This window comes from Thunnus thynnus, chromosome 1 (assembly GCF_963924715.1).
Source record: "Thunnus thynnus chromosome 1, fThuThy2.1, whole genome shotgun sequence".
Classification (NCBI taxonomy): Eukaryota; Metazoa; Chordata; class Actinopteri; order Scombriformes; family Scombridae; genus Thunnus; species Thunnus thynnus.
The window spans coordinates 2,462,000-2,606,178 of record NC_089517.1 but is presented as its reverse complement, the minus strand read 5'-3'; the positions used below and the strand labels follow the sequence as shown (position 1 = coordinate 2,606,178).

General features: G+C 40.0%; 1 protein-coding gene and 1 long non-coding RNA gene across 3 annotated transcripts in view; both read left to right on the top strand.

Moving 5' to 3' along the window:
• The first annotated feature begins 35,763 nt into the window (after positions 1–35,763).
• large2 (LARGE xylosyl- and glucuronyltransferase 2) lies at positions 35,764–128,557 on the top strand. 2 transcript variants are annotated; one of them, XM_067591602.1, is made up of 16 exons: positions 35,764–36,276; positions 68,303–68,400; positions 103,645–103,900; positions 107,125–107,414; positions 110,706–110,788; positions 112,859–112,982; positions 115,829–116,000; positions 117,635–117,739; positions 117,864–117,976; positions 119,698–119,823; positions 121,427–121,582; positions 122,843–123,006; positions 123,094–123,372; positions 124,003–124,149; positions 124,279–124,474; positions 126,137–128,557. In XM_067591602.1, exons 3-16 carry the CDS (start codon positions 103,801–103,803, stop codon positions 126,332–126,334), a joined length of 2,253 nt encoding a protein of 750 aa, XP_067447703.1. In that variant the 5' UTR covers positions 35,764–36,276; positions 68,303–68,400; positions 103,645–103,800; the 3' UTR covers positions 126,335–128,557. The 2 variants fall into 2 exon arrangements, with proteins under 2 accessions (XP_067447703.1, XP_067447787.1); XM_067591686.1 differs by lacking the exons at positions 35,764–36,276; positions 68,303–68,400 and adding an exon at positions 87,408–87,626.
• Positions 128,558–142,498: 13,941 nt separating this feature from the next.
• The window catches only part of LOC137184108 (uncharacterized), a 6,230-nt gene continuing 4,549 nt past the window's right edge, over positions 142,499–144,179 (top strand). The window contains exon 1 of the long non-coding RNA XR_010928619.1: positions 142,499–144,179. This exon is cut by the window's right edge and continues 131 nt beyond it. This is a non-coding gene — a long non-coding RNA (uncharacterized lncRNA).

Genomic DNA, 144,179 nt, shown 5'->3' with positions numbered 1-144,179 from the left:
TGGCAGACAATGGCAGAACAACAGTTCGACACTAGAGCGAGACGATAGCAGTAGCTAGCTTACACGGTGACAGAGTTAGCCAGAAACTCTTATAAACAACATAAAAGTTAAAAATTCACCTCTTTCCCTCGCAATGAACAACAATGACAAAACAACAAGTATCAACAATGTGTTTTGCTAACTTTATAGTGCTTTGTGTACAGAAAACAGTGAGGGAAGAGGGATGAAGAAACCCGCACACTTCTCTGGTTTTCACTAGTTTGTATTGAGTGAGGGAGAGGAGCACGATGCCCCCTACTGGAGCCCCGAGGCATTACTGATAGATCGACGCACAATCAACCCAGAGAAAGAATACACATTACCTATTTGTACTGTTTACACTCTGGCTGGATATTGTCCACAGTAATAACCTGAGCGACACAACCTGAAATAACAATAAAATTATGTATTAAGAAAATAGAGCATGAGAAATATAATGGCATAACTCTCTTTCTGAAAAATCAAATTATTTTTAAATTATTTTTATCTTCTTCTGTTGTGAGCATGGAGTGTTTTAATATGAGCTGGTAGAAGCATTAAGATCAATATGTTAAGCTATATGCTAGATTTCACAATATGATCTGTTATGTTGGTTGAGGAAAAAGACTATTTTCGTCTTAGTCATGCTAGCACGGCTAAAGGAGTCACATGATGTGTCCAGACTGAAATATCTCATTAAGTATTGATATACACACATTCACTGAGAGCAGCTCTGCCATAAATTCTACTTTAACAGATCATTTCATTACATTTTCAGTTTTTGATGACATTGTCAGAAAGGTGATAATTCTGCTTTATGTTTATTACTGAGGTCATAGTGGGTGGTGATGGTGTACTGGAGTGTATTATATTGAAAAGTATCCCTTGGCGCTAGACGGAAAGTCACCAAAGTTATTAAAATTCATCCTCAGGGGAGATGAATGTGTGAACTTGAGAAGGTGTTTCACTGACATTTTCTCTCAGGAGCCACGATGATAACTCACTGAAATGAGTCTTTTTAAACATTTAAATACCTGAATGTACTTTGGTTTAAGAGTTATCACCTCAAACCTCTGATGTAAAACTACAGCAATCAAGCTAAATGTAAAAAAAAAAGTGTTTAAACTAAATTAAAGAGCAAAGAAAAGTTCCTTTTAGGGATTTTCACCCACAAAAAATCCATGAAACCAGGATTCTTCAAACACAAAAGCCATCAGAAACAGCTGTTAAATAATGGATTACAGAGTTCACTATTTGAATAATAAAGTATAACAATTAGATTGATCACACAGTAAAGCTTGTGTTAAATTAACTTACAGGTACGACAATCTTCCTGAAAAGTACGTGCAGCACAGAATGATTTTCACTTTTACCGATCAAACTCAAACAATCAGTGGAGGTGGATGAATTATAAGTAATTTCACACTTCACTTCCACTTAGTCTTGGCGGTTACATCCTGTCATGTGACATGTGGAGGAGACTGAACACGCTCTCATTACATTTCCTCTCAACTGTGCATCCTGGGAGTTGTTTCGATATACAATTTTACAGTTTACCAGCTTCTCTGAACTCACCTTCACCTCAACCTGCTCTGTCTACATGTCAACTACATTTCCCAGAGTTCCTTTTGACAACTCCCAGGCACAAGGCTTGAACCTGCTGTTATCAGATGTGAAATTCAGTGCCAAAAAAAAGTGACGTCAGATTTCTCTTCATGAGCGCTGGAACTGATAAAAAATTAAATGATGAAGATAAAGTTGATATCACTCAATAAATCAATAAATTTGCAACCAAACTTAAAAGCAGCTATAATTTATATTTTCATAATACCAATGTCTGAGCTGTCAGTGTGTAATGTGTTGGTCGTAGTGATGAACTTACAGAGAATTATCAGTGACTCTGCAGCTCCTCTCGACTTTACGGAGCTTTATAGTGAGTTTCAGCTCATTGTTTATCTGTCCGGCTGCAACTTTACTGTTCTGGTTCACTCTCAGCGTCTCATAGCGTCGTTTTCAGAGAAAAGGCTGTAAAAAGCCGCTGTACACTAGCTGCTCAGTTAGCTGTAGACTAGCTGGTGAACATAGTGGAGCATTTAGCAGCTAAAGAGCCAGATATTTCCCTCAGGAGGCGGTGGAGACCAAAAACAGAGTTAACACGACTCCACATGAATGATAATGTTGCTCCGTAACTGCTGGATGTGGAAATAAGCAACTGTTTTGCTCAACAGATCAACTTAAACTGTAATTACACACTAAATAATTTTTTTTTACTCTGTACACATAATCACATAGCTTTATATGATGTTAATATACATATTGTGTATAAAAACTGCTTTTTTCTGCTCAAAATTAGTTTCTGTTTGCTTGGATTTGAAATTCAGTTCAGTTGAATCCTCCCTATTTATGACATAATAGGCGAGTATAAAGAGCAGAACACTGGCTAACTGTAGCTTCAATTTGTCTCTCACACAGAGCTGCTGGTTAGCAAATCTGATAAGAGACGGTGGAGAGACAACGTCATACATGACTAACTTTCCTTCTTCCTCTGAGTTTTTTGTGCTTTCTCATCTCACAGGAAACCCTGGGTTGCAGGCCGAGCCTTCGCGGTCCTTCGCAGTCCTGTTGGCGTCCGTCCCCGGCTATTGCTGCTGTTATTGTTATGATTGTTGTTATTCTGCCCCCCCCCCTCCCCTCTCCATCCCCCCTCTTTCTTTCTGGGTTCTGCTTGTGGTTTCTACCCGTTAAAGGGGAGATTTTTCCTCACCGTTGTCGCCAAGTGCTGCTCTTGGGGGGAATTGTTGGGTCTCTGTAAATCAAAGAGTACGGTCTAGACCTGCTCTGTGTGAAAAGTGCCCTGAGATGACTTTTTGATGTGATTTGGCGCTATATAAATAAAATTGAATTGAATGGAATTGAACCATAAAAAATATCCATTATAGCCTGTATAGAGGACAGGGTCACAATTTTTCTTGAAAAATTGATTTGAAAAATTGTGAATCTGTCCTTTAAGACTGATCTTTGGCTTGCCCAGCTAACACATGGTGAACATGCCAAAGACTGTAGCTCCAGTATGCTAGCTCTGCTCCTTAAACTACATTTACATTGTTCATCATCTTGTTTGTTTACTTATGAAACCAAGTCAAGCTGTTTCACTGTGTAAAAGAGAAACTAACTGTCAGAACAGAGCAGAGTTTTTAAAGTTGAGAATAAGTCACTCCTGTCTCCTTCCTGCTCTGCATTTGCACTCTTCTTCTATGAATTCTCTCCGTGTGACTCTGTGTGCAAATTGTTCGGCCACCGGCAGCAGCTTTGTCTCAGTATTAGATGGATTTCCCCTGTAATAGTCTGCTGAATGCATAACGTCCTGGGACAAAGTGTATATTTGTGTTGTGTTGGCTCCTCCAGCCGTCACATCATCCTCTTCCTCTCCTATTATATCCGACAGTGTTTCTGTGACTGGCATGAGCAGAGGAGCGAGCAGACAACTGATGTTCAATGAAGCGCTCCACTTCAAAGTTTCTGTGCTGCAGGATTAGCAGAGGAAGGAGATTACTGTAATTGGGGACTGTAGAGGTGGAACAAAAGGTTCTTCTGTCTGTCAGAGAGGTGGATGTTGTACAGTGAACACACACACACACACACACACACAGTTACAGTGGAGGATGTTAAAGGGAAAATTCACTCTAATCCACTTCAACCCAAAAAAAAACATGAGAGTGAGAGTTTAAAACGTGAGAAAAACTTTTCATGCTTTCTCTCATCTGTAAAAAGTCACTGGAATCACATTAGAGACAGTGTGAAGCAGCACTCTGTTGCACTGACTAATACTTTTAGCCATGCTAGCGGCTGGTCTGTCTGTGGTTCGGTCCAGCAATTTGTTCCAGACTGAAATATCTCAAAAACTGATTGGTGTGACATTTTCAACAGACACTCATAGTTCATTCACAGTGTGAATCCTTGTAACCTTGGTGCTCTCCTGATTCTTCCTCTAGCACAAGTTTTCAACTGTCCCAGCATCACCAGCAGCCTGACACTGTGAAATATCTCAACATTTACTCAATGAACTGGCACAATATTTGGTAAAGTCACTCATCTTCCTCGCAGAATTAACTGAAATAACTGTAATCCTCTGACTTTTTATCTTGCTCCATCATCTGGTCAAAATTTTAATTTTAATTTGTTCAATACTTCAGTTACCAAATACCTGTAAAACTAATGACATTCTCATCAACCTCAGGTGTAGTTTACTGTGTGCTAGTTAGCAACTGTTAGCATGCTAACATGCTAAACTAAGATGGTGAACATAGTAAACATTATACCTATTAAACATCAACATGTCACTGTTATTGTGAGCATGTTAGCATGCAGATGTTAACATTTAGCTCAAAGCATCGCTAGCATCAGACTCATAATGTTAAATGTGAAAGGGGTCACACGTAGTGATGAATCCATATAAACTGTCAATGGTACAAACAAATCTTTTGAATAAACTTATTGTCCAAGATTTCCATCTCAACTGACTGACTAGTGTCAACATGTTCCTTCCTGGCTTGCTAGTATGTTAGCTATTAGCTTGCCAGCTACAGTAGGTGATATTTTTTTTCCCAGGATGGCAAATTCATGACCTGCCCTACTCTGCCTCTGATTGGCTAGTACTCGTTGTCTTCGTTGATTCGGTCGGTTAGGTTTAGGCATGAGGAGTAAGATTAGTCAGGGTAAGAATATCAGGGTAAGCCAATCAGAGGCAGAGTAGGGCGGGTCATGACTTTGCCATCCTGGGAAAAAAAATACAACCTACACTATTCCAACTAACCCTGTGAGATGTCACAATGTCACCAGGCCTCTATAGCACCGCCTATATTTCATGAGAAATACAAGGATGAATTTTGCTGCGTCATTTTCTGATGATCTGAAATGTACTCATGGAAAACCTACCCAAACGTGAGCTGTATAAATTAATTATATAGAAAAAAAACACCTGTTAGAGCCATGTGGTTTGACCCAAACAGAGAGAGAACACCAACATCGGCAGCAGCATGACGCTCCAACAATTAACGGACAGCTTTGGTGGAAAAGAGCAGCAATACATGTCATTTTTTCTGCAGTTCAGAGTTCACACTCTCCATCTGCTACAAAGAAAATATGTTTTCTCTTGTGATGATGATGAAGCACCACATAACCAAAGCCAACAAAGTGTCGACTTGGATCCACTCGAGTATAAAAATAGACCTGCAGCAATACAGTGAAACCCTCGGTGGACCTTTACTGATCACACAGTCAAACGGTCACAGAAAGAACTCATGTCAGCACCTCAAATCCCTGACAGCCCTCAGTGTGTGCGCGCTGTCGGTTTTCTTCTACCTGATTAACAAGACAAGACCTTGTAACCCTGTAAACAGTCCTTTTTCTGAACTCACTGTGGCATTCATTAACCTGACTTAATCACTGCTGCTGGGAAAGAGCATGGGGGGGGGGTGTAAAACCTCGCCGTGACATCACAACAACAATGCATCGGAGTGTAGTTTGGACTAACACAATTATCTCCTCATTACTGCCCTATTTTTGAGACGCCTCTCGCCGGCGCTGCCTGTCTGTGCAGCGAGCTGCTGAGGTGGCAAATGAGTAATGATTCCTAATTGTCAGACTCGCTGTAGAGATTACGGACCGAGTTACTGGATAAATTCCTAAATGATTTTGTGCTGCTTGGCTTCTCCCCAATGGACTGTTCATCTGTAAATATTCACATAATGGGAGAGAGAGAGCGGGAGAGAGAGAGCCAGGTACACTGAAGAGGTTCAGATTTATCCCTCATCGGCATCATCAGTAACAGCTCACTGATGCAGAGAAGAGGAGCTGATTCAATAAACCCCGTGTTGGAGATGACACACATTACTGGAACACTCCACGATATTGATCCCGTACTGAAAGCAAAGTAAAGGATGCTGTTCTGGCTCATTCAGAGTAATGAGGTGAGAACAGTCAGAGCTGAAGGGGGGGGGAAATATCTGCAGCGCTATTTCTGTCGAAGTACTTCCTGTGTGTACTGCGACGAATATGATTTTCATACAGTAATGTTGCATCTGGTTTCAGTTTCTCTCTACATGGTTTGAAGACTGTAATACAGTCCTCATGCAGAGCAGCAGAGGAGGTTTGGGGTTGGTCCAGGTTGGAAGAGAGCAGGACTCTTTGAAATCACCTTCATCCTGCAGAAGGTACAAACTTTTTGTTTACTGGTGGTGGAACAAAAGATGAGGCCTGTTAAACATCTCCAGGTCCACAGTAAAGGTGTATTCACATTACACAAACGTCTGATACTGTGTGTTCATCGTTTGGTGGCGCTGTACTAACGGGTGTTGGGTTTCCTATTTTCATACTATTGCAGGGCTCAAAGTGCAGTGTTGCACCAGCGAACTGGTTTTTCCTGCAGCACACTGAGGTTATTTCCTCCATTACATGTGTCACAGTATGAAGATTAAACAGGCAACTAGTTATTTTTGCATGTAAAACATTTAGTTATCACATTTAGACCACATTTTAATTTCTACTTTCATTTTATATACGGCACTACATGTTATGGGATTTTCCATCTTTAGGTCACATTGGGTCAAGCCTGGGCTTTGAGGTCACACTGTAATTCTTAAGCAGGAAGGAGACATTCTCTCCTCTTCTTCAGACTCCTGAACCCTCTGTGATGTTTTGGGGAAGCAGAAGCCTCTCTGATAAAGCATCGCCATGGTCACCAAGGTCAGAGGAGGCTTTCCTAGACAACACAGACAGGTGGATGCATAGATTCTATTGACACAATGTGCTGACGGTGACCTGAAGTTCAGTGCAACATGACCTGAACTGACACAGGTAAAATGCAGTTCCTTGTTTAGAAACTAGTGAACCGATTAGACTAATTTTTCATATTGTCGGCTGATATGTTGAGGTTAAAGACTAAGAGTCAGACCTTCAGGGGGCAGAATGGAAAGAGACAGCATCTTAACACCTTGATGTTCGCTGTTCAGTTCTCTGCTTGATCAAGTGCTTCAATAAACATTTTCAGACATCAAAGTCTCGTGTCCGCTTTTCTCCACTGAGGCGCTGACCATCGCTCAAAATATCCACAACACTACAGAGGTGTTTGACTGCAGAAGGTTGCCGTATGGATCATTATGATACCTGAGCTATTACAAACGGGAAAAAATGGTGATCAGAGGATCATCGACTTGTTCACATAAGTGAATTTACCTTTAAAGTCACTCTTGGCAGCATATTTGAGCTGCTGTATTCATATTTGAAACTTTTGATGTTCACAGATAGTAAGAAGTTTCCTTTGAGGAAAGCCCATCAGTGTTTAAAGTGGATGAGAGCAGCGAATGTGATTGGCCATGATTGTCACTAACACCTATAATGTATGATGATGTATTCTCCACAAGCCTGGCCATGAAAATACCAAAAGTGCTCTGAGCGTGAACCCAACACACTACATAACAGCACACTTGACTGCAATCTGCGCCGCATGTTTGGTTCATGAAGAGAGCACAATGTGTCGTTCTGAAGTTCAAGGACCAACAACATGTTTTGTTGTTTAATCTGGAGGACTTATTGAAATCATCAGCATTTTGTTCATTCCATATTTTCAGATGTAATAAACTTTATGGCCTCCAGCAGCTGCTGTTGTGGTTTTTGTCAAATATTACAAGTCCTTCAGTGTGTCTGTGTCTCCAACTGAACTCTGGCTGCTTTTTTTAAAACCACTGATAGGCAAACGTTTCTTTTAAATACATATAAAACACTTCGAAATAGCCTTAAACATCCTCTCCAGACGTGTTAAGGCATAAAAATACTCTACTTTTAACAATTTTATGTGTCTGATATGGTTTTTCCACCAAAAAAAAGTATAATTACCACTTCCCAAATCCACTTCCTAAACCACTTCTTTAAATCCTTAAAATGACATTTACTCCTTCTCCCTCATTAAAAATTCAAGAATCTATGAATATGCAAGTATATTTAATTCCAGACGTTGAACAGCTGGATGTCTCCTCCTTCACTGTAAAAGTCCGTTCTCAGAGTTTGTGCACTCGAGGCTTCGGGTAAGTTGAGTACTGGACCAGGATTGGCTCCGAACTGGCAACTAGAGAAACTTTTTCACTTTTAGCAGATGAATGTAAAAACAAACTCTGAACATACATCATTCTGCACAGTGAAGCTCAAACATCCAACTGTAGGAACAGGTGTATTGTAATGCAGGGCGGCTATTTTGAAATATGAACTCTGTAGTTTGAATTTAAAAAGTTTGGTTTGGCCATCGGCGTAAAGGATTAGAATAACTTAAAGCAACTGAAGTCTTTATTCTGTGGATCTTTATCTCAGGTGATTCATGAAACACTAAAAACGCCGGTCCAAATGGAAGATAGCCGGGGAAATTGCTTCTGGAACATTAAGTTTTAAAATTCGCCTTCTCCACAGTGTCTGCTGCAAACTTATTCCGGTGTAATGACAGCGTGAGGAGAGATGCAACCTGGAGGGCGGCTGGTTACTGAGGTGAGACTGTAACACAGTCTGAACACCCAACAGGCTTCAGTGGAAACACTTAGAGAAGCTGTTTTCACCCTGGTCTGTGATCTTGATGTGTGTGTGTGTGTGTGTGTGTGTGTGTGTGCTTAAGGCGTCTGAGTAGAGTGAGATTTCCCTCCAAGCCTGTTTGAGATTCATAGCTTTAGAATTGGACTCTAAAGTGCAGGGAGGCCACTTTTTTTAAAAGCAGGAACAAATTCTGGCGCCTGTCTGGCCTTATCCTCCGGAGACCCACTTAAAAGTTTGTTTGGGCTTTTCAGAGTTTTGGCATCTAAAATCAGCCACAACGACAACAACGTCAAGCTGAGAAACTGAGGAAGAGACGGCGTCTTCGTTAGAGACATCCGGGTGTTACTTGAGAACCCTCCAAAGCTGAGAGGAAGCTACATATTTCTCAGCAAGAGAAGACGACAGCTGATTCTGGCCTTGGTGAACATTAACAACATATCTGCAGTTGATTAAAACACAATATCGTCTAACTCTCTGACTTTGTAAAACCTTTATATGCAATCAATACACAAGTGAATGTGTGAAACAATGTTGACTTAAAAATAAAGCAACTCCAGATATTTGCAGCAGAAACTCACAACATTCTGTAAATCAAAGCATTCGAGCATCACTGAAGCTCACCTTAACTTCTATAGACGAGTGTCTGAGCGACATTATCAGTGAGATACAGGCGGACTGAGAGCTTATGAGAAGATCAACATGTGAAGATGTTTTTGTGTCTTAAACTGTACAAATCACAGAAGTTATGGATGGAAAAAAGTTTTTTATCCCAAAAAGGAAACATCTCAGAATTAGCGGTTAGCTTCAGAGATCTGGATCTGGAGTCCTGGGTTTTATGAAGGAGGCTCACTCTGTTACTGTGCGTTGCAAACGTTTGTCAGACTCTGTGATCAATACTTTGGTGATCAGTTTGACATGTTTTTAAAGTTTCAGTGTGCGACTCAGCAGCATGCATCGTGTTGCTACACTTATAATTTTTTAGAAAAAGAAATTCCAACAGGTGATCAAAGTCTTTTATCATGATCCTGTGTTGCTGATCAATAATACTGATTGAATCCTGTATGGCCTGTATACACGGTGTTCCAGTGTCTAATACATTTTGAGGAATAGCAGGTATGTCATACATGCTAACATCTGACTGAAAGCAGGAAGCCCATCTATAACATCACTGTTTGTTTTCAGGTCAGGCCGTGATTGGCTGGCTGCATCGGACATGTTTCTGTGATGCAACACAAGTCAAGCTTGAGCTTCGCGAGGTAAACGTGTTGTGCTTGTCTTGTTTGTTTGTTTTTCGAGGCTATTTTGCTAATATTGCCAAACATTCTGGGAACTCGTGTCTATAATTACTGTTAAAGGGAAGAACATATAATAAAGCCCAGGAAGGCGGAAACGGATGAACGTGATTAAAGGGACGTGACGACCTGTAAGGGACGATCTAAGAGGTAAAGGACCCGCAAGGTGGCAATGGTCATTTCATTGGTCAACACTATACCAGGCATTCTATTGGTTGGAAAATATTAACGGTTATTACTCCAAATATAAACATCTCAAATCCATCCGTGTTGGAGCCTGAATCCGATCCGAAATATGAAAGTGGACAATGTGAACAACACATGGAAACACCTTAGCAACAACCGTAGCAACCAAGGCACTGGAACAGATGGCTGTTTGTGGACATGTATGAACAATCTGACATCATCATGAGGAGGAAGTAGAGGTAATTTTGCAAATGAAGCAGACTGAAGCCCTGGCTTTTGACTTGCAGGGAACATTTATACACACATTCACCTCAAGTTTTGGACCTTTAACTATGTTTAACATTCAACATGATAACAGAATATTAAAAAACAGAAAATCCCAAAAAGCGTGATATTTCCCCTTCAAGCTGCACCACAGGAGATCTGATCTTTATCTGAGAGTGCATGAGCAGCATCAATTTGAGAGCGAGGGCAGCAAGTTTTGAGGGAAAACATTACAAAATCTGAATATAAAAACATTTTTGTCTAATTTGACCTTGAGTAGTGCAGTCTCTCAGTCAGTGTCTTGCATTGGAAAAAGAATTAACATATCCAAATATCCCCCAGTATCTCTATGCCTGACTCTCTTTTTTCTTTAATACCTCCTGTTGTACATCATACAAATAGGAAAACACATGCTCTGACCCTCTGCACAGTTTTAAAGAAGTATCCAGTTTGTCACAAGTATAAAATGACTCACAAAGCAATAATTCAAACCTTTTTCCTTTAACAGAGAGATCATAATTCACCCAAACACTTCTCAAGACAAGAAGCAGTGAGCTCAAATCAATCTGAGAACTGAAAGCTTTTTCTCTTTTTGGTCCTCAGTGGAATATTATTGGTAATTGACCTAGTACACAGCTACTGAGCCACTTTATTTTGGGCTTCAGTCAGAGTAATTTTATTCCCGTCCTGCTCCTGGGAAGCCGCTGATGGATTTTATGCTTCCTCGATGACACTGTTTCTGCTGCTCAGCCTGCAGCCCACAGACTCTGTGCAAGTGATGCTCTTATTATGTGCATCTTTATATAAGATTGCTTCTCTCCTCAGCTTTGATTCTTTCCTTTTCCTGATCAGTCTGAGGTTTGTTGTGTCTCAGACGCTTTAACCATAGTTCTTAACAGTTAATGGTTTGTAATGTTGGCAGTCGGAGTCTAATTTAACTGAGTGAAAATCTTAAATGCAAAAGTAGTTAAGCTGAAAGCAGCATCACCACAGACTGTTATTATTCACAACAGACAGAAAATGAGTTATTGATTTTGAAAATGATTGTTGAATGTTCTCTGAGGGAAGTTCAATAGATGACTGTGGAGGTCAGGAGAAGGTCAGCGAGCTGAGATGAGAGGAAACAGCAGCTGACATGTCTCAAATATAAACACTCAGTTGCATGTTTGTTATAAACATAGCACAAAACGTAAGGACATTTGTGTTTGGTAGATTATTTCTATGTTGTAACGATGCTTCTTGGCAATAAATCTTATACTGCTGGAAAGCCTGTTTATTTCCCTTTTAAATGGTGCCACATTTGTGAGGAACATGCATTTGTGTGATGAGCTGAGTGTGAGGGTTGCACCTATGAAAAATTTCCCAAACAGCCATTGACTCTTGTTTGGTGTTTGGTGGATTGGATGATTGAAGTTTGAAGAAACAAGACATATTGAGCAATTTAGCAATTTATTCATTTAACAAACCATACACAGCCACAACAGCCTGGCACCTCCTCCTCATGCTGGTTACCAGCCTGGTCACACACTGCTGTGGGATGGCATCTCATTCTTCAAAGCTTCCAGTTGTCATGCTAAGCTAGGCTAATTGCCTCCTGGCTGTAGCTCCATACTAACACACAGACATGAGATTGACCAAAGTATAAAACTCACAAATCAAAGCATGTTGTGGGAGTGAGCGTGGTTGGTGTTCTGCAGGAGAGAAGAGAGGTGTGGAGATGGCTCATGAGAGCAGTGCCAGGTGAGATGATTGGCACAGCTGGTGCTTGTTGGCTAATTATACTCTACCTTTAGATGCAGTAGAGTGCTGGACCTCAGATGACTGCTGCACACCTCAGACAGACGGCACGCCAGCTGCTGAATACTGTTTGGCTGAAGCCTGTAAATATTATTTGTGGGATTCGGTGACTTTAAGCAACTGGGCCACATGTGCCAGAAGAGGCCGGGCAGCGAGGGGTGCACGGTGGAAGCATCACGTATTTGTGTGTGAACGGTTGTGAATAAAAGGATGTTGTCTGTGATTAGACTGTCATGTGCTGAGGAAACTTACAGTGGCAGTGAGATTTACTAAACATATAAACATAGCACAAAAAGTAAGGAAATTTGTGTTTGGTAGATTAATTCTTTGTTGTAACAATGCTTCTTGGCAATAAATCTTATACCGTTGGAAAGCCTGTTTATTTCCCTTTTAAATGGTACCACATTTGTAAGGAACATGCATTTGTGGGATGAGCAGCAGAGCTGAGTATGTGGGTTGTGCCCATGAAAAATTTGCCAAATCTTCTCTGCCAATGCCAAACAGCTTATTCTGCCATTGACTCTTTCCAGCTCAGGAGTTCAGCAGTCAAGACAAAAAGTGAGCGTCAGAGCAGAAACGGACGGTAAACAGCTCAAAGAAATGCTGAAACATCTCAGCTCTCAACAGAGAGACGATTGAATCTGAGCTGAACAACAAAACTCCCATCAGACTGAACTCGACTGGACAGATTTTAGTTGCTTGTGGAAGACGGATATCCATCACTTCATAATATCACAGCACATTCACTGTGATATTACACAATCCCAACATCATATATGTGTTATATATGATGTTGGGACATTTACATTTAGTGTATTTAAATTGTATTCATTGTTTATTTCAAGTTAAATATTTATCTACAAATCTGCACCTGTTGACTTTTATTCTGAGTGAGAATGATTTTTTAACTTAATGTTGATATAATAGACTATAATATAATATACTATAACATGTAAAAAGCTACAATCTGTTTACATACTGTATATGCTGTTGTATTGGGGGTTTGAAGGGGTGCCGTGGTCTAAAAAAAGTTTGCGAACCATGTTTAATTAAAACTGGAATAAAATATGTATTAAAGAAAAATGACAAATAATAATAAATAAGTAAATTCTAGTTCTTGTTTTCATATTATAAAATAATATTGCCAGGTTCCATCTTAATTGTATGTTTTTATGTTTTATTGTGAAAGTAATCCTTTTGTTATAGATTTGTCGTCTCCAAGCCCATGGCCATGATGACATCACCATGACATCATCAGGGTTATTTTCTCAGACTTTAAAAAGCTTCTCCAGAACCACAGAAGACATCGTACAACTTTATTAAAGATTTCCCCCCTGAATACAGCTGCTTTATTATTAAAAAATGTCTCAACTTTGAAATATTATGATTATTTTTAAAAAAAAAAAAGCAAAATAAGAAGTTTGGGTTGATAAAGAGTCAGCTGTGCCTTTGTTCTTCATGCTGCTGACAGCACTCAAACTGAGCATCATTTCATCTTCAAAATCTCTACCAAATATCTATCATGTCTACATTTTTTTCTCCTCTCATCCTACTGAAATACATGTTTTTTTTTCATGTGCGTATATCATAGAAGTCTCCTGTTAGGCTTTGTGTTGCTGGTGTGCTCGTGGTGTTGGAGAGCTGGCTGTCCGTTAAAAGCCCTGCCTGATTACAGCTTCTCTCTGATGGCAGCGGGATCTTCAGGCTCCATTAGACTCACAGATGCGCTCAAACGCGAAGCTCAACAGCCTTCAGCCTTCAGAGCCCTTTTAAACAACGCTTCCTGCCAAACAGTTGGACTTGATGGCTTCAGAAGTGAACAGTGGTGGGCTGACACATTCACCACAGGAACCTGCGGAGTGAACTTGTGGAAAAGGATCACATCAGGACTTTGCTCTCTTGGATACATTAAGCTGCTGTTATCAGCACTTGTTATTATTGTGGATCGGTGAGCAGCCGAGACTTTGGTGCTTAGTGTGTATCAGCTAACACTCCACCCAAAATATAACTTCACAATATAGCTAAATATACTTCCTTTGTGTCCCACTATCACCACGTCAAAGCCCCAGCAGAGGCAGTCCACACATGACACAAATAAATATGTATTATATTACTTTAATAGCACTAATTTAATAATAAATGCAAAATGAATTTAAAGGATTTGGCTAGCAATTTTCAATATTTTTCTTATAGTCAATAAATCTCATGTTTGGATCCAAACCAACAATGAACTGATCTACTAACAAGTATTGTGTGTGTATCCAAAGCCTGATATATCTTATTCCTCTGTGCCGTAGACCTCCATTGTCCAAAAACTGGACTGGGTGACATGTTCCTTCATCATGAGGAGTTTGGTCACATTAACTTGTTTAGAAAACGGCTCTAAAGACTAATAACAGCGATCATGTTTTCAGTCTCTGGAGAGTAGTTTCTTATATAGCAGACGGCACTGAGCATGAATGAGAACGCAGTTCACTTTGCAGCGCTTCACTAGTTTGTTGTGTCAAGAGGTTGTGAAATGTAGCACAACAATATATTTTATTTATAGAGTGCTTTTAAGGGTACTCAAAGACACTTTACATAAATTAAAATGATCACAGAAGACAACACACTAAAAACATAACATACAACATTAATCACATATTAAAAGCAGTTCTGAAAAGGTGAGTTTTGATTGGACAGGGACAGATCGGTGAAGTCTCAGATGTGTTTGGGCAGAGAGTTAAAGAGGGAGGGGGCAGCCATGGAGAAGGCTCTGTGGTCCGGGTCTGGTGCTTGGTCCTGAGTGGTGGAGACAGGAGGTTGGCATTAGAGGAACTGAGGGTTAACAGTTCTTTGGACAACAACGGAGGTCTACGGCACAGAGGAATGAGATAAACCAGGCTTTGGATACAAACACAATACTTGTTAGTTGATCAGTTCATTGTTGGTTTGGATCCAAATATCCAGCCTTATCAGTGACTGGCCCCACTGGCTTGATGGGCGGCGTCTTAGGTCAAAAGGTATTAGAAATCATGGCAATCCATCCAATTGTTGTTGAGTCACCAAGTCAATACGATTTATCACATGAGAACCAAAGAAAGAACCAGAAAACTTTGACCTGCTGGTGGCGCTAGAGGAGAAGTCAGAGGATTACCAAAGTCAGTTTGTACAAAATGTTAAAGGTAATCCATCTAGTAGCTGTTGAGATATTTAACCAACCAACATTTCCATTCCTAGAGCTGCTAGCATGGCTATAAAGCAACAGAAAAAATACATCGAGCTCTCTATATTGTGGTGCAGCATGTAATCCTATAGACACTGATATAAACCAGTCTGATTCAGAACAGATCATCATCATGCATTTGATAATCTGGTGCACTATTTTAACTCTCTCTGTACTCGTACCTTAGATCAGGTTGAAGTGTAGTAAAAACTCATCTCCTTGGATCACTGATGACATTTATATGCAGGAGAGTAGAGCGTAGGTGGAGAAAGACAAAGCTCCATGTCCATTATCAGCAAATGGAAGGACCTGATGACTTCCTACAGTGACCAAGTAAAAAATGCAAGAGCCATGTATTATTCTGTTTTAATATGGTCTAATAAGCACAATCCCAGAGTTCTTTTTAATACTACTGATCATCTTATGAACCCTGTCAGTTTTAATCAGTGGTGATGCTCCCCTGATGAATGTTTGAATTTTTTTTAACCTTTTTTATTAATAAGGTCAATGGGATAAGATCAAAGATTGAGGTTCTGACTTCTTTTATTGATGCCCCCTTGTCCCAATCGTGCCTCTCCATCTTATTTTACACCAATCTCCCAAAATGAACTAACAGACTCTCATCTAGTGAATATTAAGCCTCCTTAAATTCCTCCACAGTGTATTAGATGCCATATAATTATTCTGTCACTATCCTCTGGTTGTATCCCTGGCTATTTGAAAACCGCTTGCATAAAACCGCTCTTAAAAAAAAAAACCTGGCCTTGACCCAATAAATTACAGCAACTACTGATCAATTTCTAAGCTGCACTTCATAACAAACCTCCTTGAAAAGACAGACGGTGGTTTTACAACTTGTGAAAGATCTGAAAGATATAAATATAGCAGTGGGATTGTTGTTAGAGTAGCAAATGATCCATGAAGGACTGTTGATTCATGTGGTTGTTCGGTTCTTATATTGCAAGACTTTTCTGCAGCATTTGACAAAATTGATCCCAATATTCTCATTACTAGGCTACAACACTGGGTTGGTTTATCTGGGACAGTCTTGAAGTGGTTCACCTTCTACTTGTCAAACCACAGTTGTTTTTTCCTATTGGTGATCATGTTTCACGCCTCTCTTTAGTACATTTTGGGACGTTCTCACTCCCAACTCATCACATATCGAAGCTTGGTCAGGACCCCCTGGCGTCACTTTTTAATGCACGGGGCACCCCTTTAGCGTTGTTTTTCAACGCACAGTATCACAGTAGTCACTGTTAAAATTATATAATTATATTTTATGGTGTGACAATGCGGTGGTTAAGGTCTGGTTAGGTTTAGGCACAAAAACCTCTTGGTTAGGGTTAGGGAAAGATCATGGTTTGGGTTAAAATAAAAAATAAAATAAAAACATTGAGGTGGTCTTGAACCGTGCTCTGGGCTGATTTCCAACTTTCTGCCAACAACATTACAAGCCATCCACTGACCCCTACACCTCCCAATAAGAAAGTCACCTTATATAGATGTATAGATGTGAAATAATTTACATCACTTCAGAAATGTCGATATGATACGTATTGTTGAAATGTTAATATGCTCTGTATTACAGGTGTTGAAATGTACATATTCAACATATCTGTGGTTTGCAGAAACATACAATGCTAACGTTTTATTCTGGCGACCAGGCTGAAATTTGTCACCTTATTTAAACGTCATCGGTCTCATGGCGTCTATTTCAGACGTTGTGGGAGTTCAACAGAAGTCTATCGGACTACCCTGCACGTTAAAAAATGGCGCTAAAGGGGTCCTGACCAAGCTTCGATATGTGACGAGCTGGGAGTGAGAACGGGCTGGTATATCTGCTCCCACTAGGTGATATAATTTGTAGGTATGACATTGCCCGCCATTTTTATGCTGATGATATGCAGTTATATGTCCCAGTAAAGCCTGAAAACCCCACTAGCTTTTCCATCATAATAAATGTCTAATTGACGTTAAAAACTGGATGTGTGCTAACTTTCCTCAGTTAAATCCAGATAAAGCTGAGATCCTTATCAGTGGTTCTGACAATCTGCATATAAATTTAAAATCCTTTTCCAACAACAATAAGTCTTCTGTCAGAAACCTCTGTGTCTTATTTGATTCCAACCTTAATTTTTTACATTCATGTTAGTAAGATTGTCCAATCCTGTTCATATCATCTAAGGAACTTTGCTAAAATCCATTCATATATGAGCTTCAGAGACACAGAGTCCATCATACATGGTTTCATTTCCTCATGTTTAGTTTACTGTAATGGTCTCCTACCTTGTATAAATCAGAAAACAGTTCATAGACTCCAAATTGTACAGAATGCAGCAGCCAGACTAGTAACAAAAACCAAGAATAGAGATCATATTACTTCCCTTTTAATGTCTCTACACTGGTCACCAGTTTATTACATAATCTATTTTATGATTCTACCCATGACTTTTAAAGCACTTCATGGCCCAGCTCCAGATTTTATTTCTAATTATTTTCCCCAACCTGCACATCTCACACTATGTGCAGGTTGGGGCATGTCTTACACATCATGTTGTAAGACTAAAGCGGACTGAGCCTTCGCTGTTAGGGCACCTCAACAAACTGCCTGATGAACTCAGACTTTTAAATCACTTCTGAAAACACTTTTCTTTCAAAAATAATCTCTTTTAATATTTTATCTAAAATTGGGTAAATCAGTCGTTATTGTAAGAAAACAAACCTCAACAGGATGAATCAAGACTCACTCACACTTATCATCTGACACCACAAACTGATTTAAAATGATTTTATTCTAAAGTCATGTACAAACCAAAAAAAAAAAAAAAACAGTTTCAATGGGACTGTAACCATGGCAACTGTTGTAGCTACCATCCATCAGCTGTAACCACGGAGTCTCTATTGTTCATCTCCTAACCAGAAATCAAAAATGTTTCTAACAATGTCTTAACAAAATGAATATATATTTGTAAGTATTTAAAAAGAAAAACAGCGGTGAAGTAAACACAGCGAGGCAGCCACGGTTAATTATTTCATTTTAAAGTTCCTCTTCCTCGCCGTCTAAATGGAGTCTTTTTGTTTGCTGCTCTCCTCCATCCTGCTGTGTGACAATGCCATTGATTTATTTCTCTTTGCTAACTCTGCTCTAATGGTCTGTTGCTACAATGAACATCTCAAGGCTAAAAATGCGAGCGCTGCTCTACCTATTGATCAGCTGTGTTTACCAGCGGTGGCAGATTGTTAGTCATCTTCCACAAGCTGAAAAAGCAGAACTCAGAGTCCACTGTGGTGAACAGAGACGGGAGTTTCACAAATACAGTCTGCATACATACACTGCATCAGTTCACCAGCTTTTGTCACAGGTTTTCTGTTGTGGTTTCAGTCTTGTTTGGGTGTTCAATAAATGGTTTTCTTTTTTATGAAAGTATATTAATGGCAAAATCACTGAACTGTAAATCATGCAAATATATTCCAGTAGAGCCCCAGAATATAAATATAGACCTGGAAATGTATTTTATTTTCTATTTTATGTCTTTTAAATTCTATTTAAATGTATGTTTATAATATTTTATGTTTGTTTTACATCTTGTCTTAATGCCCTTTATGTTTTATGTAAAGCACTTTCCTTGTTGAAAGGCGCTAAACAAATAAACTCGCCTTAAGTGTGCGTTCAGTATGGAGATGGAGTCGTGACAGGGTTGGATGTTGACTTGTTAGCTGTCTTACTGGTAGTTTTTAGGGTTGATATTAAACTGGTTTCTGTGCGTTCAGTGGACAGACTGGTCCACTACTTGCTAGCTTGGTGCAGCGGCTGGAGGTGTGGGGTATGGATGTATAATAAGAGCTGGATAGGGCGCCACCACTCGGCCTTGCAGCCAATTTTTCCCAGTGGCCACTCGCGGTATTGCAGCAAAAAATCCCCCTGCAGCCCAAAAAGGATTTTCCCCCATAGACCACCATTGTAAAAGAGACGCCTGTAAAACTGTTGACAATTATGACTCTTTCTGTTATGAACTTTTGATCCATGGAGGTTTTCCATTTGTCAAACTTTCCTCGAGCCGAGAAAAGCTATTTAAAAATCCATGACGTCATCTCTGTGGGTTGAGCGGGAGCTCGTGGGCGGGGCCAACGGGGGAAACAATACTGCACATATTCAGTGGGCCGCACAACGCGGAAGCAAACCGCAAAGCTAGAAATATATATAGGACTAAATGGGTGCCATTTTTAGTCCGGTATCCAGCTCTTATTATACATCCATGGTGTGATGACATGGTTAGCCAACACCAAAAGAGGAAATGCAACTCCAGGTAAGTCTGAAGTTGTCTTATTTAGATGTTATGCCTTCTTAACTGGCTCTTTAATGTCCGCCGCTGGTAAGGCTACATTCAGGTGGAGACTGTGAGAACGATGCAGCTTCACCGAGAAGACTTCATACAGTCACTGCGGCTAATGCTAAGCTAGCTGTTAATGGTCAGTAAACACCTCCAAACTGACGGCTTGCTGCTTGTTAAACCCACAATGTCTCCTTTTCTTCTTCTACACGTGTTAGACACACAGGATGGAGCGGGTGGCTGTGGAGGCTTTCGTGTTGTTTAAAGATACCTTTAACAGAGCTGAGTAACAAAAGTAAAGTAATGTTGAAATTTTGTCACTTTCACTCTCTGGACTGGGACAACTGGGTTCCTGTATAATGACTTCTTCTGTCTGGGTGTTGTGCTCGGTGTGTTGCTGCAGGCGTCAATTAAAGTTCAGATAATTGGCTGGTATGTGGTGCACTTTCACACAAGAAGCACACCTCCACATTTTCTGGTCTTTTTTCCCATCTTGTTTTTTTCTTTTTGGTAATGTAAAGTCAGCACTTCCTAGAATGAAATGTGATGGTGTGGCATCAGCTCGAGCCTTTTCTGTACCAAAGTCATAAATCACAACAGGAAATCTTAAGACTTTCTCCATCCATGGCTCCTCTCTGACTTTATTTTCTGTGCAAATGAGGACAAACCACAAATACTGAAAGCTGTGCGAGTGTGTTTTGGTGTCTCAGAGAAATGAATTCAGAGTGCAGGTGTACAACAAAAACACTGTTCCTCAGCGACAGGTGTTCTTATATGTGAGTCGGGTGAAAATATGCAACTTGTTAGTGTTCGCTGCTGGAAAAAAATCTGTGTCCAAGGCTTGAAGAAGGACTGGGATTCGGTTCAAGATGCAGCAGAGTATGTGATGCTGTTTTGTTTTCAGCTGTCGGAGCCAGACAGATCTGTCTCTTCCGGTTGGTTTTATTTCTGGATACAAACTACATTGTCGGTTTTCTATCCTACCAGGCGGTTAATTGCAGTCACCTGGCAGCCCAGCTGTAAATCAGCCCCTGATTAGATGACTGAAGTGAAAACCAGCAGACGTGTGGAGAGCTCAGGAATCATAATGACTCACACAGAGATCTGAACACACAGACATGAAACACATCTTGATAAATAAATATCTGATCATAGATAAACATCCTTAAATCAACTTTGCAGCTAATTAAAAAAAAAGGCTCTCATCATTACCGCAGACGTTTACTTACTTCTAATCATCAGCTTTAGAGTTTTCTTCAATATCACAGTAATCCAGTGATACTCATCTGGTCACAGTGAAAACAGGAAGTGCTAATAGTTCAAACAGCAGGACTTTTTTCATGCCAGATGTAAACAAATGTAGGCTACAGAGACGGGGGGCTCAGGCGTGCAGCTAACTGACCCCCCCCAGACTTCTGTCATATGAACCAGATGTTCACTGTCATCAAGTCTGAGGATGCTGGGAAATAACAGCATAAAGGCACTTTTAGATGAGACTGAAGACTTCATTCATCTCTATTGTGATGAATCAAAATTCCTGAGCCTGTAAATACCTATAATAGAGCTCTGACAAGCTCTGTAGCAAATGTTCCTGTGTGATTACATCTGTAAAAATTTTATTATATTGTATTTAATATTATTGTTTATATTTACATATTATTGTGTGATTATTAATCATCTGTCAATGTTTATAATTTTCTGTACTGCTTTGGCAATGTAAGTGTCTGATCCATCATGCCAATAAAGCTTATTTCAATTTGAATTTGATTTTTTTCTGAATGTTTTTAATGTTACTGGTATTGACAATTAACACAATATAAACCTCACTTTATCAGTTAGCTTGCAGGCCTACGTTTTGGATTGATGACCGAAGATTTCACTGTTTCTCTCACCTTTGTCAACTTTAGTCTCAGACAGCTGCACACTGTGAAGGAACCTTAATGCATGTAATGAAGAAGTTTGTGCTTTTGAATCCAGGCTTTTCAAAAGATAGAGTCGGATGCGTCTGGCCAAAACTGACTGTCCAATTTCATAGAACGATTACCCTCATACTGAGAAACAAGTAGAAGTGGCTCTTAAGATGCTTAAGTGTTTAAAGTCACTTTTTGCACATGAAATCAAAGGATTCTTTTGCATCTTAAGAGCCTCTTCTACTTTTTTGTCAGCCTGTAAATAACAGGAGAACAAAAGCTGAGGGTTCGGAGGGTTAAACTCTTCCTCAGCATGTTTAAGCATCCTAGAATTGACACTCGCAGGTTGCAAAACAATTCAGATGAAAAAAAAAAATGTTAAAAATTGAACGCCAATACTGCATTCAACCTTTCACATTGGAAATAGCAAAGCTCCAGCTGCTGAGGACGTCTCATCGATTGGACCCAACAGACCTGTTTAGCTGGAGCTAACCTCGCTCTTATTATAATAATAGGAAAGGAGGGAAAAGCAGCAGAGTTTGTCCTGGCAGAGCTGCTTTTTATTATCGTTCCCCAGCCGAGCGGTCAGGGGTGACTGACAGCAGTTATGGTGGAAGGGCAGAGTTTCAATTAGCTTCTCCCTCAGGAGGACAGAAGCTGCTCATCCACAGCACCGAGCACAGAAACCTGCCAAGACCACTTTCATCTGCACAGGTCCGAAAACAAAAACGCTTCTGTTTCACTGTCCATCGACTCATTTAAGAGATACACTTCCTCATTTAGTTTTAGTGAGCACCGTTCAAGTCTAACAGTTAAAAACAATGTCAAAATAATGTTTTTAAGTGTATTGTTAATCATTTTGTATTATTAGAATGAAGAAAAAAGAGAAATGCTCCGTTTTGTGTCATCCGGAGGGGCGTGTTGGTGTCTGTGTTTGATTGACATTAGCTGGAAGGCAACCGGTGTTACAACATACTGAACAGAGACGAGCTGCAGGACGAGATGTGTGTTCATGTTTGTAAGTTAGATAAGAAGGAGACTTTAGCAGGAAAGCTAATGCTAATGTTGTTGTCGTTCAGAGTCTGTGGCTCTTGTGGAGCAGGATGCAATCAGGCTCAGTGCGACGCAAGATTTGATTTGCTGTATCGGAATAAGAATAAGGACTCCAGCTACACTGACGAATGATATAAAGTTCTCCTTTTTGATTTCTGATTATTTTCTCAAAGGAGAACACAAGACAAGTGTTTTACAGCAGATATGTATGCTATAGTAGACATAATATGCAATTTCATATCAGCTGCACCTTAAAATGTACAAACAAACAAATAAAAAACAAGACTGAGAGATAGTTGGTTAATTTTCTCAACCAAACCAGGCAAAAAACACTGATTAAACATCCAGATACGTGGTTTGATCATGTGACTCCACAATGACACATAGGAGGGTTTTTTCTAATCTGGTGCATCTATCAGCTGTAATCATCAGGACGACATCATCTGTCTGTGTTTTATAAAACCGTCACTGTTAAACTATAATGATGTTTTATGATGTGACAGCGCTGTGGTTCAGGTCTGGTTAGGTTTAAAGATGATGGTTACTACTTCCTGAAAGATAGGCCACCTTCATCGTCATGGCAACAATAATAACCACGGGGTTGAGGTTAGGGGAAAATCATAGTTATGCTTTTTAAAAAAACTGTCCTGACTTGTGGGTTAAAGCCTCCATACAGCCTCCTCCTCTGAATGAGGAAATCTGAACACATATATACGTCATCTGAACTGCGTCACTACAGCCGCTAGATGACATCTGTCACTCAAACGTTACTGTATGTTGTTTATAAGCGACTGACATTACCACCTGTTGTATGGTTTTTCTTGGGAAGACGGTCTCATATTCCTATAATCCTGCTTTTAGAGGCTGATGACGGTGAATCTTTTTTTTTTTTTTTTTACAGTGTATGTCTCAGGAGAACCGGCATGACTAACATGAAGAGGCTTTTTACTGATATTACTTCACACCTCAAAGTAGTGAAATGATCAGAAGGCTCAGGAGCTGCTACGTCTGAGATTAAAAAAAAAACACACCTTTAAAGTCAGAACTGAGCAGTGAAACGGAGCACAGTTTAAATGAAACTGATGAGACGGGGAGAGGATGGAGAGGAGTATCCGGAGGCATGTAATGAACATTTTGGTGTGGTGTGTCCCCACCCTTCCTCCTCCTCCTCCTCCTCCTCCCCTTCCTCCCACCTCCGTCACTCTCAGTCCGCTGTCATCACGGCGTGCGGTTGGTGGAACCTCCTGCAGACCGGATTAGAAAGGACTCTCTCTACCTGCTGGACACGGCGCTGTGTGTTTTGATTTACTGCCTGCTGTGTGTGATGTATAGCACAGGCGTGTGTGTGTGTGTGTGTGTGTGTGTGTGTGTGTGTGTGTGTGTGTGTGTGTGTGTAGGTGTTAGGGAATGAGAGAGCAGATGGAGGCAGATGGCGACTCCTACGCTGCAGTAAAATGGCATCTCATTACCTCTCTGCCAGTTTAATCTACTACCAATAAAAAAATAAATATTCCAAAAGACAAGAAAAGAAATTAAAAAAAAAAAAAAAAACTGAGCAGAAGCAGGAAGGCGGGAGAGCGGCAGGAACAGGTGGCGGGGTGGACAATGACGAGATAACAAGAAGCAGACTGCAGGCAGGGAGAGAAGTCTGAGATACAGACGCCCGACGAGAGTAAAGGAGTTTTATTTTTACTCATGTAAATTCATATTTCAAATAATAATTAATTCATTAGTTTCCACAGTAACATTACTGTTACTCAATGCAGAATAAACTAGTCTGAGCTTCATCTTACACACTGTAAACATCAGCAGAGAAGACGGATGTTTCTCTGCCATCTGTTAAACATTCACAAGTGTTCACATTTGTTTTAAAGCAACATATTTTTCTTGCTTTAATCATTCCTCTTGTCCACGACGGCCATTAAAATATTCTACATCCCTAATGTGCTTCAGATGTAAGTGATGGAGGATAAAATCTACAGTCCTCATTCCCTGAAAAATGTCTTCATAATAAAATCTGAAACTACTGAGAGACTTCAACCATCCTAGTTAGACGAATCAAGACGATATCTTCCAGAGTTACTGTCTTTTTGTTATTGTCTTTGTAACCTTGGAATATTTTTTTTTTTTTTTTCTTGATTTGATTAACTCAGGCTGATTAAACCTCATGTTGGCTTCAGATAAACAAGAACTGTGGATCACACATCACTTACACTGAAAGCACATTAGGAAGAGATGTTAGTGGTCAGTATGAGCAGGAAGAATGATCACAGCAAGAAAACTGTAAATACCTCACAGACATCTGAAACACATGAGGAGCCACAAGCAAAAAAAGTTTTATTTGAAAAGTAAGCTGTCAAATAAATGTAGTGGAGTGGAAGTATAAAGTAGCATCACATGGTACCATTACAAGTAAAAGTCCTGCATGAAAAATCCTCCTACAGTAAAAGTACATAAGTATTATGAGCTTGATGTAGTTAAAGTATTGCAGTAAAAGTAGTGGTTTGGTCCCTCTGACTGATATATTATTATATATGACATCATTAGATTATTAATAGTGAAGCATCAGTGTTAGAGCAGCATGTTACTGTTGTAGCTGCTGGAGGCGGAGCTAGTTTACACTACTTTATATACAGTTAGCTAGTTTAGTCCAGTGGTTCCCAACCTAGGGGTCGGGCCCCTCCAAAGGGTCAGCAGATAAATCTGAGGGGTGGTGAGATGATTAATGGGAGAGGAAAGAAGAAAAAACAAAGTTCTGATACACAAATCTGTTTTCAGTTTTTGGACTTTTTCTCTAATCTTTGATTTTTGCTGAAATATTGGATCATTTGAACATTTATTGAAATGAAAGCATGTGAGAAGTTTAGAGGGAAAAATCACTATTTGGTGGAGCTGTTAACAACTCATAGACATGTGAAATGTGACCCCGACTACACACTGCTTTTTGTAAGACGTCAAAAGTCAAAAAGGTTGGAAACCACCGGTTTCATCTTTAACAATGTGTTGTATTTTAAAAGCTTGTTATATTATCCATTGTGTCAAATCTTCATCTGAAAAGTAACTAAAGCTGTTAAATAAATGTAGTGGAGTAGAAAGTACAATATTTCCCTCTGAAATGTAGAAAGTAGCATCACATGGTGCCTTTTAAACTGCACGAAAGTTTGTTACATCTTTGTTAGACTTTCCTTCCTGGTTGACCTTCTGGTTTTACGTCAGGGGGGATAATGCTACTGGAGCGGCTCCCAGGGCTCCAACAATCACACAGTAATGGAGGTCGGAGCAGATTCCAGCCGTCCTGCAGATCTTTATTACAGCTACACTTTGGTGAGTCACAGCCGAGTAACCGTTCACCTCTACTGCTCCGCCAGCTCAGAAAATGTCACCGTGCCACCACTGAAAGGCACGACGCATACACTTAAACATCATCGCACACGCACGCACACACACACACACACACACACACACACACACACACACACACACACACGCACACACACGCAGCGCTCTGACTTTTCTATGAAACGGATCAGAGGCCACACAGCCAATATAGAGGCAGCAGGAAAAAGTGGCCGTATAAATTGAATAATAAGAGAATATTGGCGAACTGTCATCAGCAGCAGTGGTTTCTGTAGCTGTGAGATGAAGTGTTCTTCTTCAGCTCTTCCTCCTCCTCCTCCTCCTCCTCCTCAAGCCTCACTGCATCACACACTGACAGAGAAGAAGAACACAGACTCACAACTTGGGCTGCAATTATTTTCATTATCCATTAATCCGCTGATTGTTTTCTCAATGAATCAATTAATGATTTTGTCCATAAAATGTTACATTTATGTCAAAGGTGACGTCGTCTGATGTCTCGTTTTGTCTGACCAACATCACAAAATCAATGAACTAAAACGATTATTTGATTATCAAAATAGTTGACGATAAAATTAAAACTCTTTAACTGACTAATCAATGGAATAACTTTTACAGCTCTACTCGGGACATTAATCTAAATCATCTCAAACTGTGCAACCCGCCACCTTAAAATATATAATATTCACTGCAACATTGTTTCCTCAGTGATATTAGCGTTGGCAAACATAATATGTAAAAATATGGACGTAGCCTCCATGATGTCACCCACTGGTTCACTGCCAGTCAGGGACCTTTGTTGCATGTCCTACCCACCTCTCTCTCTCTCTCTCTCTCTCTCTCTCTCTCTCCTTGTTTCCTGTCTGTCTCTTCACTGTCCAAAAATGCCAAAAAACAAGAATTATATCAGTGTAATTTCCAAGAGACAGAGTTGAACCGTGTCATACAGTAGATAATATGCTAACGCTACTGAAGGATCATCAGCTGTGACCTGATCACATGACCAGCGGAGACAGTCGAAGCTAGTTTTCAGCCTCGCATGGAAACCGTGAAGAAGAACAAAATACAGGTGTCACTTTAAAATGAGTAAAAGCTGTGTTTCTTTCAACTCTTGGAACAATGAGAAACATTTACAAATATTTAAATGATGATATTGATGATATTTTATTATTTCCCTCTTCTATTTTCTATTCTGACGTTACTTTTCTGATGCACATGTAACTTCCTGTATTCTGAATATAAAGATCAATGAAGGTGATCTTGTCTGATCTCGTCCTGATGACTTTAGTGATTCTCTGACCTCAGAAAATGAGAGGCTGACATCCTGAAACGCAGCGTACAGAGGATAAACCCTTTAGTTTTAGGTAACAACACCTTTCCTCTGGTGCAACCTTCAGGGCAAACCTCACATATTTTGCTGTTTAGTGGTAAATATCCATGAACAGAACAGTTTCTCTCCATTTTCGTGTCGGTTTCTGCAGTTTCTGAGCTTCAACAGTCTGTAGTTTAAATTAAAGGAAGCCTCTCCACTGACCTCACGCTTTGATGTTAAACTTCTTGATGTTGGGAAACAGATTCCTCTCACTCTTCATCATAGAACACAACATTTGCATTTTGTGCTCTTTTTTTCACAAACTTTCTGGCTTCCATGAAGCACTGGGAACACTGGGGGAACTGGTTTTTGTATCTGAACTGGTTGAAACTCTTCCTCGTCTGTCTGATGCTGCCTCTGTATCTGTGCTGGTTAGAGACTCTGGGATTAGTTGATATGCAATCATGAAGGAGAGGATTACGTGATGTTTCGTGATGCTGCAGGCTGCTGGAGCTCCGATCTCATCGCTCCTCTCCCGAAAAACACCGAACACACACACACACACACACACACACACACACACACACACACACTAAGGTTAATCATTTTGTAAGTACACAAACTGTCTTCTGGTGTTGGACTGACTAGTCTTGGAGACATATACAGAAACAGATTCGAATCCTAAATTCACATTTTTTACACTATTAGTCACATAAATGTGTGGCAGTTGGTGTTTTTGATACAAACCAACTTGTTTCAAGTGTGATTCTCTTGAAACTCGTGCGGTGATCTGTTTATTCTGTCATGTTTACATCATTATTTGTGAAAATAGGTCTTTAATGATGCGTTTACATGGATGGTTTTTGGCAGTGAGAAACAGCACACATCCGTCAGAGGCAGATAACTTAATTTCCTCTTATCCCATTTTATGTTTCCCATGTTTGGATTTTAATTTTATGATTTAATTTAAAATGCTTCTAATTCAATCCTAACAACCCCACATCTATCTTTAATGGCTTATTCAGTTTTAGCATTCTGGTGCTAATAGAGCATAAATTCATTGTTTGATGGATCCTGTCTGAGCCTAAATAAACCTTTATTTATATATATATATAGTTAACGTCAGATGAACTCACACAGAGAAGCAAAAGAACGAATTGGAGATGTGGGTGATGATTCAGAGGTCTGTAACTAGGCTACAACAGGCATAAAATATACAGTCTTGCTCAAGTTTCATTGTTCTTAGTTATTTATATTTATTTATATATCAGTTTACCTCAATCAAGCAGCAGATTCTTATTCTTATAGTCCAACTGAAACACATTTAATGATTCCTCTTTGTAGTCAGAAATAATGTCAACGTGTGTGTTTGACTGGCAGCAGCTAACAGGTCTGAAGTGAAGTTTGCAGGTTTGTTTACATGCTGTTTAATGTGCTGCAGCTGATTAGCTATCTAGCCTGCTAACGTTAGCGGTGCACTTTTCCCTTTTGAATGTTTGTTCGGTGGTTCGTTCAACAAGCTAATCTGCAGGACGAGATGTGTGTTCATGTTTGTAAGTTAGATAAGAAGGAGACTTTAGCAGGAAAGCTAATGTGGGTTGTTGCTGTGTTGCAGGATGCAATCAGGCTCAGTGTGACCTTCTGCTCTGCCGATGATATAATGACACGTTAACGCTTTATGCAAAGATTTGACTTGCTGTATGGAAATAATACAGCATAAGTAATAATGTAAGTGGATGATGGAGCAGTATTTAATCAAAATAATGTAAAACTAGAGGGCGGAGAAACTATAAATTTCTCATTTTTGGTTTCTGATTTTTTTCTTCTCAAAGGAAAAAACATGACAAATGATTTACAGAGCAGATATGTTGCTGTAGGAGACATAAATGTCATTTAGTATCAGCTGGACTTTAATATGTGTAAAACTTAAATAAAGAATTAAAAATGATGAGGATTATACTCATTACATCAAAGTTTAATGTAAAGTTTAAAAGAAGTGTGAAAAGACTAAACTGGCTGTCAAATCTAACATCCCCCCCTCAGTCTTTGTCTCAGAATAACCACCAAATTTTAATGTGTGTGTGTGAGAGAGAGAGAGAATACTGAATAATTGATGTGTGCGTCTGGCTCTTGACGCGTGTCTGCCATCGGAGTTTGTTCTTTGATCGCAGGAACCCTACCATCAGAACACACACACACACACACACACACACACACACACACACACACACACAGAGGCATGCTTGACTACCTATATTAAAGACGGTTATTAAAGGCTCTACTGTGCCATCTGGCAGCTCATCAAATATTAAAGCTCTGTCTGCAGCGGCAGCAGCAGCAGCCACACTGACTCCACCGTACATACAAATATACTGTGAACATGCGATGTGACGACTCGTCCTCGTAGTCGTGGAACTTTACGGTAACCATGGAGACGTTTTCGCCGCCGCAGAACGAGAAGACAAAGAGACATAAACTGACGAGACACAAAGAGACGTTCTTGCACATGCTCAGGGATCATTAGTTTTGGTTTAAAAAATAAGATCTTTAAAAAATAACAGGCAAAAATCTGTTTAAAAAGCCATTAATATAAACATCTGAGCTGAAATCAGCAGTTTGTAGTTTCAGTATTTACAGATTTAAGTTTTTTGCTTACTTGGTGGAAACACATTGACTTTAAACAATTCTGACGGGTTTTATGATTTCCATATCTTGTCATATTGACTCCACTTCTAATAATCATAATTCATATTGCTGTAAGTCACTACTAGCAGATATTGGATTGAATGTTTAGATGTTTTGGAGGAGAAAATAGAGAAATGTGCTCATTGTACTAATATGTTTAGTATCAACAGTTTTTAAACTGGCCAAATATGTTAATTAAAGGGGACATATTCTGCTTTTTCTAATTTTCTGTTTTGTTATTTATATCCTGTTCTGATGTCGGATGTTAAACGTGGTCAAAGTTCCAAAACTTGAGGTGAACATATGTAGTAATGTTGCCTGCAAGTCAAAAGTCAGGGCTTCAACCTGCTCTGAACGCCTCGTTTGTGACAGTTTTTTCTACCTTGCTGTAGCCTTGGTTGCTAAGGTGGTTGCTAAGGTGCTACGGTCATATTTCAGATGTGATTCAGCTCCAACATGTACAGATGGATTTGAGAAGTTGACATTTGTAGTAAAGAAGGAGAAAAAGAAGTGAAATCCTGCTACTATAGTTTGTTTACGTAGCCTCCGGAGCCGGAGGAAGCTTCCTGAAGCTGACCAATCAGAACAGAGTGGGCTCATCAGGAGGCGGGGCCTTAAAGAGACAGGAGCTAAAACGGCCTGTTTCAGACGGAGGCTGAACTGAGGGGCTGCATAAAGGACCAGTAGAAGATAAATAAGGAGTTTTAAACTGGAAATCATGCAAAGATATTCCAGTAGAGCCCCAGAATATAAATATAGAGCTGGAAATATGTACCTGCAGGAGTTGTGACATCACAACTAGTCTGGAGCCAATCGTGGTCCAGTATTCAGTTTAAACAAGTGTGATGTGGGGACTTGAAGCCTCCAGAGCAGAAACACTGAGATGAACTTCACAGCGAAGGAGACGACGTCTTGTGTCCAGCAGGAAAACTTTAAATCAACATTATTTACATATTCAGAGATTCTGGGTTTTTTTAATTAAGGAGAGGGACTAGATGTTATTTTTAGAATTTTTTAACAAGGTAGTTGAACTTTTTAGTTGAAAAACGCTGAGTCTTTTAATGTCGTAACATGTCTGCAGGGGGTCTTTAATATTTTAAATAAATACTGAGAGAATGTAGGAACCCGAAAAAAAAATACGCCATCAAGTTTAAAACTGAAAGAGGAAAGAGCACTGCTGCAGAAAGCAGAAGGTGGGTCAACGAAGGTTAATTATATTGTAAACCTGCGTGTGTGTGTGTGTGTGTGTGTGTGTGTGTGTGTGTGTGTGTGTATAGTGTACATTAACCGGCTTCTCAGGACGCTTGTCCAGCTGTCCTTTAGGCGTCCCGTCTGACCTCTGACCCCACCCCACTAACACACTATCTCAACCATCAGCTGTCACACCAACACACACACACACACACACTCCTCACCTTGTGTGTGTGTGTGTGTGTGTGTGTGTGTCCACTGTACCTGTGAGGCTGCTGCTGTGACAGGCAGCACATATGGGCTATTTGCATATGAAGCCTCTCCTGGATCTTCAGCCTCACCTTGAATATTTGTGTGTATATATGTGTGTGTGTGTGTGTGTGTGTGTGTGTGTGTGTGTGTGTGTTCGTGTGTGTGTGCGTGTGTGTGTGCGTGTGTGTGAAGTGCAGCTCAGTGAAACTTGTCCTCGCCTGATTTTTTCTCTTCTTCATGCTCTTATAAAAACAACTTGTCTCTGAATTATTTATGATCTGCGGGTTTTTGCTTCACCTTCTTTTTTTTCTCGTCTAGTTTGTAAACTCTCTCGCCGTCTTCCATCGTCTCTCCCTCGTTTATCTGCTCTCACAGCTGTTTTTTTTTTTTTTTTTAACTTTTGTCTTTCAGTAGAAGCTTTTCTCTCTCAGCGGGACCTCAGAGGTTTTTTTTCCCTCCGTCCTCCGCTGCTGACCATGATGGACTAACAACCTTGGCCGTCGCCGAGCATCTGTGGCCGACCGTCACCTGTAGTTTTCACACTGTGCACGCCGCTGTCGGCTGTTATCGGCCTTATCTGCACCCGTTCAGCTGATTCAGCATGTTTAATGCAGAGTTGTGTTTGACCCAAAGAATCAGTGACGCCGGCGACAAACTTTTCTTCAATATATTGACATATAACGATGCTCTTTAAACAGATTCTCAGTGGGATTTAAACAGTGTCGGGCCAATTACTTGAAAACTGCACCGACGAATCACACAAAAAAGAGAGATTGTTTAATTGTGAAAGAATAAATGAAAACAAACAGTGATTTTGCTTTACTCTGTGTGTAACTACCAACTGAAGAACACAGCGCAAACCCACCGTTTATATATACATATACTATATAATATATATATATATAATATATATATATATATATATATATATTATATACCCACATTTGCTCTTGTGCTTTTACTCAGATCAGTAATGCATTAAATTGAATGGGGGGGGGGTATCTGTAATGATACAAAATTGATTTCATATAAATCAAATAATGTGATAATTGAGCAGGCAGATACACATAAATAACCTTTATGTCACACTAGCGTTAGCGTAGCCGCAGATAGCAGATCCTGTAGCTAACGTTAGCAAGCCAGCTAACAACATACAATATGGGAATAAGACGACATTTCTCCTCCTCAGGAGCGTCTGTCAGCTGATCGCAGAGACCGCACTATTTTATAATATTTATTACATAAAACATATGATCAGTTAAATATAAGCTGTATATAAGCATATATATATATATAAGCTGTTAACATTAGATTTACCTTGACAACACTAAAATGCTGCTAATGTCAATGAATCATATTAATATTCCAATAATATATTTATATAACTGGTATTTGAGTGTTTTACATCAATAAAATCCAAATGATAAAACACAAGAGACAAAAGAGGAAAAAAATAATAAGAGTAAGATTAAATTTTTTTTTTTTTTTAAATCAAGTAAAAACAGAAAATGCAAAAAAATAGTTATGAGAGCAGTTTAAAAACAAACCTAAAGAAATAAGTTTTATGGTTTTGTTTGACGCTGAACACTGAACATTTTGTATAACAAGTACTTTTACTTTGAAGTACATTTTGCTGCCAGTACTTGTGTACTTTTACTCAAGAAAGATTTTGTACTGGAGTATTTTTCATTGTGGTTTTGCTACTTTTACTTCAATAAAAGATCTCAGTTCTTCTTCCACCGCTGCTGTGAGTATCGGTATCTGATCTGATCTACAGTTTCAGGAAGTTTTCTTCCCTAAAAACACAAACCGCAGCTTCTTCATACAGACAGGATGATTCAAAGCTGGAAGAGAGAGTTTATGAGAATATAATAAAGCATCTTGTGCTTCATAAAGAGAAGATTTAAACATCTAAAGTGTGTTAAATGTGACTGTGTGGTTTCTCTGGACTTTGGACTGTTTGTCTACAGTCTCGTGTTTCTGCAGGTTTTCTGTTTATCTTAGAAAACTCTCGACGTCACTAATCTCAGTGACCTGAGTTAAATAACTCTGAATTAGAGGATCAACTTTCTCACTATATTATACACATAAAGTGTTTCTGTTTCTACACCTGAAGAGTCTATAAAGATAATAAACATGAACATTTCTCTGTGTGGTTGTTCTAAACTCAAACATTATCTTAGAATGTAAATAATTGACTCTCCTGTGTCAACATGTCTGTTAGAGATCATTTAAAGGTGAATTCAGTCACAAAGTTAAAACTATTCATGTTCCAACTATAAATGATATATAAACTATATATAGATATATACTCAAACTGGGAAAAGCTTCAAAATTCAAACATTCACATCAAAAATAAAAAGATTTGTGAACTTTTAACATTTGAAACTGTTCATTTTTTGTCTAAATTGTTTTCTGCCAACACTGTTTAATAGTTTTAGTACTTTTGAAACTGCAGGAATTTTCCATAAAAACACAGATCTGAAGACTTGAAGTGTGAAAACATCCTTCAGGTTGTATTTATGTGCACATAGTGAGACGCTGTAGAGACGAACAACTGAAAAATACAACTGAAACACTTCCTGTGTAGACAAACACCTGCTGTGGACGCATGTCGTCGTTTTTACCTTTTAGAATTTAACTTAACATAGACATACACTACTGAAAAAAACAAATAGAAAATAAAAACAGCATTAAGATGATCTCTCCTTTTCTAACAGCTGTTTCTGTAAATTAAAAACCTTTTTAAGATACAAAACTTTCACAAGTTTCCCTGAGATACTATTAATATCGAAAGAGAAGAAGAAGAAGAAGAAGAGTCCTGGAAGCCTTTTACTCCTGTAAAAGTGAAACGTAACCATAAAAACAAAACACTTTTAGTGCTGATTGACTCTAACAGTAAACGGACAACTAGCTTAGCAACATAAAGGCTACAAACAACCAATAACACAACACTGTAGGAGCTGCTGTTAAGGTGCATTCAGACAGAATGAGAAGCCTCATTCGTGCATATTTGACTGCTTGTTTATTTTATTCTACTGTTGGAGAGTTTCTGTGTGTTTGTGTTCAGTTCAGCCTCTGACTGAACATCAGAGACTCCACTTCTTTCTGTTCAGTTTCTCTCCTTTATCTATATCTTTATGAAGCAGATTCATTCCAGTTGAAACATTTTAAACTCACATCACATCGTGTCTTTCTATTGACTTTATATGGAATCATTCTGCCTGTAGAACATCCAGTCACAGCGATGCTCTCTCCGACCGAAAATAACATCTGATCTCATGAACGTATTATTCTTGAGGTCTGACTCATCTGTCAAACAGCAGAGAATTAATACTGTCAGAGACGATCAGCAGCTCAAAAAGATGAAAGTCTAAAAAAAAAAAAATGCCGATTTATGTTCAAGTATTTCACTTTTACGAGAGAAAAAGCTTCAAGGACGAGGTTGTTATTTTACCAAAAAACAGCTGTTGGAAAAGGAGGAATGTCTTTTATTTGGCCAAAAATGGTTATTAAAATGGTTATTAACACAGAGACACAGGATTTGATGTCTTTCTTTTCACTGTATCTTTAAAAATGCTGCAAGTTCTTCATGTTAATGTTAATGTTAATGTTAATATATGTAGTTCAGTTAAACGTGTTTGCAGCTGACTGAGTGAACGTCGGCTCCTATTAGAGGTTGAATATGTGTGATCGGCTCCTGGTGTGAAGCTGAGTCTTTGTCTGTGTCGCCATGCTGTCTCTCACAGAGAGGTGTGTGTGTGTGTGTGTGTGTGTGTGTGTGTGTGTGTGTGTGTGTGTGTCACAGGCTACTTCCTGGGACAAATTTCAGATTAAAGAGCGGTTAATTGGGGACTTCTTGTCCAATTGGGGGGGAAAAGTTGGGAGAAAATTGATTTTTGGGTCAGTGGTTCAGGTTAGGGTGAAGGAAAGAAATAACTCTCCAGAGGGAATTATAACATATCAGGACTGTATTTTTATTCCCTTCTACTCGGCACCAGCACTAAATTAAAAGGTATTATATATAAACCCAGTATTGATATAGATTTTAGGTTATGATTAGGCAAGTAGTGGTTAGGGTTAAGGTCTATGTAAGTCTATGCAATGTCCCCAGAAGTACAAGTAAGCGTGTGTGTGTTTGTGTGTGTGTGTGTGTGTGTGTGTGTTTGAGCCATAGAAAGAGAGAGAGAGAGAGAGAGAGAAAGAGAGAGAGAGAGGGGGCAGGGAGTAAAAACCAGCCGCCCTCTACTATTGGCTGAGCCGCTGTGGGAGGGGCGGGGCTTGTCCCGGTGGGGGGGGTGGTGCTGCTGCAGACTGCCTCATTCTTCAGGAGGATCTCAGCAGAGAGAGCAGAGTGTGTGTGTGTGTCCACCTCACAGTAAACACCGACCGGCTCATGCAGGAACCACAGACGGCAGCAGCAGCAGCGTCCTCACTGCTCCGACCCAGCCAGGGTGCACCGTCCTGGGGGTGATCTCTGTCCGGACTCTTGCCTCTCTTCCTCTGGAGCTCTGCAGCCTCACGCCGTGTCTCTGCTCCTCCAGCCAGCAACCCGGCTTCCCCTCTCTGCCTTGTCCCTCTCTACATGTGTGGTTGTGTGTGTGTGTGTGTGTGCAGGACAGTTTTGCAGAGCTGTTAATGTGAGTGTGTGTCCTCTCTCTCTCTCTCTCTCTCTCTCATCACACACACCTTCTGGATTGGAAACAATGCCACCACCACCTCCTCCTGCAGAGGGTTTGCCCTGATTCTGGATGGATTTTTGAATGGTTTACAAATCCCCTGGATTAGTATATGGAGTGATTCCCTGCTCAGAACAACAGTGGGAGTAACACCTTCAGTGACACAGGTGAGAGAGATTTTCACTTTCATACAGAAGCAGCTTGTTTGTGTTCGACTCTCAGATTTGACTCAGCGGATCAGAGAGCACTTTAAATCTCTCGGCTCTTAAGCAGAGAAAGTCTGTAATTCTGCTTTTGATGGATTATGTGCATGTCTCTGATGATAAATGTGTGTGTGTGTGCATGTGTGTGTGTGTGTGTCAGGTCCATGTGACCTGTGTCTTGGATAAGGTCTAATTGAGCTGCATTCTTATCCACTGAGCCATGCTCAGAAACCCCCCTCAGTGCACACACACACACACACACACACACACACACACACACACACACACTCACACAGAGCGGCTATTAGAAATATAAAAATCTCTTTTCAGAATATATATATATATATCTTTTCATGATATGAGTTATAAGCATGTAAATCAGGAATGAATCAAAGTTTAAAACAAATATTTTAAAATGCTTTAAGTTGGATAAACTTTAAGGTCATAACTGGTGACCTCAGGTGCAAAATAAATCCTAATAAATCAGACGTTCAGCTGAAACTATCTGATAAATGTGGACTGCAGCGTCACAACTCTGCTCCGTACTTTACTGTTTTCCCACCACACACACACACACACACACACACACACACACACACACACACACACATTACACTGCACATACTGTCAGTCAGTCCCGGCGCCAGAGGGAAGTAACTGACCGGGCATTTGGTTTTTATGGGTGGGCACGCCCCCCACCCAACCCACCCCCACCTCCTCCACCACCATCACCACCACTCAACTATCTCCTCGTCCAACCTGCACAAACATCAGCTGCGTTTACTTTACATCTAATAACGCATCAACAACCACTCACGACTGCGGGTTCATTTTATGACTGTTTGCAGCTCCAAATACAAATCATTTAATCATTTAATCATTATTATTATAAGCTCATAGTGAAGCAAACACATAGCCAACCAATCAGAAACTGCATCACCCAAATGCATACATATGCACACTTACACCCACACACACACACACACACAGATGAAAGAGCCCTTTGCCTAATAAGTTCAAGTGCCATAAAGTCTAAATAGCCACAATAAAATAGAGCAACAACGTCCAGAAACAACACTCATACGAGCCTGCGTTCATCCGTCTGTCAGCTCACCAGCAACCATGAGAATCTTGCATCAATCAATCAATCAATCAATAACTGCAGGTGTTAAAGTCCGTTCCTGCCTCCTGCTTTCACACGTTGTGGCAAAGTCTTTGATCAGAGCGGTAAAGTTCAGAGCTTTAACAACGTCGCTGTACATGTGAACGTGTGAAGTCAAGCATGATTCTGTATTAATTTAACTTGTTTTGACCATTAGCTCCAGCATGCTAATCTCAGCTAGCCACTTTCAAATTATCGCCCCAGTGTCACCTGCCAACAAACACCTGCTGGAAACTCTGAATAACAGTTAGTTAATGCTGAGAACTGAAGCTTAAAGGGTTAAACAAGCTTCTTAGAAACAGAAAGATTAAAAAACAGTGAAACTAAAAGTTTAAAGGTGACAAATGGAAGCACAGCAACAACAACAACAACAACAACAACAAGCATCACGATTCTGGTTTCTGTTTCAGAGAAACTAAACATGTGGTGACGTCTCACTTTGCTCTAAATCCAGACACCACAAACAGACAAAGAAACGTACAAATGAGGTCTAATTTATTTTTTCTTCGAGCCTAAAAACTGGTTCATAAAACAAAAGCGCAGCCGTTACTGTAATGACTCCTACGATGGTAAATCCATCTGGACATCAAGACTTCTTCACTCTTATTGATTGCACTTAATCAGGCTTTTTTTTTTTAAGCTGCTGTCATTTGAACTCAACATTCCCCGCAGATGTTTTATAATAAAAGCCTGAAAAGACGAGGTGGGGGGGGATGTGGGTGGGGGGCGGGGTGGCGGGGGGGGGCGAAGATGCAAACTCATGAAGCTGAGACAGTTTTTAAATTCTCAGAGATCAATGTACATCTCACCCTGGAGGGAAGGGATTATTCCTCTCTGATCTTTTTGGAAAGCATTTTAATATGAAACCGAGAGGAAGCTTCAAGTTTTATTAAATTTTCAATTGTTAAAGAGGTCGTTTGATGCCCCTTTCTCACTTTTCGTGGTCGATTCACAAACATTTGCATGTTTTTATGGTCAAAAACACCTTGTTACAGCTGCGCATGGCTGCACATAAATTAGATAAATAACATAAATAAACATATTTAGTTTCTTTCAGGAGGGGGGGGGGGTCTTGTTGGAGGGTAACGGTGGTTTGATTCTTTCACAGTATTTATAGCACATAGACCTGCTTTATAATTAAAAAAGAAATCTCACTTTCTACAATCTGTTCCCTTTAAAACTTTCATTATTTCAAACCACTTTCCTCTCAGGATGATGGTTCCTGACGTGTCTGCTGTGTTTCATAATAAAATGCACCTGCAGTTACCAACAGTAACCACAGCTGTCATCAAATCAACAGGACTGAATATGTTGTTTGTTATTTACTGGGGACACGAATGCACGAGTCAACATTTAAATGTATGAACATCAGTGTAAATGTGGCCGAATGACCTCAACAGCTGATTTGCACGTTTCTCCTTTTCAGTTGATCTTTATAAAGACTCTGCACACTATTACGGGCTGGAAATGTGCAACAAATAGAACAAAACAAACAGCGTTGACTCGGTTTAGGAAACAGGAAGTGAACTGTGTGATCTCTCATGTTACAGTCTGACGTTCTGTAGATTCACCTCGAAGAACGTCACCTGATGACCGTCATAGTTACTATAGCTGCTAGAGGGCGCTGTCTCTCCAACGTTAATTAATGTTGTTTTCTGGGGACTCGCTGAAACAACAGGACAGTCTGAAGTCTAATGTTTCAGATAATGAGTCCTCTTTACTTATTCTGTGATTAGATCCTGATTTAAACAGATGTTGTCAGTTTTATTTACTGTATTTCATAGTTCAGGTTCAACATTTAACATTAACTGTGCTCAGATATCAGTGTCACTAGTTGGCTTTCTGTCTTTTTTGCACATCATTTGTCACTTTTTCTGTAATCAGGAAGACATCGTGTTTGCAAAAAGTCTCCAAATGTCCTTTCTGGAAATCAATCTGAACCTTTTCATGTAGAAACACAGGTGTTGAATTGTCACACTGTGTTCGTCGGTGTTTAGTTTACAGTCTCGTACTGTTCTTCACCTTCACAGACAAACACACAGGAAGATATTTAGACTGAAACAATGTTTTTATTTGAAAGCGAGAGGACCTTGAGACTTTCTGACACTTTCGGTTCCCTTTCTGTTGAAACCTTATTTATACAGACGTCCACTGTGGTTCAGGAGCTGCAGACGTTTTAATTTGGTTGTTTCATTGTCGGCGTTTTTGCTGTAAAGAGGCACAGAGGTGGAGTAGAAGAGGTTAGAATCAATACGGCAAACTCTCCTTTAGCTCTGGTTTGATCTCCTCCTGCTCCTCAAGGAACATATTTGTCCCTTTAGCTGCTAAAAGTTCCTCTTTGTTCAGCAGCTGCTCTCTAACTCGGTGTGTGTGGTTTCCTGCAGGCAGGTAGTGAACAGCAGCAAATATCAGAGTCTGTTGGATGGAAACAAAACAATGAGCTGAAAATTAATTAAAATCTCTCAAACTGTGGTGACAAATCTCTCATCACATTAATTTCACATTTCATTTCCTTCACTGTTTATTATACAATGAAAGACAAATGATCAATTAATTATCTTTTAATCTGCAGATGACTGTTTCACTTCAGCGTTCGGTGTTTGAAATGACAGAAAACAGTGAAAAACGTGTCGCCGTCACTGTTTCCTTAAAGCTCAGGTGATGTTTTCATATTCACCAACAATCCAAATATATTACATTTATTCTCATATAAAGACAAGGACTGTCTGGAGCTGTGGATTGTTTGGCATTTTTACTTTGAAACTGACTAAAATATTAATCAATTATCAATATAGTAGTAAATTATTAATCAACCAGTTGTTGCAGCTGTAGTTATATATTATATCTCAGGTATCATGTTCACACTGATACCTAACGCCTCTATTCTAGACTTCACTGCTGCAACTAATAAATGAAAGATCAGCTATTTTGATAATTGATTAATGTTTATTCAGTCTCTGTGACAGTGAACTGAATCTTGTGCTTGTGGGAACATTTTCTGACATGTTACAGAACAGAACGGACCAAAAAGATCAACAGATTAATGGATAATGAAAATAATTGTTAGTTACAGCCGTGGATTTAACAACTGCATCTAATCTGCTCACACAGAGAGCCATAAATAACGTCCAGATACTCTCACACTGTTAATCTCTGGGCTTCTGTTTGTAACAGCTGTTACTTCTTTAACACTCTGTTGTTGCTGCTGCTGCTGCTTCTGCTGCTGCTTCCTTCCCCTCCTCTTCCTCATCCCTCATCAAGAGACTCTGCACGGTTCACCATTTGGCAGATGAAATGCATCGTGGGTTTATTTGACTCTCACAGAGGAGAGCTCACAAAGAAACTTGTAGGAAATCTTTTAAAATGTAGATGTTTCTTTCCCTCTCTTCTTCATCCTCTTTCTAATAACAGAGGTGAACGCTTCCCCTCAATGCGTTCACAGTGCAATATTTAAATATTCATCACTTGTTAGAAGGTGTGCCAAAGCGCCGCGCTGGAAGGAGCCAGCACCAAAGCTCTGAGTCAGTAGCAGCAGCAGCAGCAGCAGCAGCAGCAGCAGCGGAGCTCGGCTTGGCTGTCGCTGCCTCGACTGACTCCGCACCTAAAACTCCCGTCCAGGAAGTGTAAAATCTGATTTAGGAAATGAGAATTTCCATTTGCATTCGTTCAGAAATCCCTCAAGTGTGTGTGTGTGGTTGGAATTCCTGATGACTCGCCTGAATTTGGCTGCCGGCCGCCGCAGATCCATTTCACACTTCACCTCGAGCACTTTATGTTAATGCTGCGGTTAGTGGGGTTAGTGGAGGGAACCAGTGACGCATGTCAGAGTGGTATCGGAGCGTAGAGAGACTGAGCTGGAGCTGGGAGGAGAACAACCAGACTGATACTGATGTTTGAGAGACTAAAGGGAAACAGATTTTACTTATTAACCTTGACATACTGTTTGAGAGCAGCTAAAACACCCGAAAAACACCAAAAAACACAGAAAAACACAGAAAAACACAGAAAAACACCGAAAAACACCAAAAAACACTGAAAAACACTTCTGTTAGCCTCAGATTTTATGATCTGTCCTAAAGTGACCCAGAATATACACAACATTTCATCTGTTCCAGGTTAAATTTGATCAGTATTTATTCAGAAATTCAAAAATCACCGTTTGTAAATGTTATTTCATTCTACACATTCAAAAAAAATTGATGTAAATCATGTTGGCTGTTATTTTCTCCTGTTCTAAGTAACGAAGGACTGTGATTAAGGATTAATCACACATTTATTAACTGCAAATTTTTTATCAGAAAGTCTTTGTCACAAACTTGAGGTTGAAGTGTTGAGTTTTTAGCAGGCGTGGTGGCAGATGCTGGGGTGCCACGCTGGGTTGCATTATGGGAAATGTAGGATCCGGTGTTTTTGGAGTTTTTACGTGTGCTAGAGAATAAAACTGTGAATATTTCGGCCTTTGTTGCTTTTATTTGGAACATTTTATAATCTCACTTTCATCTTTATGGAAAAACAAAACTAAATTACTGAAATAATCCTTTTTTTAAAAACTTAGACAGCAAAATGTTGCCAGATATTCAAAAAAAAATAAACAGTTTTGATGAGAATTCCTTAAATTGTGTTAAATTAGTTCCAGTTTAGAGAAACGTCTGCAAACTGAGAGATTTTAGAAACAATGTGCTTCCAACTTTGTTCCAACAGTTTGTGTCCCTTTAATGTTTCTGCACGTCGATGCTCCTGTGCCCAGATCCATGAAGAAAAGCTTTTCCCAGTTTGGGGTGAAAGAACCACAGTCAGTTTGATTAACCCTCCTGTTGTCCTCGGGTCAACTTTGACCCGTTTTCAAATGTTTTTATATCAGAAATATGGATTTCTTTCATCTAATTGCCTGAAAATCACATGGATGGCTCCATACCACACACTTTACAAGTAAAAGTAATGATCACTACTTTCATTGAATTTTGGGTGTTTCATTAAAATTTATAGCATCTGTGGACTTTTATCCTCCCAAGTCAAAATTGACCCGTGAGGACAAAAGTTGCATGGTCGACAGGAAGACAACAGGAGGGTTGAAGTCCAGAATTGCAGCTCATGGTCGGCGCTATCTTTCCCCGTTTGGAGCCAGGACCTTTCAGATAAGGAGTGCTGGGTGTTTCCTCTCATGCTACCTCAGACCCAAGCTAACGTTAGCTTACTGGGACACTTGGGCTAACGTTAGCTACTTTAGCTATATTGTGCATACAGGGAAGGTATGGTAATCAAAGTAAGCAAATAAGTCTTCAAATCTTATTAATGGAGCAATAATTTCCAAAATGACCACCAGCACACTCATTAGAGGGTCTACATTTAGAGATTGAGACCAGAATGACTTAATATTTGTAGACAGAAGTTGAGACTTTTTGGATGGAAGTCAGTCGGAGCATCTAGTGATACTTTAAAGGACCTCAGCCTCAAGCAGGTAGTTGACTCACAGCCCCCTCTTGTGGCTGATATGAGTATATGTGGGCGTCCACATCATTTTAACTAAGTAATGTGTCCACCAGTCCTTTATCATCCCACCTGATGTACTGGTTGAGATCCAGTCATGTGTAGAAAAGGCCCAGTTGTTATAAACAAAGGTAATCACTCTTCCTTCAACATGCGGTGACTCATTCTGCAGTGAAACCGAGCGAATAATTACAGAATTGTTGGTATACACGTGATTACACTTCACCGTCGACGGCTATTGTGATCGGTCCGTAATGCTGTGTGACCTGTTACCGTGGCGACAGATGGCTGAGTTGGTCATTAATCATGAAGAAAGAGAAGATGAGGAGGACGAGGTGTTGCAGGTAGAGGTAGAGGAGGTTGTAGAGAAAGAAATTTAAAAAAATAAAAGACTGAAGAGCGAGACAAAGAGAAAAACAACAGATGTTCCATAATTATTCTGCAGAAATATCTCGGGAGGTTCAGGTGTGTGCATAATTGAAGAGTTCATTTTTTTAGCATATTTTCATTTGTGAAAATGAAAATCCACAACCTTGAGTTTTATCTGTCCTTCTAAAATAAACAGAATTTCAGCTCTTTCACTCAGATAATTGTACTTTTCTCATTAAAGGTTCTGTATGGAAGAATCAGAACTTCCTTCTCGTTAGTGACACTAAGTGAGCGGCAGTCAACATCCTGCTGCTCGCAGAGACACAGGACTGCTGCAGGTGATGTCTTCTCCTCACTTACACTTCTCATAATAACATAAAAGATCTCATGTTTTGCACCGTGCTTCAGCAAGGCATCAGTCCTGAGGCTCTACTGGAATATCTTTACATGATTCCCAGTTAAAAACTCCTTATTTATCTTCTACTGGTCCTTTATGCAGCTCCTCAGTTCAGCCTCTGTCTGAAACAGGCTGTTTTATCTCCTGTCTCTTTAAGGCCCCGCCTCCTGATGAGCCCGCTCTGCTCTGATTGGTCAGCTTCAGGAAGCTTCCTCCTCCGGGTCCAGAGGCTACGTAAACAAACTATAGTAGCAGGATTTCACTTCTTTTTACTTGAAATATAAACTTCTCAAATACATCTCTACATGTTTGACCCCGAATCGGTTACGACATGTGTGAACAACATGACATCACACTGAGGAGGAAGCAGGTTGAAGCCCTGACTTTTGACTTGCAGGCAGCATTTTTACATACGTTCACCTCAAGTTTTGGAACTTCTTTAACATAGTTAGTCAACATTGTAACAAATATAAATGACAAAAAAATCCCTAACCCTCTATCCCTAACCGTGACCCCAGATCCCTAACCAACCAAACAACGGTGTCAGTTTCTGTATTAAACCAAGACGACAATCTTCCCCTCAAAGCTGTGTGTCGTCTAAACAAAACCATAAAAATCTTTTCTTTCGTTGCAGCGAGCAGATGGAGGAAAAACAAATCAAATACTCAAAGTTAAAGTTTTCCAGATATCTTCTGGATGAACATGTTTGAAGGTTTTTATTCTCCTCATGTTGATAAAAAAAAGTGGAATTGAGGAGGCGTTACATTTCTCTGAGAATATGTTTGGTTTTGTTCAAGGAAACATTCAAGACATTCGAGTGTAAAAAGGATTTTCTTCACAATTCTCACATTGCTGCCTCCTCCACTGTCCATGATGAATATGTGTGTGTGTGTGTGTGTGAGATGCACTTGTACATCAGCGTGCTGTAATGTTTCCAGGCTGAGTAGGTGAGTCTGCTATTATTACCAGAAAGAGATTATATAACTGCCATTTGGCTTCCAGTTGATTGTAGCTTCAGTTCAATATTTTATTGATCACTTAGAGGGAAGTGAATAGTTTGGATCAGGTTTATAATCCAAAGCTTTTAAGCCTCCATAAACACAAAGTCAGAGATCTGCTGACCTCAAAGCTCCTCCGACTTTTACAAAAAGCTTCTCTAGCGGAGACAACAAAACAGATCTTACATTTTTAAAGAGGATGTTGTTTTTCTTTTAGCACTTCATCCAATTCTGGGATGATAAAAACTAAAATAACGACCTTTTCTATTTCATTCTTTCTGTTCCTCTTTTCCTTTTGACTCCTGATACTCGATTCTTCTTCATTTCTTTCTTTCTTCTGTCACACTGACGACCTGCAGCAGCGTTTTTAACTTACACTTGACTCTGGTCTTTAATGAGCTTCTTCTATTGTCTGCTGAAATGGAAAGTGGACTTTAAAATATGTTTGATCAATATTTCAAATGCATGCGCTGTATAATATTAATGTTACAGGCTCTGCTGAGTAGCCTGAATGTCTTCTGCAGCTCTCACATAGATGATAATGTAATAACCCTCTTTATTCTGCCTCTCTTAACCATGAATTTATGTAATTTACAGCACTATTATCTTTGAGGATTCTTATTTTATTAATATACAGTAAAGGTTTGACTTTTAAGAAGAATAAAAATCCACATTTCTCCACTTCCTTTAAATGATGAGACTGATATTCTATAATTTTCTACTGATCTATTAACAAGTATTATGTGTGTGTCAAAGCCTGATATATCTTATTCCTCCGTTGTTGTTCTAAATGTTTTATGGTTATGTTTAGACACTGTTCTGCATCTATATTTATATTCTGGGGCTCTACTGGAATATCTTTACATGATTTCCAGTTAAAAACTCCTTATTTATCTTCTACTGGTACAGCCCCTCAGTTCAGCCTCTGTCTGAAACAGGCTGTTTTATCTCCTGCCTTAAACCAAGATTCACAAGTTTGAGCCACTTGCAACGAGCCGCTCTGAAAAACCTGCCTTTTCACACCGATGTCACTACACGAGACGCTGTATCGTCTCCATAGCGACGACTCTCCGTACCTCCGCTCTAACTGACGGCTTTTCAGGCTTTTCTCTGTAGCTGGATATAATTTGTAGCATCTTAAGTATGAATGAGAACAGTGATAGTGAGTTACTTCCTACAGTTGTATTTCTAGTATTGATGAAACGCGAAAACTTCTTTTCATCAGCTGACAGTTTGCTGTTTCTCTGTTTAACGTCCTCACATTAGGCTAACCTATCGTTGCTAACTTTGGAGCTAACACCCTTCACTTCTCCAGCAGTCTGGGAAACAACAGACTTTTCTTGGTCTTGACAAGCTGCAGCATTTATTAACTGACCTGCTCTAGTCTGTACTGAACATTTACCGCCAGACTGACAACTTCCTGCTAACCTTTTCCTCTGCTCTGCCCGCATTCACCGCCACTTTTCTGCCGCTCGCTCTTTCCCACCCGCTATGCACACACATTACGCACTGCCCTATTCCTTAACGGAGCTACGTTACCAACAGTTTCCCAGGCAACGACCCAGAGGTTAACTCACGTTTTGATACAGCGCTGCACAGAGGCTCCCAAACGCTGTCGGTTTCCAGATGGATGGATATTTGGTGTTATTTTTGGCAATACAAACTTTTTTTTTTTGCCTGCCAGACCAGCACACTGCTGTGGATACATTACAGTTTGGACATTAACATTTATAAACATAATTTCCAGGAAGTGTTGAGAGAACATGTTTTTGGTCATTTCATTAAAATGTGTCACTAATGGATAAGATACAGAAAAACACCGACTTCTTTACCCTTTTTCCATCATATTCTCCTTTTAATTTAATTAGATCCGGTTTTAATTGCTGACCCGTCTCTGAGCAGCGAGCAGGACGGCAGACCGATTCATAACAGGCTGAATTAATGACTAATATCCACAGCTGCCTTCTTCTCCTCTTCTTCTTCCTCTTTTACCTCTCGTGTCGTCGTGTCCCTGCGTCTTCTCCCCGCCACCGCTGCTCTGCTCTCTCTTCCTGCTAATGGCGTCTCCATTAACCCCACCTGACGGCTGTGTGGGTAATTACAGATATATTTTACGGCCTGTGGCCACACACACACAATGAGAAATAAATAATGTGTTTGACCAAGCAGAAAGAAACATTAGCCAGCCATGCCTCTCTGCTTTCACACACACACACACACACACACACACACACACTGACTTTACTCTTTAATGGAAACCGTTGCCAGAAGGTTTAACCGTGACATCCTGTACAGCGTCGTGCTGCTGTATCTCCTCTCTGCTGCTCTGCTGTTCAATAAGATGTTTAAAAATAAAATCGATACAGACTCTGATGCAGGTGGACTTTACACCTTCACCTCTCACTTTTCCCTCCGTCCCATCTGACTGCACGAAGCTCAACCAGGTTTGAAAGTGTCGACCTTCAACCTGCATGGACTGGAATCTGATTTTAAGCTGCGTCCACTGCTGAAAACACTTTATAAATCAAAACTAACTGTGGCTGCTAGAAGTTCCATTTATATTTATTTGATTTATTTATTTATTGACTGGGACAGTGTGCAGTTTGAAACATTAAAGATGCACTGCATCAGAGTTAGCTTGAAGCTAATTTGCATCTGTAGTCCCAGACAAAAAACATACAACAGCACAACAACAACAAACAGTAAAAAGCAAAACAAAAAAAAGCTACATACACCCACAAACAGCTACAGTTTATTTATAACTGTTAATATGTTTGTTTTTTTTATCAACATAATGACAGAATGTATCTGTTTAATGTTCACTGACAACATATTGAATTTATTCTCCTGTGATATCAGCTAATAGCAGCTACAGTCTGGTATATGGATCAGGGAAAGACGGCCATCTTGGATAAATACATAAAAGCAGTGACTTGAAGCACAAAACACGTTTAATTTATTAACTTATAACTGAAACCAAAGTGTTATTGTTGACTAAACTTAAACACATGTAGACGTCGGATCTGAATCCAATGCTGCGTCTCAAATCTCATACTTCTGTACTTACACTTAACATTTTGAGTGCATAAGTGCGTTCACACTGAGAAGTATGGGGAAACGCACTCAAAACTGTCAAAAAGTTGAGTGTGGAACTATGGACGCTTCTCGCCCTCAATGGTCGCCATCTTGGCTACGTAGCGGAAGGGGAGGGACCACTTTTCAAACTGGAAATGGCGGCCGGGTACGTTGTAACTACGTGTGAACGTCGCCACATTATACCAATGTAAGTCATACATGTGTTTTTAGCACTAAGCACCACTAAACTGTTGTCTGATATAAGACATCAGTATGTTTTTGGGTTAATTTAGCAGTCTGTAATGATTTGGTAGCACGAACGATAACGCGAATGCTAACGCTAGCTAATGCTAATTTGCGATCGTCATTTCCAGTCAGTGCACAACGACTGTGTTTGATTTGAGACGACACTACCCTGTAGAAATTCACACACTACACCAGTAAGTATATAATGTACACAGTGAACTACATGAAAGTGTACTAACAGAAGTGTGTGATTTGAGACACAGCTCTGGTTTTTAGTGTCAGAATAAGAAGGAAAACAAATTTACATCATAAAAACATCTTTTTAGGGTTGATGAAAACCATTTTCATAACACTATCGTTGTTCATAAAGAGCTTTGTCCACATGAAGTCGATGTTTTCTTCACCCATAAACTTGAGACTCCAGTTTGTGTGAACGAGGAAAATAGTTGTTAAGATACGTCACCAAGAAACAAATCTGTCAACCTCACGATGGTGCCAGAGTCGGCAGGATTCATCCTCTGGAGATTATGAATATATGTAGAAAAATTCATAACAATCCATCCAATAGTAGTTGAGATATTTCCAGCTGGTCCAGAGTGAGACTGACATGTTATCAGGTTTCTTTTTACCTTTTAAGTCGCATTTGAATCCACTTTATCCAGCTGATTGTTGATAATATACTCATGTTCAACTTATACTTTGATGGTTTTATCAGTGATTTTCTTTGTAATTTGTTGATTTTATTCCTTGTATTTTATTGCTTTTGTGATAAATCACCTGCAGCCTTAGTTTGCATAGTGTTACTCATATTTTATGGAGTCTGGCACTGATCTTTGTGCTTGTAGCTGCACCCGTGGGAGGAACTGCGACTATTTATTCAACGACACACAACTGAATCAGTTTGATACCAATTAGGGATTGAAATGTTCTAAATGTAGAAACAAGCTACAGGTTTTTTTTGGACATGAAAAGATGTGCGCATGTGTTCTGCACTTATTTTAGTAAATGTTCAATAAAACGTTACTCTACAGAGGATTTGTGCCAGATTGAAGGTAAACAGTTAATCTTTTCTATGAGAGGAAACAGATTTCTGTGTTTACTTTTCCAAACATCGTCCTCTTTTCACAACATCTGAACTAAATCCAGACGGCAGCCGGGCTGCATGCTAATAATCCCTCCGGAGCTCTGATTGATTTTCGGGTCATTATCTGTTTGCTGTGTTTGTGTTTTAGCTGCTTGTTTGTCGGGCCGTCGGAGCTGTTTGTCAGATTTATGTCGGCCGGTTCTGACGTCTGAACGTTAACAAGTGTGAGTCGAACTCTGCTGCTTTATCGCTGCTTCTGCTGCACAATCCTCCGCTTTGATTTAGACCCTGTCGTGAAAACGTCTGCTGACGTGAGTTTTATTGTCGTTTATTCAATCGTGAAATTGTGTTAAGTGCGTTTTTGTGATTTTTTTTTTTTTTTTTTTTTAAAGCCGAGCCACATTACAGAGACTTATGGGAGCTCGGGAGAAAGGCCAAACAAAGATGGAAATGAAATATTGAAAGGCTTCTTTGTCTCTCAGAGTGGTTTTATGTGTTTTAATTTAGTCTGAGTGCTCGTTTTAAAGCAAATGTTTGGTTTTTGATTCGAGTCCACATTATGACTGTAATGTTTTATGATTGCAACATGTGCTGGGTTATAAAACAGGGAATAATAAAGCAGGCTGGCTGTTTTTAAAGGGACATTTCACCAAGTTTACACATAAAGATCAGTTTACTTGTCATCGTTAGGACTGTTCAGCCTGTGGAACAGTTTTATCATGACTTCTGTATCTCTGGAGGAGCTTTGTTCAGTCAGAAAACCCTCAAATTAAGTCAAATCTTTATTGTCATGCACACAGAGAACAGTCGGCTGCACTGAACAATGTTTAATTATCTATATGGTGTCCAGAAAGGAGAATTTCAGAGTTAAGAATTCAATATTAATGATAAAAATTTAAACTATAAGCACAAACTTTACAAGATAAAAATACAAAATTAGATACAAAGAGAAAAAGGGGCTTCATCTAAGACATAGATATATTAACTACTGATATACCTGAACAAACCTTCCTCACCTACATACCTTGAATCAGAAATGTCTGAGACAACAGATCAACAAGAGAGTTTAATATCAGAACAAACACAGATCGAGTTCACAGTTAAAACTTTAGGAGTTTAAAGCTCCTGAAACCTGCTCGAGCTCCTGAAGCTTGAACTCAGAAAGTCCTGAGTGACAAACCTGAGATGTGGAGTTTGAAAGATGAGGATGTTCATCATGAAGGGAGGGAGTCTAATGACAAAATGATATGGAGATGCATTATGGGAACTGTAGGATCCAAGTGTTTTGTGATTTGTGTGTTACGGTCGGCGCTCACATGTCCGTCAGTCGCTGATTGAATTGCAGCATCAGGATGAAACCTGACCTGCGTTCTTCTTCTCTTCAGTCTGCTGTGACGTGAAGCAGAGCGGAGAGAAGAGATGCTGCTGATCGCCCTCAACTCCCAGCTGCATGTGGGAGTCCAACTCTGATTTGATGCCTTTTTATAGACGACCCTGCTGCTTTTCTCTCTGCGTTCCTATTTCTGGTGTAAGTGTGTATATGTGTGTGTGTGTGTGTGTGTGTGTATGTGTATGTGTGTGTGTGTGTGTATGTGTGTGTGTATATGTGTGTGTGTGTGTGTGTGTGTGTGTGTGTGTATGTGTGAGCTGCAGATGGATCCTCCAACACAAAAACAATAACAGAGAATCAAAACTTTCCACAGGAATATTTGCTCATGTTTCCACTTTTTCTATCTTGATGTGGCACAGAAATAGTGTACCGTTTCTTCTTCGGTGGTTTTGGTGGTTCATCTGTCCTCCACACAAGCCCAGCAGGAGGAGAATTACTGGTTTAGGTGTTCTGATGTGGAGGTGTGTCGTCTTTGTCGACTTCATGTGGACGTAAACTTAAACTCTAATGTGAGTTCAGCTCCAAAAACACTGGATCCTACATTTCCCATAATGCACCTCGGTTCAGTGATCAGTTGTTCTAAAAGGAACTATCACACTTGACAATAAAATGCTTTTTTAGTAATAACATCTCTACATATATTTATAATTCATCATAAATCTTGAGTTGAATTATTTCACATCAAATATGTATTTGTGTTTTTTTTTAAAATAGTTTTGGTTTTTCTGAAAAAGAAAAAGTGCAACACGCTCGTATTTGAAGCTATTAAGAGACTTCAGAGAGGAACAGAGGAGAAGTAGGACAAAAATACATGAAATATTCAAAATGGCCAAATGTAGAATGTAGAGTTGCATGGATTCAGACAGAAACGACTCCTGTTGCAACTGTTTTCAGTCAGTAAAATACTTTTCTACTTAAAAGAAGTTGTGCATCATAAATCTGTCATATTATTATAACATCTTTATAAGAATAAAGCGTTCTGTGCTCCTGCTGGTGTTTCTGGTGGATTTCAGTGATCTCCACCATGTTGCTGAGTATTCGGGGGTGTTTGGGTCTTAATGGTCTGTGTCGGGCTGACGGGGGTGTTGGCCCTGCAGGGCGGGAGGGGGGGTGAGGGGGGACTCCTGCAGGGCGATGTGAATGGAGGATCAGGGAGGGGAGGTGTCAGTTTGAGGGGGGGGGTTGAGGTGTTTTAGCCTCAGGAGGTGTCGGCTCTCTCCTGGCTGCTTCTTTTGTCCTCTGGTCGTCGTCGGCCTCTTCATATTCAGATCAGCTGTTGTCGGGCTGTGAGCAGGAACTGGATCCCTGTTGGTCAGTGTGACGAGTTGTTTGACTGAGGAAGAGATTTTACTGCTGAGGCTTCATCCAGGTAAGACCTGAACCCGGAGCTCAGACCTGTTCTCATCTTTGATTTTACTGCTGGAACTGCAGCAGAAAAGCATCTTCAGGATGTTTTCATAGATTTGTTCTTCACATTAGAGCTGCAACGATTAGATTAGTTGATTAGCTGCAGAGTATTTTGGTGATCGATTAATCATTTCAAGTCATTTTCTCTGATTCCAGATCCTCTAATGTGAATATTTCCTGCTTTCTTTAGTCTCTCTGACAGTTAACTGAATGTTTTTTTCACAATTTTCTGACATTTTTTAGACCAAACAACTAATCGACTCATTGATAAATTGACAGATTTATCAATAATGGAAATAATTGTTGCAGCTCTACTTCATATATTATTTATCATCAGTTTATTTGTTTAGCAGCTTTCAGCAACAAGATGATTCAAAGTGTTTTACATAAAACATGAAAGTATTAAGAAAAGAAACACAATGAAATACAAACATACATAGAAACGGGATTTAAAAGGAGTCGAATAATTAATAGAAGACAAAATAAGGTCAAACAGAATAAAACGGATTTAAATGACAGTTAATGAAAGACAAACTGAAACGTCTTGATTTAAATTAACTGTCCTGAAACTGACGAGCTTTGATTATTTACAGTCGGGAGTCAAACCGATGAAGACAAAAACAGATCTGTAGTGAAGAAAGTATCAAAAAAAGATCCCGAGAACAAACACTGACTGATCCTGGATCTCTGATACTGAAGGATCCAGTTAAACTCTGCTGGTTTTCCACCTCGGCGTGTTTCTCTGTGTAAATAGTTTAAAGCCTTTAGTGTCTCCGGAGGAAGCCGCCGCCGCTGCCTCGAGTGATGTCACATGACTGACACGTTTAAAAGTTAAAATAAATCTGGAGGTTAGCAGATCTCTGCAGCTGCTCACCTCTGTTATTAATTGATTAATCAATAAAATAAACTAGTCGCAGCTTTAATCTCGACGTCTTTTTCTGATGTTTTTGCTGTTTGATTCTTCGTCCGTTTTATTTGATCTTTTCTTTGAAGAACCGCAGATCTAGTCGCCTTTGACTGACTTTAAAAGCAGGAGGCTGTGTGTGTGTGTGTGTGTGTGTGTGTGTGTGTGTGTGTGTGTGTGTGTGTGTGTGTTTGTCTGTGTGTGTGTGTGTGTGTGTGTGTGTGTATGTGTGTGTGTGTGTGTGTGTGTGTGTGTGTGTGTGTGTGTGTGTTTGTCTGTGTGTGTGTGTGTGTGTGTGTGTGTGTGTGTGTGTCCAGTCATGACTAACAACAACTAAATCAAGTCAAAGTCTTGGATGTGTGTTCCTGAGAAGGAGAAGAACGATCTCGTATTGTATCTCTGCAGCGTGTCGAACAGCAGAAGCTTCATAGTTTGAGTCTGACATGAAAGAGACAAAACATAAATGAAGTCAAGCTGCTCTGTAGCTGTTTGTGATGCCTTCAGGAGAAGCTCCGGACATCTCAACCCTCAGTCTTTTCTTGTCGAAGAGAAAGAGAGAGAGAGAGAGAGAGAGAGAGATCTTGTCAGATTGTTAATTTGAGAGCGTCTTCTGTTACAAAAGATCTTTTTCTGTCTTCAAAGTTTCTGCAGAGCTGAACATGCAGAAACATCAGTATATGTATTGTGTTGCAGAAACATCTGGTTCATGTGAGAGCTCTGTGATCATCTTTATGTCTGCTATGCATCACTCCGTCTCTCTACTCTGTAATCTACCGCACTCGGCTTCCTGTTAGTTGACTGTAACAGAAACGTCTGATTATTTCAGTCAGAAAAAAACGCAGCGTTTAGTTTTGATTTATCTGAGAAGAGAAACAGCAGCAGATGTTTGCTGATGAAGTGATTCACTGATGTGTTTGTGTAGAGTTTCCTCTGAAAGATGAATCATTTGACTCAGTAAATCCTGCACTGATCAGGTGATAACGAGAGAAACGACGTATTTACTCTGCAGGAAGACAAACCTTAAAGGAGCATAAAGATACTGTAGATGTTACTAGTGAACAGTGATGAGTCAGGAAGCAGAACAGCAACGTCTAACTTTACCCTTAACATCATCAAACGAGGAGAAACGTCCTCCCCGTCGTCCTAGTAACGTCTTCATCATCCCTCACGGCAGGGTTGTACAGCTCTGATCAGTGATTGGTCACCACAGCGTGACATCAGGTCGCTTTTCTCACCGCCGGTGCTGCACAGCTGCGGTCAAAACCTTCTGCAGCCTAAACATACTGTCCCCATTCTAATGAATGGGAGGACTGGTGTTTACACAGCATGGCCTGATTTGCTCTGAATACGGTTTTATTTTGAAAGTGCGGCTTCCTGACGTTTTAACTGTGTTAGTGATAGAAGGTAAAAAAAAAACAGTGGATCATTTGTTTGAGCATCACATAACCTCCACAAAATGACTTGTTTCACCATTAAAATTTGATCCAATCAGTCTGAAAACATCTGGAAAGTCTAGAAGAGCTGCACAATTAAACTGATTTATCTCCATTCAAGTTAGCAGAAAGCTAACAGAAGTTAGCCGACTCGGCCGGTGGACGTCTCTAGTGTGCAAACTCTGTCCATAGATGTTCAGTATGAATTCATCCAGCCAGTGCATGAATGTCAAACCTGACACCAGATTTTAAATCTCTGTATACTCCGGTGGACTCGTTTGGCGACGGCGTGAATGTAACAGACGTTCATTTTTATGTGAAAGTCCTGCGCTGCACGTTGAAGTAGCGGACTGAACCCCGGGAGAACACTTGTCATCCTCTCTTCCTGTATCTGTCTCGTCTCTCTGAGAGCTGAACTTTGCTCCCAGCGTGCCTTTATTTTCCTCCGTGATTGACGTCTCTGCTCCTGACCGCCGCGTCCGGCGTGACAGCCGATGATGATGATGGACCGGCTGCAGACGACGGCGTGTCAGCAGATGTGTGTGTGTGTGAGAGATGAAGAGCCTTTTGTGGCGGGCTCTTCTTCTCTTGACATGCGAAGGTGAAGTTTTGAACTGGCTGATAGGATCGTCTGTGTGGACGGTTATCTCTCTCATGGCTTCGTGTTTTATAACAGAAGAAGAAGAAAAACATGAGATGTGAGATAATTTGAGTCTGACAGTGAGAAGGTTCTGGAGATGCTGCAGATACAAACCCTGAAAACTTTCAACCTGCACCAGATGACGATAATTACAATAATCTATCTAATAAGTCTGAATAATGTACAAATACATATTAAGAGCCGTTATACATCAGTTCTCAGTTAGTATTCTGGGTTAAATCTTATAAAAACTAGTTTGTCCTCCCAAGAAGAACAGCAGCATCACTCATGTCAGTCCGTCAGGAGTAAAGGAGGACGTAGGTTTGATGACACAGATGCTGCTTTAGTGCTGTCAGATCAGAAAGCTGCTTCCTTTGTGAGTGATTTGAACTGTTTTTGAAGGCAGAGATAAATTATACATTCACATTATTTCCTCAAACGTCCCCCAAGATGTCTTCACACGTCTGACCAACAGTCCAAAATCCAAAAATATTCATTTTATTATCATGTAGGAGACACAAAAACCTCAAATCAGCACATTTTAAAAAGCTGAAACCAGAGAACGTTTTAGCATTTTTGCATTAAATTGACTGAAATGATTATTTGATTATCAAAATAGTAGCTGATTAATTGTCTGTCGATCGACTGTGTTGTATTTACGGTGATTTGATTGTTTAAAAGGGAAACAAGCAGCTTCCGACGTCATAACTTTTACATAATAAAGACTCTCAGACACGAGACCGACGTGTAAAACTGTGATGTTGAAGGATTTGTGAGATCCATCTCTGACGGCTCGGATGTGCCGTTATAATCCTGTCTGTTCCTCTTCGTCTTCTTCTTCTTCTTCTTCTTCTGTGCCGGGCGGTTTGTGGACAGGAAGCAGGCCCGAGGGGAGCTGAAGGCTTCACAGTCAAACTTTGAGGATTTCTCCAAAAAAAAAGCTTCTCTGCTCGCTGCTTTACAAACCTGCCAAGAAGAAACAGCTTCACATCACTCGTGTGTCTGTACATGTGACGCCGTTTGGTGCAGTTTTTACCATCTGAAGGTCGTTTTTAGAGACATTTAATCAATCACACTGAGCAGAAGTGTGTTTTTTTAAATGCCAGATTAATGTTAGCTCTTTGTCTTCGAAATAAAAGATTTTCAGCATCTAATCATCAAATCTGAGACGTGCGAACGTCCTCGAACGCACCTCCGAGCATCACTGCAGCATCGCTTTATAATAAACTAATTTAATTAAATTCAACTGAAGGACGACTGTGATGGATCATCGAGTGTCTGCAAACCTGCAGCTGTTAGAGATTTAATTATTTATTATTATATTTAGAAAACAGTCGGCGGTGATTTAAAGTTTGATTTGTTGTTAAAAAAAAAGATTTTTAAAAATCTTAAACTGATAAAACAAAGTCAGCAGGATGAAAACTTCTAAATACAAAAATTCACTTGAGTGGAAGCTGCTGAGACGACTAAACAACAACTCAATCATCAATCGAACTTATTCATGTTTAATTTACAATAGTTTGTTTACATGAGTCATATTTGTATATTTATAAACATATAAACATATTTATAAAACATATATTTATATGTTCAGTTATGAGCAGATTAACGTAGAAATAAACAACTGTTTACTAACAAGTTCAACATAATTTATTTATTGTCATCGTGACATTTCATATATTTTACTTATGTTATACAGCCCAGTGATACATCATACAATCAATCATACAATAAATTATGTAATAGATAAATAAATAATGACAGTTTGACAGCTCTGATTATTACAACGTTGTATTGATTCTGAATTAATAGAAAAACGTCTTTGATCTCGTTTCATATTTGAGAATCTACTTGAAGTTTTCCATAAATCAGAATTTCCCGCCTTCTTCTTCTTCTTATTCAGAAGGAAAAGAATGAAAACTAATGAATGAAACATCAGTTAACGCAGCTTTAAGACACTGCAGTTCAACATGTGAATATACTTGTAATTGGTGCTTAATTGATCACTGATTGGTCCTTTAAGAGACACAAAGAGCACTGAGCAGCAGATATTAAGAGCTGAGTGCCGCCATCTTTCATGTAACGCCGTCTCTCAGCTGAGCTGAGAGGATGCTGAGTCAGGGAGGAGCAGCGGCGTGAAAAGAGACTGTTAAATATTTGAGGGCGGTGGGAGAGAAGAGCGTCACCTCTCTGTGGGTGTTCTCCGCTCCTTCAGCTACATGTGGGACTGAAGCTTTAGGAGGCGGAGAACCCACTGAGAACATTTACATGAGAGTCTCTAAAAGCATCTCACCTCAGCTTAAAGCCTGCAGACCTCCTGCTGCTTCCTTCATCTATAGACCCACAGCAGGCTGCTGGAACCAGCTACACCCTCATAGTACTAATACTATAGTACTAATACTATAGTACTATACATGATAATAATAATAATAAACTTTATTTATATAGCACCTTTCATAACATAAAACGCAGCTCAAAGAGTTTTACAGACAAACAAGCAGGCAAAAAAAAAGATATTTTACAATATAAAAAGATAAAAACAATAAACAATAAAAAACTTCAGTGATAAAAAGAAGTAAAATCATGACAGGAAGTAAATAAGCTAAAAGGCAAATAAAGGTTGAGTTAATTAAAAGCAAAACCATAAATATAAGTTTTGAGCTGCTTCTTGTCTAACATGTAGCAGCTGCAAAAAGCTTCCTCATCATCACTTTTATGCATTTTATTTGTTTGCACATTTAACAAGCCGGCGTTCAGCGAACAGTTTGGAACATATTCTGACAAACAATCTGAGAGATATGAAGGAGCTCGAGAGCTTTTTGGGCTTTAAAAACAAGTAAAAGCTCCTCAGTGTTACAGGTATCCAGTGACGCTGATACTGGTGTAAAATGTTCCCTTTTCATAGTTTTGGTTCAAATTCTTGCTGCTGAGTTTTGATCGAGTTGCAGCTGATTGATGGTTTTCTTTGATTAACCAGTATAAAGTGCAGTATAAAAACAAAGGCATGAGTGAGTTTCTTGTGCAGGAAGGGTCTGACTGACTCTTGTTATGTTTCTTAAATGATAAAAAGCTGTTTTTGTAACGTTGTGGAATCAAAGATAACACGTCATACATGTCATATTACTACGTGGTTTTCCATCGTCTGAGCTGCTCTTTGAAAGGAGACATGTTAGGTTTTTTTTGTGATTTTCTGTTATTTGCATCCTGTTACGATGTGAGATGTTAAACACGGTCAAAGTTCTCCCTGCAAGTCAAAAACCAGGGCTTCAACCTGCGCTCAACACTTTGTTCGTGATGGTTTTTTCTACCTTGCTGATAAGCTGACGTCGGCTCATCGTGCAGACCAGTAAGTAGCCTTGGTTGCTAAGGCTGTTGCTAAGGTTTCTCCATGTCTTGGCATCGTCTCAAGTCTCAAACATGTGAGGACGTCCAGTATTTTAGAGGTTGACATTAGCAGTAAAGAAGCAGCAAAAGTAGTGAAATCCTGCTGCTGACGTCTGCTGAGGAACACATTTAGATTTAGAAACTTGTCATGATGATTACGAGGTGACTGGCAGTTGATTGGATTTGATTTGATTTGTTTAGGGATCCCTGCATCTGATGTTCTGAACATACGTCATACAAGCTGTGTGTGTGTGTGTGTGTGTGTGTGTGTGTGTGTATAATAATAATAATGTGGCCAATAAATCATCTTTTCATGTGCAGCAGAGTCACGTACATCAGGATTCACTCTGCTCATCTACTCACAATCAAAAACTCTCTCTCTCTCTCTCTCTCTCTCTCTCTCTCTCTCTCTCTGTATCTACAAGTGTACTCCTCTTTATATTTTTATAGCTTGCTGTGTGGGAAGTGACATCAGCTCACCTCTCTACCTACATGCTGTGTGTGTGTGTGTGTGTGTGTGTGTGTGTGTGTGTGATGATGAGAGGTGTGTGTCTTGTGATTCGTGACTATAATCTGTACAGCGGTTGAAGCTTCCTCGTTATCCTCGTCACGCCGATAGAAAAGCGGCGGCGCTCTCGATCCGGGAAGCGACGAGCGGCTAATGAACCCACGAAGACGACGGCGAGGTGCGTCGGGACGGTTGACGCTAACGTAATAAAAGTCTGGCGGCGGCGTGACGGAGAGATAAAAAGCAAAGATAACAGTTAAGACTTTTATATCTAAAACATTGAAAAGCTGTTAATCATGTTGATAAATAAGACAGAATCCATATGATGCAGCTGTAATAAACATCCAAACTGTTCTGTAACTTAATACAAACTGATCTGTTGATTTTAATACATTTATATTTATATAAAGCTTCACTTTACATCCAGACAAACTGATGTTGCAGCTTCAGTTGTTAGATTTCATCAACATTTATCATCATATATATAAAACACTGCAGAGACGTCAGAGTCAGCGGTGAATCAGCAAAGAGCTGCTCGACTCAGATCATCAGATCATTTTCTCTCCGGGACGAAGACGCTGCAGCGAGACGACCGGCGGCTCCGAAACGTCGCAGCAGATTTACAAACAGTCGACCAGATTAATATGAATCTCCATGGTTACTGTTCACCTGAAGAAATATTAAATCTTAATAAAGTCACATATTAAAAGTCCTAAATTACAACAGTCTGACTCAAAATCTACATAATACATCATCCTCGGATACCTTTGTGGGACCGTAAGGCATGCTGGGTAATGTAGGCCAAAACACTGACAGAAAGTTGAAACTGGAAACCAGTGATACTGAAACAAGACATGAAGAAAAAATCTGAAGATTAACAATAAAAAACATCATAAATGTGTTAAAACTCGACGGGATGATTTGACCTGCTGGTGGCTTCGTATTAAAAGTCAGAGAATAAAAGTTCTGACGCGTCATCCTGATGAGTGTTTGTTCCGATCAATATCTGTCGACAGAGTCACGCTGACGTCATTTATGTAAAAAACGGTAAATCTGTTATTTGTTTTTTGGTGTCAGAATCAAATAACGATAAACCAATCAAACGCGGCCCGTTTGTGGTTTTTGCTGATTTGTTTTATTGTTTTTCCTTCGTGGATTGAACATCCAGCAGGTCTGAGGACGTTCAGCTGATTCGTTTTTGCGTTTGAAACCAAAAACAGAATCATGTGATCTGTTCCTTTTGTTTCCCAACGAAAATCCATAAAACCAAATTCAGAAGAGTGATCAATTTTAGTTCAGAAATCAAATATTTTTGTACGGTTTTGTACGAAAATAACAGATTTACCGTTTTTTTGGTTTTTGAATTACAAATGAATTACGAGTTATGAACCATTTATCAATCAAACGTTTACAGTCAAGACACATCTGGAACGTTTCCAGTAAATGTTGAGTCTTGTTTGAATATTTCACTGAGTGTAAAGAGGAAACAAAAAGAGGAAACTGTATATCAAAGGATTAATGCAGCCGTTAAATGTTTAAATGATAAGATTGTAAACGTCTGACAGGAAACGAGGAGTGATGTGAAATAAAAACATTCAGAGTTTCTCTGCTGAAGAAGGAAACTGAGATCTGAAAATGATTTTTATGTCATTAAAGTTTTTTTCCAGCAGTTTGTGCTTAAAGAAAGAGAAAATGTTTTTCTATGATTGTTTCTAACAGCAGTTTGTGGTTAAATCCAGTTTCCCAGATGCAACTCTGCAACGTTCATATACGACTAAATCATTTCCCAATTATGTTGTGTCATTTTTTCAAATAATTGAAGCTACATTTATTTATCTCTATGAAGTCAGAGGGAGGAGGTCGAGTCCTGTTTGTGTTCTTTGCTTCAGTTCAGTGAAAGATGCTGCTGCTTAAATATCAATAAACACTTTGAGCTTCGAGTCACTGCAACGTTCATCACGCTGGAGAATCTACAGTCAGAGGATGTTTGACTTCTTTTCTTTGATTAATAATTATCAGCTTTTATCATGATTGTTATTGATTTTTTTGTGGATCGATTGGACTCTTTCAGTTTCAGCACTGATTTAACTGGTTAGTTTGTTTGAATGTTATTATCAGTTTCTCTTATTTCAACTTTGTTTCTGAGAAATCACATTTCGTCTGTGATTTTGACGAACAGCTAAGAAGACAACAATTACAACAAAGACAACTACAATACCCATGATCCTCAGCTGCTGTTGCTACGGAGATGAAGCCACTCAAACATGATGCAGAAGTTAAAACCGTCTCACACTGTAGATGTAAAATCTTTATCTTCTGACCTTATTTTAAGGTTGATGATTGACTGTTTCTTGCTGAAATGCATCTTGGGAGTCGTAGTTAACCTCTAACCTGAAGTCTTTATGTTCACAGTCTTGTATCTTCAACTTTTTACTGATGAACCAGATATTTTCTAACACAGTTGTTCATCTTTTGTTCTGATGGTTTATAACCAGCAGAGTTTAGAACATTATTAATAGAAACATTAATATGATTTTAACTTCTGGAAGCAGGAACATGTTGTTTACATAAAGCTTCCTGTTTGCACACGTTCACTCTGAGTCATGAGTCCAGCCTCACTGGATCATCTTGTTGTTGTTGTTGTTGTTGTTGTTGTTGTTGTTGTTGTGACAAAGCGAAGGTGAACCTGCTGATCTACAGAACAGGAAGTCAGAGCGATGATTGACAAGGTTAATCTGTGTGTAAATGCCAGAGCGGCTGTGTGTGTGTGTGTGTGTGTGTGTGTGTGTGTGTGTGTGTGTGTGTGTGTGTGTGTGTTCAGCCTGTGTACACAGTCAGAGTGTGTGTGTCAGATTTCACGGCGCTGTGTGACGAGCTGCTTCGGTTTGTCTGTAATCACCTCCTGACATTTATTTAGCTCCTTCAGCAGAGTAAACAAGAGAAGAACTGTGAAGTTGTCAGTCGTGAGTCCAGGGTGGAGCTGCGGGTGGAGCTGCGGGTGAAGCTGCGGGTGAAGCTGCGGTGTAGCGTTAGTGTGTCTGGGAGCTGGAGGGGGGGGGTTGGTTGAGGGTGTAATGAAGCATGAAGCGACGCTGTGATAACCTCATTATTCTCCACTGCTCAATCCAAAATACTCAGCCAGCAACACCAGTTACTGAGGCAGCAGAGTCGATGGGTTAATCGTGCATGCAGAGTGGATATCTGAGTGTGTGTGTGTGTGTGTGTGTGTGTGTGTGTGTGTTGCTGCCGTTTAGTTGAGATGCTTGTTTGCACAAAATTAGGGCTTCAACTAACAATTACTTTCATTATCGATTAATCTGTCAGTTATTTTCTCGATTAGTTGTTTGGTTTATAAAATGTCAGAAAATGATGAAAAATGTCCATCACTGTTTCACAAAGATTAAAGTCTGAACTGATCTACTAACAAGTATCGTGTGTGTATCTAAAGTCTGATATATCTGATTAAAAACATGTCAGTGAGTCACACCGCTGCACTGGGTCACATGTTCCTTCATCATGAAGAGTTTGATCAAGTTAGTTTGTTTAGAAACGGATCCAAAGACTAATAACAGCATCATGTTTTCAGTCTCTGGAGAGTAGTTCTGTGTAAGGCAGACGCTACTGAGCATGTGCAGGACCGCAGTTCTGTTTAAAGCTTCATTAGCTTGTTGTGCTACAGATCACAACCTCTTGACTTTGTTCTGAAGTTCTTTATAAATTTAGAGCTGCAACTAATGATTATTTTCATTACTGATTAATTTGTTGATTATTTGCTATTGATCCATCAGTTGTTTGGTCCATTAAATGTCAGAAAACACTGAGAAATGTCACAATCACTGTTTCCCAAAGTCTAAGGTCACATGTCTTAGATATTCAGTTTACTGTCATAAAGAAACCAGAAAATATTCACATTTAAGAAGCTGGAATCAGAAAAATTTCGACTCCAAATGATATTTTAACCAAATATTTTAATTCAGTAGTTGGCAACTAATTGATTGATCAGCTGTGAGGTGCCGACACTGATTGATGACAGCAGGTGATATGTGCAGAGAAGTCCAGTCTGATCAGTCTGACAGCGACCGAACAGCCAGAGATCAGATATGGATCAGATCTAGGACCACGTATACAAGCGGTCCATCTGATATGAAAAATATCAGATTTGTTTTGTTCACACTTCTGTGAAAAAAATCTGATCTGAGTCACTTTGAGGCAAAAGAAAAGCAGATTCATGCCTCTTCAGCCCCGATACAGAACATCTCACAGCATCTTCACTTTGTACAACACTGTAAATTTATCAAGAACTTCAGAACAAAGTCAAGAGGTTGTGATCTGTAGCACAACAAGCTAATGAAGCTGTAAACAGAACCGTGTTCTGCACATGCTCAGTAGCGTCTGCCTTACACAGAACTACTCTCCAGAGACTGAAAACATGATGCTGTTATTAGTCTTTGGATCCGTTTCTAAACAAACTAACGTGATCAAACTCTTCATGATGAAGGAACATGTGACCCAGTGCAGCGGTGTGACTCACTGACCTGTTTTTAATAAGATATATCAGACTTTAGATACACACACGATACTTGTTAGTAGATCAAACTTGTTGACAAGAAGATAAACAGAAAATCAGCAGCTTTATCCTTTAAGATTCAATCCAAAACCCAAACATATTCAGTTTACTGTCATAAACGACTAAAAGAACCAGAAAATATTCTCATTTAAGAAGCTGGAATCAGAGAATCAGAATAATTGCCAGTTAATTTCTTGTCTAATTCACTAATCATTGTAAAAGTGTGAAAATGAGATGAATAAATGACCATAAATCACAAACACTCAGCAGCTCTGATCCGCCCTCGTCACCAGAGGAGCCTTTTTTACTGTCACTGTCTCCTCTGACAGCTGCGACTTTTTACCACATCAAATATTTGTGAAACATCAGTTTCATATCAGATAAAGTCTCACCTCCTCGTTAATTCCTCCTCCTCCACCGCCTCATTCACCGCTGTGTGCCAAGAAGAAAACAGAAGCTTTTAACCTCCAACTAGAGCCAGAATCTCTCCCAAAGTCCCCGAACTCATCTGAAAATCTTTTTTCATCTCGACTCCTCCCTCTCGGTTTTCCACCCGGTAGCAGCGGCGGCGTCCTCGGCTGTTCCAGCTGCACCGAGGAGGATTCAAACCGCAAATCCATCCCATCATCTATAACCTGAGAGCCTTTTGGGTGCAACAGGGAAAAGTTAAAAGGATGTTAAACGTGATCGAATCTCTTGCGAGTCAAAAGTCACGGCTTCAATCAATCTTTTTGCCCATAAACTGCCCTCCGTTCCGTCGCCTTGGTTGCTAAGGTTGTTGCTAAGGTTGTTGCTAAGGCAACCGATGAGTGTCACGTCTTGTTTTTGTCACTATGAACTTTTCCCATCCGTTCAACCCACAACCGACCTCTGACCTCCATCCTGGAGTTTCTGTCCTCATATAAACGACAGGAAGTTCACTGTGATGCGACTAAACAACTAACGGCTGCGTTTCTCAGCTTTTAACTGTCAAACCTTAAATGAGGCACTAGAAGGAGACACTAATCCTAATTATCACTGTCTATAACGGAGGCATTTTGTACTAATAAGCAGGTTTTGTAGTCTGGAAACTGTGTTTGACAGCCGTGCAGAACAAAATAAAGTCTGGACTGAAGCTGATGTGCAGATAGGAGACGTTCTACTCTCTAGAAGAGGATGCTATTAGCTTAAATAGTCATTAGCAGTTTTATAAACAGTTTGTGTCTGTCGTCTTTTTGTTCTGGTTTGGACTCGTGACTCAGATCCTTCCTTCCTCTTGACGTTCTCAATTATTTTGCACCTTTTTTTCAAATGTGCTGCACCTGCACTTTGATCAGGTGACTCGTCCCGTCAGTCGTGTCGCTTTGAGAAATCGCACATCAAAGCGTTTGACAGCCAGACGTCCTCCGCAGCATAAAGACAGCTGCTAATTGGCTTCCAGCCCAAAGTGACTCATGTTTGTGTGTTTGTGACGGTGATTAAGTCGCCGCAATTTAACATTTAACTTTATGTTAAATCAAGTCATCCAACCTGCCGCCTCTTAACGAGCCAAAATCTCCTCATAAAATAAACTAAGTAACATGACGTCGTCTGAAACGCATCACTTCCTGTCAATCAATCATAACAAAATGACAAGACCAGGCTGAAGAAAACAGTTTCTTGTTCACTGATGGATTTAAAAAACTTATTTTACTGTTGAATTCTTAATGAATGAAACATTTTCACATCAGTTTCATCATTTATTGTCACAGTTTCATTCCTGTCAGATCACATGAAGCAGATTTTATCTTGTTCGTGCATCAGAGACGATCGAGTACAGTATATGGGGATATTTACAGATAAACCGTTGTTTCAGTGTTGCATTATTTAGTCAATTACTTTCTCTCCCAGGTCAAATTAAGATCTAGTAATGCAAAAACAAAAATATCTCATTAAAAATCACAGCAGTATGCAAGACATTATAAAAAGTTGAATAAGACAATAAAAATGATACAGTGCAGTGTGAGATATGAATAAATACTCCTACATTTGGTTTAATAAAAGGCAGCAAACATAAAAGTCTTCAGCTTGGTGTTTGTTCAGATATGTGGAGCACTGAGGACGCTTCATAACGTAACTGCAGATCAGAAATATATATGTTTGTATTTTTATTATCTTCCTTTGGAGACAATAAATACATCTGTCTGTCTGCTGAGTTCAAAGTGTCACAGAAATGTTCATCAGACGGGAATCATGAGTTTTACATGAAAGTGACTCATGAGAACATATTAAACTGCCATCAGATGAACATAAAGGGATTCATACATGCTGCCGTCAGTGCTGAGGTCTGTTTCTTTGTTTCGCAGTATATCAGGGACTTTAGATGCAGTCGCAGTTTAAAACAGACTTGAGATTTATTTGTTTGGAGGACGGCACGCAGCCAAGAACAACGCTCATCATCCCACTTCTTCTCTGCTGGCACGGGGGACGTTTTTTTTCTTTCATGCACGTGTTCGCTTTAAAAAAAAAAAAAAAAAGAAGCTTTAAGAATCCATTTCAGTGGCGGTACATGACCACATAATCAACTTATCCTGCAGAAATCTGTCTGTGTTAAACTGAGCTTCTCCTAATCTTATAACATGATAATAAAAAAAAAAACAGATTTCTCCTTTCAGAAATCATTTCACCGCTGTGAGAATGAAATAATCAGATTACTGAAGTGCATGTAAAAGAATCTGAAGCTTTCCTGATTCTGTTTACTGTCAACTTTGAGGAAGAAAAGAGAAAGAAATTCCCCCTCACTCACACTGGGCAGGGCTCCCTCCTCCTCCTCCTCCTCCTCCTCCTCCTCCTCCCTCCCTCCCCCGGGGTCGTATGGAGCAGATTTAATGGCTGCTGTTGTTTCACACTACAATCCAATCTGGCTGTGCTCCTGGAGCCATCAGAGGGCTGTTAGCACACAAACAACAGCAGCACTCCCGCTATCAGCGGCAGTAAAAACAGCCAGAGACCTCCTGCGGTTCAGGATGACTCCGGCCCCCCTCCCTCCTCCTCCTCCCCCCCTCATCCTCCTTGATGGGGATGCAGATTAGACTGTCGGCATGCAGGGTGGCGGTTTGTCACAGGCTCCGGCTCTGGATCGGGGCTCCGGGGGCAGAATTTCGTGGTGGTTTCTGACAGGCGTCGTGTCGCCCTCCCTCTGTTCTGTACGGCGGCGGAGACGAGCCGCCATCTGGACGGAGGGCAGCGAGCGCCAGGGAGGATGAAATAAAGACAAGACTTCTCTTTTTGTTGAGGTTATTTTTCCTCCTCCCATCTGCCTCTCTGCCCCCCCCATCCCCCCGTCCCCCCGTCCCCCCGTCCCTCCGTCCCTCCAGAGCCTCACCGCAGCGTTTTGCTTCCCAAAAGTCAACTCTAATAAACTCTGACTCGTTACTGTAATAATCAGTGATGCTTTTATATTTGTAAGTCTGACTGTGACTCCAGTTCAGCAAAGCTTTCCCCACTCACTGTTCCCAGCAGAAAACCAGTTTAATCTAATTAACTTATATTTTACATTTCTCTGTTTCATGCAGAGTAAATGAAACATTAAACATGTCGACTGTAATGCTGTGATTATCTGTGACCTGCTGACAGGAAGTGATGCGTTACAACGAGCTGGATTTAGACTACAGCTGCAACTAACAGTTATTTTCATTATTGATTATTTTCCGATTAATCGGTAAGAAGTTTCTTTGTCTCTAAAACATCAGTTTCCTGCAACCTGACATGATTATCTGATGTCTTGTGTTATCAAACAAAAAGTCTAAAACACAAATATATTTAATTAACTGCCATGTTATAAAAAGTCTCACATTTAAGAAACTGAAACCATCAAATGTTTTGGCATTTTTCTTGAGAAATCACTAAAATGAATGAATTTATTATCAAAATAGTCGCTGATTGACTTTCTGTCGATCAGCTAATCGTCTAATCGTTGCAAATTTATGTTGTTGGTAAAAACAGACAAGCTGCTGTAATGTCTGTCCTGTAGAGCCACGTATTAGGTTTAAAATATTGTTATCAAATGCTTGGTGCTTGCGTAACGTTAGCTTGGTGCTTGCGTAACGTTAGCTTGGTGCTAGCATCACGTAAGCTTGGTGCTTGTGTAACGTTAGCTTGGTGCTAGCGTCATGTTAGCTTGGTGCTAGCATCACATTAGCTTGGTGCTAGCATCACGTAAGCTTGGTGCTTGCGTAACGTTAGCTTGGTGCTAGCGTAACGTTAGCTTGGTGCTAGCGTCACGTTTTCCGGGCTGAAATTCCACTTTTACAGTATCATGAATGAGATTTTTATGAAATGATTCATTTCTTTTTCTTCAGCGTGATAATTGAAAGTGTTTCCTGCTGCTTTAATAAGCGACTTCACACAAACACGTTCACATCCAGACTCCGGAGGTCACACAGAAGCTTCATTCATGTCGGTTTTTTTCACAATTTCACATTCATGTTTAAAGACTGAAGACGTTCACACGGACGACCTTCATCTGTCCACTGTGATTAACACACACGCTCCTCTGCTGGCTGTAGAAATGTCTTCACTTCCTCTCTGACATCACAGGAACAGCCGCCAGATTCACACATATAGACGACGAATATTCAAAACATTTCCATCATCAGTGTTTGACAGTTGAAGCGCGATGCAGAAACTCTACAGTGATGAAGGCTAATGAACAAAAACAAAACAAACATTTTTTAAGAAAAGAGTCTGTAGATTATAACTTTATTGACGACAGCGTTGAGTATCTCTGTCTGCCGTTTGATTGATCGCTCCATTGATCTTCTGTTGTTTGATATTCTCTCTCTCACACATAAATCTCCATCTTTCTTTCTCTCTGTTTGTCATTTTGAATAGATTTTTATTTTATTTTCTGCTGATGTATAATCTCTGCAGTCCTGTCATCTGTCATCTCTCACCTGTTTATATATATGTTTCTTTACAGATTGGATTTTCTCTCTGAGGTTTCTGTTCTGACTGAGGAGCTTCTCCGTCACTTCCCATCAGTTTTTTCCCACGCTGGGATTTACATCTGCCAATCTGGTGAGGAACAAACGCTTTTTCTTTTTTTTTTTCTCCTCGCTTCACACTTTTCTCCTCTCTCTTCGCTTCTTTCTCTTCTGCTCAGGAAATCTGCCGCTGTGAATGTGTGTGCGTGGGAGTGTGTGGATGGTTTTATTGTTTGCAGAGGAATATGACAGCATGTGAAGTGTAAAGAATCAGCCGTATCAAGACAATAACAGGTATCAGTGTGTGTCTGAGGCTCAGAGGAATCAACACAGGAGGGAATTATTTATGTGACATGAAAATGAGATTTCAGTGCTGCATCGTCAGAGTTTAACATGTTAAATGCATCTGATAATGATGCTTCTGTGTTAATCTGAATGTAAGGAATTTAAGCTCATTTTTCCCCCAAAAGGTTTTCTCAGTCTTCCTCTTCTGCTTGAGGAGTTTTGGAAGCCGCAGTGGAAATTATTAATGTCTCCTTGAAGCATTTTGGGTACAAATTTAGCACAGTAGCTAGCAGGAGAGGAGTAAGCTCTCTAAAGCAATATACTACGGACAAATGAATACTGCAACACATGCAGCTGTTTTTAACGCTCAAAGACATGGACTGATACTTGCTAAATATAAGCAGTACATGGATTCTTTCTGGCCTCCTCCTCTTCCTCAATGATTTAAACAGGTCATGTGTCGCGCTTGGTGACAGTTGTTGAAAATATCTGAGCCAATCAGAGCTTTGTTGGCAGGATTACGAACGGAGACGTGATCTTCCTGTAACAGAACCAGACGAATAATAATAACAGAAAAATGGTGATAAAACTCAACTCAGCTGCACAGGTTGTTGTAAGTCAACTTCTGGAAATAACAACTCCTAAATCGACATATTTAAGTCAAACTGGAATCACATTTAATCATCCCTTTTAAACATTTTGTTAATAGTTTTGTTTTATTAGGATGAAGAACGTTTGCAGGAATGTTTACATGCTGTTTAATGTGCTGAGCAGCTAATTAGCTGTCTAGCTGCTAACTGACATTAGCGGCTGGTGGTACATCGTATGAACGGAGACAAATTAAATGAACTGCTGTAGCTACGAGTCATGGACAGACAGCATGTTGCTAACAGGGATTTTGAAGAGCAACAACCAAACCAGCATCTAACAGGTCCGAAGTGACATTTGTAGGAATGTTTACATTCTGTTTAATGTGCTGAGCAGCTAGTTAGCTACCTAGCCTGCTAACTGACGTTAGCTGTGGTGGAAAATTGTCTTTCCATGATCTAACGATATGCCAGTGAGAGTGCAAAGATAGCCTTATTCCAATAAGAGACGGTTCCCATGGGAATTAGCAATATGGCTAATCTGTGATATAGCATTTTGGTTTTCTGTGTGAAATGATTAAAGGCCGTCAGGTCCATTTTTAGTGTGAGAAAAAGGTGGAAGTTGCTATGACAGTAATTTTTAAGATAAGTCGCACTTGTATTATCACCAAAGCGTCAAGGTCACTTATGGATCTCATAATATAATAATGACCAGATGGCTGAATATTATTAAAAAATGAGGTGGAGACTAGAAACTAAGCCCCACAATAGGAGAGGTTATGAAAAGTATATAATATGAGGTTTTTTCTTCGTCCTGGGACAAAAAGGCCTCGGTTTGCTCTGTATCTTTTTATGCACAGTGAACCTATTCACATTGGACTCTACCAGCTTCCAGTGTATTTTTAGCTTGCAGTATTTTTTTGAGTCTCTCTTTCTCATGAGTTTTTGAGTTTTGTGTTGAGTCGTGAGTAACCTGAAGAGTTATTGGCCTTATCTGAAGATTTTACCACAGCATAGCGGTGCACTTTTTCCCGTTGAATATTTGTTTGGTGGCTCTTTCAACAAGCTAAGCTGTAGGACGAGACGTGTGTTCATGTTTGTAAGTTTAGATAAGAAGGAGACTTTAGCAGGTAAGCTAATGTGGGTTGTTGTTGTGTAGCAGGATGCAATCAGGCTCAGTGTGACCATCTGCTCTGCCAATGACAGAACGACTCGTTATCGCTTCATGAAAAGATTTGTTTTGCTGTATCAGAAAAAGGACGAAGATGGACAACAGTGAATTAATGTTAAACTGGGGGGGAACCTTCATCATTTCTCCCTTTTGGTTTCAGATTTTTTCTCAAAGGAGAAAACAGGACAAGTGATTTACTGAGCAGATACTCAGATACAGATGCAGGTTAATATGAACACAGAGTCAGACGGTGCTTGTTAATGAAAATGTCACCAACTGTGATATTTGCAGGAAGGTTTAACAGATTTGTTCAAACGTATCAGAGTTAATCAGCAGACAGAACAAACAGCTGAAACAGACCTCAGAGACATGTTGGTACTATTTTCTTTAAATAACTCAAAATGATGAAGCGATTATAAAAAGTAGGCGATTAAGTTTCTATTGATAAACTAACGGTTGCAGCTCTACATTAGACGACTGAGAGAAAATTAATTGATTGATCATTTAAATCATTTTTAAACAAAAATGCCAAAATTTCTCTGCTAGCAGCTTCTCATATGTGAACATTTACTAGTTTTCCCAGTTATTGTTGTTCGCTCGGGCTTCAGGGAATAATGATCGGCATTGTTAACACTGAACAATCAATAGATTATTAAAGAAAACAACAGCTGGTTGCAGCCTCACAGTACTTCTTCCCTCAGTCTGATAAAACTTTACAACAATGAGCTCAATATTTACTAAAACTAGAGTTGAGACTGCTGCTAATTTATAACTAATTACCAATTAATTGAATCATGTATAAGCCAAACAACATGGAGTAAACCTGGACTTTTGTCACAACTACATGGACATCTCAGCAGCGACGTCTGGTATCAAAGAGGAGCTGAGATTCAGTTTCCATTCGGTATCAACTCCGTCTCATGCATCCCCCCCTCTACGCTTTGTTACACGCTCCCTCGACACAAAACGCTTTATATTACCCCTCATTCAATTTTAAAAACACAATCTACGTTCTGCGTCTGTTCAGAGCCCGCGGAAACATGTGTTTGTGTGACGAATGCATGAAAAGAAGTAATTTCTGAGGCTTGTGTTTGGAGATGTGGAAGCACAAGTATGAGGCGGTGTGTTTTTTTGGTCCTGATGAGATAAAAGAAGCAGCGTCGTGTGATCCGTCCTCCTTCAGGAAGGAGATTATTTCGAGTTTGGGAATAAAAAAAATAAAAAAAAGAAAGAAACGGCCTCTGAAGTCTCTGAAGTCTCTGCAGCAACGAGAGGATCCACCGGCGTGCTGTCAGCTCCATCATAAGATATAAAACTGTTGGTTGAATTAGCTGCGTCTACCTGTGTGTGTGTGTGTGTGTGTGTGTGTGTGTGTGTGTGTGTGTGTAAAATCCTCATTTAAAGCCTGATGTTTAGATCCCTGGTGTAGGCGGCTTCTGGAGGTGTTTTTTTTTTGAAGAGATGTTTTACAGAAACACGTCTTAGAAGAATTTTCCACTTGATAAATTAAACGACATGTGGTGCCTGCATGAACCAGTAACCTCCATCTCCCCTCCCTCCTGTATTATATACATCTGCTGTATATACACGGCTGATTTAAAGACATCTAGATGTTTAGGTGAAGGAATAAACACAGCATTGATTTCTGCCTGGAATCTACCTTCTGTAATATTTAGAAAATGCACAAGCCTGGTAGATACATACAGGGTGTTTATGTGAACTGATAAACTGATAATAGGACAGAACAAATGCAAACAGTAACACAATTAAACACAACTTTACAAGAAGACGTAAAACAGAAGACAATGCTTTTGTGTCTGTGGAGCGGAGGCGGGACGGAAGACGGACAATAGTGTGAACCAGATCTATACTCAATGCGTGAGATTAACTTGAATCTCATTAATATCACCGCGGCAACACGAGTATTGTACATGATGTGACACTTCTGTGCTTTGATTATATTCCCCTCAGTATCTCTTCCACTTCACTTTAATATTAATCATTGGATTTGTTAATATGATATAAAAATATATTGATTCTTTGAGCTTTAGAGAGTTAATTCAAACCGTCAGACCCTTGGTGTGTGTGTGTGTGTGTGTGTGTGTGTGTGTGTGTGTGTGGTGTGTGTATGTGTGTGTGTGTGTGTGTGTGTGTGTGTGTGTGTGTAACCCTGCACCTGCTGTGTGTGCAGCAATGCGACGTCTCTGACTGATTGATGTTCTCTGCTCGCGGCTGCAGACGACCTGTAAGACTTGTAATGAGCTTTTATAAGGTGACAGCCGACACACACACACACACACACACACACACACACACACACACAAAAGTATCCCCCCCCCCACCACAGGATCTAGACAAAGGTGAGCTGACATGGCCGCGGGTTACTCTCCTAATCCCCTGACCTCCGACCCCTCCGCTGCAACCTGCCTCTGATTGGGCAGATAACAAACATCAGAGGTCATGTGATGTGCTGATAGGGTCGTCTGGACCGCTGGAAGGCTGGGATGTTTAATTAGCTCGTGTTCCCAGGAGAGGGGCGGGTTTTTGGCCCCCGGGGGGCCTCTGTCAGGGTTTAGAGGTGAAATAAAGCCCTAAATTAGGGACTGACCACATGTGTCCAAACAGTATGAAGAGCGTCAGTGTTAATTATTTTGAATTTAAGTGATGTCATGACCTCGGCTCTCTATGCGACATCGCCGCGTCTCTAAATCTTAACAGCGGATTCGGTTCAGGTCGACGGGAACAGACGGGAACGACAAGAACACAAAGTCCTGGTTGTGAAAAATTCCTTTAAGGTTGCCAGCGGCGGCGCCCCATCCCCACCCTCCCTCCCATGGTGCATTGCTGTCCTCTTCTTCACAGAGAGTAAATGATGAGACCCTCCCGCGGAGCCGTCGACTACATCTGTTGTGACTGCTGGAGAAATGAGGGGAGAAGATTGAAGGAGGGAGGGGGGGGGGGGGGGGGGGGGGGGGAAGTGACGAATGAAGATGGAGAGAGACAACATGTGATTCGTACAGTGAAAAGCTCTTATTAATGGATGTCTGCCACTCCTCTTCCTCACTGCTTCTACTATCACTGCCCCCCCCCACACACACACACATACACCTTCCTCCTCCTCCTCCTCCTCCTCCTCCTCCTGCTGTCAGAGAGATGAATCTCTGACTGTGAAGAAATGGAGCCGAGGCTCCACGGGGGAAATGAACTCACAACTATACTTTATCATTTACCTCCACCTCCTCCTCCTCCTCCTCCTCTCCCCACAGTCCCCTCTCTCCCTCTCTCTCTCTCTCTCTCTCTCTCTCTTTGTGTGCCTCTCTCGCCCTCCTGGTATCTGACATTTGAACCGAGGAATCGCCACAATCTCAACATCATATCCTGAAGCCTTTTTTTTTCCCAGCACAGAGCGGCCTCCTCTCTCCTCTCCTCTCTCCTCTCTCCTCTCCTCTCTCCTCTCACCTCTCAGCACTTTGTGATTCACTGAAGCAGGACAGGATTTCTGTAAATCAGCAGCCTCGAGGTGACTGAGGTGAAATAACAGCTTCACAGCTTCTTCTGAATATGTGTGTTGCTGCTGCTGCTGCTGCTGCTGCTGCTGCATAATTGGTGCTAAAATTGTTTAAAATAGATCGAACACAATGTCACAGTCGTCTCCGACGTGGATACAGACCCGTTACAATCTTCACATCTTGTGATCGTGCTCATCAGCTCAGAGAGGTGCGATGATGCAGAGAAGCTAAAAAAACAACATTATGTCTCAAAAAACTTTGCCTTTTTGGGAAATAATAAAAAACTCCTTCAGTTCTTTATGTGCATTACATTCTCAGAGGTGTTTTAGAAGTAGAAGTTTCACAATAAGAGTAATAAAATCCTTTTAGATCTGTATGTCAGATGAATTACAGTAAACTCCAGCTGGTAAAGCTTCGATTCAGACGTGAATGTCCTGAGCAGACCTCAGGCCCCGTCAGGCTGAGAGCAGGAAGGATCCTCTTGTCACTGCGGCCCGAAACTCGTCCCGGACAGAAATAGCAGCATGTGACTCATCACATTAGCCGAGGCCCCCCGACGGGGTCTCGCAGCATCACAGCGCATCAAGCACGAAAGCGGAGGATGCAGATCATGCAGACTGAGGACAGGAAGGAGGAAGATGCATCAGGAAAAAGTTCAAGTCTGAGTTAATGTTTGAACTTCTGACTAAAAAACATCAGATTGGATCAAATTTTATGTCTCAGTTATGATATTTTGTAGTTTTTAACTCTTATTGTTCATTTATTTAAAGGTTTTTGTCAAACTAAAGTGTTTCTCATGAACATTTAAGTAACAATAAATGATAAAAGAGAAACAGAAATGAGATTAAAAAAAAGACATTTTGAAAGAAATGATTAATAAATACGATTAAAACACATCTTTAAAAACACATTCTCACATTCACGAGGACAAAAATGATCTTTCACACGTAGATTATTCTGTTGAAACTCTGGACGGCAAAACAGGCTTTTATTTTTAGATGTGAGTTTGTGCTCAGCGGTGTAACAGGTGTCGGCCTTGAATCAAATCAGCACTCGCTTCCTGCCTTCTGGTTCGACGCCATTTTTAGTTTACAACACATCACACACTGAGTGTTAGATTCAGATTCGTCTCAGTGTGACGTGATTGATGATTGTCCATCATGCGTGTGTTTTATCTCACACTGTGTCTTATATTCAGTGTAAAGTTCTGTGTTGTAAACTGGAAGAGAAATAAACAGGATTATTTCCAGAAGCTGCTAACTGGAGTCGATTCTCAGCCAAACGTCAGCAGCTGCAGTCGTTCTGTCTCAGCTGGATACTTGAAGAAATCCAAAGACTGGAAACTTACTGGATAAGTTTTGTTAAATCAGCTTTTCCTCCGACAACAAACCGACTTCTGATCCAGTTTCTCGACTCATCAGTTAGTGATACAACTGTTCACACATTCACACCAACACACAACAGTCAACCTGCACGTCTGTGGACTGAATGCAGGTTTTGTTTACAAGGAAGTTTTATTTTGAAAGGTATGAGGAGGCCAGACTTTGACTTTTCTACTCCAAAACTTTTTGCTAATGTTGCATTTATTTATTAGTTTTCTTATTTTTCTTTTTGCAAAACTAAAACAGTTTTCTGATCTGAATGTGTGTTAAGATTTGGTTAGTAATGAAGGTCACAGCGGTCCTGGTTTACCGCCAGTAAGAAACAGGAAGTCAACAGCTGTCTCTCATGTCAATTAGTTGTTTTATTTATAAGTGGAATTTCTATATTCATGGTTGTTTACAGTATCTTTATATAATTAACTTTTTCACTTTTTATTACATTCATGAGCTGGATGCAATTTGATTTTAGTCTAAATGATGATAAAGTTAATCTTGAATCATCCATCAACCCGACCTCCTCCTCCTCCTCCTCCTCCTGCTTCTTCTTCTTCTTCTTCTTCTGTGGACTTTGTGGCTTGATGACATCATCATAGTATTTCTTGTTTTGCATAATTACTACGGTTTCTGGAGGGCGCCGTCACCTGAATGTAAACATATCTGGTTTAGTTCGTTTGCTGAATCAACGGTTGTTTTTCTCAGGATGAAAGTGTTACCCGGGCGACGGTGACGGTGTTGGTGATGTTGTTGTAGGTATCAGTGTCTCGTGTAGCTTTCACAGCACACGGCTGCAGCCTGCTGTGCTGGACGTGGTTCTGCTGCTGCAGACGGGTGCTGCTCATTGTGTGTGTGTGTGTGTGTGTTATGCAGAGTGTGTGTGTGTGTGTGTGTGTGTGTTATGCAGAGCGTGTTATGCTGCTGTCTGCTCTTGTTAGCGTTGACGACTGACAGCAGTGACAGCACAGATCTGCCGAGAGCAGCTTATTAAGATGAGGGACAGGAAGAGGCTGCGGAGAGGGTTAACAGGGCAGTTGAAGCGTGTGTGTGTGTGTGTGTGTGTGTGTGTGTGTTACATGCATGTAGAAAAAAACCTCTGACACTATGCTGCTGTAGGTTTGGATGAATCTTCACACTTCTTCTCACAGATCTGAGGTCACGTTTACACCACATGCTGACGACGACCCGGTTCTGGTTTTGTCCTCACATGTGTGGAAGTCCAAGACCGACAAAACCAAACTCCATTATTTCTATGTGTCCATTACATCTGATCCAATTAAAAAAGTCACAAGTTCAATTTGAACTCTCATTTCATTTTTTTCATTAGTGCTAAAATTAAACTTGAAATGAACTTCCACAATAATTGTCAGTGTAACAACAATCATGATCCGACTGTTCTTCTGATGAGACTGAGAGTGAAATAAACTGTCAGTTTATGACAGTTTGTCCATCAACGGAAAATTAATTGACAACTAGTTTGATAATCAATAAATCATTGATATTTGATGGTTTCAGGTTCTCAGATGTTGCTGCTTTTCTTGATCTTATATTATAATGAAGTTGAATATTTTAAGATATTACACTGAGCGTGTTTAGTATCCTGGTTATATATAAGAAACCTACATGATCACAACAGTATCCAGGTGTCTGATGGTCTGTCTGCAGGTGTGTTTTATTTCCTGATCGTCTCAGTCACTTAGTTCTGTACCGACTGAGTCAACAGTTAAGAATGAACACAATCTGCTTTCTGTCTGTCTGAACTCTGCTGGATTTATCTTTGATTACTTTACCATCATAACTCTTGTTTTACTGACTAACTGCTATAAACACATGACAGGAAATGATCAGATGTTTATGTGCCACAGTGTTCAGAGCTCAAAGTGCATGAACGTTAACGTTTGCACATAAATATGTAGTTATGTTGTGTTAATACGCTTAAAGACTTGTTAACACATATAATAACCCCGTATGAACATGTATACATGTGTTTTATTGAGATGGTCTTTCTCTCACTTTCTCATTTAATTTTGCTAAATTCCTTTTATTTAAAACTACAAGTGAAAAGATGTTTTACAGATGTTTTTAGTTATTGTAGTTGAACATCACAACATGACGTCAGATAAGCCTTAATGGGAAAATGCTTGTGCTCCTCTGTGCAATCTATACAGTGACACCAAACGAGCCTGATCTGTTATTAGCATTAGCATCATCATGTATGAGGTAAATGAACATACATGTTAACACACAAACCTGGTGATACTCCGGTGAGCTTTAGGGAATGTGATGCATTTTCCAAAGTTTTATAAACCAAACAATTAATCAAGAAAATAATCAGAGGATTAATCGATGATGATCATCATCTTTAGTTGCAGCCCTTGTTAAATTTGTAATTATGACCCATTTTAACTGACTGGTGGTTAAAATAATGATTATATTATAGTGCAACATCAGTTTTTAACTGGTTATGAAACAGTCTTATTTTAATACTGAAGCCTCTTTATGACCTACATAAGCAAACGAGACCATCAGAGAGAAGATATTTCTACATATTTATTCTAAATGTTGCCACCGGGTCAGATTCTCTCTGAAATCAGACGAAATAATTTACAGCTGATGTTTACATGACATGTAGCAGTGTAACATGAGGGAGGATGAGGATGAGAAGAAGATGTTTCCTCGCATTTAATAACGTTAAAAGTGAAGTTAGACATGTTGTCGGCTTCCCAACTCATTTTAAAAAAGATGAGAGAAAAAGAAAAAGAGAGTCCACAGAGGCCAAAATCAACAGGAAATGAAAGTTCCTTGTTGTAACTTGTTTCCAAAGCAAATATTTCAGGGAAATATGTATAAAATATTGCAGAAGACGACATCTTAAATGTTTCCAACGTGGTGTTTTTGGGTTTAAATATTTCATTCTAAGCATCAGTGAAGTGTTGGAACAACAGAAGATACAGATGATGTTGTCTGGACTAAAACAGAATCAATATTGCACATTTATTGCATCACATGTTTCTCCACAGCAACAGAAACTCTGTTCACCCTCTCCGACCTTTTTTTTTTTCACAAGCAGCAAAACATCACCAACAAAGCAAAAAGAAAGAATAAAAGTGGTGCTTTGATTTTAGTCTTGGAAAAGTTTTTTTTTGGACTTTTAGGAGACGTGTAATCAAAGATGTCACCGTCCGTGTAATAAGGAGGAGAGGTCTGAGTGTGTGGGCAGACGGTTTGACCCCCCCCGAACCGCAGATGGAGCGTGTTTTCTGAGTTCAGGTCAGGGAAGGAGCAGCGGGAAAGTTTTGCCGCCTGCAGGCTTTCGTTCTTCCTCTGCTGAGTTTCAGCTGCAGCTCCACCAGACCATCGAGCTGCGATCGCCTCCAGGTCGCTGCTTACGCTGCTGATTCTACCAAAAATACACCGAGGATACTGTTGTTACACACAGTTTATAGTTTCAGCAGCAAAAACATATTTTCTCACTTAATCCCAGTGATGTCTGACCTGTCTGATGTATATACGGTGACATCTCAGACTCATCTTCATTTGTATCACTAAACAAATACATTAGTATGTTGTTAGTGTTCTTTAGCTAAGGCTGAATGTTGAGCTAGTAGCACAGTTTAAAGATAAGATCAAACCTTATTGATCCCAGGAGGGAAAACTGGATCCTCTTTTGTTAATAGACACAAAGAATGATTTTACAATATTATCTGAAATGTACAAAACTGAAACAGTATTTAATCCAATTTAATTTAATTTACTGAGAAAAAGGGACAACTTCATGATGTGGCGCTCACAGTACTGGCATTAAAAGTAATTTCCAGCAGCTGGAGACCTAAAATGACCTCCGTAGGTCTTTATTCTTCATCTTTCTGTTGACGAGTCTGAGCGACGTCATGGTGAGACGATGAAATCAGAAAGACTGAGAATTTATAAGAAGATCAACATGAGTTATTTCTGCCTTAAACTACATGAACTGCAAAAGTGATGCACAGAAAATGTTCAATATACTGGGAAGGAATAATCCCTGTTTGCTCAGAATGATAAATTAGCTGCTAGCTAGCATGTCGTAACTGGATTTTAATGAAGTGATGAATAGTTTTATATAGTAGCTGGTCGAACATGAAAAACTCCACTGATATTAGACCAGAGCGCATGTTTCAGGTGATGTGAGAAAAGCAGCGAGGTTAGCAGACCTCTGTAGCTCCTCATCTCTGCTGGAGGCTAGCAGCTCCACGCTACATTAGCCGCTATTAGCATAAAACACCACAATCTGCCACCTAACTGTCAGTGGTCAAGTTGCATCATGGGTACTGTAGTTGTCAGATTTTTGACAAGGAAGAATGTGTGGAATAATAAGTGTCACTGATGATGTCACTTGAGTCAGCGTCGGTAAATAAATCTGGAGTTAGAGAGAAGTTAGCAGACGTCTGTAGCTCCTCGTCTCTGCTGGAGGCTAACAGCTACTAGCATCACACACCCCAATCTCCCACCTGTTAGTGATCCAGTTGCATTATGGGTAATGTAGTTGTCAGATTTTTGACAAGGAAGAACACATGGAATAAAAAAGACAATATATCTGGTTCTGCTGCATCGATTTTCATCCTGTTTTTTTTTTAAACTCTTCTTTGTGAGTCTGACGGTGTTTTACAGGAGTGAAATGCTAAAACTCTTTGAGAGTTTGTCAGACTGTGATCAATACTTTCCTGATTAGTTTTATGTGCATGTAGAGTTTTAGAGTGTGACTTGGTGATAGCTGATATCTAACCTTTAACCCACGTGGTTATTATTGTTGCCATGACAACGAAGGTGGCCTGACTTTAAGAAAGTAGTAACTTTAACCCACCACATGTTTCTCTAACATTAACAAACCTTAAAACATCATTATTGATTAACAGTGATGTGTAACAGACAGATGATGTCGTCCTGCTGATTACTGCCGATAGAGACGCCGGATTAGAAAACGCTGCTATGTGTCGTTCTGGAGTCACATGATCAAACACGTATCTGGTTGTTTTATTTAAAGGACTTGTTGGATGGAGATAGAGAGGTCAAATGTAGGTTACTGTTGTTGTCTAGCACTCCACCAACCCCTGAACACACCTGGAACCTGGATTAAGTTTCACCTCCAGGAACTCGTCCTCAGAGCGACGCTGAGAGCAGCGGAAACAAAAGATCCTTTGTCAACGTTACGTTTCAATAAACTTCTGCAGAAGAAAAGCAGTAAAAAGAGGCCACGGACAACCTCCCATATGACACAACCATTCTTTATGTTTCTCTTCTCCTTCCACTGGGAGAAATGTTTTAATTTCAAGTTTGTGCAAAGAAACTTTTAGCTTTTTTTTTTAAAGGCAAGAATCTCAGTAACCAAGGGGCCAAGAAACGGTTGAGTCACCGTCATCGATCGACGTTCCTGTAAAACCTCCCTCAGTTATATTATGGTATGTTTTTCTCTGTGGGATCATATAAACCTGTGTTATTGCTCAGGAGCAGCAGGTGAATATATATACAGCAGCTGATGGCTTATAATAGATTCTCAGTGGAAACTTTGACCCTCTTTACTGTCCTCAAGCAGAGACTTTGCTGTATATGAATCTGCAGCGTGTAGGCAGCCAGAGCTCAGGGAAACAGAGGAGCTCTTGTGTGTGCGTGTGTGTGTGTGTGTGTGTGTGTGTGTGTGTGTGAATCTGTAAACTGCGAGTCGATTGTCATATTATTTATACAGTCGGTGTGGGTGGGCAGCACAAAGCCAGAGGGCAGCACATGTTTACACTGAGAGAGATGGAGAGAGATCCTCTCTGCAGCGCCGCTATCACATACTGATCCTCTGCTCTCTGAATTTAAAGTAGTTCAGCTGTTGTTTTCTTTAAAAGGGAAAATTCTGTGGGTTTTTTTTTCATTTTCTTGGCATAATTTCTATTGGTTATAATGGTTATAATGGTTATAATGGTGCTGTTTGATCAGTAGATGGTTTGTGTTTATGTATTTTTTTATAAAGATGAATTTTAAGTTGAAGACCTTGAGGGTGGGAACATCTTCTCTGGTTGTTTACTTCATATTTAACAATATCTGAGGGTTTTTTTTCTGTTGCTAAAAAACATTTAATGTTTCCAAATCTGAATGTGAAGCAGCTGCATCACAGAGTTTCATACAAGAAACACCGATATGAACAGATTCATTCATTTAAGACAGGGATGCACGATATTGGATTTTTTGCCGATATGCCAATATTTCCAACTCATTGTGGCCGATACCGATATATGCATAAATTTTTTTCCAGCTGGCTGAGGAGACTGTTATACATGCAAGCATAGATTGTACTAAGTATGATCAAGAAAGACAATATATGAAGGAAGAACTGAGGAAGACTGGAGTTCAGGAGCTCAGCATTAAAACTTTAACGAAGCTGCCAAGTGGGAGCAGCAGCAGAGTTTTCATTGAGTTTATTAGACAGACAGGATTAATGTGTAGGATTTAATCGGTGGCGGTAATGCACCTAATACGCTGGTTGCCAACTGCTGTTATAAACCAAAACGTTTTTTTTTTTAAACAGAGTGGATCCACATGGAGGTTAGCCGGGGCTAACGTTAGCTTGGAGGCTAGCAGAGGCTAGCTGGCTGTGCTTCCCTCCTGTCATGCTGCGGCTAACGCTCCACTAGCCTCTGAGCTAACGTTAGCCCCGGCTCTGCATGTGGATCCAACCGGAGCACCGAGACCCGGTTTGTTATTCAGGTTAAAGTGGGAAGAAGCAGCAGGTCTGACGGGCGGCTGAGTGAAGAGCAGCCTGCAGAGGAAACACCGGGACCGTCAGGGAGGAACAGTCCGTGGAGGGAAACACACTCAGGCGGCGGAGGAGAAGGCAACAAATCAGCCTCTTGTAATCGGCAGAATTCGCTGATGCCGATAATTAATTTTAGAGCTTTTATCGGCCGATACCGATGACGTGCCGATAATATCGTGCATCCCTAATTTAAGAAGTACAAACAAAAACTGACAAGTTCAGAGTTGTCGTACGAGTCGTGAACAGACAGTCTGACTGTCTTCACGAGGAGAGAAACACTTGTTTGAATTATAACGTCTTAATCTGAATGAATCAGGAGTTTAATGCACCATATTATCATCATCATCATCATCATCATCATCATGCTGCCAGTTGACTGAGAGGAGGGGGGGGGGGCGTTTATCTATGTGCTGATATTTCTGTCAGCAGTAAGCAGCTGCCTCAGGGGTGTTTCTGCAGGAGTCTGTTCTGTATCATGTTGTGTTGCAGCTGACAGTGTAACATCACCTACTGTCCGCTGTAATATTCTCTCCTCTAATATCTCTGTGACGGTCACATGACCTTCCACTCATATTAGTCACGGAGCGCTTTGTTTGTTTCAGCTCCTCTAATTCAAATATTGACGCTGATAAACGTGTCTGCTGGTTTCTGACGGCAGCAGGTTCTTCTTTTTACTCTTTTGGGGACGTTTTTTGTGAATGAAACACGTCAACAAACAGGGCAGATCTTATATATAACGACTTATATGGACATTTTAAGGGGTGTCGTTGTATTCAGCTCCTCGTGAACAGGTGACATTTGTGCAAATAAACCTCACAGAAAAAACTCAGGAAGAGGTTCAGGAGAAGAAAATGTTCTTACATCAGGCCCAGAGTAGTATATCTGGTATAAAAGTGATGGTCAGGTAAATATTCTCACTTTTATTGAAGCTTTTTTAATCAAATATATGTGTAAATGCTGCCCAGTTTCAAGATAAAATAGGCATAAATTGGCCTTTGACTTTAAAAGCAGATGAAGATGGGAGTCGGCTCGGCTCAGTCTATGTGCTGAAACTCAAGCTGGATGGTTCATTTTTAGCAGGAGGGAGTGTCGCACTGAGGAAGGAGATAAGAGTTCAGACTTCCCTGGAAGGCAGACGGAGGAGGAGGAGGAGGAGGAGGAGGAGGAGGAGGAGGAGGGAGCAGCAGGTGCAAGGAGGAAACCCAACTCCTCACCCTTTACCCTCCACTGTCCACCACCTCCCCCCCCCCTCCTCCTCCTCCTCCTCCTCCAGACTGTTTGTGTTTTCCACTCAAGCCACCATCCTTTCACCTCCCCCCCTCCGCTGTGGACCAGTAAACTTGACCTCTGACCCCGTAACAAGGAGGGAAGTGTTGGTGTTAAGTTGTCAAGTCGTCTGAAGGACGGTCACCTGATACTCTCACAGCCGGAGGACGGCAGGCAATAAAAAAAAAAAAGATGTTGTTCTTCTGGCAGTAAATTGGTGAAAGTGCTGCTGACCTGCTGACCTCAGTTGTTAAAACCTGTTTTCGTCTCAGAGGAGAAATAATGTTTCACACCGCAGAGCTTCTGTCTCTTTATTTCTCTCCTGGATATAAAAAAAAGTGAAACATACGAGAGATTATTTTGTTAACTGTTGGTGAACACGTGGTGTTATTGTTTCATCTTTGTTAAAGGACCTTACAAGCTTCTGTTTTTTACAAGTTTAAGCTTCTTAACTACAAACTTTCAGAAGCTGCTGTACTGATTTAGTCGAGTTTTTTGTGCACATTGTTTCTTTAGTGATTCTTCTGTCATTGCAGGAAACTATTTGTTTCCTTTCAGTATAAAATACATTCACAGACTTGATTTTGATTTAGTTGTGTATCATCACATCATAGTGAACATCAAGTCAGTATTATGTTGTATTATGTATAACATCATCACTGTGTGTTGATGCAGTTTTAGTTTAGACATTAAAAAGTCTCTTTTTAATTATAATATAAGGACTAAAGTCTGTCTGCAGCAGAAAGACCACAAATACATTCAGAGTTTGTAGCATCAGCATCGTTTACAAAACAGTTCATGTGATTTGAAACAGGCGATGTGTGATTTGTTGTAACTACATGAGCTAAAATATGCAAAGCCAGTTCTTTAAAGAAGAAGAAGAAGAAGAAGAGTGGTGTTATTCTAGATTTATTTGTTGTTTGTTCGTCACTGTCTGTGTCTCTCAGCTCCGAGCTCGTTGTTTCCTACTGAAGATCTTTAAAAACGACTCACAAATACATAGTTTCATGTTTAAAAAAGACTCAGTAATTTCCTAAAACAGCTGCTCGCTGTAGTTTTAGCAAACGTTACTGAAACAGGAGGAAATAGTGTGTATTTGTTGGGGACTATTTTCAGCGGCGGATGAATCCACGTTTGGTGCTCTGAGTATTTCTGTCAGCAGGATGATTTTAAAAGGTTTTTGGATGACAACAGTCATCAGGATCAACTTGTCTCTGTTGGTTTTCCTTTTCATAGGATTTGTTTTAAAAAATATAAATTGTCACAAACTTTTCCTGTAAAAGTGTAAAAGTGTAGCAGCAGATAATTACCTCAGCTATCATGTTCCAGCTTTGCAGAAAGAGTGATGAAAGACTGTATCTGATGGAGGCTAATGGAAAAGAGGCTGGTTTAAAGAGAGGGGGGGGGGGGGGGGGGGTACTCTCTCTGTACTTGCAGTGAGAGAGTTAATCGAGGGTGTGATCTACGTCCATCACTGAAATAACCTGGAATCATCTCCAGTCAGGTAGAACTGGGCCCGGAGCTCCGCACACAGTTTACATTACAGAAGGTGATTACAGACGTTCCTGGCGTTGCTCGTGCGGCGGTGTAGAGTTTCCCCCTCAGGCTATGACTTCAGATAGAGTGTGTGTGTGCGCTTCGTTTCCAGAGAAGAGATAAGAGCTGCTGCTGCTGCTGCTGCTGCTGCGGCGGTCGGTGCAGTCGGCCTCCTCCGAAGCCTCCCCGCCGCTGATGATGATGAAGCATGTATCAGCTGAGCTCGGTTAGCTCAGGCATGCTGCGACTGGTTGTCGGCCTGGCACCGCCGAACACGGCAGCTCTGTGTAGTCTGTAACTAGAGCGCTGGTTTGTTAATATGGAGCTTAGCTTCATGCCTCCAGGCACAGAGAGCAGAGTGAGTCAGGTACTAAAGTTACTGTGTCGACTGGAAATCATGTTGCTGGGAGTGATGGAGTTTAAAGAATGACTGATTCAGCAGAAGTCTTTCCTTTAGTCTGAAAGTTAACTTACTGTAAATATCACATTAAACCTTTTATTCAAAGACAGATAATACAGCTGGGCGTGTCCAGCAGGAACAAATAAAGGCAGGTCTCTATTAAAACAGGGAAACCATGGCAACAGCTCACATGATAAATGTAGTATAATGTACATTTAACAGAAACATGAACTTATGAACTCAACTTGTTTCTTCTTTGCTGCTCTCCTGATCGACGTTAACACTTCCTGATGTTTCTTCAAATTAAAGCGCACAATTAAAGGAGAATAAAAGACTTTTAATTTGAGAGATCTGGAAGAAGAGTTGAGTTTCATTCACGGTAGCTTCACGTTGTTCAGGAGAAAAAGACAAAGAAGAAGAGCTGACATGACTCCTGCCGGAGCTCACTGATGGGATTAGTGATGTGGAAACAGGCTGAATTTATAAAGACAGCAGGTCAACACGGAGGAAGAGAGACCTGGATCTCTCTCGTTACTGAGATCAATAAAGTAGGGCTCACAATTATTTTTATTATCAATTAATCTGCAGATCATTTTGTCTATAAAATGTCAGCAAATAAAGAAAAAAAAACACCCTCAAATGTTTTGTTTTTCCTGATCAACAGTCCAGAATCATGTGACGTTTGAGAAGCTGCAACCATCAAATGTTTGGTATTTTTCTTTTGCTGTTGGAGAATTTACAGTATTCCCTGTCTGAGAAACCAGTATTATATCTACTGTAATAATAATATTATAAACTTTATTTATATAGCACCTTTCATATCATAAAACGCAGGTCAAAGTGCTTTACAAGAAAAGGTATTAAAAACAAAAAAAGGTTGAGTTCATTAAAAGCAAGAGTTTGTTCCAAAAAGCTGCCTCAACATAACTTTTTGTATTTTATTTGTTGCACATTAAACAAGCAGCATTAAGCTACTAGAGATGTGCAGAGAGTCCAGTATTTGTATTTGTATCTGTATTTGTTGAGACAGCAAAATTATTTGTATTCGAATAAAAGTGGATAGAGGCTTAAAAATCCTGTTTTTGTTTTTATGACACTTTAATTTTAGAAAATTAAAGTATTACAATAAGTGTTCATGAATAAACTACCTTATGAAGGAGGTCCCCACATCGGGTCTCTAACTGGAGTCTCCCAGATCATAGACGACTGCGCTGATTACTGAGATAAAACTTTACTCATCAGCTCATTGCAGACAGACCTCTACCTATTTATACACCCATAACACAGAGACAGCACAGCGTGTAACGTGTAGGGAAGAACTTCAACGAACTCTGAGTGTGTCAGTAGCTCATCTTTATCTCTGGGGAACACCCCAAACTCCAGGACTGATGTCCAAATTAGGAAATGTGCGTCATGTAGCAGGTGGATGTGACTCCCCTCGTTGAGACCTGCTGATAGACCTGTTTTTCTTCCTGAAAACAAATAATTTTTAAAATATTTGTGTGAAACAAATATTCATAAAAACCCCACTATTTGTGCTTTGCCGAATAACGTATTTGTATTCAGGCACACCTCTATAAGCGACCTAAGTGAACAGTTTGGAACATAATCCAACAAACAATCTGACAGATATGAAGGTGCTGGAGCTTTTTGGGCTTTAAAAACTTTTAAAATCTATCCTCAACATTACAGGTATCCAGTTTAATGTCGTTAATACTGGTGTATTATGTTCCCTTTTCCTAGTTTTGTTTAAAATTCCTGAGTTTGCTGAGTTTTGAACGAGTTGCAGCCAGAATAAGATAAAATAATTTAGTCCAAAACTATTTGTCTTGACATAGTTGGTCCCTCGCAGGTGATGTTTCATTGGATGAAAGTGTTTTTCAAGCTCTGCTGCACAACTGAAGCTACACTCTTCTCTTTACTGGTCTTTTACATTCCACAGCTAAAGAAAAACCCCACACAAAGCTCCTCTCTTTTCTTTCTGACAGTATGTAAGGTGACACCGCTCCTTTTCTCCCTTTTATTTCTCCTCTTTCCACCTTTCTCCTCCCATCTGCCTGACGGAGCGTTTCAGCAGAAGCCCGGAGAGGAGGGGGGTTGAAATCAGAGCCTTTCCCCTCAGAGGTGGAGGCGATTTATGGTGTGTTTGTGCACGAGGAGGAGGAGGAGGAAGAGCAGTGGGAGGAGAGCAAGCAGAGGGAAAGGAAAGGAAAGGAAAGGAGGGCATGAAGCAGCGACGGAGGTTGAAGAATTGGGACAAAAGTCTTCAGAGACAGAAAGAAAAGAGCCGTGGAGTTTATTGTTGGAGAGCTTGTGTGTGTGAGAGAGAGAAAGAGGAGGATTAGAGGAAGGAGGGGATGAGGAAGCTGAACTTGGACTCCACATGTTTAGATCACACTGAAAGCACGTATCCAGGTAGGACGACCTGGGCAAAGGTCACTTTTCTTTTGGCTGGTGTGAGACGGCGTTTATGTGTGTCTTTAAGCTTTTTGATTTATTAAAACTGCAGGATTTGAGAGGAGAAAGAGAAAGTGTTAGAGAGGTGTAGGAGGAGTGGATGAAACTTATTTATCAGTGTGTGTTGGAGGAGTGTGCGGCGGCGGCGGCTGCGGTATATTCCGGCGTGTCTTCCTCTCTCAGTCAGCACGGCGTTTGTAGTGCAGATTAAATCCTCCTCTGTTTGACTTTGTGTTTCTCTTCTCGTCTCGGTTTCTCTCTCTGTTGATTCATCAAAGCTTTTTTTTTTCATCTCTCATGCAGCCGCTGACTTTTATTTATCCGTTTGCCTTTGAGACGATATTACAAGGCATCTTTACACCTGTCTGCTTCAGTGTGCTGAGGAGCTGCTGCTTTTTTTATTGATGTGCATCCTGATGTCTTGCAGACACGTCTCCGCTAGTTTGAGTTTTATTTGTCCAGGTTTTAGATATTTAGGGCAGGAGCATGAGCAGCAGCAGAGGCCCGACGGTCCCTGGTACTGAAAGTGTGAGGAGCTGAGTGGTTTTGCAGAGATTATTATTATTATTCTCCCACACTGTTGCATTTTTGAGAGGGTTGGGATGCTTGAAAACTCACAAAAATTGGCATATCTGTCAGAACTGGCGAAGACTGTAGTCATATCGCCCCGAAACGTAGGGCCATGTTGGGATAAAGTTGCTTTGATGTTCATGAAATTTGGTGGAACCATTGCTTTCATCATTCTGGACATAATACATTTAAAAAAAAAATTTTTTTAGCCCAACAGGAAGTCAGCCATGTTGGATTTTGTGCTTTGAATTTCATTTTGCAGACACACGTTTGAGGCCTTTATGATGCACAAACACTCACAAAACTTTGCACCCATGTTTGAACTAATAAGTATTTCGATAAGTACGTCACATCTGCTCTAATAACAGACCTTAACGATGTTTAAACTGTGAACTGCGTTGCCATGGTGAAGCGGACGACGGCATGTTTTACCATGAAACAGGAAGCTGTCGTAACTCGAGGATTTCTACATGTTGAGTCGGAGTCATAGCGCCACCTACTGGCAACAGGAAGCATCGAGTTACAAACTTCCTTTGATTTACATGAAATTTAAAGTGTCTTACATCTGATACGCAGCAACATTTAGTGTTTTCTAGCACCACATAGTGGACACAGGAAGTGAGTTATCTTTATCTTATTTATCAATATCAAATGTTTTGCTGCGTGTCAACGGTTCTCTAGCAGTGATACCACGCTGCAGCTCCCTCCAAGGTCAGTTTGTTGCTGCTTGTGATGCTCATTGAAAAATCACAATAAATTGGACTCATTTTGACTTTGGAAACTAGATTTACTGCTGAGTTTTTTTAAAATTATAATTAATCACTGCTTTAGTTAGTCTCTGTTGTTGCAGAAGTTTCATAGATAGACGCCTCTGTACCTCTGCGGCGCTCCTCCTCTGTTCGTCTATATACTTTATGTATATTTCAAACACTTAATGTTCCTCCAAAACAACAAATAGCATGAAGATGAGATTTAGTCTGTAGTAATTTGCTGGAATGAAAAATGAAAAACAAGATGATTAATTTTAGTCTCTTGCATTCTTCTTCTTTTTTTTATCTAAGATTTTACATGACGTTCGCTAACGAGCAAAACTAACCGCTAACTTTGAAAGCGTTGACACTTCACACGCCCGCGTCGGCAGGCGGGAAGTGTCAGGATTTGTAGGAAATATTAGATGTAACAGTAATTTAGTCTCACTACTCGTCTTCTGATTTAAATTAGATTTTTACTTCTGTAATTAGCTTTGACATCACGGACGGTGCAGCTTCTCCAGTGAGACTATTTTTATTTGGACTATTTCTTTGATAGAAAGTAGTTTCAATGAAAATTAGACTTGTTATTAAGTTTTTAACAACACAAATACAGATTCTATTGGCCTCTATTGTATCAGTGTGGCAGCAGACCAAGTATCCAACTATGAGACGTTCAGTGATTCAGTCAAAACATTAAAATATTTTAGGTGCAGCATCACATCATTGTTCTTTATAAGAAAGTCAGGGTCATGTGGAGCTCGGAGATAAATGTTGATGACAACAGTCACATCCTTGTATAAAAATTTACACTTAAAATAGTTTTTAAAAATAAAATGGAAATGAGAAATCAGATTGTACTTTCATAGTGCTGCGCTGACTAAGATACATTGATAAGATGCAGTAAGTAGTGCAAGTATTTATAGTGTAGTATATATTATTAAAGTATAGATCAAATATTAATTAGCATCAGCCTATAAACTGTTATTCTAATGATCAGGCCAACAGATCAGTGATTACATATTTTTTTTATCAATTAACAGTCGTCAACATAAAAACAGTCAGTAACAATAAAGCTGTTTTATTCAACTGTTAGTTTTACATCATGATGTGAAAGTTTGACTTCACTTTAAGCCTCTTAAAGCCTTAAAATTCATGTTTCACATGGAATCTGGAAGATTATTCTACAATCCTGTGACTCTATATATAGACCATCCTCCCAATGATTTTCAATAAAAGAGCATGAACATTAATTTATTTCACTCCCCCCCCCCCCCCCCCTCCCTTAAATATAATCTGTTCTGTGCAATAATATTTATCCAAACTGCTGCATTACTAGATCCACTCGGTCCAAGTAAGACATTTTACTCTTTTATTCTGTGTATGTACTAGGGATGTGCAGAAAGCCCAGTATTTGTATTTGTATCTGTATTTGTTGAGGCAGCAAAATTATTTGTATTTGTATTCGAATAAAAGTGGAAAGAGGCAGAGGCATTAGAAAATTAAAGTGTTACAGTAATCTTATGAAGGAGGTCCCCACACCGGGGTCTCATACAAATATTTGTATGAAACAAATATTTGTGAAAAAATATATATATTATTTGTGCTTTGCTTAATAATGTATTTGTAATCGGCCTCACACCTAGCATGTACAGTATTTTGTATTTTCTATGGTAATTTATTCTTAATTACGCATCTACAGGCTTTCTCCAAATGATATTTCATTGTATTTGTACAATCACTGTGGCTTGATTATTATTATTATTATTATTATAAACCACACAGCTCTATTTAAAAGTATCATCATTCAGTATTCTTACACTGTGCTCTATATAACTGTATATGTGCTGTTTTCAAGACATAATATGTTTAAAAATAACGCGTCCTCTGTTCTCTGCCACTCTGGTAATAACAGCACCGTAAAATATGGAATATGGTCCCATTTCATCTGTGAGAAAGAGACAAAGAGACAAAGACAGAGAGAGAGAGAGAGAACAGAGTATCATTGTGAATTCCTGCCTGTATCTGTGCGACTGCAGGGAAATGAAATGAAGAGGTCGACCCCGGTCACAAACCCACTAATCCCACCTCAGCTTACTCTGATAAATCACAAAGAAATACCGTCGACCTCACAGAGCAGGCCGACGCGCCGACGACGGTGCAGCAGATTACGTGGAGCGTGTTTCTGTGACCTAAAGGAATCAAATTAAAACACAGAAGCGAACAGGTGGAGCGAACCTTACAGTCGACCTGACACACACACACACACACGCACACACACACACACACACACACACACACACACACTCTACTTCCTGTCAGAAGGAAAAGGAAAAAAAAAGCAACTGACGACACGAAATGTTCAAAGAGGAAAGAAATGTCGGACGGTGAGAGAGAAGGATCAGCTCTATTTGACTTGTGAATCTGTGTGATGAAATATGTATCGTGGTTCATATTTCATCACACGGTGGAGGCGGTATTGATGAGATGCTATTGAACCTCAGTACTGGTCGAGTATTGACTGAAATGTTTCCAAAGCATCGAGTATCAGAAACTAAAGAGTAGAGATTCTTCTTCATTTATTTAAGTTCAGATATTTTCTGATAAAAAAAAAAAATCATAATTTTCTGCATTTCAGACTTTATTTTACTTTTTACTTGTGACAACATTCTTGTGCGTTTTTGAGTAAAGATGCACGATATTATTGGCACGTCATCGGTATCGGCCGATAAAAGTTCTAAATATCAGCCTCTGCGAATTCTGCCGATTACGAGAGGCCGATATGTCGCCTTCTCCTCCGCCGCCTGACTCTGCTTCCCTCCACGGACTGTGTCACCCCGACAGTCCTGGTGTTTCCTCCGCAGGCTGCACTTCACTCAGCCGCCACTTTAATCTGAATACCAAACTGGGGCTCGGTGCTCCGGTTGGATCCACATGGAGAGCCGGGGCTTACGTTAGCTTACCAGAGGGAAGCACAGCCAGCTAGCCTTCCGCTAGCCTCCAAGCTAACGTTAGCCCCGGCTCTCTATGAGGATCCAACCAGAGCACCGAGACCCGGTTTGTTATTCTGGTTAAAGTGGGAAGAAGCAGCTGGTCTGACAGGCAGCTGAGTGAAGTGCAGCCTGCGGAGGAAACACCAGGACCGTCACGGTGAAACAGTCCGTCAAGAAACTGCTATGATAGGAAACACTTTAGCTGACAGGATGTACCACTCTGTTTGAAAAAAGAAAAATTATGCATGCAATCTAAGCTTGCATGCATAATAGTCTCCTCAGCCAGCTGGAAAAAAATATGTGCATATATCAGCAATCGGCCATAATGAGTTGGAAATATCGGCATATCAGATATCAGCAAAAAATCCAATATCGTGCATCCCTGTTTTGCTTATCTTGTGAAATAAAAGTTTTAGTAGAAAAGTCGGTTTATTTCTCCTCAAGTTTTGGATGAAACTCTTCTGAATCATCAGTACAAAAGATGAACAACTGTGTTAGAAAATATCTGGTTCTAAAGAACCAAAAAAGCAGAAGTAGAGAAGTCAACTATGACTCCCAGGATGCATTTCAGTCAGAAACATTCAATCACAGAAAGCTTAATATTACACTTTGTAGAAACCTGATAAAATATTCAGCAGTTTAAATCTGATTCTGGGGAAGTTTTTGGAAGAATTAAACAACTTTAGAGATGTTTTGTTCTCAAAACTTTCTTACGTCTCTGACTGACCTCGTCTCCATGGCAACAGCGGCTGAACTCATGAGTAGTATTATAACCATCCACCTAACTTACAGAAAAAAATAATAACTCAGAAATGAAGTCGAATTCTTTTTCCTTGTCAAAACCTGGCGCCTACATTACCCACAATGCAACTCATCTGCTGACAGTTCAGCCAGAGATTGTTGGCGTGTGATGCTAGTAGCGGCTAATGTAGCCTCCAGCAGACAAAAGGCGAGTTCACCTTTAATAGAAAACATTAAAATGAGAATCTAGAGTTGGAGAAACACACTTCCCTCTTCAGAATGTATTGTTCTGGTATCTTATTGGGACCAGTATGAAGGACTGGTATGACTGGTTTGGATCTTTTGTACGTCTCTTGCTTCCACTGTGATGGGCTGATGTTGCAAAATTTGTAGGAAACATTAGTTGATCAGTTCTTATCTCCTGTTGTCTCTTCTACTCTTTTCTACTTGTAATTAGATTTTATTCTCTTCACTGCGTTCTAACATTTTAAACTCATAATTTGGTTTAATATCAGCGACGGTGCAGCTTCCTGTTGGCAGTAACAGTCTTCATCATGTGTCTCTTGGCCGATCATGCAGAGTATTTTTCCAGAAGCTGCTGCAGAAGCTGACGGACCTTTTAGATGAGAGTCATGAAGCGATGAGTGAAAGCAGGATGAGAAAATAGAGCCAGAAGATAAACATTATCATCATCATCTCTGGAGGGCAGATGATGAAGATCAGACAGTTTCTCTGAGTTTTGACACCGAACAAACAATCCTGAAGGTGATAAAAAAAAAACACAGACGAGAGACAAGACAGATCCTGAAGTTTAAAGTCTTGAGTTTAAGGTGCTTAGTCACTGTTGTTAAGGAGACAGTTTCTGTTTATGACTAACTTTAACTGCTTAGTCATGTAGATAATATTAATATCTGTATCCAGACATCAGGCGCCAGAGATCAGGATCCTGTCCAGTCATGATCAAAGTTTAACTGTAAACCCAGCAGGTCACAAACAGCTGTGTTTTAGATGGTTATTCATGCAGAATATGAAGCATCAAACCCTTAAAGGAACGCTTTTAATAATCTGTCAGGTTGAGGATATTCAGTTCATTGTTGACTGAACCTGTTGGTGAAGTTTTGGACGACTGTGTGGTCATTTAAGTGAATTTATTTCAACTAAAGGCTTAAATAACCACATCTCAGAGATGTTTAATCAGCTGTTGTTTGCAGAAACTGGACAGTTTTTAGTTGCAGCCTTTATTCACGCTCAGAACCTGAAAACAAGATGAGCAGCATCATGAAACGTTGATTAAATCTGTATCTGTGAGCTCGTATCTGGCTCGACCCAAATACCTGAAGCTCCACATTCAGATTGAGAGAGTGAGGTGAGATGATCAGCTGATCAGGAGAGTCTTCACTCTGAAACTCCACAAAAACACACAATACATTAACCTCACAACAACCTCACTCACTTCTTATTCTAGTTACAGGATTAACTTTATTATAGCTGCAGCAGATCCAAACATGAGATTTGTTAACAATATAGAAAATTGCCAGACTTATCCTTTAATGGATCTGAACAGGGGAACCCAGCTATCGAAACCCATCACCAGAACTTCAGCTTCGTTCAGATTTAACCGCAGAAACCAGGAGATCTCCAGACGCTAATCTGTTTAGGACAATTTCACAAAATGAACAGATTTGAAAGTGTGCTGTGGAGTGTGTGTGTGTGTGTGTGTGTGTGTGTGTGTGTGTGTGTGTGTGTGTGTTAGAGAGACAGTGAGGTCAACAGAGAGAGCGAGTAGAGTTGATTACCCGTCTCCACTCTTATCTCTGCGCTCTAATGCAGGAAGCGCCGGCTGATTATTCCCCTTAATCAGGACTGTCCCCTCTGTGATTAGCTCGGTGCTAAAAAGCCCTTCAGTCTGAACGGGGAGCGCAGCCGACCGGACCGCAGCAGTGCTTTCAGCTCTTAATTGCATTATCATAGAGCACGTTTTCCCCCTGCAGCCCTGACTGACAGGATTCACTGAGAGGAGAGAGAGAGAGAGACTCCCTGCAGGTACAAACCAGGAACCAAGGAAATTATCTGCTTATCAGGGATTTACTCTCCCGTTTTCCCTTTTTCACTTTCAGCCTGTTAAAGCTTATTCTGAGCTAATCTCACCACCACCAGGACCTTTTTTTTTTTTTTTTTTTACCGTAAACTATGTCCTCTGGCAGCAGGGAACACTTTTTATAAACAATTTTGAACTTCCTGGGAACATTAAATCCAGCTGAAATCAGTTTAAACCAATCAGAAAAAGGTCACTAAATGTCACCAAAGCTCCAGAAAAAAGAGTCTGTCGAAGCATCCGAGTTGTTGCTCAGCATTTTAAGGAACATTTGTTTAAAGGTGAACTCCATCAATGTTGAGTGTTTCCAGGTGTTGTGTGAAGTCTGACGCCTCGAATGATGTCACTTGAGTCAGCATCGGTTGTCTTGATTGTCAGCTGATTATCGATGTAAATATTGATCTGTGGGTCCACCGCTTACAGACAGAAACGTCTCCACAGACGTTCATGTTTCCTTCAGGATGGATCCTGCTGACTAGTGATGACCCAACAATGTCTCATAGAAATTACATTATTATTAATTTATTTATGTATTGATTGATTGGGACAGAGTGCAGTTTGAAACATTAAAGATGCACTGCACCAGAGTTAGCTTGAAGCTAATTTGCATCTGTTGTCCCAGACAAAAAACATACAACAGCACAACAACAAACCATAAAAAGCACTTATTTATTATTTATTTAAGTGCTACATTTAAGACGCAGGATGTTGAGAGCAGACAGTGAGATTCACTTCCTGTGTGTGTTCAGGTTTTAGTGAAACCTGATGGTGATTTAGGTTAAATGTTAATTTATTTGTTTTGTCTCGTGCTTCAAGTCACTTCGGACTTTTTCTGTATTAAACAAAGACCCTGATCTCTCTCTAACCAAGAGGAGACATGTTCTGCTTTTAGTGATTTATATCCTGTTATGATGTCGGATGTTAAACGTGGTCAAAGCTCCAAAACTTGAGATGAACGTTTGTAGAAATGCTGCCTGCAAGTCAAGAGTCAGGGCTTCGACCTGCTCTGAACGCTTCGTTTGTGACGGTTTTTTCTGCCTTGCTGACGAGCTGATTTCGGCTCGTAGTGCACGCCCATAAACAGCCGTCCATTCGTAGCCTTTGTTGCTGAGGTTGATGCTAAGCTGACCAATCAGAACAGAGTGGGCTCATCAGGAGGCGGGCCTTAAAGATACAGGAGCTAAAACGGCCTGTTTCAGACAGAGGCTGAACTGAGGGGCTGCATAAAGGACCAGTAGAAGATAAATAAGGAGTTTTTAACTGGAAATCATGTAAAGATATTCCAGTAGAGCCCCAGAATATAAATATAGATGTCCTCTTTAACTAAATACTGCCAGTGTCTAAATTAACCATGAAACAGATTAATATTTAGTACCAGCAGATATTTTACTGCAAGATGGAAAAAAAACAAATAAATATGTTGTCACTGCCTGTTTTCCAGATATATTAATTTCCTCTTTACAGAAAACAGAATTCAGAAACTTTAGCTGTGATGAGTTTGCGGCTGGATGACGGTGAACAGTTTCTTTAGAGGTCAGTAAAGACTGAAAGTGTTTCAGAGTGTTGGCTCTCTGTGCTCGCTGCTGTGTTATCCTTTAATTTACAGCCATTAGATCAAGTTATGATGTGTTGGTTGTTCGTCGTCCCCGGCGACGCCCACGCAGCCTCCTCCTCCGCCGCCGTCTCTCCGGAGCTGTTCTCAGCTCTGATTAGATGACGGCGTCGCCGGTCGAGCCTCCTCTTTGTTTTTTTACGGCTGTAATTAGACTCCAGAAGTGCGTTTTGTGCAGAATCGACAGAAAGTCGCCTATTAAAACTCCTCTTTAGTCTCGCTGTCCCTCACTTTTATATCCTTAGAGGCCAAAACACCTCCACACCTCACCTTATTTACTCTATCTCTCCTCTCGTCCTCTTACCTCTCTCTCTTTTCTTTTCTGTTCTCCCTCCTTTTCCTCTCCTCTATTTTCATCCTGTTTTCCTCTCTTCTTTCTTTTCCTCTCGTCTCTTTAATCACTTTCCTTTCTACCTCCCAGTTCTCCTCCTTCCTCTGTTCTTTTCATCTCGCTATAGTTTCTTCTCCTCCTCTTTCCTGTCGTTTCTTCCTCTAGTTTCTCTATCATTCATCTCTATCATTTCTTCTCGTTTTTATTTGTCTTTCCTCCTCATTCCTCTCAAAATATTTCCTTCTTCCATTTTTTTCACTGTCATTTCCTCTCCTCCTCTTTCCAATCATTTCTTCTTTTCTTTCCCTCCTCCCCTTCTCTCCTCTATCGTTTATTCTCTTTTTTGTTCTCTTTTGTTTCCATCCCTCTCTATACTTTCTTCTCCTATATTTTCACATAATTTCCTTTCCTATCATTTCTTTTTTCGTTCCTTTCTTCTCTTCTTTTTCTATCCTTTAACCTTTTTTCTTTCATTTCTTCCTCTCCTCCTCTTCTCTTTGTCTCCACTTCATTACTTTTTCTTTCCATCCTTTCCTTACGTTTCTGTCTTCCTCTCCTCTTCTCTCCTCTCTTCTTCTCCTTTTTTCTTTCCTCTCTTTAACCTCTCCTCTCTTCTTCTCCTTTTTTCTTTCCTCTCTTTAACCTCTCCTCTCTTCTTACATCCCTTCATCCTGGATCTTTGCCTTCTTTCCATCTTTCCTCTCCTCTTCTTTCCAATTATTTCTTCTTTCTTTCCCTCCTCCCCTTCTCTCCTCTATCATTTATTCTCTTTTTATTCTCTTTCGTTTCCATCCCTCTCTATACTTTCTTCTCCCATTTTTCATTTAATTTCTTTTCCTCTCTTTAACCTTTTTTCTTTCATTTCTTCCTCTCCTCCTCTTCATTAATTAGCTTTCCCTTTCTTTTCTCTTTCCATCCTTTCTTCTTCTCCTCCATCTTTTCCTCTCCTCTCTTTTCTTCCTCTCCTCTCATCTCTTCTTCTCCTTTTTCCCTCTCTCTAACCTCTCCTCTCCTCTTACATCCCTTCATCCTGACTCTTTCCCTTCTTTCCATCTTTTCCTCTCCTCTCTTTTCTTTCTCTCTCAGCTCCTCTCGTCGCTCTTAACGACGTACAGCGAACACATCAACCTCACTAATTAACTTATAAATCATTTCTATGTTCTTGGAAAGTTTAAATGTCGTGTTTTGTTTCCTGCAGTTTGATCCACGTTCAAAACCAGAAACTTTCAACATTTAGTTTGATTAAGTTTTAGTAAATAATCAATCTGCTGTTATTTTCTCCTCCTGGATAAAAAGTAGAAAGTTTGAAAACTTGTCTTAAAAGTTAGAAAAAGGTCAAAAGTTTAGATGCAGTTGAAGCATCTTAAAGGTCTGATCCGTGTGTGTTTCTGATCAGACTGATATAAACACAAACATCTGAAGCTTTAACATCATCAGATACTGCTGGTTTAATAGATCAGCTGTCAGGTTCTCATAAATGTTTTTATACGACTACGTTTCAACAGGAAATGTGTTTTTCTAGAAGTGTAACGACGGCTGAAGTATGTTTCCTCTCAACATAATCAACATCTAATAAATAAGAGACACTTGCAGATAAAAATACACATGAAATAAACATTTATATTAGAAACAGGAAGAATATTCAGTCTGTGGAATAAGTGACGGCCACAACAGCACAAGAAATAAACTAATTTTATTTACAAAACCAGCTGATTTCTGTTATTTTACTGCAAACTCAATGAATAAGATTTTCATTTTTTCATGAAGTAAAACTTTAAAGAAGCTGGTAGATGAGACCTGAGAGATGAAGTTATTTAGAATTTGATTTATAATTTTTGTTTTTGGCAGAAAATATCATGAAATTAGATTTTTTTAACATTTAAATAAAGTTAAATAATCGTTTCTGTCATTTTTCAAACCAAATATGCCAAAAAAAGGCCAAATCTACTCTGCTGTCAGCCTCTCAGATGAGACAATTTGCTGCTTTTCTTCATCATATTTGACAGTAAATTAAAAATCTTTAGGTTTTACATCGTTGGTCGGACAAAACAATGAATCAAGGACAGTAAAAGCCATTTTTATACAATTTTTCAACATATAAACTAAACAATTAAGCAGCTGTAGTTCAGCTTTAGAAACTAATTGGTGAAATGTAAGATGAACATTATAAGTAGGATGATAACAGTTTGTGTTCAGACGGCGAGAGGAAGACGAGGGTCTGTGTTTCAACATGAAGCTGATTCAGCTGCTGCTGACGAGAGAAAAGAGCCGCGACGGCAGAAAGTCCTGACAGAGACGTATGACGCAGGTCTGTGTCCTCCAGAGTCAAATCATTATATAGAAGATCCACGTTCACATCCATCCTGCAGCCGAAGGACCGACGGCTCGAAACGCTCTCCGTTTACAGACCAACATGATGTGATTCTCTTAAACAAGCTCCGTTACGTTCTTCATTTAGTTTGAATTGTTCCTGTTTTGAAAGCGAAGGTTTCCCTCCTGACTGGAGTCTCACCTCTCCGTCTGTCATCACGTCCTCACACACCGTTTCATTTCAACTCTGAAGGTCGACCGTGTTTTTGTCTTTCACTTCAAAAAAAGAAGAAAAAAAAAGAAACGTCTCTCTTTCTCGTCTCGCTGTTTTCCATCAGACGTCTCCTCGGCAACGTCTTCTTCAAACTGCTCTTAAAATAAAACAAGACACATCATCTAAAGTTCATCAAGTATCTGTGAAACACTGAAGGTCTCACAAGGTTGTTGCTTCTTATTTAGAAACTTTTAAAACACTACTCATAGAGAAAAATGAGTAAAGCTCGCCAAGTATTTCTTAATCATTTCCTCTGAGGTTTCCTGAAAAAGAACAACATAATCTGCTTCTAATTAAAAGTGAAATACTGTGGACCGGTTGTCCAGTTGGTACATTTCCAATTAATTCCTTCCAGCTGGTTGCACGGTAACACTGACACTGTATTTTTCAGTGCAGGTCAGACATGCATGCAAAGATGTGAAATTTGTCCACAGGAAGTCATATAATTCAGTATATAATGATGTATATAATGATGAAAAGTTTCTAGTCATAAATTCACAATGAGTCATATCGACTTTTAGTTTAAATGAAGCAGGAAATAAACTCAACACAACAAACTAAACTCTAAGAACTACAGAGTTTCATCTGTTATGACTGGAAACTAACTAACTATATCAATTTGAGAGCATAATTTATTGATTTCACGTTCAAATTTCATCTCGCCTTCTCACACGGGCGTAACCATAGAAACGTTTATGATGAAGGTGACATTGTTTTCTCCTCCAGCACACCAACAGGCGGGCGCTGTGCCATGCGGCTACTATAATACTGTATGCAGCTACTGTAGTTAAAATCACGGATGCTGGTGTATAAATGAAGCGTCCTTTTATTCTGAAAGTCATAAATAAAGCAAGGGAAGTAGCCTACATTTAATTAAAGATGCAAGCAGCGTTGGTCAGGACGTCGCATTCTGGCCCGTCGGGATCAGATCATTTTGCTTTTTAAAAATGAGGAATATATATTAGTAGTAGTGTGGTATGCTTTTATTTTGAAAGTTTGATTGACATGTGTACTGTCAGGTGTGTAGAGACAATAAGTAACTGCAGCTGGACACAGAAAAATACTCATATATTTGAATGGAGAGTGTGAGCGAACCCACATCTTTTTGAACATTTACTGCTTCCACATAGTTTTAGATACAGACTTCATTTGAACTTTAAATGAGTCACAAGACTTTGACCTACAAATCTTGAATTTACATGTTTTTTCTATATTTTACTGTTTTTGAGATATTAGAGTGTGAGTTTTAAAGTCTTTTCTTGCTCCTCCTGTGATTTTATAATGAGTGTGTATTGCGGAATGTTTCACAGCACTGAGGGAGTGACATCACCAGGAGCAGTTGGAGAGGAGGATTTTAGAGTACGCTTCTTGTGAAATCTCCTCATAAATCCCATGACTTTGGCCAAATCTTACATTAAAAATCATATTTTTTGGTAGGAATTTCGTTGCAAATCCATTGATACAGGTTTGAAAGTGGTCAGACTTATAGTTTAGACGTCAGAAGCCTCTGTTTGACACAAAGTTCATGCCCATAGATTGCCTCCCCATTGTTTTACATTGTAAGGTGTGATGTGGCACTGCAACTTTCAGGGCTTATTAAATCCAAACCGTTCAAGTTATTACAAAGTTTTTTAAACTTTTTTTCAGCATAGTGTCATAAGTCATCTTAAAGTTTGAAGCCGACACCATTAACGCCCTCGGAGGAGATAGCGTTTGTTCGGGGGCCAAAATTGGGGCAAAGTCTTATTTTGAAAGGCTAACTGCGGACTTCCTGTTGGATTTAGGTCAGGGGTGTCAGCGTATGATTTGTAGGTCTTGATGAGACGAATGGGTTAATTTTTATATTTTATCAAATATAGAGTTTTTGAGCATGTTTAGGGGGTCAAATTAAGGGTTTAAATGGCGTAATAATAAAGAAAGAAACAAACAAACACATGAAAAACAATATTTGAACATGAAATCAATAAATTATGCTCTCAAATTGATATACCACACTCTTGAATAAAGATAGGGAAAAAGCTCCATAGTTCCTACTAATTATCACTTAAAATAAACATGTAATTTATTCACTTGATCATATTTCATAAGGATAAAATGCTTCATGTGTGATATTACAGGTGAAATTGTTGTTTTTTCACATGTTTTATATTGTGTTGTTGTTTAGTAAGAGAGAAAGTTTGGTTTTTGTTATTCTGGAGGTTCCAGTTTGGTGAATCCATCATTAATCTTGAACATTTGTCAGAGTTTTGTTGCGTCTCAGCGGTTTTACTCTCAGACTGCAGACTGCCAGCTTCATATTTATCCAACAAGTCAACAGAAACCAAATGAGACTCGATGTGGATTCTGTGTAAACTAACTCTGCTGTTATCTGCTGGCGTCTCGTCTCTGGACTCGTTTCCTTCAGGCTTCTGTCTAATTAAATTGGGATTAATGAATCTCACAGTAAAACAAAGACCAACCTCCCGCTCTGATCAGGCTCAGCACACACACACACACACACACACACACGGAGGGAGATGGACTGATGGCGGCGGCGGCGGTGGCGGCGTGTAGAAAGCTGCTACAGCTTGTTCAGGATTTTCCCCTTTTCAGGTTTTTCATGTTAACATGTATCAACTGTGACGTTATTGATTCCCTCCTCGTTAGGCTGAAACAGTTTGTTCTCACTGGTCTGAAACTCTTTCTTATTAGTAAACGGACATTTATTTAATTTAATTTGATATATTTTATGCAGCCCGATCTGTCAGATGGACAAACAAAACAAAAGTTCTGTCAGTGTTTAGTTTGAAATTACTCATTTAGAAAAATGATGTCTGCTATGTGAAATTTAACTTTATTATTGATTATATGGAGATTAAAACACAGTTTTCTGTATATTTTTGACTGACACTATAACACACTATTAATTTTTGGGGCAAAACAACATATTATCACATTATAAAGTTGATTTAGCTAACATGTTAGCAAACAGCTGCTTATTTATACATCCAGCACACACATTTAAAATTTCTCTTTTGCTCTTTAACTGTTTAAATGTTCTACTTTCTTCACCAGCTGGGCTCTCAGGTATGAACAGTGTGAACCTGACAGGAAATATGCCGCAAAACCAAAACTAGCATCTAAAAGAAGCTAAAAATCTCCGTAGAGCTGCAGAGTGAAAGTGTTCTGGATTTAGAGTTTGTGTAGAAAGCTGCTGGTTATTTCTGAACCTGCAGAAGACGTTTCATTGGATTGAATGTTGTTGCAAAGGTGTTCATGTTATTTTGTCCACATACTGTTGACTTTAGGTTGCTCATAGATGAATGACCCAGAGGAGGGATATCAGTTTGTTCCTGAAGGAAATAACTTTTCCTTTATGTTTGTGTGTTTCTGCCTGTGAGGATTCATCTCTCTTCAAACTGTCTCCTGGAAATGACGTTTACTTTTTAATTGTTTTCTCAGTTACATTGCAGTGACAAACTTAACCTCTTAAAATCCAACTAAAGATGATGTTTAACCTCTTAAAATCCACCACAATTTGAGATGTTTGGAGAGGTTCAGGGACACCATTGACACCACAAACTAAAAACTCCCTTAAGGTTTAAGGTTCGGCCTCGAGGTCTGGAATATTATACGGGTTGACAAGATGTAGAAGGTTTATGGTGATATGTCTGCATAGTTCTGACATAAAGCATGTCCTAATTATTGTTGTTCAAATATGACTCATTATAGACGAGGACCAAAAACACTTTTTTGAGCCTTATTTGAACTGATGTAGTTTAGTTTGTGTGTTAGCCGCATGCTAAACAAACACATTTCCAGAAAGTAGAAGATGAGGCCTGATACATTCATCAGCTCTTCTGTTATAAGCTTTTTGCCAAATATAGGCGAAAATTCTATAAAAAGTATGATGTTAAAGGGTTAATTACAATTGAAATGATGTTTGCAGATGTTTTTTCGAGTGAGTGAAGTTTCATTTATGTGAAAGTTTCCTTCAAAATGTGTTTACTGTCTTAAATTAGTTGGATATAAATGTGAATATTGGATCAGTTCAACAGCACTTTTACTTATTCATTTTGTTTTGAAATGATGCTCATCTGGTTTGTTCGGGTCTGTTTCAACATTTTGGATCTGTGAAAAGACAAACAGACGCTTGGCTCTAGAAAATTAATCAAGTTGATTTGTTTTGGAAGCAGCGCCGGCAGCTTCATGATTATTTTTAATGAGACTTTGGACTCAATAACAGACAAACGTTACTTGTTTGTTTGGTTAGTTTTTCACGGTTTAGCGATTTTAAACTATCATCCTTTGTTCCTCCTCAGGCGAAAAGATGCTGCAGGGGCCCGACGAGGGACTGAGCCCTACCTGAACCCCCTCCTCCTCCCCCCCTCCACCCCTTCCTCCTCCTCCTCCTCCTCCTCCTCCTCCTCCTCCTCTCCCCTGACCCTCAGAGCCCTCAGCGCCGCCGCCGTCCCATCATGAACCTGTTGTGCCGTGGACGCCTGAAGCTGCTGGCGGCGTCTCTCACGGCCATCGTCCTGCTCACCTGGCTCTACCTGCTGGCTGGAAACCTGGAGAGTGAGTAGACGTGCAGATGTGCAGACGTGCAGATGTGCAGAACGTGCAGATGTGCGTGTTAGCGGGGAAACATTTACCCCCAAAATCGATGTGAAGCAGATTCATAATAAAAGGCTGTAGCTGTGGTTTGGGTCAGACGGAGAACAGAAAACATCAGTTAACCAGACGTTTTATGCAAGTCAGCTCAATTTCCTTTTCAATCTGACTATTAAGTTTAATTTTTAAACACACGGAGCTCATTTTCTGTTCGGTCTGATTCCTCATTCTGACGTCCCACCAGAGAGACACCACCGTGGCCCCGCAACACCGAGACACAGTCAGCACTTTTGTTTGGATCACAACAGCCGGGGTCAGCGCAGAGAAATGTTCTTTCTGCCACAACGCTGCCTGCTGCTTCCTGGAATAGCTTTTATAAGACACACACACACACACACACACACACACACACACACACACACACACACACACACACACCAGCCTGAGCTGCAGGGTTACTGTATAACGACTAATGCAGACTAACAGGATATGAGATGAATTACGCCAAAACCAAACTGGTAACTCTAACCAGCATATTATACTGGTGTTTGGATGCCACACTGGCCCAGTCTGAGTCTTTGAGGTTGTTTTAATGCTGATCCACCAAACAAAAACTGCTGAATATGTATCTTGTCGTGTAAAACAGTTTTTATTATGAATATCCTGATGTAGATGATAATGAGTATCTGCCAATATTTATATTTATACAGCAGCTAATACGTATCTGACACTTGATCCAAATACTGAGAGTTCACAGCTATTAAATTGATCTGAAATGAAGCTTAAATGAATGATATGATATAATATGAAAGTTGGACGTTGTTGGAACTACAGAAACAACAACAGAGTGGATCATCTTCACTCATAAACCAGCTTTGGTCAGACAAATAAAGCAACAACAGACACGTTTCGTTCTGGCTTGTTGTCAACTTACTTAAAGGATTAAGGTTAATTTGATCTGCTGCCATCTGCTTTTTTTTTTCATTTGAACTGATGAAAACGAGGCTCAGCGTGAGAAGCTGCTTAGCTGAGATGATTGTTTCTTCTTTCAGGGCGGATTTAAACTTTAATGTTTAATTTAAAGTCTCATAATCGCTCTGATTTGTTGTAGTTGAGACATTATGACTGTATTACTGTGTGATTTAACACTGCTGTCATAACGCTGTCGGACTCATGATGGACAGTTTTAAAAATGGATGCAGCAGAACCAGACACATTCCTCCTCTTCCTCGTCAAAACCTACAATTCCCACAATGCATCTCAAATGACATTACTTGTGTTTAAAGATATCAGAGAGACATGAATATCTGACGTTCATGTTGAGGTTAACAGTGATTCTTGGAGGGTAAATGGAGCTGTAGAAGAGCAGTCCACTCCAACATGGATGACTGATGAGTTTTCATGCTGCTCTGTATCTATTTCAGCAGCTCACAGAGAGACGGAGCCACTTTCTGGAGTGTTTTGTGCTCTGAGCTGCAGAAATAACCGACGTCTCTGTTGCTAAATGTCTGACTGTAGATCAGATTCAGGTCTCGAGTTCCCTCCGTCTCCTCCGTCTCCGTCTCCTCCTCGCCTTCTTGCTCTTAAACACTAAAGATGTGTTTTAGTAGCACGAATATAATGAAAAAAGCAGGTTTACAAGGTTTAAAAAGTGATTATAATAATAATTCAGAGCGAGAAGATAAAAAGACAACAAATGCAGATTCACACTGCTGCCTTATATACAGTATATGATCATATTACTATAACTAGAATCCCCCTCAAGGACCCCTGAGGGTCCGCGGACCCCACTTTGAGAACCACTGATATAAACACCAGAAAGAGGAGGCAGATTTAGGAGGTGCTTTTCTCTCTTCTAACTGTCTTCTCCTTTCACTTTGCCTCAGACGAGGGTGTGAACATTCCCAGAATGCCTCACTTCAGCTGTGGGCCAGCTGCCGCTCCTCCGGCGGGGGCGGCGGGGGGGGGGGTTAGAGAGAGAGAGAGAGAGAGAGAGAGAGAGAGAGAAGGAAAATGAGACAGTGAGGAGAAAGAGGTGAGAAAGACAGAGAGGGAGATGAAGACAAAGAAGGAAAATAAGAGCTAAAGGGAGAGAGAGAGTCTGTCTGTCGTTTGGTGTTGAGCAGGTAGTGAACAGTGACGTTTTACAGCTTTTTCTCTGCAAACAGCTGCCTGCTGCGGCCGAAAACGACGCTATGAGACGCTGAGAGTGAACCAGAACAGTAAAATTGCAGCCGGACAGATAAACAATGAGCTGAAACTCACTATAAAGCTCCGTAAAGCTGCAGAGTCTCTGATGATTCTCTGTAGATTCATCACTACGAGCCAATAACACATCACACTGTGAGTTCATACGTTATTATTATTATGAAAATATTAATCACAGCTGCTTTAAACATATTGTTAAATGTCAGCAACACTTTTAGAAATATGTTCTCTTACTTGATGCACATTATTCATGCAAATAATTCTGCAACACTAATTAAGTAATTTGACAAAATTAGTCATTTGTGAGCATAAATTATTAATTTGAGCATTAATTAGTTTTTTGTTTGTTTTTTTTTTCTCTCTGAAACTTTCTGGTTTCTGTAGAAACTGAAAGCTGAGAGTGTTAAACGTTGTGAAACCTCGTTGTTTGACTCGTTCTGTCGATCGCTGCTCAAAATACTACGATACCCATGAGCCTCTCTGGAGAAGGAGTCCGTCAGTAGCGAATACAAAACACTTCACACAGAGTTGACTCAGACATTAACGGTGAACTGATTTAAGCTGCAGACTGTGTTCAGTTTTCTCTACAGACTGAACTCACCTCCAGTCCGCCGTCAGCAGCTCTGTGATTGGACGTTTCTTGCTGAAATGCAGTTTGGGAGTCGTTAACTTCTAAACCCCCAAAGTTTTATGTCCACAAGCTTTTAGTTTTGTTTTTTTTTTTTACTAACTTCGTCTATAAGAAGCATGAATGAGACTTTTACTACCCCCCCCCGAGGCATTCTGGGAATATTCACCCCCCCGGTCCGTCAGAAACAGAGGACAGACGGAGGAGAAGAAGAAGTTCTCAGCATGTTTGTACCATAAAGTACAAAAACACGACCTCGCTGTCTGTGACGTCACCGTGCGGTTTGTGAAGTGATGGTTTACTTCCTGTCGTCCTGTCAGTCAGAACTGAACTCTTCTTCTTCCCTCCTCAGATGGTCGCTCTCTGCTCCTGGCTCCCTGTCTGGCCGACACGCCGGCGTCTCGGGTCCTGGAGCGAGCCGTCCTGGAGTCTCGGGTCCGAGAGGTGGAGGAAGAGAACCGGCAGATCCGGCTTCAGCTCAGCCAGTCGCAGGGCACCGCCGCCCAGCCGCCGGACGGTAACTACGGCAACCAGCAGTGGGGGGCGTCCGCAGACACGGGGCCGGAGGACGGGGACAACACGGCGGAGGAGAAGAACAACCACACCGAGTGTCCCCGCTCGCCCACCGTCCAGAAGTGTGAGGTCAGAACAGGAAACACGTTTTTACTCTTTACAGTGTAAGAAGGGTAAAGATGGAGTTCAGATTTTGTCTCATAATCATAAACATTTTAGCTTTTCTTCAGTATGAAAAGTCTCCATGTGATGATTGTCTGTATCCATGGTTACAGTGCAGACAGTAGCTGCTGGTGGCTGATACGAGCTGAGTCTTCAGGTGCAGAAAACAGCTGAAAAAACGTGTTGTTACATTATTCATTATAGTAGATTTATCACTTTATTATTTCACACTTTCTGTTTCCCACAAACAGGAGAACTGTGTAGTAGCAGAAATCACATTTGCTTTACTTTTTTTTTAATGGTTAAATCAACATCTGGCTGAGACACAGCTGTTTGGCTAAAACGTGAACATTCACAGTGATGTTGATTAACGTGTGTTTTCCTTGTGAAATTAAATATAGAAACAAACAAACACATTAGTTTAAAAATCCACGAAAATGAACTTTTTATTTCTTACATGATTTGTACGTGTTTGACGGATCTAAGATATAAAATATCTCATCAATGACATCATATCACAACACATGTACATGCAAATGATGATGTTTCTGAGTCACATCATCATGTATCTTAGAATTTTAAGGTGTTAACCCACAGCAGGAAAATGTCTGATCCTGCAGGTATTTCAACCTTTAGTGTTTAATAAATTAATTTAATTTAAAATACAATGTTGGACAAGAATTTGAAAGTTTTATAAATACTGAGATTTCTTTGTTTTCTGAGCTGCAGATGAAGCAGCTGCAAACTATTTTTTTTCAAACTTTGTCCAGCTGCGAGCAGATCGTCCTTTTTATTTTGAGCAATCAACAAACTCAACATTTTAATCTGGATTCTGCCATTTTTACTTCATTATAATATACCAAACTAGCAGCCAGTTGGACTGTCAGTCACTCTGGTCCAGAGTGAAATATCTCCCCAGAGGATGAATCCTAATGATCCTCTGACCTATTTACTCTCAGTATAAGACATTAAGATACAGCAGCCCTCCTCTACAAGAAAATAATAATAAATAAATAAAAATGTAAAAGAAGGTAAAGTCAGATGTAAATATTCATCCGAGCATCGATGTGTTATTGAAGAGCATCACTGCTACAACGTATACATCAGATAAATAAGAGACATCGAGCTGTTAATGAGATCTGAACGTCGTCAGGGAAACCAGAGTGTTGAGCTTTTAGCATCGGTTGTAAATTATTTCATCCAGCGTCATGAAATATACAGCAGATATTGAAGGCCATCAGCCTCAGCTGGACTTTATGTTTTAGTGCTAATTAGCAAATGTTTGGATTATTGCTACTAAACATCGACATGCTGCTTTTGTCTTTGTCATCATTTATTACATCATGTACAAAAAAAACATGAATCTCACACAAGGAGAAGAGATGAGTTGTCACTTTAAGTCAAGTCAGTTTTTTTTTTTATCTCTGCAGACTAATATCACAAATCATAAGTTTGCCTTTGGGGAGCTTCACAGTCTGTACAGCAACACTACATCCTCTGTCTGCTCAGACCTTCAAATCAAATGAGGAAAAAAAACCCAAAAATGTAAAAACGTCAGGAAGGTTTAACACCAGATTTATCTACAGTACAGCTAATTAGGGACCGAGCACAAAAGGCAGAGGACTACTGTAAAAAACTCATCAAGACCTACAAATCAAACACTGACACCCCTGACCTAAATCCAACAGGAAGTCCGCAATCTCAATTTCAAAATAAGACTTTGCCCCAATTTTGGCCCCTGAACAAACGCTATCTCCTCCGAGGGCGTTCATGGTATCGGCTTCACACTTTAATAGGTGACTTATGACACTGTGCTGCAAAAAAGTTGTTAAAAACTTTGAAATAACTTGAACGGTTTGTATTTTATAAGCCCTCAAAGTTGCAGTGCCACATCACCCTTACAATGTAAAACAATGGGGAGGCAATCTATGGGCATGAACTTTGTGTCAAACAGAGGCTTCTGACGTCTAAACTTTAAGTCTGACCACTTTCAAACCTGTATCAATGGATTTGCAGCAAAATTTCCTACTAAAATATGATTTTTAATGTAAGATTTGGCCAAAGTCATGGGATTTATGAGGAGATTTCACAAGAAGCGTACTCTAAAATCCTCCTCTCCAACTGCTCCTGGTGATGTCACTCCCTCAGTGCTGTGAAACATTCTGCAATACACACTCATTATAAAATCACAGGAGGAGCAAGAAAAGACTTTAAAACTCACACTCTAATATCTCAAAAACAATAAAAGATAGAAAAAACATGTAAATTCAAGATTTGTAGGTCAAAGTCTCGTGAGTCATTTAAAGTTCAAATGAAGTTTGTATCTAAAACTATGTGGAAGCAGTAAATGTTCCAAAAGGTGTGGGTTCGCTCACACTCTCCATTCAAATATATGAGTATTTTTCTGTCCAGCTGCAGTTACTTATTGTCTCTACACACCTGACAGTACACATGTCAATCAAACCTTCAAAATAAAAGCACACGACACTTATAAGAAATAAATAAAATGATCTGATCCCGACGGGCCAGAGTGCGAGGTCCCGACCAACGCTGCTCGCAGCTTTAATTTCCATCAGCAGTCCCTGAAAAAGACTCACACACTTAAAAATAATTAGAAAATACATCAATATAATATAATATAATATAATAATATTTTAGATATACTTTAACAGTGCTGATAGAAGGAGAGATCATGTTGTGTTTATCTGTATGTGACCTCAGCGCATCACAACAGTTCACACAAACTAATCCATGAAAAAGGGGAAGCAGGAGGAAGTTGACAAGGGACCAAAAATCCGAGGAAACACACACACACTTCGCTCTTTGATGTGGTTTCAGGCCTTTTCAGCTCCAACTTTTCAAAGACTTTGCTGCTGGAAAAGCACAGTGACGTTGAAAATCATACATATTTGAGGAGGTAAAATGTGAAATTTCACATCTGAGAGGCGAGAGAACGTCCTGGATTCAGTCCTGCTGTTATGTGAAGTTGTCGGCGTAACCGCTCGCATCTCCTGACCAGTATAGTCTCAGTTGTTTAGCTTCAGATTTTTGAGGGTAAAAGTGATGAAACTGACAACATGCACAGTTAAAGTGTTGAAGATTTTGGTCACATCTTGTCATTAGAAGCTGCTAAAAAAAAGACAGATTTGCAGAGAGGAGCACGCTGTGAGCTCCTGATGAAACTTGTCAGCACCACCGGAGTGTAAATGTGTAGATGAAGTGAAGTGAAACTCTCTTTCCTGTCTCGTGTTTCTGCAGCTGATCCATGTAGCGTGCGTTTGTGCCGGTCACAACGCCAGCAGAGACGTGGTCACGCTGGTCAAGTCCGTCCTCTTTCACAGGTGAGAACGTTTTCCTCTTCGGGACATTACAGTCATATTTAAAGTTGTATACTGTGAGGATTCAGCTGTTCTGTTCATGACTGTTTTCCTGTTTTTAAAGCTCCATTTAAACGTTGAGAGGATTTCAGTGTTTTCTTACTGTTTGTCTGGATTTCTACTGACCTCAGTCGACTCTGCTCATGTGCTTTTGTTCCCTTTATAGATGCTTTTAAACCTCCCAACATCAATTTAAGTTATTTTTTCCCCCCACAGTATATTTCCCTCCAGCGTATTAAATGTGCTGCTGGTTTGAGGATGAATTGGATGTTTTTTAGACATATTTTTAACTCATTTCAATAGTAATCTTTCCATTGTAATTGCAAATGAAATTCTGACTGTTTCCTCTTCAGAGCGAAGCTGAATGTCCTTTTATCTGAGATATTTTAATGCTTTTTTTAACGTTGTTTGTAGCTCAGTGAGGCTCAGAGTCCATGTCTGTCTCTCCCTCATGTGTTTGTGTGTTTTGGGTCTTTTTGTTTGCGACTGTCAGCGGCCTCAAGTCTTTTTACAGGAAGGTCCTAAAGTAAAGATCAAACTCATGCAAGTACAGAAAAATACATTAAAGGAGACGTTTCCGACTCTTTATCCAGACTTCACAAAGCAAAATGTTCATGTCAGTGAACGCAACACGGTGTTGATTTAGACCAGTCAGGTGTTTTTATTGGTTGTCAGTAGAGGTTTTATGTTTCTCCCCAGTTTTCTCTTTGACTCCATCATAGACGAGGCTCATTTTAAAGGATGAGGCTTTAAAATAAGACCAAATAAATATGTTTTATGACGTGACAGCGCTCTGGTTAAAGTCTGGGAAAGATCATGACTCTTCCATGAACACCTCAACACTTTAACCTTTTAACACTTTGTTGATTGTTGCACTTCTTTCTTCTTTTTAAGGTGTTTTTTATGCACTTGTGTATTTCCAGCTGTTTCTTACAAAAACACAACTTCTAGCGTTCTCTCATCGCACCTCGTCAGCTACTTGAGAGTTTGTACGATGGCTATTTCTGCCTCTAATGCTTTATTGTCTTGCCTAAAAGTGTTTACCCAAGGACAAAATATCAAATAAGTACATTATTAGGGTTAGGGGAAATTTGTTGTCATGGTTACATCAGTAACCATGTGGTTCATGTTTAAAAAAAACAAAAAACAGTGTTGACTCTCAGTGGGAAACGTGAAATGAGCAGCGATCTCTCGTGTTAAAGTCCGATGTTTTGTTGATTCCATATCCTGTAGATAAAGATGGACATAGCGAGGTGTGACATCACCCACTGGTTTCACTGGAGCCAGTTTGAAGTCCAGAGTTGCAGCTTATTGTCGTTGTTTGGAGCCAAGACCTTCCAGATGTGTTGCCTTTCACACTCTGGAAACACGTCACGCTACCTCAGACCCAAGCTAACGTTAGCTCACTGGAATCACCGAGCACTGCACTCTCAGGCTAACGTTAAGATATCGTAATCAAGTAACATTAAACTTAGTGAAATATGGCAACGACAGTCCAACTCAGTGCGAGTCCCAGAGCCAACTGTCAATCATAGCTGTCAATCAACACCCACATAGCAGATATTAAAGCTACTATAAGTCTTCAAATATTATTAACGGAGCAATAATTTCCAAAATGACCACCAGCACACTTATTAGAGAGTCTGAATTTAGAGATCAACATTAGAATGACTCATTGAAAACAATGATTGACGGTGGTTGACCCATCCATCCACCCCGACCTCCTCTCTGTGTGGACTCTGTCGCTCTATAATGCCATCTGATTTCCTCCTCTGCTCTCGTCATAATTACTACACTAGAGGAAGCTGTCACTGGATGTAAACATGTCATTTTGGGACACTTGCATAGAGGACTGATCCTGTCTCCTTGGAGCAGGTGCAACCAGCCAAAATCAGCTTAAAATATGAACTGAACTGCAACCAAAAGCCACTAGTATCAGAAAAAGAGCCGCGTCAGCAAAACATAACCAGCTTTTCTTCCCAGCAGGACCTTCTTGACCTTGACGTCTGTTTGGTTTTTCTTCCCATTTTTCAGGAGAAACCCTCTTCACTTTCATTTCATCACCGACACAGTAGCCAATCGTATCCTGAGTTCTCTGTTCCAGTCCTGGATGGTCCCGTCGGTGCAAGTCAGCTTCTACGATGCAGATGAACTCAAGGTAAGAGCACACTCATCGTCTCTAAACACCAGAGCATCAGACTCTCTCACGTCAGTCCTCGTCCAAACTCCTTTACATTATCCCTGCTTCCTGCTCTCCCGTTTGGACAAGGTGAGTCAAAGTCAAACACCGTATTTAACATATGAAAGGATCTCTGCCGTCTGTGGATGCAGAGACGAGTGGAGTTAAACGTATTTATAAAGCTCCTCTAACAGAAGAGATTCACCTCAGAGCAGGTTTACGGAGCGTCAAAGCGTGAAAGACATCAATACAAAAACTGCACGGTTCAGACGCATCGCTAATGACGAGACAGGAGGTCACAGCCCGTCTCTTTATGCGCCTGTCAGATCACAATATGTCACATTAGCAGCGATCAGAGGCTTCTTAACGCTGCCTGAGTGTTACCTGGATGTTACCGCAGGGTCAATCATCAGTTTAGCTTTGTTTTCAGACTGACAACCAAGTTTAAAGACATTTATTAAGACATAAAAATACTCTGCTTGGAACAATAATGCAGAAATGTGTCTGATATGTATAATTATCACGTTAAAATCCTTAAAATCACATCTCCTCCTCCTTCTTCTCTCTCCTTCATCAATAATTCCAGAATCTATGAATATGCAAATAAATTTCATTTCAGAAGTTTAACGGCTGGACACGAGATGTCTCCTGCTTCACTTTAAAGTCCATCCTCAGTGTCTGATCAGAAAAAATCTGATTTTTTAGTGAGTTCAGAGAAACTTTCAGCAGCGGAACATGAAAACAAACTCTACAAATACATCATTCTGCACAGAGAAGCTCAAACATCAAACTGTAGGAGCAAGAAGAAAAACACATTTTCACATAGCTGCAAACTCCATCTTTTGGCAGAATTTGTCGTCTTCAGTTTCAAATATGGCGTTTAGTTGAACCAAACACATGTTTGTGATACAAACTGAGATGAGTCTCTGTGTTTTCAGTCGCTGTTAAACTGAGCTAATGTTAGCTTGTTTGCTCCAGCGACAGCAGCGCGTCAAGAAGCAAAGTTCCTTCCTGTCTGTTTTCTTTAGGAAACAAACACTTATTGTTTCTTATGTAAAGTCCCACACAGTAGTGGTATGATGAGACACGTCATCTACTGCTACATTTATCTTTATAGTTAATGAAAAGGTAGGAGGGTCATCTAGAAGGCAGCAGCAGACCTGCGTCTTCATTTATAAGGCTTTGCTATGTAGTTTCCAAGATATTTAATATCCTTAGTTGAGCTCAGAGCTGATAACCATGACAACAGATCACAGAGCAGGTTGGCTTTAAAAGGGACAGACTGGTTTCAGGTACTGTGCACATCACTACTGGAATGAACTGCAGAAGAGCTTGAAGTTAAAGACACTAAGGGACTTTCTAGTTTTATTAGCTGATATTCTTCATAATGTTTGATTGTTAACTAGTGTGTGTGATGATAGTTTAGTGTGAATGAACCGTCTTATTGTGATCCTGTGTGTGTGCAACCTGTTCTCACGTCTCTCTTGCAAAAGAAATCTTGATCTCAGTGAGATTTCCTGAATCGATATGTGCTACAGGCGTCATTAAGTGATGCAAAGCTGCGTCTTGCCGTCAGTGGAGTTTAACAGCCAGCCGTCCTCACCTACAGCAGAGAGGAGAGAAGAGGTCTGACTCTGCAGATGTCTAAGCAACAATAACAAGCATTTGTCACCTTTTTCGTTCCGCTTGAGTTTGCAGGCCGAGTTCACATAAAAATATGTGTGGTATAAAACTGATACATAAAGGATTCATGTATAATGTTTCTTATAGTCTCTGAAAACGCCACGCTTAGATGTAAAAACAGAAAGATGTCTTGACAGCAAATATTACAGGATTTATCTCAGGCCAATAAATATAAAGGACATAATGCACTAAAGTAATGCTTTGAATTTTGCCAAAAAGTCCTGTTGAAAAAATTGAAAGAACCAAAGCTTCTTTTACTAGTGTGTTCAGTTAACACTTAAAAAGCCAGAAAAATAGCCAATATGTGTGTGAAAAAAGGTTTACCTGACAACAGTAAAATTTTCTTTCACGTTTCCTGGTGAAACCTTGTATCTTATAACCTTGTACATCTTGACCACGGGGCAGTTACGTGTTTACCTCACCGGTTTTTCATTGTACACGCTGATCCTTGAAATTAAACCTCGACAATCAACACAAAAGGTGGTTACAAGGTTTTTTCACTCGACAGCAACAACACTTGATTGAATTGGACGAGTTGGTGAAACCCCTTTTTTCTCCAAAAGTCAAGTGACACTTCAGCACAAAACAGCAAAATAATTTATTTTAACTTCCAAGTTGATGAATGTGCTCTCAGAGTGACGGGAATGTAAAGAACGAGCATGAATCAGTGTGTGTGTGTGTGTGTGTGTGTGTGTGTGTGACCAACCTGCATCCCTCTCCTTCACATCATCACATTCTCCTCCCTCACAGTCTTTGTGCTGAACAATGAGTCCTTTGTGCTGTCAGATGCTTCGACCTGCAGTCGCTCGCTTCTCTTTCCATTAACTCACATTAAAGTGCAGAAAAACAGCCCAGACTCTAAGCCGATTATATTTGCAGATGATGCACTTATGCAGATCCAATTACACTGAATCAAGAGAATTAATTAACACACACTATGTGCAGATAAAAAAAAACAAAAAACACATTGAGCCTTTGACAAAATATGCTGAATGTAGCTTTGTGTTAACCCACGTGCAGAACGATGCTCATACATAATGAACACTGGTGGATATTTCCATTAAGTCTCGGTTTACCTGTTTTTAAAGGAATAAAATTAAGAAATGAAACCAACTAACCGACAATTTGCCTTCTCGTTTCAGTCCGAGGTGTCGTGGATACCCAACAAGCACTACTCAGGTATTTACGGCTTGATGAAGCTGACGCTAACCAAAGCTTTGCCCTCCGACCTGTCAAAGGTCATCGTCCTGGACACGGACATCACCTTCGCCACTGACATCGCAGAGCTGTGGGGAATTTTTAGGAAATTCACAGGTAAGACCTTTTGAATTTTATACCTTATCAACTAAATCCTGTCAGTCAACATGAGGTCTGTGAATACAGTGTTAAAGTCCAGCTGAAATCACATTTAGTCATTCCTTTTAGAGTCAAAAATAATGCCAAGGTGGTTTTAAAATGTATTGTTAATAGTTTTTTATTATTAAAGTAAGAAAAAAAGACAGCAGTTGCGGGGGGGCGTGTTGGTGTCTGTGTTTGATTGACAGCAGCTGGAGGGACGTGTTGGTGTCTGTGTTTGATTGACACCTGCTGGAGGGGCGTGTTGGTGTCTGTGTTTGATTGACAGCAGCTGGAGGGACGTGTTGGTGTCTGTGTTTGATTGACAGCAGCTGGAGGGACGTGTTGGTGTCTGTGTTTGATTGACAGCAGCTGGAGGGACGTGTTGGTGTCTGTGTTTGATTGACAGCAGCTAGCAGGCTATCGGTGTTACACTGTAAACAAACTGCTGTAGCTACAAGTCACAGACAGACAGTGTTGTTAGCAGTGTTGTTGAAGAATAAGAACCAAACCAGCATCTAACAGGTCTGAAGTGACATTTGTGTGTATGTTTACATGCTGTTTAATGTGCTGCAGCTGAGCAGCTAATTAGCTATCTAGCTGCTAACCGACGTTAGCGGTGAATGTTTGTTTGGTGGCTCGTTCAACAAGCTGCAGGACAAGACGTGTTCATGTTTGTAAGTTAGATAAGAAGGAGACTTTAGCAGGAAAGCTAATGTGGGTTGTTGTTGTGTAGCAGGATGCAATCAGGCTCAGTGTGACCGTCTGCTCTGCCGATGATAGAGCGACACGTTATCGCTTTATGAAAAGATTTGACCTGCTGTCTCAAAATAATGACTCCAGCTATGTAGAGTGATAACAGGAGGATATTCCAACGAATAAATGCAAGACTAGGAGACGCCATCATGAAACCAAAAACAAAACAAACAAAAGAAAAAGTGATTTACAGAGCAGATATGTTGCTGTAGTGACAAAAACAATACAATTTCATTTCAGTTGGATAAATTGTGCAAAACTGTTGCACATTCATGACCACAAAGGCCATTTAAGTTGATCATGTTGCTGAGTTATATTCATTCATGTCAATTAAACATGGTTGCAGTTGCACAATGTGCTCAAGGTGGTTTATGTCAAACTTAACAAGCGAGAGATCCACTGACAAATACATATTTTTGGGGTCATCCAGATATGCAACAATTTGGATAAAGATTGAATGAAATTTACTAGAGTCGTAAAAAAAGAATATAAAAAGGGTCCAATCTTGAAAAAAGGAATAGGAATAAAAAATAAAATATTGCTGCTATTTCTTAATTTAAATCTGTAAATCTGTAAAGTAGATTATGAGACAAACTGGACTGAAGACATAATCTTTTCATTCAGTATTCATTATAAGAGGATGATTTTATTTGGATATTTATAACCTGTTGTTGTCTAATATGTGTAAATAAAACCAACAATCTGTTTATTTATTTGATGGTAAAAAAAAATGATGTTTAAACATGAGCTCATCGTTTTTAGAATCGTTTTCAGGATTTGCAGGCAAAAATTCATCCAACATATTAAAGATAAAATGCCTGAAACATTTTTACTGACTGTTGTTGTTTTGTTGACAGATAAACAGGTGATTGGTCTGGTGGAGAACCAGAGCGACTGGTATCTGGGGAACTTGTGGAAAAACCACAAACCCTGGCCTGCACTGGGACGAGGCTTCAACACAGGTAACTGTTTATTCTGACTGATGATGTTTGAATTTCTGCAGCTGGTAAAATACATCATGAAACTGGACTTATTTTTAAATCTACCTGAAGACACCAATAACATTTAATTTGAAATATGTTGCAGGAGTCATCCTTCTCTACTTGGAGAGATTGCGGCGAATCGGTTGGGAGCAGATGTGGCGACTGACGGCGGAGCGCGAGCTAATGAGCATGCTCAGTACGTCATTGGCTGATCAGGTCAGGAACACCTCCAACGCACCGAAGATGCTGAAATATGTTTCCTGTGTTTGGTCTGCTGTTAGAGTTGTCAAATAATCTGCCAGAGGAAACGGAGAGAAGACGTTTAATAGAGTCAACAAAAACATTACAAATCATCCTGTTTGGATCATGAATCTCTACAGCAGACTGATGATGAAGTGATTCAAGTAATGAAGTAATTAATTAACTTTATAAATGTGCCTTTGATTGGCATTTTATAGATAAACAGAAAATGTATCTGCAACTGTTTTGATAAATGAATATGAGGACCTTAAAGAGGACATATTCTGCATATTTCCTGCTCTATATTTATATTCTGGGGCTCTACTGGAATATCTTTGCATGATTTCCAGTTAAAAACTCCTTATTTATCTTCTACTGGTCCTTTATGCAGCCCCTCAGTTCAGCCTCTGTCTGAAACAGGCCGTTTTAGCTCCTGTCTCTTTAAGGCCCCGCCCTCCTGATGAGCCCACTCTGTTCTGATTGGTCAGCTTCAGGAAGCTTCCTCCGGCTCCGGAGGCTACGTAAACAAACTATAGTAGCAGGATTTCACTTCTTTTTCTCCTTCTTTACTCCAAATGTCAACTTCTCTAATCCGTCCGTACATGTTGGAGCCGAATCACATCTGAAATATGAGAGTGGACACATGGAAACACCTTAGCAACCACCTTAGCAACCAAGGTTACTGAACGGACAGCAGTTTATGGACATGAGCCACAAGCCAACATCAGCTTGTCGACAAGGTAGAAAAACTATCAGAAACAAAGAGCAGGTTGAAGCCCTGACTTTTAACTTGCAGGCAGCATTTCTACATATGTTCACTTCAAGTTTTGAAACTTGAATCCAGCATCATAAGAGGATATAAATAACAGAAAACCACAAAAAGCAGAATATTTCCCCCTGAAGTAAAAATGGCAAACATTTGCTGGTTGCAGTTTCTTCTCATATGTGAAGATTTAATGACAGTAAACTGACAAACGGACAAAACAAGACATCTGAAGACGTCACATTTGGCTCAAAGAAACTATTTTTCACCATTTTCCGAGTTTTTTACTTAATTAATCAAGAAAATAATTTGCATGAAAATAATCTTGTTTTTTACAAGATAATTAAAGTACAGTCTAAAATCTACAACATTTAGATTTCAGTCAGGAATCATCTGACTACAGAAGAAGTAAAGATATTTAATGGCAGTTCCATAACTTCCATAACTGTTGTTACAGTTAAAAAGTGTTGATGCATCAACATCGTCTCTAGAAACATGTGATATTTCTGTGATTCACTGCTTTTAGTCTGTTTACAGTCGTACATCCAGTAAAGTGTTGTGTTGAGCTTCGACCGGCGACCTTGATTGTGTTGTAAAAGACACAATGCAGCCTGTTCACAGAGAGGCTGCCTTTGTGGACAATCCTACAGATTGCAAAATAAAAGCCGATGTTGCTAAGGGAACCAACAAAGAGACACAAAGAGATAATATGGTTCATCTTTCCGATGCCTTCAAGAGCCGAACCGCTACATTTCCAACCAGGACGAGACCATAATGCCGCGGTGACTCATGCTTTCAAGAAATCTGAGAAACATCTCCGACAATGAACCATTTCTGTGTATCCAAGGACTGAGAGACTGTTTTTATTATATCCTCACTGCACCACAACTGCTGTGAGTGTAACCTGTGTGTGTCGTCTGTTCACTGTGTGCAGGACATCTTCAACGCCTTCATCAAGCAGAACCCGGTCCTGGTTCACCAGCTGCCCTGCTTCTGGAACGTCCAGCTGTCTGATCACACTCGCTCCGAACAGTGCTACACCGAGGTGTCCGACCTCAAGGTACGAACACACACACACACACAGTCAGTCAATGATCTACTGCTGAGGAGAAGCAGAGAGGAACCCTGACATGCTCGCTCACTCTGAGGAACACCGACTAGATCATTCTGAGATTAAACCACCAACTGTTGGTTTAAACTGTAACTGTTGGCACTAAAGCCCCTTTCAGACAGCATTAACATGACAGGAGGAGGTGAGGAGTAGAATATTTACCATGAGGAGATTAATTCAGCAGGACAAAACCTCCCAGGAGGCCGTCGGAGAGCTGAAGGTAAAGATACTGTGTGAAGTGAAGAGAAGTCTCAAAGATATCATTATCTCTCATGTCCAACGATAAACAATCCAACAGATGGTCCCATACAACTCCTATTTTAACCTCACTGTACTGGCTTCCAGTAAATTTTAGAATTCATTTTAAAATCTTGCTGCTCACTTATAGCAGCCCTACATGGCTCCGCAGTACATTAGTGACCTTCTGCACCCCTACACCACTAGTGGAGCTCTTAGATCGTCCGCTCAGGGCTTTCTAAATGTACCTCGTACACATTTTCAGACCCGGGGGGATGATGCCTTCCAGTCAGCAGCCCCTAAGCTTTGGAACAGTCCTTTGGATAATGTAGACTCCTTTAAAAAGCAGATAAAAACCCATTTGTTCAGACAGGCGTTTGGGTACTATGTGCTATTTTATCTTAATTTGTCCATTTTATCTGCTCTCCTTGTGTGAAGCACTTTATAACTAGTGTTTGTGAAAGGTGTTGTATAAATAAACTTTGCTTGCTTGCTAAACCTCCATAAATCCACTTAGAAGCCAGAGATGCTACAGAACTTGTCTGAGAATCATCACATTGAAGTTTTCTTGCAGTAAATCAGTGATAGTTTGTCTCTACATCATGTTCCACTGCAGACAGGAGCTGCTAACAGCTGATTCAGCAGACTCAGTGGAGACTGTTTGAAAATAAAGGCTAAAAACGGAGCTCGAAGAATTTCTGTTCTAACCACTAAGAATAATATCTAGATTTTTCCAGTGTGAGGGAACGGAAGACTTGCCAGTTTTAGCATCTGTGATACCAGTTAGCAACCCTCTGTCCTTCCAGACAGAACAGTTGAGGACAGTTTGGTATCTCGATATCAGACTCTGACACGTCTTCAAAACCTCAAACTTTAAACGCTGCTTAAAGACATTTTATACAATTCAATTCAGGGATGATATGAGTTTGATTGTATGTTTTTTCTTCTAGGAGTGAGATAAATCTGATGCATAGATGTCTACAGGCTACAAACAACAGTTATCTCACGTCAAACTGGAATCAGAAAAGCAACTATACTCAAGATAAATGAAGCAAAAGACAATCAAATATTACAGAGATAAAACAAAGTAATAAAAACAAAGTGTAGAAGAGAATAAAGTACAAAACTAATAATTGATTATTATATAGCAATTACAACTACTAATAAATAAAAGCAATAAGCTTCACAAAAAACATCACATTTCTCTTGTTTTACAACATAAAAACTGCAGAGTCCAGATAGTTTCTTTAAGTTTTTTGTCCATATAATTATCTGTCTTTTAAAACTTTGACTCACGTCCCTGTGGTGGTTTCAGGTGATCCACTGGAACTCTCCCAAGAAGCTGCGAGTGAAGAACAAGCACGTGGAGTTTTTCAGGAATCTCTATCTGACCTTCTTGGAATACGACGGAAACCTGCTGAGACGAGAGCTGTTTGGCTGCCCGAGTCAGGCCAGTCCAGAGACCGTCCAGGTGAGACGCTCAGAGCAGCAACTTCTAATTTCACATATTTGAAGCTTATTAGTTATAATTTTGAGTCCTGCGTTTGTAAGATAGTCGTTTTTGGTTAATGAGAAACTGCCAGCGGGCGTTACAGGAAGGGGTTAAAGGATGTGATGAATTTCTGAAGCCAATATTGACTTTTCAGAGATAAAAATAAATTAATGAATTAAAATACATAAATTATTTTCATAGCCAATAATCTTCATTGTTTTCTCAGTTAAATAAATTCATTGTTTTGTCTAAAAAATGTTAGAAAACTTGTAAAAAAAAGTGATGTTCTCTCTTCGGTCCAAACCACCAAATATTCAGTTTATCCAGCTTTTGTCAGGAGAGAAACAGGAGATGCAGAAAGCAGCCAGAATGAACCGAAGAACGTCTCTTTAATGGAGATTCAGGCGAAACAGAACAGAAGATCCAACAAGAAAAAACCACAGAGCAAAAAAACAAAGAACATAATCCTCTTCATAATTCACCCGTCTAAGAATAAACATGAAGATGCACAAGAACAACTAGAACCTGCAAACAATTTCATGATGATGCAGTTCTTCAAACGTGGCACAAAGACGCTGTAAATGCAAATTACTCAAATCTACAGAAACAACGTCAGTGTCCTGGACAAAGATCTTCATCCTCTCAGACCAGTTTAATAAACACAGAAGAAGTCTGAGGGATCATAACAGTCATAAAATAATTAAATCTTCACATTTGAAAAGCTGGAATTAATAAATATTTGACATTTGTGCTTGAAAAATGACTAAAATTAAACTAGTTTGAGATTAATCTCCTGTCAACTGACTAATTGATTAATCAGCTGATCGTTGCAGCTTTAATTGTTTGTTGGACAATTTTCTTTATTATCAAAGTCGACACATTTTAATTGTGAATTTAAATGATCAACATTTATATAATAATATATTACAACAGAAACTGCATATCTGCCAAAATACTGTTAGTGACATTTTCAAATTGATTATGAAGTAAAAAGTACAGAGAGACTGCGGTTGCCGTGGTAACTCAGCCCACATTTTGTCAAATCTTCAAACAAGATTTTTTGTTTTTATAGTCGAGTCTGTCTGGAAGAAACTTTTAACTGGACTGAAGAGAAAAACATGAACTCCAGGAGAAAAAGAGAACAAAAGTCTCTAAAAACACAAAGAAACAAATGTTGAAATGTTTTCTTTGTTATAAAGTTTGTGCACCGTCGTGTCTGTGTTTGCGTCGTGTCTCCAGCTGCAGGCGGCTCTGGAGGATCTGGACGAGGACGATCAGTGTTACGACTTCCGCCGCGAGCGACTCACCGTCCACCGAGTGCACCTGTACTTCCTGCAGTACGAGTACACGCCCACCGAGGACGACACCGACATCACGCTGGTGGCTCAGCTCTCCATGGACAGGTACCCAATAAAACCCTGAAACACGTTATCTGATAAAGTATAAACGCAGCTTTCTCATCTCTCTCCTCCGTGTCGTCTTATTCGCAGGCTGCAGATGCTGGAGGCCATCTGTAAGCACTGGGAAGGCCCCATCAGCCTGGCGCTCTACATGTCGGACGCCGAGGCTCAGCAGTTCCTGCGCTACGCTCAGGCCTCCGAGGTCCTCAAGAACCGCAAGAACGTCGGATACCACATCGTCTACAAGGAGGGTCAGTTCTACCCGGTCAACCTGGTGAGGAACGTGGCCCTGAAGAACGCCAACACGCCGTACGTGTTCCTGACTGATGTGGACTTCCTGCCCATGTACGGTCTCTACGATTACCTCAGGTAAGACCTAAATCAATATTAATTAATCGATCGGCAGAAAATAAATCAACAACTATTTTGAGTCATTATTTAAGAAAAAATGCTGATTTTAGTTTATTAAATGTGAATATTTTCTGGTTTCTTTTGTCTTCTATGAACTGAATATCAACAAAACTAGACATTTTAAGTTGCATCTTGGGTTTTGGAAACAGACATTTTTCACCATTTTATGATATTTTAAAGACCAACCGACTAATTGATTAGTTGAGAAAATGATCAACAGATTAATTGATAAAGATAATCGTTGCGGCTCCCAGATAAACTACATTTTCTCAGAATTTTAGACACTGTGATCAATTTTATTATGTAAAACCTATATTGCACTTAAGATAAAATTGCATGTAACATTAAACTGTGAGAACCATGTTCATCTTTTTCAGTTTTAGTTGAGTCTGTTGGTAAAAAACAGAACAAACAATCCTTTTTTTTAGCTGCATCTCACCAGCAGTTCACCACACATACATGCATTTAAATAAACACACTATAACCACATAAACACAACAAACAAAACAGCTCATCTCATAGTAACAGTCAAGTACATACAGAGAAACTTCTGTCTGGTGACGTCCTCGTGTTGTTTCCTTCGTGCAGGAAGTCGGTGGTGCAGCTGGACATGGCTCACACTAAGAAGGCTCTGGTGGTTCCAGCTTTCGAGACGCTTCGTTACCGTCTGTCCTTCCCCAAATCCAAAGCCGAGCTGCTCTCCATGCTGGACATGGGGACTCTCTACACCTTCAGGTACCAGAACACCAATCCAACATCAACACAACACATCCTCTTTAAGTAGCTTCTCCTATCTCCTAGTTCCTGATATAAGGCATTTATCCAACCAACGATCTTCTTTGTTTTCTTCACCTGCGTCTCCAGGTATCACGTGTGGCCCAAAGGTCACGCTCCTACCAACTATGCCAAATGGCGAACAGCCACCACACCGTATAAGGTGGAGTGGGAGCCGGACTTCGAGCCTTACGTTGTGGTGAGACGAGACTGTCCGGAGTACGACCAGCGCTTTGTGGGCTTTGGCTGGAACAAGGTGTCCCATATCATGGAGCTGGATGCACAGGTACCAGTGCACCATGACAGGATCCAAATGCAGCATTAATACAAAGTTTCTTTTGTTGATATTCTGGAAATTCAGTTAAAATTAGTACTAAATATAGACAGTAAGGAGCAACATGTAGTTTTCTGATACATGTAGCTGTTAAGTCATTGCTGCTTTAAAATGGAGATAATTCAGCATTTGGAAAAAAAAAACAACTTTAAATCTTATTGATGAGCAAACATATGAATATAAACTATGATCATGAGAAAAACAGACTAACTTCCCTCCAAAATGAGACATAATATCCATAATGAATAAATATTTAAAGGATCCTTCAAATGTTTTGATCTTAAAGTTTTATTATCACAGAATTTTCCCTCAAATTCTTATTATTACATATTACACATCAAACAAAAACAACACCGTCAAACCCACAACAGTAAACATGCCAGCAGATTAGCTCGCTAGCAGGAGTGCTAGCTCGGCTACTCCCACTTGATTTTTTGTTTGTTTTTGTTTACACAAAGACACAACTTGATATAGAAAGAAACAAAAGAAAAATGTGATGATGTGCAAAAAAAACCCTCAAAGAGGATTGAACCTCACTCAATTAGAAAAAGAGAAAAAATATTAAAATGATGAAAAAGAGACAGAAAACAAAAGATAAGATTGTAAACATCCATATATACAAGTACACAAAGTAATTAAAATAAAATTAAAATGACTAATTACTACTGCAGGGTCCATATGATTGAACCTTTGAGTCTGAGTTTACAGTTATTTCAAGTGGAATCATTGTGGAATTGATGATTGTAGGATCCTGATCAATAAACTGTATACAAATAAAGCGATCTATTATCCAATCATCATTCCTATTCTATCTTATTTCATTTTTTACTTACTTTTCTGATGTACAGGTTTTCTTTCTTTCTTCTTGTGCTTCTTTGTCAAATTAAATTTCTCTTTCAGGGTTAGGGTATAACCCAAACCCTAACTCCCTAACCCTAACCCTAACCCTAACCCCTAACCCTAACTCTAACCCCTAACCCTAACCCGAACGTCCTAACCCTAACCCCCTAACCCTAACCCTAACGCCCTAACCCTCACCCTAATGCCCTTACCCTAACCCCCTAACCCTAACCCCCTAACCCTAACCCTAACGCCCTAACCCTAACCCCTAACCCTAACTCTAACCCCTAACCCTAACCCTAACGCCCTAACCCTAACCCCCTAACCCTAACCCCTAACCCTAACCCTAACGCCCTAACCCTAACGCCCTAACCCTAACGCCCTAACCCTAACCCCCTAACCCTAACCCTCACGCCCTGACACCCTGACCCTGACCCTAACCCTAACGCCATGACGCCCTAACCCTAATGCCCTAACCCTAACGCCCTGACGCCCTAACCCTAACACCCTAACCCTAACATTACATCTTATCTTATTTTATCTTAATCTGTAGTTTTGCCTGATAAACACTGAAGCTCTCTGACCTGAGGAACCAAGGTTGAGATGAATGAGTTTGATGTACACAGTTGATGATTCTTAATGTTTCTGAAGATGTAAATTAGGAACAAGGTCACATGACTTGCAGGTCGTAGCAGTCCGTCGACAGTCCAACAGTCTCCTGCTTTCAGTATTTCCATTCTCTGTTGTCTCAAACCTGTTTCTCTTCTCTCTCAGGAGTACGACCTGATGGTCCTCCCGAACGCGTTCATGATCCACATGCCGCACGCTCCCAGCTTTGACATCTCCAAGTTCCGCTCCAGCTCCAGCTACCGCAACTGCCTGAACACCCTGAAGGACGAGTTCCACCAGGACCTGTCCAGGAAGTACGGCTCGGCCGCTCTCAAGTATCTCACCGCGCAGAGGAACATCTAAAAAAAAAAAAAAAAAACAGGAGCTGCTGAGAGCCAGTGAGACCCCCCCCGAGAGCTCGGGACATGTACTGACGCGGCGCTCCGCTGTGGCCGCCATCGGCGTCCGAGTGCGAATATGACGGTAAAGCTTTACAGCCCCCCTTTTTTTGGACATTCTCGGGCTCCTGTGCATTAATTCACCAGTCGACTCCACCTGAAGGTGGCGGAGGACGAGGACAGGACAGAGAGAGACGGCAGGATTCTGGGCTGAAGGATGCTGACGGGACTAGCTTTAAGGCCAGGAAATAACAACCATATTCTTATAAGTTGTTCTGACAATCAGGGCTTTTTCCAGAAGACATGAACCAATCCGTCTGCATGGATAACGGGACACTTAGCTCAAGGACATGAAACGAGGAGACCCGTGCCATTCTGGGAGGGGGGGGGGGGGGACCTAAATTTAAAAAAAGAGAAGAAGTCGAACTGGAGAAAGATTTAAGCCTTATCACTTTCCACAGTATTTACTAAGATATTTAATATTTTAATTTCCTTTTTTTTTTCTTTCAGTGTCAATCAGAACCAATGAATAACAAACATTTGATTACGACTTTACATAAGAATCAGTTTATTTTTTTTCTTTCTATATTTTCTGACCTCTTTTCAAAGGAAATCCATCATGTCCCAGTCGAGTTAGTTCAGATTGTTTTTTTGGGCTTCAGGGATGTGATCGGTATGTCAGCGTGTGTGTGTGTGTGTGTGTGTGTGTGTGTGTGTGTGATGGCTTCAACACGCTTTCTGCTCGTCGTCAATGTCATTTTCTCGCTTTTGTCTCAATCATATATTTGCCTGCATGTAAAACTTGTTGCACCACATGTACGTTATTCTATTTTCTGCCGTCATTCATCCCTCCTGAACGAAGCAAAAAAAAAATCTATTAACTAATTACAGATGAAATCATCACTGATTGGGACCAACTCACGCGACCAACACTGACACTGATGAAGCTTTCAGCTCTGAGCGAAGGGAAGGAGCTTTTCTTTAGTTTCTGGTATTTTGTGCCATTACATCTATAATATGTCTGATTCACTGGATATATGTGCCATCTACTGAACCCCATACACACTTTTATTTATTTATTTTTTTTGTTGTAAAGTCCAACTTAATTGACAAAACACTGAACTTTCAATTTGACCTTTATAATTTAACATTTTATAGGCAAAACTAAAAAAAAAAAAACCCTGAAAAAATGGTATTCACCGTTATTCAGGTCGCTTGTTTTTGTTTGTCTGGCAGTTTAAAATGTTAATATATTCAATTTATTATCATACATGACAAAGAAAAGCAGCAAATCATCACATTTGAGAAGCTGGAACCATCAAACATTTGGCCGAAAATGACTTAATGACTTGAAGATTTTCTGTCGATGGACTGAAGGATTAATGGATTATCATTGTTATCTCTGTTACATGTTTAATGTGGATTTTAATGGTCCCTAAAGAATGAAACCTAATGATTTTGGTCTAAAACTTTGTCCCACGACAACCAATTTAAAAAACTATTGGCCAGATTTACACTTATTTCAGTGTAAATTCAATATTTCCAGAGGAAGATTCATGATGTTTCTGATGTCTTTTCCTCTAATAATCTTGGACAAACTTTACTTTTTTTTATCTCCACTGCTGGTTATAAACGTATTTAATGAACACTGCAGCCTTCTGGCGCAGCAGCCAGCAGAGTTTAAGATTAAAGTTTTGTTTTTTCATCTTTTCTTTAACCTCCTCACTTCCATTTCTGTTAAATTGTTATCCATCACAGTGTTCCTTTTTATTTTTTGATCCTTACCTGCATTTAGACAAAAAGGCAAGTAAAGAAGAATTGACTCTATAATCTAAGAATAACGTCCACAAAGAGAAAAAGCAGGGGCACTAAACGCCGGTCGAAGGCGTCGGATCTCGAGTGACGGGTTTATGTGACGGCCGCGGGCTCAGACAGGTTGTTTGGTGAGGAGCGAGCGAGCGTGCTGTGAAGAGCCCTGCTCCCTCCCCGCCGCCATCCACGCCGCCTCCATTGACTTGTTGTTGATTGTGGTAAATGCTAGTGCCTTTGCTGTATTGTGAAACTGGATATTGATTGTACTGTTGTACCGACAGGGCCTGGGGAAAGTCAGGCACTCTATTTATTATTGTTGACTCAAATCAATCATATTTTTCTATGTAAGTGCTTTAAATAAATTTGCCCTTTTTTATCACTTTGTCTGGAGTATTTTGATTTTTCTGCAGCGTGACATCGACTTCAAGCTCTGCAGTGTTTTCATTGAATGAAACAATGTTTTGTGATTACTTGGACTTCACCTTGTGATAATCCAGGAATGTATAATATTGACCAAGATCAGTGGTTTTAAGCCTGTGTGAAGCTTCCATGTGTGTAATTGGTCCAAGTAAGAGACGTCCAGTACAAACTAAATTACTCTGGATGACTACAGACGTCCCCCTGATAGTTCTTGTCCTGTTTAAATGCAAATTAGAAAGAATTAATTGGACACATAAGTTGCTCTGCAGTGAACTGTTGCTTTTGTTTAGAAATGTTCTTCGTCATCAGCTGTTTTCTCCACTTTTGTCATTCACCAACTTGATGTAACATACATTTAAACATAGAATACATACTGTATCTATATTTAATAATAATTGTTTTGTAGAAGCAATAAGCACAACATGGTTTCCAATGAGCAGCATTAATAACAGTTGCAAGAAGTAGAAAACAGTAAGTATTATATATCATGATGATTATTTTCATTATCAATTAATCTGTGGATTATTTTTGGCCACCAGCGAGCCGCAGGAGCACATCAGACAGGAAGTAGCTAAAAGCAGAGAGAATATTGGACTTACTCTGGGTGGGAATCTTTGGGAATCTCAGAAAAATCATCTTTTTTTGTATTTCCCTCTTTGCACAGAGATGCATTTATTTAGAGTAATCATAATTTATTATGAACAACATACACGTCCTCTACCGATACCAACCACTTTCTAAAATGTTGGATAAATAAGTCGGATGCAATTAGGATGGAAACTGACGATGCACATCGTTAGTTTTCTCTCGAAAGAAACACAGACACGTAACAAAAGTAACAGTTGGATAAATCGACAACAAAACAACCAAGTACTAAATATTTCTGACATATAAGCTGATTAATGCTTCAGTTAATCCTCAAAGCAAATGACCATGTTAGTCTCAAATCAATTTATCATGTTGAATGTTGTGATTGTATGAAATTGTTCAAACTCATCTTAAAGCATCATCAACATTTTCTGTTGTGAATAACATTGAGCTGGAATTTAAGGTGTTTAAACCGTCATCCATCACGTTCACGCCAACGCAGAATCATGTTCCTCTGTTTCATCAACAGCAGGGACAGTTAGAGCAAAGATAATCAGTTGAATAAACAGACCAGTAAAGCTTCACTCAAGACAAGTTACTCCATTAATCTAATACAGAACATCAGCCTAAATTAAAAATAATACAAAGTAGCTTTGAACAATGGATGGTGCACAAACATTTATTCCTTGTTTTTTGGTTGTTTGTTGTTTGTTTTCAGGTCACATCAGGGGTTCGTTTCATAAAGCAGGTTCAACAAACTCTGAGTTGATTTACTGTGAGATGAGAAACTCTGAGTTTCTGGTTCCACAACAGCTGATTTGAGTCAGTTTAATTAACCTGGAGTAGTTTCACCTGGAGTTAAGTGTGTGCACCACCACAGCTATAAAAAGCCAGCATCAACGGAGCCCCCGATTCGACGAGTCACCACGGCAACAGGGAAGAAGAGGGCTGTGTTTTTCACCCCACTAGAATTAGAGATCTTAATGTGCTCATACGGCGAGTTTGAACACGTTTTCAAAAAGAAGAGCAACACCGCTGCAGCTGCTACATGTACCTGCACATTTATGCTGTGACCGGACTTCCTGTTCACATAATCAGCTTCATATATCATGTGAGGGAGCCGTGATGGGAATGTGTGCAGCCAATCACACTGGGAAATCATAAAAGAAATTAAAATGACTAATCCCAGTCTGAGGTTGCAGCACGATGTCATTAACAGAATGTAATTTAAAATTAATTTAACAGATCTCTACATCATTCACCTGCAATCCTGTGGAACTCCTCCCTGATGACTCTGACAGGTTTATGTCCAGGGAAAACAACAAAGATGAGTAAAAGCTGTTTCCATTTGCAAAGAAACGCAGCGCAACATATAGAGGTTTCAAATCAGGCTATATTAAAGATGTCACACCAAACGCTGAGACCACAGAGATGAGCAGACAACAAACAGGAGTTTATTTCATTACACACGAACATACAAAACTCAGAAAACCATCAATGCATCTCTCCTTCAACTTCACACCTATTTATACCAAAAGCAGACGTGACTTCCTGCCTGTTTTTTTGGCACTTTCGTGAGAAAAATGATCACTTGGACTTTGACCAATAGGAGTAGATGTCTCTGCACCATTTGGACATTTCTTACTTTCTGCTGTGTGTGGTGTACTTTGCTCCCCCCTTTCCTAATATTTCCAGGTGTCTCCTGTTTGTCTGGTGGCCTAATGCTTTTTGGGTTGGTCAATGACCGGCGTAGGTCAAACCGATCTGGTAAAAGTTTTGTTTTCCCAGAGATTATAACCAGAACTTTCGAAAACATTTCCTTTAAAGGAGATTGTTTTCGTCTATCCATTGGTGTTGTGCAACCCTTAATGTTTTGTGTATTACTTCGTACAGTTCCACACGCTCATCGTATTTTCGCTTCTACAAACACAATATCTTCTGGGATGTGAGAGCATGGCTACGACTGGTAATGTTGCAAATGTAAGGACGGATTAGTTTGTGTATGTAGACGATGGACTGTGACGTGAAACGGTACCGCTCAAAAAGATAATTGTCTTGGAAATGCTAGAACATCTACACGCGGTCTGATAAACATCTTCTGACGAATATTTAATTCTCTGCGCAGTAATGCTGCACCTTCATCTACAGGATCGTTATCAAAAGGACGTGCCGAAACACAAATTCTGGCAAAACTGATTCACAGCATGTGTCTGATTCAGTGTTACAAGAGAAAAGGTTTGTGTTGCAGCCGCCCTCCTCTACATCAGCATCAGTTGATGATACGGTGACACCAAAGACTATAAAATCTTTCTTCAATCAGGAATCCTGAATATATGAAGAGCTGAGACACAGAATAAAAGCTGAAAGTGGGCAAAAGACTGAAAAAACAACCTCAACTCGAACCCAAATACAGGAAACCTGCGTCAGTTTGTGTCCTCGCTGCTTCTAATGCTCGCTTTGATCCACTCCACAAAGAGCCGGCCATTAAACCCCCCCCCCCCCAGAAGACCTCCACTCTGTGCAGGTGTGACAAAGACCCTGCTGAGGTAAAGTATCTCAAGCCCTTTTCAGATATGTAACCCTGCAGCTCTCATCTGTAGCCGCTCTGTGAAAACAGCAGGTCAGGGTTTAGGTCTTTCAGAGTGCAGTCCTGTAAAGAGGGGTCACCTGTAGGCCAGTATCTGGGTGCTGATGCACATATAGCATGTGTTATATTGTATTAAGATAGACTTGGAAAATATCTGAGCCTGTAAAGGATTTGGCAGCAATTTTCTTTATTTTTCTTCTTGTCAACAAATCTTCATGTTTGGATCCAAACCAACAATGAACTGATCTACTAACCAGTACTGTGTGTGTGTGTGTGTGTGTATCAAAGCCTGATATTTCTTATTAAAAACACATCAGCGAGTCACACCGCAGCGCTGGGTGACATGTTCCTTCATCTATTAGAACAGTGGTTATTGTAACTTGTTTAGAAACAGCTGGTGATAAGATAGTAACCCGCCACTGAGCTTTGCTAGCTTGTTGTGCTACATATCACAACCTCCTGACCGTGAGCTGAAGTTCTCTGAGAAATTTATAATGTAGTACAAAGTCAAGAGGTTGTGATATGTAGAACAACAAGCTAGCAAAGCTCTGTAAACAGAACCACTTTAATATATTAGATAATATACAACATGTAAATAAGACAAATAACACTTTTTAGCCACAGAGGTGAGGTGTGACGGCAATTCACCACTTTGGTTCAGACTAAGATATAATCTGATGATAAAACATTATTTGTTGTTATCCAGTTTCACTGATGATTCTGTGATTTTTGCTCTCCACCAACTCCTGAGGGAAATATCTGACTCTTTAGCTGCTAAATGCTCCACTATGTTCACCAGCTAGTCTACAGCTAACTGTGAGCAGGTAGTGTTCAGCGGCTTTTTACAGCTTTTTCTCTGAAAACGACGCTATGAGACGCTGAGAGTGAACCAGAACAGTGAAGTTGCAGCCGGACAGATAAACAATGAGCTGAAACTCACTATAAAGCTCCGTAAAGCCGAGAGGAGCTGCAGAGTCACTGATAATTCTCTGTAGGTTCATAACCAACACATTACACACTGACATTATAAAAAACGATCAATTATAGTCGCTTTAATAAATCTAAAGGAAACAATGTTTATTACTGTCTTTGTTTGTACTGCACACACACACAGATGTAACTGATATTAATGTTTCTCATCTAATTCCCAGTAAGACAAGCAAGGATTTCCTAAAATGTTGTAATATTCCTTTAAACACAAATGTGCTAATGGAGTAAAATAAGCCAAACATGTTGTGAACCAAAGAGAAGCTTGATGGCATGAAACAACCGTCACTATTCAATGAATCAAAGGCTGCAACTAACAATTATTGTCATTATTGATTCATCTGCTGATCACTTTGTCGATTCATTGAGTAATCAAATGTCTGATTCCCCACACTCCAGTGTGAAGCTGTTAAATGTTTCAGCAACACTACAAAACCTAAAGATAATCAATTTACAATAACGAACGACAAAGAAAAGCACCAAATCATCACATTTGAGCTGAAACCAGTAAACTTTTTGGCATATTTGCTTAAAAAAAACAACTTTATGCTTTATTATCAAAACAGCTGCTAATTGTTGCAGCTCTAAATGAATCCCAGACCTTCAACATGTCTTTATTATCCACCGTATGTACAGACTGTAAACCTTCAGTGACACAGTGCTGATCTTCAGGGTTGTGTATGTGTGTGTGTGTGTCTGTAAGTGGAGCAGCCCTGCAGCTCCTCATCTTCATCACAGCGGGAATACATCCACTTCTTCACCTCCGGGGTCTTAGCGACAGCTTATCAATTATTAGTCAGCCTCTCCGCATGTAGGCCAAGCAACCCCATATGTACAACGTGTCACCAGACAGACTGAACGTTCATTCATTAAAGCCTCCACACAGATAAAGAATCATTTCACGGATCTAACAGAGCAAAAGTTATGTCTACGTTAAAGGATAAATCTGATGTTTTTCTATATTTTTTTGTTATTGTCAACAAATCGCATGAAAAGACCTTTTCACTACTCTGTGGCTCTCAGCTCCAAACCCACTGGTTCCTACTGAAGATCTTTAAATATAGAGTAGAGTCAGTAATCTCCTAAAACTACTGGTCACTCTAGTTTTTAACAAACAGGAGGAAACAGTGAATTTGTTGGGGATTATTTTCAGCTGCAGATGAATCCACGTTTGGTGCTCTAGTGAGTGTTTCTGGCAGCAGGATGTGTGTGTGTGTGTGTGTGTGTGTGTGTGTGTGTGTGTGTGTGTGTGTGTGTGTGTGTTCATGGTGATGAAGGAACAAGTCAACCGGTGCAACAAAGCTCTACAGCACAGAGGAATAAGACGTATCAGGCTTTGGATACAATACTTAGTATTATTTGAATATGAAACAATGAATGTTCTTCATCTGAATCAAATGTTTGTTCATCTATACTTTACCTCACTTGACCTCACATGTAAGACTCAAAGTTTACAAGTCAAATTGGTTTTACCAAAGATATACTGAATGTACAAGAGCACACACACACACACACACACACACACACACACACACACACACACTTAACCAACTCTTAAGCCTTTAATTGTCATTTACAATGTCGAGGAATCATTTTGAAGCTCAACTTTCAAGCTACCATGGATGAGAGGTCAATTAAGTGCTTTGAAAAAAATAAAATGAAAGCCTCCCTCCACTCCTTCATTCCTTCAGTTGGATGTTCTTTTTCTTCTCTTCTCTCCGCAGAGTTTTATATTCATCTGCTGAAGAAGGAAAGTTTCTTTGAGCTCACCGTAAATATCAGTTTAAAGCGTAAAACTACAAGCAGGATTTGTGACATCACAACAGGTTTGGAGCCAATCGTGGTCCAGTATGCGACTGTTTGAAGCCTCCAGTGAACAAACACTGAGAATATAAAAATATATCAGACACTAGTTATTGAGCACTGATGGCCTCCCAACAACATACATGCAGTTCACTGACAGCGTCTTTCCAACATGCTCGCTCACTAGAGCATGAAAAGTTGTCCAGATATACTGGGAGCGATGTCGCAGCACTGAGATGAGCTGGGAGTAGAGCCGGAGCCTCAGGTTGAATAACACCTGCAGGTCACACTGGATTCTGCTCTGATCCGGAGCTGTTTACTGGACTCAGAGTTAATTTAAACTTTGAACAGCAGCAGCAGTGAGTTCTCCGTCCGTCTCTGTGGTTACTGACTGGGCAGACTGGTGGGTTTATATCAGTTTATATGTAGTAACGTCATCATGCAGAAAGTCATGTGAGGAAAAAGCTTTTAGAAAGACTCAGGAAACTGGTATTTTGACACTAAAACATAAATACCTCAACCAACATTTGAATCTTAGTTTTTGAATACATATGGAACATTAGTGGGAAGCTGCAGAATGATATAAAAACCTCAAAAACAAACAAACAACAACAACAACAAAAAATGGATCCACCCTTTAAAACATATCTGAAGGGGATCTTTAAACATTTATTATTCCATAACAACTGGCAAACATCCATCTGCTGATGAAGATCAGAAAATATGATTGAAAGCTACAAAACACCTAATATCAAGTGTAATATTTTTAGTAGCTGAAATGTAACGGTTAACCTTGTGGGAACCAGCTTTATATATTAGAGGTGAGTCCCCACAATATATTTAATACACACACACACACACACACACACACACACACTCACTTCTTCACAAAAGAACAAACCAGATTAAACAATCCTCCGTCAACAGTTTCCTGCTCTGACATTTATTACCACAAGCCTGGAAATTGAATTGTCTTGTCGATGTATTGTGTGAATAATGGCCTCGTTCTCCCAGTTTTCTTTCACAAAACAGAGTATATAAAAAAAAAAAATAAATATAAATTGTGAAGTCAAGCATTTCCTCATATCCACCTCCATCTCCAATATCTGCAAAAACAACGGAGGTACTGTGATAATCATCTCCTGGAAGAAAAAAGCCTCCCGATTCCACCGCCACGCTCACTAAAGCAGAAAGCAGCTGATGTGTTGTTGTCGAGCAGAAGAAGCTTTTTCAGCCTGTTTTCAAACCAATTTTTAGAAATTTAAGGAATAAATCCTGTTGTTTACTTCCCCTCTTCTATCTTCTCTACAGTTTAATCACTGTGATGCATGCTCAAGGGTTACCACTCTTACATTTATATATATATATATTGGCATTCTGAATGTTTTCTTCCACCGTTCACTGTTTCATACACACACACTGCTGCAGTAAAATCAACTACTAACTTCAGGGTTAACCCTGCGGCTACAGCTACAATATGCTAATTCATGAAAGATCCTTTGAGATTTGAGTCTGACGACCTGAAAGGAAATTTTGCCTCCTCACACAAGAAAAGAGCTGCAGTCAGCCTGGATTCACAGCAGGTAAACTGGATTCCAGTGGTGACAAGAATTCATGGCAGAAACATGAAACTAACACCGTCTCCTAACAGCAAGCTAACGTCTGACCAATTTCCAAACAATAGAAAACAAAGTAATTAAATTGATTTTGTTGCTTGCGTCACATTCAGTCTTCAGTCTGCAGCGAGGCTGTGCTTGAGCTAAAGCATGCTAACGAGCTCATAATGATGATGCTATTGATTTGATGGCTAGCGGGTCACATCAGGTCAGCATCACAAAGTACAGCCGAGAATGATGGGAACGTTGTTAGTTAGTGGATGCACAAAACTCTAATACATCCAAGAAACAATCCTCCAAAAACATTTAGAAAATAACATAACAAGACTGAGAAGCTACAGTCATGCTAGCAGCTCTGTGATGCGCCACTTTGAGCAAATGCTAACATCAGCATGTTAACAGTATCGTAATTTTAAAGTTGTTTGATGTTCAGCAGATATACTGTTAATCATCTTAGTTTAGCATGTTAGCATGCTAACATTTGTTTAACACTAATCACAAAGTACAGTTGAGGTTGTTCTCATTAGTTTTGCATATTTGGTCAAAAACTAAATTGCTGGACAAATTAAATGTTGACCAGATGAGGGAAGTTATTACAGTTTATCCTCTGGGGGACATGAATGTGTAAATTAAATTACACAGTAATCCATCCAATAGTTTCATCAAAGAACTAAAAAGTCAACTTTATGGCGGCTCAAGAGGAAAAGTCAGAGGATCAGCAGAGTCAGTAGAAAACATCGACTGGGAACCATGAAGGTCTGTACTAAATATTGAGCTGATCCATTTGGTAAATGTTCAGATACAGAACTGTGCAAAAGTTTTAGGCACTAAAATAATGTTATGAATAGTTTTTAGTGATCAGTTAACTAGAAAAAAAGTTCAGTAAACAGCAGAAAGTTAAAGTAAATCAATATCTGCTGTGAGTTTGTCTTTAAAACAGCAGCAGTTCTCTTCAGTGTTTCAGCTACTCGGCAGGTCGGTTGTTCCTGCGTCTTGGAGAAGTTGCCACAGTTCTTCTTCTGCTGCTTCTGTCTCTTCATGTTAGTCCCAGACTGACTCCATGATGTTGAGATCAGGACTCCTTGTTCTTCTTGTTGATGAAGATAGTTCTTTATGACTCTGGCTGGATGTTTGGGCTCGTTGTCCTGCTGCAGATGATCAGACGCCTCCCTGATGCTGCTGCATTATGGAGAAGAATCTAAACACAGAACTGAATATCTATTATAATATTTGACATGCTGGTGGCGCTGGAGGAAAAGGGTTACTAATGTCAGTAGGATTCATCCTGTTTGTAATAGTTATTTCAGTCGGACCAAAGCTTGGAGCTCGTATGTTTCCAGGACTCATCTCTACTCTGACGGGTTCATCCAGGTTCCCTCCTGGTCCCTCGCCGGCTGACAGGAGCGGTGGCCTGTGTTCAGTGTCGAGCAGGAGGAAGTGACGGACGGAGGCATCAGGGGACCGGGGTCGGGAATAGGCCAATTATTAGTGTCAGAGCTGAGGCAGGATCAATGTGGCTCCAACCAAAACCAACCCAACCCACCAGCAGCCCAGAGATCTCCTCCTCCTCCTCCTCCTCCTCCTCCTCCTCCTCCTCCTCCTCCTCCTCCTCCTCCTCAGATCAATGGCAATAACTGCTCGCTCTCTTTCTTCTCCTCTCCATCAGCTCGATAAAGGGGAGGCTAACGCTCTGTCTCTCTCAGCAGTGATTAGGCTCACAGAGGAAGAGCAGTGATGTATCTATCATATTTACTCTGCGCTGGTTATTGTCCTGTCTCTTTTATTGACTGTTGGGTCTCTGGAGAGTTTGGGTTGATAACTGTAATCCAGGCTGGTAATGATGAAGTCACACAGACTAGAAAAGACACCACTGTGAGCAAACTAACCGTCAATGACCAGACTGGAAAGATAATGGTTTCAATAAAGTGTTGACACGATCCACACAGAAGGAGGGCGAATCATTGTGATTGTTTTGAGCAATTAAATTGTAATTATTTTTCCATTGATTTAAGTCCTGGCTTGAATTTGTGGTCTGAACAATTAAAAAAAAAAAAAATCTATTCAGTTGTTTGCTTTCAGTTCCCAACTTTCTTTTTAAAATCCATCAGTCCCAGAAAAGTCAACTTTTTAGAAAACTTTTTAGTAAACTTTGTCTTACATTTATTAGGATATAAAGAGCCAAACGGGAACTTCTGGATTCTGTTCTAGAAGTAAGAAAACCTCAATAATAATCCCACAGACATTTGTAACTATCAGGGGCGTCACTAGAGATTTATGGTTGGGGGGGGAGGGGGGCTGAGCCTTTACCAGGGGGTGCTGGGGGGAGTAAATGGCCCCAAAATGTCTGTTTGTCATGAATTTTTAGAGTAGCAATAGGTGTAAAATCAACACAATAGATCTGTATCTTCATAGTCTGTAATAGGCACAGATCTAATATGACTTAAATGCTTTCCATCCACTAACAACAGGCACAGATCAGGCAAAGGAATGTCAATGAATACTATCTCCTCTCTCTTAGATAAGTTGCAGGTCCTCAGTATGTTATTCATATAAAGACTGATGTTTGAACTAAAACTAAAATGTCATAAAATCATTTAGGCTAGTTTATGCCTTGTATGAGTAAGAGGCCTATGTCATACATATACAAACAACTCCTGCTCGCTTTCTTCTTGATCACTAAACCTCCATCAGACCTGCTCCTTCATCTCTGTCAGTCTCCTCCTCTTCCTCTCCTCGCCTGGTTTCAGTAACATGTTATTTTTTATTAAACTCAGATTTACTGAACTGGCAAAATATTCCCACCTGACCGGCCTTCGGAAGAAATTTTGTGCATCCATCTAGAGGTTGAGGAATTGAGGGATATAAAATTGCGTTATGATCAACAAAAGCCCCCCTAAAATAGGCCTGGCGACGCCCCTGTAACTACACTAATAAGTAAAAATCAAGCAGAACAAAACTTTTCAGTGTGATGTTTGGTTCACTTCATATCTTTACGTAAGGACGAGAGTTTTCAGGAAAAACTATCAATCTATCTGATATTGTTTTTTCAACATTTATGGTTTTTAGCTGCCTTTAAGGAACACTATTTCCCATAAGTCCTAGAGGTTTGCAGGCTAAACGTCACAGACAGAGGAGACGAGTCCATGAGCGTGTGGAGTTCAGACATGTCTGTAATAATTTCAATTCAAGTCAAATCAATTTTATTTATATAGCGTCAAATCATAACAAGTTATCTCAGGGCACTTTCCACACAGAGAGCAGGTCTAGACCGAACTCTTTAACTTACAGAGACCCAACATTCCCCCATGAGCAGCACTTGGCGACAGCGATGAGGAAAAACCTCAAGCAGAACCGGACTCTAGGTGGACGCCATCTGCCTCGACCGGTTGGGTTGAGAGAGGAAGAAGAGGGAGCAGGAAGAGCAGGAGATACACGTCTTCACACAACACAGATTACAACTAGAAACATGAACAATGACTTTAGAAGAAAGCAAAACAAAGCAGCAGTGACCTAAGTACTCGCGCTGCTGCACTTGTAGTTCTTTCAATGGGAGTTGTAGTTCTTTTCTGTGTGTACAATGAAAACTTTTAACTTTTTGTTGTGATAGCAGCTGCTGTGTTGGAGCTGAGCCGCCTGAGAATATGGAAAGTAAACTCTGAGTGTGAAGATTCTCAGTCATCCAGGTCCTTGTTATCCAGGGAGGACTGAATCAAGAGAAGCTGTAGACGTCCTGCCTCTCATCCAAGGAGCTTCTTCTGTTCTGACTGGTGGGGAGTCCCGGGTATTTAACCTCTGTGGGGTCGTTATCAAGGTCACTCGGTTCGTTAGTGCTCCTGTCTGTTGTAAAGAGTCGTTAGAGTCACTGGATCATTAGAGTCAATGTGAATGGTTGTTAAGTGAAGAGATGAGAGGACAGCATTGTCAGTGGGGGTAAGTGGTGTCGTAGACCTCCTCCTCCTCTGTTGAGATGGTTTCTCTACTTAGACGTAGATCTCCTCCTTCACTCCTCTTTCAAACCATCTGTCCTCCCCGTCAAAACAACTTTCAGAAAGACCGATGAAAGAAACGCTGACAGAGAGACTGTGTTGAGTTACAGAAGCTAGTGGAACAAAGGGTCGACAGGAAGTGACGTTATAAAGGTAATCAAAGACCAAAGGATTGTTTTATCATTTTAACGTGTATGGGTGATCATTACTTTGCTCTTTTGCTAATGTGTGCATGTTACTGAGAGCAGAGGAGGCTCAAACTCCTCACTTTCCATCCTGGCTCAGGCCCAGATAAGGTACCATTCTGTGTCTTGTAGTAAACAGCACACTTTAACCCGAACAACAAACTGGGGCTAACGTTAGCTGAGAGGCTAGCGGAGCATTAGCCGCAGCATGACCGAAGGGAAGCACAGCCAGCTAGCCTCTCAGCTAACGTTAGCCCCAGTTTGTTATTCAGGTTTAAGTGGGAAGAAGCAGCGGGTCTGATGGGCAGCTGACTGAAGTGCAGCCTGTGGAGGAAACACCGGGACCGTCAGGGAGAAACAGTCCGTTGAGGAGCTGCTGAATTTGGCTGCACAGATAGGAAACACCTCAGCTGACAGGATGTACCACTCTGTTTGGTTTATAACGGCGGTTGGCAACCAGCGTATCAGGTGCATTACCGCCACCTTCTGCTCCGGAGTGTGGACCAGAGATTAAATCCTACACATTAATCCTGTCTGTCTAATAAACACAAAGGAAACTCTACTGCTGTTCCCACTTGGCAGGTTCATTAAAGTTTTAAAGCTTCCTAAATTCTTCCTTCATATATTGTCTCTCTTGATCATACTTAGTACAATCTATGCTTGCATACATAATAATCTCCTCAGCCAGCTGGAAAAAAATATGTGCATATATCAGCAATCGGCATATCGGATATCAGCAAAAATTCCAATATCATGCATCCCTAATCATTATCAAACCCTTCTTCAGAATGATATATACAAAATATCAGTACTATTAAGTGATACAATCATTTGAAGATAAATATTGATGAGTCTCCTTTAAAATATGTTTATGTTGCCAAAAACTGTCCTGTTGTCCTTCCAGAGCAGCGACTTACAAACCTGAGACACACACAAGGCAGTCTACTGTACACATTCACCAAATTCACATTCACACACTTTTAAACTCACACACACACACACACACTTCCTGCAATGAGCTCAGCAGATGTTGTGAGCAGGTGTTTCGGCCTCTGTTCCAGATGAGAAGTTTGGTCTGTAATTGGAGACCTGCGGCCACATCGGACACACACTCATACTCGAATTCAGCAGAGCAACACTGCACCGGTCGGGCTTCATTTACCAAATGTTGCAATATGTCTCTAATGAATCCATCGTGTAAATGCGTGTTCACCCCTTCGCCCTCATTAAACGCCGCCACCGTTGCAGCCTCATTGAGCCATGTGATGTCAGAAATGAGAGGAAGGCTCTCGACCGTCCTCCCATCAGCAGGCAGGATCAGGAGAATAATGAAGCGGAAAATGTTTATTTTCATGTAAATATATAAATTAAGTGATGTGAAGCATGTTTTAAATTCATTAAATATTAAAAAAGGGAATCAGCCACACAAATCATAAGTTGCAGCAGTAAAGTAAAACTATTTAAACACACATAGCAAGAAAAACTCAAACAAGTGTTTTCTTTTATGGCATTTTGGCTTTTTTGAGTAGTGAACAGCAGGAAAAGACAGAAACACAGAAAACGTGAGCAATGAAGGACGTGAAGCATCAGGAATCAAACCAGTGATGTTATGATCACACAGCACCAGTCCATCACTAACCCTGTCATATAAACAGCATATGTTAGGGACGGGACAATGAATCAAATTTTAATATCTCACCATACAAAAACATAACGACATGTATCACATGGTCTCCTTACACCAGCTCAGAAGAGACGTCATTAACCATCCATAGTTAAATGTGCCTCTTCCATACTTTGTACTGCAGATACTAGTATAGTATATTAGTATAGTATTAAATATGGCAGCAGCGGGAGGCGAGTGATGCATTGAAGTCATGTGTGTGGCAGTATTTCAGTTTTCCTGTAAAACACAGAAAATATGTCACGTCCTATCGGGACTTTTTCTGTTTTTTGGACTCTTTGTGTTTTTGTTTTGACTTCCTTGGTTTTTGTTGTTCTCCTTCTGATGCCTTCAGACTTCTTCTGTTTTTAGTTGGACTTTTTGAGGGACTCTTTCATTTGTGTTGCTATTATGTTTCCTGCTTTTGGTTTTCTCTGTGTGTTCCTCCTGTGTTTTTTGTGTCATGTGTTTGTTTATTTTAGTTCCTGTTTTATTTTGAAATATTTCCTCCTTGTGTCTGGTCACTTTACTTCCTGTGTTTGATTCTTTCATGTGTCTCACCTGTGTTTCATTTGCAATCACTCCCTGTGTATTTATAGTCCGGTTTTCAGTTCGGTCTTTGTCGAGTCGTCTTTTGTTCGGTTTTCCTGGTTAGGGTTCCTGTGACATTTTCATTAAATATTTCTGCATCAGATTTTCCCTGCCTACTGTCTCTGCATTTGGGTCCACCTGCTCCACTCACCCAGCTCTTTGACAAAATAATGAAATATTTACTGACAAGACAAAGACATCGATCTGTAAGATGTCATAATATCAGCTAACACAACCAACATGAACGCTCATCTTCACCACTTCCAGACAGACGTGATGAATAAGAAAACACTGACAGAGAACCAAATAACACCGCTGACATGTGCGAGCTAAAGAAATAACAAAAACAATTAGAAATGTCGTTGCAACCGAGTTACGGACGTTTTCTGCAGCTGAAAGAAGTCTTCAGAAAGTTGGTTCGGAAACAAAATCTGCTGTTTAGTGATTTTATTGGACAGAACTGAGAGAACTGTTAATGTTCAACAGTTGTTTGCATATTTAAAGTGGAGGACTTTGATTCTAATTTTAGGTTTCTATTCTGAATTACAGATTATTTCTTTAACCTCACTTTTTCTTATTTTACTATTTATTTGTTTTATTTTGGGGAAATATTATTCTCCCTTAGCCGTATATATGGTTGTTCTTTCGATTTTAACACTTGTCATTTAACCTTTAATTGTATTGAATCATCCCATCTATAGTACACAGTATATACTGTATACACACACACACACACACACCTGAACGCGGGTTAAAGCGTCCCTGAGGCCTCTGCAGTAACTCGACAGTGACGGAGCTGTCGCGCCCGTCAGCGCAGGTCTTATCTGGACTGGTGGTTTCCAGGCCAACAGTGTGGGAGCTGCTGGCCAGAAACTGTGGCGTTTGAAATTGATTAACTCATTTATATTCATGCTGCTGCTTCTTTGAGCCAAGACAAAGAGGAAGTCCCTTCAGCAGAACAAGGAGGACAGCAGAAGAATAAATCACTGACAATGGCTTCTTTTAACACACCGATGCATGTGCAATGAAGTTCATTTTGTCAGCCTGTTATTACTTTTACAAAACCTGTAAAAATTTGGAAAAGAACAATGTGTCAGAGCCCACCTGGACTCATCAAATCCTGTTAGCGGCAACTGGAAACAGCAAAGCAGCACCGTCATCTGCACTGAAGATCTCAGAGACAACAGCTAAGTGTTTCTGTTGTTCAAAATTAAAAGAATATAATGTAATAATTAACTTAACAGGTTCAATAACAGGATAAAAGCTGAGATAGTCGTGTTTTTAGCTTATTTGCATTGCAAACCTCGAAGTGAACATGGGAACATTTGTAATATTCAAGCTTCAAAGCAAACAACGCAGTAATTAAACTAACAGCTTTAAAAGCCGTATAGAAGCCAAAATAGTGTTGTAATTAATTTACATTCCCAACCTGAGGAGAGAACAAGTACACGTTGGTAATAATCAAACTTCAAAGCAAACAACAGAATAATTAAAGAAACAGCTTGTAAAACGGTATAAAAACCGACATAGTGATGGTCTGTAGTTTTACTTTTCAAAGTTAAAAGAAGAAAC

Excerpts from the sequence above, each read along its gene's own strand:
- large2 (XM_067591602.1), top strand. The coding sequence starts at position 103,801 with ATGAACCTGTTGTGCCGTGGACGCCTGAAGCTGCTGGCGGCGTCTCTC. Across the intron at positions 107,415-110,705 it reads CCACCGTCCAGAAGTGTGAG|CTGATCCATGTAGCGTGCGT; the intron begins GTCAGAACAGGA and ends GTGTTTCTGCAG. Across the intron at positions 123,373-124,002 it reads GGTCTCTACGATTACCTCAG|GAAGTCGGTGGTGCAGCTGG; the intron begins GTAAGACCTAAA and ends TCCTTCGTGCAG.